The following is a 119,817-nucleotide window of genomic DNA, read 5'->3' on the forward strand; positions in this document are numbered from 1 at the left end:
TTACAAAGATGATAAAACAATATCCAAAGCTCAGATATATGCATCTTGGTATAATCCTAATCGAAATAAATGTCTTATTTCGACAAGGAATAGATACTCCAATACTAGTTGTTACTGTGGATAAGAGATTTAATGATCCTATTAAAGCAATAATATGAGGATTACAATCTAATCTGGTTACTAGAAAAGTTTGGTTTAAAATAAAACCTAACTATTTTATTTCAATACAAGATAAAAATATCCAAGACACTGTTAATATAGTCATTCAAACAAAAATATGTTGGAATGAAAGAAGATAGTTTCGATCTTGCAATTAAATGGAAAGTAATTCATGAATTGATAAGTACCACAAACACATCTACAAAAGATATAGACAATCTATTTGTAGAGGTGTTTGAACCGCGTAATTTTGACACGTAAATACAACCAAAATTAACCAATTGGCAAGATCTAAAAATCCCAGCAAATTGATTGATTGAAAATTTTACTGATAAAACTTCAAAAAAGGAGGTACATCCTGGTACTTTCCAAGTCTCTTGAAATAATGTACATTTTAATGATCAAAGACTTTTAAACAGAAAGTTGAGTCTTGATAAACCTACAAATATTCTTGAAGAAATTAGACTAAGCTATGATCAAATAGATCAAAAACAAAAATCCGTAATGATCCAAAAAACATTAGGCTTTAAAAGTATTCAAATACTTGTTTTTTTTGGATCGTCTTCAAAAAATCTAAAAGAAGAAAAGGATAAACAGCAAGAGGAAATTCAGTAATCTTTAACTGTTTCTAGAATACAACTCGAAAAATATGAATATATTATTTTTTTCCATAACCAAAATCGATAAAGATATTTATTCATTTTAGGAGAATTTAATTTTTCAAGATATAAGCCACATCATCTAAATATTCTGATAGACACCAGTGCAACGACTTGTGCATGTAGTTCAACTGCCCTTCCATTAGAAAAATGGGAAACAATAATACCCCTATACATGCAACTGGAAATGATAGTAATAATACTCAAATAGAGCGTAAGGCCAAAAATGTTTTAGTTTGGTTAGGAAATAAAAAAAAATTTATTCCAAAAATTTTATGTTTTCCTTTTATGCATGGTGATTTTATTCTACGAAATAATTTCCTTTAAAATCATTATCCAATAGAGATCCATAATGATAAATTAGTCCTTACTCAAAAAAGAGAAAATGTATCAATTTCTATCATTGTAGAACACAATTATCATTGTCAAACAGATGTGCCCCTTATTCAACATCGTCCTTACACATCAAGAATACATTCGTGATAATCTTCCCTCTCTTAATGAGATTATCGAAGGTGAGGATCCTATCTTGTGCTGCCAACCAGATAAACACTTGCATTTTATGTGGAATAGGCCACTTCCACACCTAGGAAATTATAGGGAGAGACCACCGCAATCTATCATTAAAAAGCTATCTATAAACAGATTTTACTGAAAACAGTCCATCGCTTTCTACCTCCGAAACCAACTCATTCTCATTTCGGTGAGGAATATAGGTGCTCTCAAGATCTTGTAGAATATTTATCAAAGGAAGATAAAGATCATTTTGAAGCAACTAATCTTATCATTTCGAACCTCAATCAAATATGCTACCATAGAGTGTGGCATTAGCACTTCCTCAAACAACTGAGGACATTAGTGCCAAAAGGACACTAATGTCCTCGACTCAGCTAACCATCTAACATTACGATCCACCACCTATTTACAGGCATAAATATCCTTCTAAAAAAAACATATATTAGCTCTGCCACTCCCTCTAGATATCCACATTCCAAACCTATCCATTCCATATTTGGCCATGAGCACTTTACACCAAAGTTGCTCCTTAAACTAAATACTTCTCCACCATGACTTACACATAAGTGCATCATTCATAAGCGATATTCTTTTCAATCCTAAACCTCCTTCACTCTTATGTGTGCAAACCATATCCCACCTAATAAGGTGGAACTTCCTCTCCTCACCAAAAGCAGAAAATTCCTCAGCGCTTAGCCACTGCCCTTGGTATATGCAATAAAAACATCTGGTATATGGGAAGGTTTGTTAAACATGAGTTTAACAAGGTCACACGACCTCCCAGAGAAAGATACCTGGGCTTCCAGAGGTCCAACTTGAACTGTACCCTATGCAATACATTATCCCAGACAGCAATTGGCAAACCAATATCTGAAATTGGTAAGTCCAAATATTTAAAAGGAAAAATATCCACCCTATACCCCAATCTCAGCACTTGATCTGCAATCTCTTTGTTTTCTGCACAGCACTAACATGGTTACTTTGCAAGACAAGTGGGCCGCAGGACCCACCCTTGTCTTAAAACGATACACATTCATAGAGAATATGAAAAGTTAAGGTGATGAAAAATGAGGGTGCGAATAAGGGGAGAAAAGAGAAGAGGACTTGATAAGGGAACGAGTCTAGCCTGATAGCTGGACCAGTACAGTGATTGACTCAGAGTGGTAGCAAGACGGGCATGGTAACTCAGACCGGTGCAACGACAATACTACTCGAAACTAAGGCCGATATGACGGTTCTAATATGGTGTGGTGGCAAGACGGGCATGATACTTAGGGCTAACACGATGGCAATACTGCTTGACAGTCAGACCGCTATGACAGTGCTAGACTGAGTCTATCCTTCAGTCAAATGAGAAGAGAAGAAAAGATAGGAAAACAGAACAAAGGGAAGACACGTGACGGCAAAGGAGGAAGGTTCTGGTGGCATTGGGCATTGTCGCCCACAGTTGTGGAGTGACAGTGTCATGGCCCCTGGACGGCGCAAGACACTACTACTCGGGGTGAAAGGGCGAGCAATGAACTGCAGACAGCGTTAGCCATCGCCGTCGGCAACACAAGAAGGCAGCATGACCCTTCGCGGGCGGCAATAGGCATTGTCGTCTGTGATAGGTACAGAGCGCATGAAAGAATCCTGCGGACGGTGGTGAGCATCACCCCGACCCTTCACGGACGGCGATAGGCATCGCCGTCTACATTGGGTGCGAGGCGCAACAGATAGGCCTATGCACGGCGTGAGGCATCACCGCAACCCTTCGCGGGCGGTGATAGCCATTGCCGTCTACGATAGGCATAAGGCACATGCAAAGCCTGCAGGCGGCAATAGGCATTGTCGCGACCCTTCGTGGGTAGCAATAGGCATCACCGTCTGCGATAGGCTTGAGGCCCAATAGATAGATCTGTACATGGTGGAAAGAATCGCCTTCTGAGCTTGCGCAGGATGTCGAAGACACACCTGCGAAAGGCGGTGAGCAAGGCCGTCTGCAGCTTGTGAGAGAAGAAAGAAAAAAAGGAGGCATGCACATCGTCCATGGCCTCTTAAGAAGACTCAATAGCGAAGAAAAAGAGAGAAGAATAAGCACAAGGAAAAGAAAGAAGAGAGAGTAGCAGAGAGAAAGAAAGCTCAAAGAGAAAGGATAAGGAAAGAGAAAGAAAAATACCTTGAAGATAGGAGGGGTACCACACCAAATTTTCTCTCTCTTCTTTCTCTCTCCAAGACTTGCCCAAAAATCTCAATGCAAACTTTACTTTTTTTAATCAAGAATTCTCGTATGTGTACAATGATTTTTCCAGCCTCTTCTCGATGAGAGGTAGCGTCTATTTATAGACTAGGGCTAAAATGTGGGTGGATGACCCAAAACTAACCCTAATTAATGATAATTACATCTTTTTTTAATTAAATAAATTAAGAAAATAGGATGAAAAATGACTGATTTGTAACAATTAGAAAAATTCCAAAACAATCCCTCTGAGAACTAGGGACGTTCGTGATTCTTCTTGGACAATATGTTGACGATCCGGCATCCGAATGAACAAAAGATGATTTTTATTGTGTAAGGCTTGATGCTACGATCATTTTGATCTTAATTTTAAGCCATAAATCACACTTTATAGGCATGATCACATAACTTGAAATTCACATAGATCTTGAAAACTTTTGATTGATAGTGTGCTTTCTTATCGATGTTTTTATGGAATTTCTTCGCTGAATTGCATTGAGCATGTCACCAGCGTTGCAATAAACGAGACGCCATTTGGTGCCCGAACGAAGGTTTGGCCATCTTGGACTTTTGGCCGGAATTTGTATTTCGGCAGCCAGAATTTACAGTCACTTCGACGCATTCGTGTGTGAAATCCGACCGTTCATCACATGCAAGGTTCGGACCAGTGATAGCCACGGACCTTACGCATGCGATGCAACTGGTATCACGTCAATCGGGTTCACGGCCACTGTCACTTGGCCCCTCAAGTGACTGGAGGTACTACTGATTTTCTGCAGCATGCGGCTTCGAATCGCAAACTTCTCTCTAGCTTTTCTCCCGGCTCGGTCATCGTCGCGAGACATGCCACATATCAAAACGCTCTTCTTGACAAGATGAACACGCACCAATAAGTTTGAGCACGATCCAATCTTGTATGAGTGAGATACGAGCATCACAAATCACTATTTGTGACTGTCCCTTTAATGGAGATTAGTTACAGGGTGGTCGTACGGGAATAGTATGTGGCTCCTCTTGTTTTGATCTCTTACCCATAACTTCTTCATGGAGCGTCCGTTTAAGCTGAAATTTGATCCCTGGGGGTTTCCAATCATGTCGAATCCAATGGCGGTAGTCTCATAGCCATTTGATGCTCCGAAAGTTAGGTTCCAGTTATAGGGCTCCGTTTCATTGTACTAGAGATTGATTCTGCCAAAACTGTTTCTTTATCAGCACTGCCTTAGACATGTCGAAATGGGACAAAACTTAGCAGGTAACTTTTATGAGTCCTTATGAATATCTTGGTCAATTCTGGGGTCATTCTAAGATTGATGAAATTTTCATTGTTTATCAGGCTTTATTGACCAGCTTCTCTCTTTCATTCCGCATCAAGGACCCATGGTGTTGAAAAATGTCTTCAAACAGCATGCCCCGCTGAATGTTGTTCTTCTAAAGAAGCAAGAAGGGCAACATTCAGAAAATTTCCTTTGGCTTTAGTTCTTTTTTCTTCCTAGCCACAAGACCACGTGAACATCGAGGAAAAATCCACACAATGTTGTAACTAGAATACTCAAACATTTGGATGCATTTGTCGCTGATTCATCAGTGGAGACTTTGGGGGAGAAGAGACTTTGAGGGATCTTGTCGCGGTCCTCACCCTCATGGGACCGTTTGTGATTCTGGCAGTTGAGGATTTTGTGTAGACCTCGTTGGTCAGAATCAGGCCTATATGGCGGCCAAGTGCCATGCTTTAAGGCATTATTCCCATTTGGTCTGGGTTTTTTGTTTTTAGATTGACAGCCAAAGAGCTTTTGGTCGGCGTTGTTTGCTACTACACTAGGTTTACTTTTGAAAGGGTACCTCTGTGGGCCCCATCCTGAGGGGTCCAGTCGGGGGCTTTTTGTTAGCATGTCCCAAAGGTTTGGGCATGTCGGCTAGGAAGGGATTTCAGCAAGGCAGCCTCATGATGAGGCATCACCTTGAAGTCTCCAGCAGGTTTCGCCCTAGCCTTGTCAGTTTCTTACCTTCTTGTGCGTCTTTGATTTGTCGAAATGACTTTCTTAGTTTTGGAGGGATCTTTCAGTCATCATCCTCACCCTCAAGGACTCTTCTTGTTTTTTAGGGATCTATTGCTCATCGCCCCCAGCCTCAGGGACTCTTTTTTATTTTGGTGTTTGGGAGATCTTGTGAGGCTCTCACTCCCAAGTGAGCCATCTTGTGTTTTTGATTGAATCCTGATAGCTGAGGATTTTGTGTGGACCTCATTAGCCAGAATTATGCTTGTTTGGAAATTGGGTACCGGCTGAGGCTGTGATGCTGCATTAACCTGCTTTATCGGTCCAAGCGCCCTTTGCAAGTTTTCACTTGGACTGGGGAAGTGACACTGTAAAGACGGTTTTCACCAACCTCCTTTATTTTTGGGCTCTTTTACCCAGGACCTTACGGCCATGTCCACCCTTTTCATCCATTTTTACTCACGACGCCCTTTTGGGTTTTCACCGTGCCCAAGTTTTATTTTCATGGAACTCTCTTACTCATGGTTTCTTGACCATGCCGTCTGTCATTTTTACCCATGGCGTTCCCTTATTCAGGTTTACACCATGCCCGTTATTTTTTCTTTTCTTCTGTTTTTTTTTGTGAAGACGTGATTACTGTGCAAAGCCTTTTAACATCATGCGACCAGGACGTGCACGATAGTTTAAGGACCATAGTGGAGATGTATGGATGGAAGATGGATAGTGGTGATCCCCTAGCTGACGATTGATATGGATGGTGGGACGGTTCGCCATTATGTGAGCATAGGTGAAACTCACTAGCGAGTGATAGATGATGGTAATGAAGTGAATGGACTCGCTGGGGAAGCAATGAAGGTACGCACATACAAATGGGTCGGTTAGGGAAGGCATTTGTGAAGATGCACATAAAGGGCATGTGCGCATGTGTGGGGGCGTCTTTAAGGTCATGCCTCCAAGACCTGTGCAAAGCAGTTTAACTTCATGAAGCCAGGACATATGGTTTAAGGTCATATAGCTTAGATTATGGCTGTGCAGTTTAAAGTCGTGCGACTAGGACCATGTAGTTTAAGGTCATGCAACTAGACCTCTATTACAGATTCAGGTCATATAGTTTGGACCATGCAGTTAGGGTCATGCCCCTAGACCATTTTTAACGGGTTGCCATGTAAGTAAAGTTCCGTGGGAGATAGAGACAATGGTTTGGTTAGAAGCAAGCCCACTGGGGATTAATGGGGTAAATATGACTCCACGGGATAATGATAATTGGTATGCATGTAACTCCACTAAGAATGAAGGCTTGAGCACAAATGCAACCCCACTGGGGATTGAAAAGATAAAAATGACCCTAACTTCACTGGGGATAATGGGCTACAATACGGATGTGACTCCTACTAAGGATGAGAGATAGTGGCCTGCATGCAGCTCCACTGGGAATTACAGTCGGGAGCACATGTGTAACCTCATGGGGATCGTGGTGTCCATTTCACAGCTTAAAGTCATGCGAATGGACTATTTGTCATGTCGTTTAACGTCTTGTTATAAGGACACGCATTACAGTTTTAAGGTCTTGTATCTCGGACCATGGCTATGCAGTTTAAAGTTATGAGGCTAGGATTGTGCAATTTAAGGTTGTACAACTAGACCTTCGCTACAGTTTCAGGTCATGCAGTTTGGACCATGGTGCTAAGTCTTTTAACGTCATGCGGCCAGGACGTGCACTACAGTTTAAGGTCATACAGCTGGACCATGGCTGTACAGTTTAAAGTCATGCAGTTAGGACCATGTAGTTTAAGGTCGTGCAACTAGACCTCCACTACAGCTTAAGGTCATGTAGTTTGGACCATGTAGTTTAGGGTGTATACCTAGACCATTGCTACAGTTTAAGGTCATATAGATTGGACCATACAGTTTAGGATCCCATGTGTCCCGAACCCGAGACACGTGTCACCCGATCACCTAGATCTGAGGAGGCGAGATCGAGGCACCTTACCACTGAGCTGCACCTGTGAAAGAGATAGAAAAAGAGGGAGGACAAGAAGAAGAAGCAGAGTTAGCAGGTTTTGGGCAGCTTTTTACGTCATCACCAGAATTGGACGTGTGCAGGGGGTATTTTAGGTCTTGCCTCGACTCTGATCGTTGGGGAATGCTTTTAACATTGTCACTCGTATTGGACGAGCCCCGAGCAGTTTATGACTCAGGGACGTCCGCCTGATTGGACGAAGGGATAAAGTGAGCTGCGCCTGGGGTGAAATCCTGTAAGGTCGGCAGCGAAGGAAGGGGCTTGAGAAATTCTTCCTCGACTGGTGGCTGAGGGATATGGTTCCTTCGGTGAGCTGACCTAGGTGCTCGTCTCCTTTTGGATCCCTTGGGAGGTGTTTGGTCTGTCATGACAGGCTGATGAGTAACCCTAGCTTGGCGAACAGCCTCATGCTTCAGGGATTTTAGCCTACTTCACCCATGGTAAAATTCTCATGCTTGAGAAGTTGAGTAGGGTCTGGGGTATGCTCATAGGGGACCCGTAATGGGATTTCCTCTTGGATGGGGGTGATGAATTGGAAGCATTTTGGGAGGACGGTGTAAACAATGTGACCAACCTGTACCTTCTTTGCGACTATAACTTCGAACCCAGAGCATTCACTCAGCTCATGTCCCCATACCTGGTGATATGGGCACTAGAGATCGTTTGTACCCTGGGCAAGACACCTAGGTTGCTTGGTAGGCTTGGGAGTGACGAGACTCTGTTGGAGCATCGCCTCAAAGAGGGCCTGTAGAGAGTCTTGCTCAGCACTTTCCTGGGCTTGTGTCGGGAGGTCTCCTTGAACTAGTGGAGCAGGGACTTGAGGGTGTCCTTCTTGGTTACCATGAACTTCTTGGCACTGCTGCATCTTCTCTGCTAAGAGCTCGTGGAAGCTAGTGCATTCGCTCAAGTCATGGCCTCATATCAAATGATACGGACACCAGAGGTTCTCAGTTCCTGGAGGCAGGAATTTTGGCTGCCTTGTTGGCTTCGGCCTTCTTTGAGCATTATGGAGAATATTGCATGGATGATGGTAGATGCCTCGTCATCCTCTTGGATTGTGACTACGTGGGAAGCCTCAGTTACCCCGAATGCTTTCTTTAGCTCTTCAAGCTTTATCTGACCCTTGTTAATAAGGGCTTCGATAATGTCTTTGAGCGTATAACAATCTTCAGTGGGGGTGGCCTACTCTCCAATGATAGATGCAATATCTCTCATGTGTCTCCTGTCCAACCTGCTCTGGGTTTTATCCTTCGACAGCTGGATCATGTTCTGCCCTAGTAGTAACCGAAGCAGTGCAGAAACCCACTCCTTCTCGAAGGGGTACACCTTGTTTTGGTGCTGGATCCAATAGTCGCTTCAATTTTAGGAGGCGAGACCCTATTATAGGACTCCCTTTGGAGAGGTCCAAGGTTTGAGGGGTGGCTTTCTTAGTGTCAGTCATGGTGACAGCGGCACTAATCACACCTTTTGCTAGTTGCCCCGATTGTTGGAGTGAGAATTGCCATTGCCCCAGTCGTTTCCCGAGCTAGAGGGCTGCTGACGAGATCCACCATGATGCTTGGACATACCTTCTTTACGAACTGCCTTAGAGAAGAGCTCTGACATGTAGACTGGATTGGAAGCCTCAACTTGCAGGGCGATTTTGGGTAGCGTATTTCGTATGCAAGTTTGAACTGCTTCTTTTTGCAGTCATGGGAGTGGCATGATAGGTTGCCAACTCTCTCCATCGGGCGATAAACTTATCAACTGGCTCACCAGGCTCTTGAGTCAGAGTGAGGAGCTCGATGATATCCACATTTCTCAGGACTTCATAGAAGCACTGGTAAAACAATTTCTCCATTTCTTGCCATGTGTGTACCAAGTTTGGAGGTAGTCGAGCATAACATTGGAAAGCTGGCCCTTTGAGAGTCTCGACGAACTAATAGAGGAGTCACCCGTCAGTTGTCATCTCTCGACAAGCCACTTGGAAGTGAGCAATATGCTGATACGGGGATGTGGTACCATTGAACAGGGGTAGCTTCCCTTTCTAATAGTTTGGGGGAAACAGCACCTGGTCAATGTACGAGGGGTACGACCTTTGGTAAAACGGCACCCCTTGCATGCTCAAGATCTTACTCTTGAGACTGTGGGTCACCATGGCATCTACATTGGTTTGTGAAACCATGTGGGGAGCAGAGCTGTCTTGGGAGGCCGGTGGGGGAGTTTGCTTGGGAGCTGTGTCCTCACCAGGCGGGGAGTTGGCCTCATGATGAGGGGAAGCAAGGGGGCTGTTGCATCATCTTCTCGAACCTATTCATCTGCTCTTCTTAGGCATCAGTCGGCTCGTTGATCACCATGACGATGATCGTTTCTTCTGGAGGGTCAGAGCTAGGTGGCATAGTGGACTGCCGGAGCTGGCGAGTCGTACGTGACATGTCGGCCTGTAGGGGCTCATCATGCCCCAACTGGACTCGAGTCTCGTACGCCGACCGTGTTAGGACCGGTTCTTGGCAGTCTTGGGACCACGATTTCTTGACAGCTTGATCCTTTCCTATGATGGTAACAACCGAGCAATATTCTTTGACTCCTTGTTCAGGTTCTGGGGTCCGAAGAGGGAAGAAGGGATTGTGAGACAGAAGGTCATCTAGAGTGGTATCAACTGCCTTAAGGGCCTCTCTTGTCAGGATCTGCTGGCCTCTTTTATGCTTGATCTTGAGGCTATAATATACATCACTTCAGAATTGAGCTTGATATTTGGACTGCCCCGTCTTTCTTGACCATGCAAGGGCTATGTCCATCAACTGGAGCAAAGAGTGAGGTCTAAGAATAGAGGGCAGTCTGGGCTGTTGCCTTAGAGGTTGTAGGCTTCTATCTGCCATCTGTTGTTTGCCCCGAGTTCCCTTGTGAGGTCCAAGTGCATGGCTGACCTGAGGCGGCTGACTCAAGATGGTACTCTTAGGGAAAACCTTTGAGTACCAGGTCTCAAGGTGTTTGCCTGGCAATTGAAGGTTGATAGAAGAAGGAACCCGCTCGCAACTCCACCTGAGTTGAGATCAGGGAGGAACCTGTGAAGCTGGTGCGTGTGCACCTTTGGAGGCAGCCCTCCGAGTGACTTGGGGGTCAGCCCGTGCTCGATCAGTTGGATCGACCTTAGGAGGCCGAGACCTACAAGCTTGTGTCTATGACACATTGGGTGGTAGCCTATCTCTCACATGGTGCAGCCGTGTGTGCTGAGAGGTGGAGGCCCCATGATATTCACCTCGATGTGTCGAGCCTCTAGGCATAGAGGTTCGGTGTGGTGAAGGAGTATGGGGGTTGGCCTTGCGGTGACCCTCATGAGCGTTGGCAACCTACTTGCCTTTCGTGAAAGCGGATAGGGCAGCCTTTTGGTGTACCTCAGCAATGTGACTAACAAAGGACTTTTCAATAGCAAGGTTCATGCTGTGGGTGGTAACAGGCATGCTACCAATGTGAGGGGCCTTGGTTGAGTGGCCTTGGTGGAGGGTCCACCAAGACTAGAAAATTGGGAGTTAGGGACCTTCAAGTCCCTTCTCACACCAATCCAGGAAAGAACTGGGAGCCGAACGATGAGTTCTGACTCAAGAGGAGGGTAACGAACGAGGCTTGAGAAGCTCGCTCTGGGATAGTCACGAGTATGGGGATGAGAAAATCCCTAACTCGGATGAACGAGTTGAATAACTCAGATGCCATGTAATGAGTATAGAAAATAAAAGGTGATGCCGATCAAGAAAGAGCGAACCGACAAAAAGCCCCCCAACTGTTTCAGCTGGTTCGGAATCGCCTTCCTTGACCTGCAATCTCCTTGTTTTCTGCATAGCATTAACATGGTTAATTTACAAGACAAGTGGGCCGCAGGAACCACACTTGTCTTAGGACGATACACATTCATAGAGAATATGAAAAGTTAGGGTGATGAAAAAGAAGGTGCAAATAAGGGGAGAAAAGAGAAGAGGACTTGACTAGGGGACGAGTTTAGCTTGATAGCTGGATCAGTACAGTGACCGACTCAAAGTGGTAGCAAGACGGGCATGGTAACTCAGACCGGCGCGACAACATTACTACTCAAAACAAAGGTCGATATGACTGTCCTAATATGGTGTGGTAGCAAGACGGGCATGGTACTCAAGACCAGTACGACAACAATATTGCTCGACACCCAGACCGTATGACAGTGCTAGACTGAGTCTATCCTTCATTCAAGCGACAGGAGAAGAAAAGAGAGGAAAAGAGAACAAAGGAAAGACACAGAGGACAAAGGAGGAAGGTCCCAGCAGCATTGCGCATCACCGCCCATAGCCATGGAGTGACAATGTCGTGGCCCCTGGACTATGCTAGACACTACTATTCATGGCAAAAGGCTTAGCAGTGAACAGTAGATGGCATTAGCCATCGTCGTCGGCAACACAAGAAAGCAACATGACCCTTCGCGGGCAGCGATACGTATCGTCATCTGTGATAGGCACAGAGCACACAAAAGAAGCTTGCGGATGGTGGTGAGCATCGCCACAACCCTTCGGGGACGATGATAGGCATCACCGTCTACGATGGGCACGAGGCACAACAGATAGGCCTATGCATGGCGTGAGGCATCGCTGCGACTCTTCGAGGGCAGCGATAGGCATCGCCGTCTGCGATAGGCACAAGGCATAAGTGAAGCCTATAGGTGGCAATAGGCATTGATGTGACCCTTCACGGGTAGCAATAGGCATTGCGGTCTGCGATAGGCTCAAGGCACAATAGATAGGCCTGTACATGGTGGAAGGGATCGCCATCTGAGCTTATGCAGGATGCCGAAGACACACCTGCGGACAGCGGTGAGCAGCGCCGTCTACAACCCGTGAGAGAAGAAAGAAAAAAAAGGAGGCATGCACGACGCTGCTACTACCATGCATGGCCTTTAAGGAAGACTCAGCAGAGAAGAAAAAGAGAGAAGAATAAGCATGAGGAAAAGAAAGAAGAGAGAGTTTCAGAGAGAAAGAAAGCTCAAAGAGAAAGGACAAGGAAAGAGAAAGAAAAATACCTTGAAGATAGGAGGCGTACCACACCAAATTTTCTCGCTCTTCTTTCTCTCTCGAAGAAATGCTCAAGAAATCTCAATGCAAACTTTAATTTTATTAATCAATAATTCTCGTCTGTGTACAATGATTTTTCCAGCCTCTCCTCAATGAGAGGTAGTGTCTATTTATAGACTAGGGCTAAAACGCGAGTGGATGACCCAAAACTAACCCTAAGTGATGATAATTACATCTTTTTTAAATTAAATACAATAAAAAAATAGGATGAAAAATGATTGATTTGCCCCTGCCTAACAATTGAGGAAATTTCAACACAATGCCTATTGAGAACTAGGGGCGTTCTTGATTCTTCTCAGACGATCCGGTATCCAAATGAACAAAAGATGATTGCCATTGTGTATGGCTTGATGCTATGATCATTTTGATATTAATTTTAAGCCATGAATCACACTTTAAAGGCATGATCACATAACTTGAAATTCCAAGATGGTAAAATCTTTGTTTGGTCACGAAATCGAGCTGCATTTGTTGCAGTACGATCATGACGTCATGCTCAATGCAATTCAGCAAAGAAATCAAAGAAATACATCAAGGAACGAGCACACTATCGATCAAAAGTTTTCAAGATTCATACAAATTTCAAGTTGCGTGATCGTGGCCTAAAAACGTGATCTGTGGCTCAAAGTTGGTATCAAATTGATCATCTTGCCGAGTCCAATGATAAAGTAATCATCTTTCGATCAAACAGGTGTCGGAGCAACTTTGAATCAACAACGGAATATCACACATGTTCGAAGGCAGCAGTAGGGACTGTTTTGGAATTTTGTGTATTATTGAGAAGAGGCAAAACCATCATTTTTCACCCATTTTTAGATTTTTTTAATTCAAATAAATTGTAAGTATCATCAATTAGGCTAGATTTTGGGCATCCACCCATGTTTTAGGCCTAATTCTATAAATACATGCTAAACCTAATTTTAAAGCGCTTTCGATTTCATGAATAAACTTTGAGAGTTTTACATTGAAATTGTGGGCACATCTTGGAGAGAGAGAGAGAGAGAGGAGAGAGAAGAGAGAAGAAAAATTCTGGTACCCTTCGGTGAAAGTAAATTTCTCTCTCCTCCTCTCTTTTCTCTTCCTCTTCTTTCTCTCTCCTCCTCTCTTCTCTCTTCCTCTTATTTTTTCTCTCTCCTCCTCTCTTCTCTCTCTTCCTCTTCTTTTTCTCTCTCTTCTTTTTCTTCTCTTTATCTCTCTCCTCTCTACCTCAAACACGCACGACAGTAACTATCGTTGCGTGTCGCTCTCTCTCTCTCATATTTTGTTTTTCTCTCTTCTTCTTCTCTCTTTCTCTCTCCTCTTCTTCTTCTCTCTTTCTCTCTCCTTTTCTTCTTCTCTCTATATTCCTCTCTCTTCCTCTTTCTGTCTCTTGCTCTTCTCTCAACAAGCACGATAGTGGACCATCGTCATGCGTGTCTTTCTTCTCCTTCTTTCTTCTTTTTCTCTACTTTCTTTCGTTACTCATCCCCCTTTCTTTCCTAATCCTTCCTCTCTCTTTCATAATTTCCTTTCTTCCTCTCCTTCTCTCTTCTTTCCTTCCTTTCTCTTTCCTCTCTTACCTAATCTCTCTCTTCTTTCTTTCTTCTTGTTCTTTTCTTTCTCTCTCTTCTTCATTCATGCATAGTGGTGCCTATCATCAGGCATGATGTCCTCCTTTTCTTGAAACATGCATAGTGAGCCGGGTCTTAAGCCGAGTGACGGGCTGGGCATCTATCCAAGTTCCTCTTGTTCCATGTTGCACATTGTGATGCTCATCGCCATGCATGACATTCCTTCTCCTAAACTCTCACAAGGATATTGAACTGAGCCTTTTTCCGAGTGGTGGGTCGGGTTGTGTCCGAGTCTTTTTTGACACACATCGTCGTGTGCATCTTTTCCTTTTCTCTTCTCTCTCTTTTCTCTCTCCCCTATCATGGACGGCAGAACCTATCGCCAGCCATGTTCTCTTTTTCTCTCTCCCTCCTGTCATGGATGGTGGAACTTATCGTCGTCCATGTTCTCTTTTCCTCTCTCCTATCATGGATGGCGGACCCATCGTCGTTCATATTCTCTTTCTCTCTCCCTTTCTTGTCATGGACAGCAGAACCCCATCGTCGTCCATGCTTCTGTCTTTCTTCTCCATCCTCGATCATGACCAGCAGGATCTCATCGACGTCCATGCTTCCTTCCATTTCTCTCTCCTCTGTCATGGACGGCAGAATCCCATCGCCATCCATGTTTCTCTTCCCTCGTCTCTCTCTTCTTTCTCTTATTTCTTCTCTCTCCTCTTTTTTCTTTCTCTCTCTTCTTCCTTTTTCTTCTTTCTCTCTTCTCTTATCTCTCCTCCTCCCTTCTCTCTTTTTTCTCTCTTCTTCCTTCTGTCTCTTCTTTCTCTCTTCTCCCTTCTCTCTCTTCTTTCTTTTCTCTTCTCTTTCTTCTTTCTCTCTTATTTCTCTCTCTTCTTCCTTTCTCTTCTTTCTCTCTTCTTACTTCTCTCTTCTCTTCCTACTTTCACTCTCTTCTTCCCTCTCTGTCTCCTTCCCTCTCCTTTCTCTTCTTTCTTCTTTCTCTTCTCTTCATTTCGTCTTCTTCTCTCTTCTCTCCTTTGTACTCTTCTCTTCCCTTCTTGTTCTTCTTCTTCTCTCTTCTCCTCTCTTCTATTCCCTTCTTCTCTTCTTATTCCCTCTCTTATGTCTTCTTTTAATCTCTCATATTTTTCTCTCTCTCCTCTTCTCTTCTTCTTTTTCATTCTTTTTTCTCTCTTATCTCTCCTTCCTTTCTTTTCTCTTTTCTTCTCCTTCTCTCTTTCCATCTCGTTTGACCAAGAGACAGGCTAAGTCTAGCACTTTCATGGTAGTCTCGTCATCGAGCAGTATTGCCACCGTCCCAGTCTGAGTTATAGTGCCTGTCTTGCTACCACGATAGGCTAGCCATCATGTCAGGCTAGTGAGTGTTGATTATGTTTTCGAGTAGTATTGTCATTGTGCCGGTCTGAATTACCATGCCCATCTTGCTATCACACCGGGTCAATCACTTACTGGTCTAGCCACTATGTCAGTTAATCACTTGGTCAAATTCTTCTCTTCTCTTCTCTTCTATTTTATCTCTTTCTTCTCCTTTCATCACCCCAATCTCTATCCTCTTATTCTTTCCTTATTCTTTTGGATGTGCACGCCTGTGTGCATTCGCCCAAATACAAGGTGGAGTCCCTTAGCCCGCTTGTCTTGTAAAATTAACCATGTGTGTGTGATCGTAGAAACAGGAGAGTACAGGTCAAGGGAGGCGATTTCGAACCAGTTCAAGGACTGGGGGGCTTTTCGTCATGATCTAAGAGGATGCCTACGCGAGTCCCAGGTGAGGTGTATCCCGCCTCACATTAAATTCCTCTCCCATCAATTGGTGTACCTGCCCTTGTTTATTAACAAGGTTCACGAGAGAGCGGTCTCAAGTCTGGGGTTTTCCTTGAAACCCGAGACACGTGCCACCACGTCATCCCGACCTGGGGGTGGGATCGACGCATCTAACCACCCATGTCCACAAATCTCCTTAACAACAACAATATTAGGAGCAGCAGATTTTGTTTCTTGCAAAATTAAAACATCAAGCTTTTACTTCTTAACGAAAAGCAAAACATCATTCATACGTCTGGTATCGCCCAGACCCCTAACATTCTATGATAAAATAATTGTTTAAGGATGAGAGGAAGAACCTGGCCCGTCCACAAAGGAACCAACAGAGTTGCCATCCTCAAAGGCAGCACCATCATTCTGGACTTCACTCGAGCTTTACTAATTTCCACCATTGCAACTTCATTGAACCTGATTCCCACATTGATGGCGGGTTTTGAAGACATACCCTTTACAGACGAATGGGCTGAAAATCTGACTGGTTGGCTCTCCTACTGGACCAACAAGCTCGCAGTTATCACCTTTGGAGTCTCAGGAGGCACCATAGAAGCTCTCTCTACAGCAGCTGTAGCTTCATGCTCCACCTTCTTCTTATCTTTGATGGATTGAATAACGACTGTCAGAGGAACCTCAAATGAGAAGCATATATCATCCATCATCGTTTCATACTTTTTATCCTCCTCAGCATCGTCCCCTCCCAAATAAGGTTGATTGTTCAAATCCTCCTTAGTAACCTCATTAAGCTGAAAAGGATTGACAACCACAAGAACAAGTTCCTCAGCTATCCCTCCACCTACACTCCATGGCCATCCCCATATTCCAGACCATCGTCAACCATAGCATGCAATGGATCCTCAACTATCATTTCGTCTCCATCAATGCCAAGGCCCTCCACCTTACCATGATTGTCAACCACAGCAGGTGGCATGAATGCATCATTGACAAATTGAAGGAGTAAACCATCTTCTTGAGGAATCACATTGAGTGGTGGCACAAATTCTGCTTGAACCATAGCCAAATCATCCCCAATGGACCTTGAGGATCATCTGCAAAATTGTCAAAAGCCTCAGCCCCAACAATGTTCTCGTGCTCTTGCTCCTCATGAGCTTCATCCACCAAAACCATCGCCAAAGGATTTATGGGCTCCCTCACCACAGGATGAGATACTGACCTCTTTTTGGAAGCCAAATGGAAGGGGAGGAACCTCATCTTTGAATGAGCAAGCAAAAGAAAGAGCACCCACAACACAATGGTAATTTTTCTTTGGAGGAATAGGAGAAGAGGCCACTGGGTTGGAAACCTTACCAACCTTGTAAAACCTACCTCCCCCCCCCCCCAAAAAAAAAAAAAAACTTCCATATCCAATGGGATATGCCATCTGGTCAGTGAAATTGATGGGTTTCTACACATCAACAGTTACCAAGGCCATGCCACTGACACGTGACGACGATATCCCCATCTTGAAATTGATGGATTTCTCCTTCCCATTGCAAACCAAACCTGATGCCTAGTTGCACCCGAAGGACCATCCTCAACCAAAAAGGAAGGTGAAGAATCAATAATAGGTAACTTACCCAATGCCTTCGAGGGCTTAAGAGGCAAAAGATGGCAAAAAATATTGCTAGGAAAACAGCCCACCTGATCCTAAATATTTTAAAATTTCAAATTTTTTAAACCCCTAGCAGTACCACGTGCTCCCCTCACCCACAAATTTTCATTTACGATTGCTAAGCGTTTGAGATACAAGACCCACGCCATGAGTGACCTGCAAATTCTTTTTTTTTCCTACTTATAGGTGGGCTAAGCCCTGTGCTTAGAAATTTCCTTAGTCAAACTACTGCACATTTGTAGTCTTCGACTGGTAAGGTGCTTTGGAGAATTATAGAATCAACCATATTGCTGGAAATGTGGGCACAAAGGAATGGGAGATCTTACGAAGGTAGATGTTTGAGATTTGGAAAGATTGAAAAGTTGCACAAGGAAAGAGGTGGTGGATTGTGTTGCAATCACTAGCGATTGCTAGGGTTTCAAGGTTGCATCTATCATATACATTAAATAAATTAACTAAGATTAATATTGTGAAAGTGCATATAAACCAAAGATTGATTTATATCTAATAATGTAGTTGTTATGTTGAACTTTGATGGGAGTTCATTGGGGAAACTGAAACATGGTGGAATTAGGGGGGTTGGTTAGAATCATATTGATATTATTTTACTCACATTCTCAAGGTTAGCAAGTGTGATTACAACTGAGGGGACAGATATGATAGCCATTGTACAAGAGTTGTTAGAGAATAGCCAATATGAGGTGATAGTGGAAGGAGATTCTTTAAATGTTATATAGTGGTGCTTAGGTCATCTTAGGTCATCATGAGATTGACTATTTATGTGATGGTAAGAACATTGATTTTGCTCATGCTTATGGAGAGCCCAATCAATTGGCTAATATGTTGGTAAGACAAGGTTCTATGTCACGGCCCAAGAATTTACAATACTGATATTCCTGAGATGTGACAGTCAAAACATATAAAAATATCTTTTTAAGACAAATTTACAATGACGAATTCTTACAAAGTAACAAAAAAAAGTTTAAGCACAACTACAATATCTTCCAGAGTTGATTCTGACGAGCACTCAAAATGAAACAGCAGTTATCCTGAAAAAAATGTTTACCATAATTTGATGAGTTTGGTTACTCAGTAAGTGATCATCATAATCCTAAACATAATCATGGTTGAAAGATATCAATATATTCAAAAAGGAGATCTATTAACAGAAATGCATCAACAGTTTCATTTTAAAAAATGCATAATTAAGTATAATTAGAATAATTGAAATGCGTATAACATTTTAACATCAGTACATAATTCAAAAGATTTCACAAAATACCCTACTGGCATCCCAAGTAGGTCACCTATATACCCCATCAGCGTCCTGATGGATCCACTTAATCCCTATCGGCGTCCCAGATAGGTCCACTTAATCCCTGCAGGTCCACTTATACCTTACCGTCGTATCGGATGAGTCCACTTAATCCCTACCGGCGTACCGGATAGGTCCACTTAAACCTCACCGGCGAACCAGATGAGTCCACTTGTATACTTAAAGTATTTCTAAATCTTTTTAAACATTCGAAAGCAGCAATATCATGTACTCAACATATCACTGAAATTATTAATATGAATTTCACTGAAACCATTAATAACAGTCACTTTCAATAACATTTCGAAAATAAGCAGTCAAATATTTTGGGCTCAAATTTAGAAAGGTAGCAGTTCGTAAAGACATTCTAGCATAATTGCTAATCTAATATGTATATAAAAACTCTTATAGAAATTCAAGAATACGGAATTATCACAATTTATGCGATGTCAATTGGCAAATAAACATTTCACAGACAATGTTGTAATACGGCAGTCATTTGCACATGAAATTTACAATGTCTAAATATTCAAAAACAGTAGAAAGAAATCTCACAATTTTACTAAAAGCAGAAATATCACATTTATTTCTAATAATTTTACAGTATCTAAAATTTTCTAACAAGAGACAAGAAAAATAAATAAATTTATTTCTAAGAATTTACAACATTTAAAATTTCTAACATAGATAAAATATCACAATTTTATTAAAGAGATTATTTTTCGAGACAATGAGGTCACTTACAGTTGCTAATCAGATTTGATTCATCGGAACCATATATAGGTCTGGACCTTCAAAATGGTTTAAGAGATTCAAGGTTTAGAGTTCCTAAGCTTTACTTTGTACTGTTACTGCTCTAGCCTTTTTATTTTCTTTGGAGGAACTGACCCTTGTCGGATGGTCAAGCCCCTTGAAATTGCCGACTACATGGCAGAAGTAAAATTTATATAAGCGAAGAAAGACCTCATTACTAGGCTGTTAAAAAGGGATGGTCGGAGAAGGACTACTCCAAGAGAAACATCAAAGCGTGCTTTCCTGTTATCCTCAGAACTCATACGTATATAAGGGATATAAGGGAGAACACTTTTTTTTTTCTAATGATTTACAATATTTAACATTCCTAACAGTAAATAAAATTTTACAATTTTACTAAAATTTTATTTTTTTTATTTTATTTTTTTTCAAAATAATGATGTCGCTTGCGCATAAAATTTATCGCTCCTAAAATTCATGATAGTAAGCAGAAGTAATTATTTCATTTCATTTTTAAAAAGAACGGATTATTTTTCAAGATAATGAAGTCTCTTACCTATAAATATTTGAGAGGGGGCTTCCGATAAAAATTTGGCTAGAGAGAGGAGCTCATTATGTTTGTAAGAGGGAGAGCGAGAGTGGAGTTCTGTAAGGTGACGCCTTGCCCTTCACCCTACTTAAATCTTTTAAAACGCCTCCACCTCATGTATGAGGTGTAGCATAAATGTCCGCCTTTAATACATGAAAACCACCTCCACTAAAGGACATGGCAATGCAACAAAGCTTAAACCAAATGAAGGTAAAAGCTTTTGAAAGTAGTGATGGTCCCTAAGGACCATCATGCTCATATGGACCATCACTTACTAAAAGTTTCTTCTTTTTTTTTCTTTTTTTTTTAAAAATTTTAGGATTATTACACTCTATGGGCTATATTCTGAATTGCAGACTTGGTTATCTTTTTTATAGTTTGGTTGATCTTATATATATATATATATATATATATATATATATATATATGTACCCTAGGGGTCAGGTTTCAACTTAAATGGACATTTCGGGACATAGTTATGGGAGAAACATTAAAAGGGGGTAAGTCGCACGCTATTCCCGTGCAGCCTCCCTGCACCAATCTCTATTTAAGCAGACTGGTTTGCACAGTCACGAGCATCAACTTCATAGATTCATATCTCACTCGTTATGAGTTGGGTCGTGCTCAAATTTTACTTGCATGTTCATCTCGTCAAGACGAGTGTTTTTATATGTGGCACGCCTTGTGACAATGCCCGAGCAGGGAGAAAAATTAGAGAGAAGTTGGCGATTCGTGAAGACAGTTGCAGAAAAATCAGCAGTAGCACGACTCACTCGAGTGGCCATATCACGGCGCCCGCATACCCGATCGACGCAAAACCAGTTGCATTACGTGCGTAAGGTTGAGGGCTATGACGGATCTGAACCCAGCGTATGATGTACAATTGGATTCGACACACAAAGGAGTCAAAGTTGCTACAGATTCTGGCCATCGGATTTTAAGATCCGGCCAAAAACCCTAGATGGAAAAATCTTCGTGCGGGCACGAAATCAAGCTACGTTTATTGCAACACGATTGTGATGGCATGCTCAGTGCAATTCAGCAAAGAAAACACGAAAAAAAATCAAGGAACTAGCGCACTATCAATCGGAAGTTTCCAATATTCATACAAATTTCAAGTTGTGTGATCATGGCCTAAAAACGAGATCCGTGGCTCAAAGTTTGTATAAAATCAATCGTCATGCCGAGCCCAACAAGAAAGCAATCATCTTTCAGTCAAACGAGCGTCAGAGCAACCTGAATCATCCATGAAAGATCACACACGTTCTAGAGAAGCAGCAGGGACTGTTTCGAAATTTCACGTATTGTTGGGCAGGGGCAAAACCATCATTTTGCACCCATTTTTAGATTTTTTTAATTCAAATAAATTGTAATTATTATCAATTAGGCTAGATTTTGAGCATCCACCCATGTTTTGGGCCCAATTCGATAAATACATACTAAACTTAATTGTAAAATGCTTCCCTCAGTTTTCGATCTCATGAATAAAATTTGAGAGTTTTACATTAAAATTATGGATACATCTTGGAGAGAGAGATGAGAGAGAAAAGAAAGTCTGATACCATTCGGTGAAGGTAACTTTCTCTCTCCTCCTCTCTTCTCTCTCTTTCTCTCTCCTACTCTCTTCTCTCTTTCTCTCTCCTCCTCTTCTTTCTTTCTCTCTTTTTTTCTCTCTATCTCTCTCCTCTCTGCCTCAAACATGCATGACAGTAATCATCATCACGTGTGTCTCTCACTCTTTCTCTCTCCTCCTCTCTTCTTCTCTCTATCTCTCTCCTCTTCTTCTTCTCTATCTTTCTCTCTCTTCCTCTTTCTCTTCACTCAACATGCACGATAGTGGGCCATCGTCGTGCATGTCTTTCATCCCCTTCTTTCTTCTTTTTTTCTGCTTCCTTTCCTTACTCATCCCCCTTTTTTCCTAATCCTTCCTCTCTCTTTCTTAATCTTCTTTCTTCACTTTCCTTCTCTCTCTTCTTTCCTTCCTTTATCTTTCCTCTCGTACCTAATCTCTCTCTTCTTTCTTTCTCCCTATTATTTCCTTTCTCTCTCTTCTCCATTCATGCACGGCGGAGCCTATCGACGGGCATGATGTTCTCCTTCTCTTGGAGCATTCACAATGAGCCGGGTCTTAATCCGAGTAGCAGACCGGGCCTTTGTCCAAGTTCCTCTTACCTCATGTCACACACGGCGATGCACATCGCTGTGCACGACATTCCTTTTCCTAAACTCTAACAAGGATATTGGACCGGGCCCTCTCCCTAGTGGCGGGCTGGGTCGTGTCCAGGTTCCTCTCGACACGTACGGCGATGCTTATCGCTACGGGTGTCTTTTTCTTCTCCTCTCTCTCTTGTCTTTATTTTCTATCGTGGACGGTAGAACCCCATCGTTGTCCATGCTTTCTTCCCTCTCCTCTTTCCTCTGTCATGAACGGTGGAATCCCATCGTCATTCATGCTTTCTTTTCTTCTTCTCTCTCCTCAGTCATGAGCGACAGAACCTCATCGTCGTCTATGCTTTCTTCTTTTTTCTCTCTCCTCTATCATGGATGTCGAGATCCATCGTTGTCCATGTTCTTTTTCTCTCTCCCTTTCCTGTCATGGACGACGGAACCCTACCTCCGTCCATGTTTCTTTCTTTCTTCTTTCTTCCATGTTTCTTTCTTTCTTCTTTCTTCTTTCTCCTCGTTCATGGACGGCGGGACCTCATCGACATCCATGCTTCCTTCCGTTTCTCTCTCCTCTATCATGGACAGTGGAACCCCATCGCCGTCCATGTTTCTTTCTCCTTTCTTTTTCCTCTGCCATGGATGACGGAACCTCATCATCGTCCATGCTTCCTTCCTTTTCTCTCTCCTCTCTTATGGATGGCAGAACCCGATCGCCATCCATGTTTCTTTCTCCTTTCTTTTTCCTCTGCCATGGACGGAGAAACCTCATCACCGTCCATGTTTATCTTCCTTCATCTCTCTTCTCCCTTCTCTCTTCTTCGTCTCCCTCCTCTCTCTTCTTTTTCTCTCCTCTTCCCTCTCCCTCTCCCTCTCCCTCTCCTTCCCTCTCCTTTTTCTTCTTTTTTTCTTCTCTTCTCTTCCTTTCTTCTTCTTCTCTCCTCTCTCCTTTCTCCTCTTCTCTTCTTTTCTTCTTCTTCTCCTCTCTTCTCCTCACTTCTATTCCCTTTTTCTCTTCTTATTCCCTCTTTTATGTCTTCTCTCTTAATCTCTCATCTTGTCTCTTTTCTCTTCTCTTCTTCTTTTCCTCTTCTTTCTCTTTCATTCTTCTCTCTTATCTCTCCTCCCTTTCTCTTCTCTTTTCTTCTCTTTCTCTCTTTTTCTCTCATTTGACCAAGGGAGACTAAGTATAACACTACCATGATAGTCTAGTCATCGAGCAGTATTACCTCCGTACTGGTTTGAGTTACCGTGCCCGTCTTACAGCTACGACAGGCTAGCCATTATGTCAAGCTGGTTGGTGTTGGTCTTATCGTCGAGTAGTATTGTCGTCGTGCCGGTCTGAGTTACCATGCCCGTCTTACTACCACGTCAGGTCAGTCAGCGTACTGGTGTAGCTACTATGTCAATATAGCCACTAGGTCAAATCACTCTTTCTTCTCTTTTATCCTCTCTATTCTATTTCTCCCTTTTCTTATCACCACAATCTTCATCTTATTCCTTCCCTTTCTTCTTTCGAATGTGCATGCCTATGTGCATTCGCCCAAAGACAAGGTGGGGCCCCTTGACCCACTTGTCTTGTAAAATTAACCAGGTATGTGATCACAGAAATACGAGAGTACAAGTCAAGAGAGGCAATTTCAATTCAGTTGAAGGACTAGGGGGACTTTCCGTCATGATCTAAGAGGGCGCCCACACAAGTCAGCCCAAGTGAGTCACGGACCCAGGTGAGGTGTGTCTCGCCTCACATCAAATTCCTCTCTCATTGGTTGGGGTATCTGCCTTAGTTTATTAACAAGGTTCCCAATAGAGCGGTCTCAAGTCTCGGGTTTTCCTTGAAACCCGAGACACATGCCACCAGGTCAACTCGACCTGGGGGTGAGATCGAGGCATCTAACTATATATATATATATATATATATATAATCTACACTTGAACAATTTTCAGCCCTAACAGTTTCCTTTCGTCGACTTCTTCCCAACACACTGGTGAGCAGCATTTTCTCCCATACTGGGCCTCAAAAGGTGCCATTTGAATACTGGCTTGAAAACTATTGTTATATGCAAATTCTATTAAAGGTAAGTGGTCGTCTTAGTTTCCTTTAAAGTATGTAACACAAGTCCTCAACATATCTTATAAGGTCTGAATGGTCCTTTTTTACTGTCCATCAATCTAGGGATGAAAAGCAGTATTAAAAGTGAGTCTTGTCCCCAAAGCTGATTGCAGACTGTTCCAAAACCTTGAAGTAAATCTAAAGACCCTGTCAAACATAATACTTACAGGTACACCATGCAGCCTTACTACTTCCTTGACATACAGCTGAGCCATTTTGTCTAAGGTATAGGTAGTGTGGACCAGTAAGAAATGTGCAACCTTAATTAATCAATCCACAATAACCCAAACACTATCATGTCTGGCGCTTGATCTTGGCAAACTGGATACAAAGTCCATAGTGATGTGCTCCCACTTCCATTAGGTCCAACTATTTTCCAAGATTGACCTTTGGTCAGCTTATCATTTAGTTGCGAGTAAAATTACCCAATTCATGACTTAGAGCTCACAATTGTGGTCTTTACCTTGAAGGTTTGGAGACATTATCTCTATGGGGCATAGTTCAAGATATTTACAGATCATAAGAGCCTCAAGTATTTATTTTATTAGAAGGAGTTGAATATGAGGCAAAGGAGATGGAAGGACCTACTGAATGATTATGACTGCACCATCAATTACCAACCGGGCAAAATATAGTAGCTGACGCTTGAAGCCAAAAACCCTTGATATCAGTAGCACATCTCATGGTTCGAGAGATGAAACTAATAGAAGATGCAGTGGAGTGGTGCCCGACACTACCCTTTAGTTCTAGATTAGGGATAATTGCGAGTATAAGAGTGGAACCTCAGCTCTTTCAATAGATCAAGGTAGCCCAAAAGACAGACCCCCAGCTTATGAAAATTATGGAAGACTTGAAGCAGGAAAGAAAGTCCAAGTATTTTCCAAGATTGACCTATCTAGAGGCATAAACTATAACTTTCCCTTGCTGCATTAATACACACCCAAGTCCTTTATGGGAAGCATCAGTGTATACTACAAAGCCTTCATTTCCTTCTGGCAAAGTTCGGATTGGGGCTGTAGTCAATGTCCTCGTTAATTCTTGAAAACTCTTCTCACAATCAACTGACCATATAAATTTTACTTCTTTCTGGGTCAGGCAAGTTAGGGGAAGTGCTATCTTTGAAAAACCTTCTACAAAACGCCTATAATATCCTGCTGAACCCAAAAAACTATGGACTTTTATCACATTTGTTGGTCTTCCCCTTGCAAGCATGGCTTCAATCTTACAAGGGTCAACTGTAACCCCATCCTTAGAAATAACATGTCCAAGGAAGGCCACGTTTGGAAGCCAAAACTCGCTCTTCCCTAGCTTAACATATAACTGCTCTGTCTTTAGAGTCTGGAGGACCATTCTTAAATGCCGCTCATGTTCTTCTCGGTTCCTTGAGTACACCAGGATGTCATCTGTAAAGACTACTACAAAATTATCCAGAAAGGGCTTAAAAACTCTGTTCATCAGATCCATAAAAACAGCCGATGCATTAGTTAACACAAACGACATTTCTAAAAACTCGTAATGACCATAACGAGTCCTGAATGCAGTCTTAAGGATATCTTCTTTCTTAACTCGCAACTGATGATAACCTGACCAAAGGTCAATCTTGGAAAATACTTGGGCCCAGAGTTGATCAAAAAGGTCATCAGTTCTAGCCAAGGGGTACTTATTCTTTACAGTAACCAGGTTCAATTGTCGATAGTCTATACATAGCCTTAAAGACCTATATTTCTTTTTCACAAATAAGACAGGTGCACCTCAAGGCGACACACTAGGTCGAATGAAACCCTTTTCCAGTTGCTCTTGTAATTGTTCTTTCAACTCTTTCAGTTCAGCTGGGGCCATCCTATAAGGGGCTTTGGAGATGGGGACAGTACCAGGAACCACATTTATCTTAAATTCTATATCCCTGACCGGAGGCAGAAAGGTTAACTCTTCAAAAAAGAACTTCGGATACTCCCACACCACTGATATATCTTCTAACTTGGACCAGACATCCCGATTTTCTACTACATAAGCTAGATGCCCAATACATCTTTTAGCTAGCAACCGAGAAGCCCGAAGACCCGAAATGAAGTGCAAAGGGGAGATATCACAATAAAGTTCAACCCAGGCTGGTTTGAACGTCTAAGGGTTACAATTTTATCGTGACAATTTACTGTAGCATGATGCGTGGGCAACCAGTATATGCCCAAAATAACATCAAAGCCTTGGATGTCTAACAATATCAAATTAGTAAGTAACATGCACCCTTCAAGTAAAACTCCACAGTGTTTATAAACAGTATCAATTTCTATGGATTCCCCCATAGGTGTGCATACTACTAATGTCCAGTCAAGAAGTGAAGGTCTAGCATTCATGTGGCATGCAAAGTGAGGTGCAACAAAAGAGTGTGAAGATTCTAGATCAACCATAATTTTTGCTTTAATGCCACAAACGAAGAGCGTACCTCGGACAACTAAAGTTGAGGCCACAGACGAAGAGCGTACCTCGGACAACTAAATTTGAGGCCTTAGCTTCCTGCTTGGTAAGAGAAAACCCCAGACCATGAGTCTTTGGTCGGTTCTCAAGTCCCCTTACTAGGCAATCTCTAATCTGGTGGCCCGGCTTACCACATCTGAAGCACGCCCCAGTCTTCTTCAGCAATCAGTCGCTGAGTGATTATCTTTCCCACAATGTGGCCTTGTTGGACGTCGGTTCTCTTTTACGCCGCCCGGCAATGTCTTCTGAATCTTCGTACCTCTTTGATTATTTCTTCCCCTGAAGTTCCTCTTTGGTGGTGGTCGAGCTTTTCTCTCCAAGTCTCCAAACTAGGCTAGTCTTATCTTCCAGTTTCCCCCAACCCGGGACTCTTCGCAGTCCCTCACGATTTTCATGGCTAAGTCCACCAATGGGGAGAAAACCTTCAGATTCGCTGATATCACCTTCCCCCTTATTTATGACCTAAGGCTTCTCTCAAACTTATTCGCTTTTTGCACCTCAACATTGATGATGTGTGGCACATACCTTGACAGTTCTGTAAATTTGGCTACATACTGCTCCATAGTTAGATTTCCCTATTGCAACTTGATGAATTCTACTTCTTTTCTTTCCCGTACTGAATAAAAAAAGTACTTCTCATTGAAGGCTTCTAGAAAATTTTCCTAGCTCGCTTCTGTCCCGGACTCGTCCCAGGACTGCTTCACTGAGCCCCACTACTACTCAGCGTCCCCTTCAAGCGTGAAAGTGCCTAGCCTTACCTTCTACTCATCAGTACAGTTTAAAACTTTGAATATCTTCTCCACCTGTCTTCTCCATTCTCAGCCTTATCTACTCCCCCAAGCCCTAAGAAGGTCGGAGGAGCTAACCTCCTAAACTTCTCTATCAAGCTATTATCATTCGAGTCAGGAGCAGGGGAAGATGGGACTGGCATAGCTTCCTTCATCATATGTGTCATAGCCCCTAAAGTCTTAACAAACTCTCTGAGGGCCTCAGTGTTTTCGTTACTGAAGCTTGCATTATTGGCCCGTGTCCTCAGCATCTTCAACCTATGACACAAGCACTCAATTACTAATCTACCCAAGACTATTCTAAATTCACTTCTAAATTCCCTAAGCCAAGAATCCTATTCTAGCTACTCTGATATCATAACTGTCATGACCCCTACTGTCCCATACCGGAGGGTGATAGAGTGCGGGATCGCGACGGAAGTCCGTCACTCGGGTGGGAGTGGCATCAACACATGTTAAAAACACGGAATCAAAGCAAGCCACGAGAAAATAAAAACTCATCCACCAAGAACAAAATAAAATTGAATAAATTAAAACCATTGACTTTCATTCAATTTCTAAAAGTCTTTACAATAACGTTTCAGGCTTACAAGTCAAACATTAAACTCAAAACATTACATCAAACAGAACAACACGTGGCAACGCCACTAAACACCTACAATGGCAAAAAGGGAAATCCTGAACGCGTCTGAACTCCGAACACCTTCTATCACCGGTAACCTGCTCGTCGAACGTGGTCAAGCACTATCACTCTACACAGATGAAATAAGTGGAATGAGCAATAAGCCTAGTAAGTAGATCACTTCCCTTGCGTTTTTTATTATCATTAAATACATAATAGCATGCCCATAGTTCATCAGAAATTACATTGTCTCACAAAGTATGGTCACATATCATAGTACATATGAATGTTATATAAAGAGGGTATGACTCAGTTAACAGAGCATTACTTGTTCTCAAGATGACATCAACCTTTATGCATATTACAGTTACAATCAGATATTCTTACAAAATACGTAATTCAGACAAGCAGAATAGATGAAGTTACTCCCGAAGTAGAAGCCACATCGATCAGGCTAAGTCATTCTTAAACTTGGGACAATGACAAGTGGGTGACCCACATCGTAATGCCCTCACTCACACACACAATCCCAGCGCGCTTTGGGGTTTTCGAAATTCTACGGCCTTGCAAGATACGACCCTCTCCTTATGTCCTCAGGCAGGAGGGTGTTACACTATCATTGGAGGACCCAATGTGTAGTGCTTATGACAATTGAGGGCACGACCCTTCTAGTTATTTACAGTTACATCTCGACTCCATTCCTATCATAGGAATCGAGTTACAGTGTACCCAACTACCAATGGGGGACCCATTATGTAGTGGTCATATCACAGAATATCAGTTTTCATATGATAGAGTCAGAATATTCACTACTAATGGAGGACCCATTACGTAGCAGTCATGACATAACAATACCAATATAACAGAATCACAATATCCACTACTAATGCAGGACCCATTGCGTAGCAGTCAGATATCAGTATTTATATATCAGAATCAAAAAGTTCAGTACCAATGGAGGACCCATTGCGTAATGATCATATTATGCATAACAGTCCACTACCAATGGAGGACCCATTGCATAGTGTTCATATTATGCATAATAGTATCAATATAATAGAAATTACAGCATCCACTACCAATGGAGGACCCATTGCGTAGTGTTCATATCACATTTTACAGTATTCATTATTCATATAACAGAATCCCAATATCACAATCACAGGTAACGATATCAACAACATATGATAATATCACCAATATCACATAATATCTGTATCAGTGTCACAGAGTAACAGTATCAGCATCCTACATTATCAGAGTCAAATAATCTCAGTGTCGATGTCACACTTCCTGAAATTTCAGCCAGTGACATGGCTTTAAAATTTACTCCATAACTCATAATCAAGAAGGAATTTTGAAAAGTGCTCAACATGTGAATTGAAGCTTACTTATGAAATCTTCAAATAGCAGTAGTTTGGAAGAAAATGAACCCCTTTTTATTAGTCAAAATCTGTAGCGACAGAGGCATAAATTCTGAGTTTTATTAAAGTTGTCCACAGTGATATACTATTACAATTAATCATATAACTCTCAAATTAGGGAGAATTTTGAGAAGTGATAAACATGTGATCTCAAGCTTACTAAAAAATATTTAAAACAGAAGTATTTTGGAAGAAAATGGACTTCATTTAGTTGGTCAAAACCCTTAACATCAGAGACATCAGTTCTAGATTTTTACCAAAACTTTCCACAGTGACCTACTAGCATTTTAAGAGATATAACTTTACATAAATGAAGAATCAGAGAAATATGTAAACATGAACATTGAAGTAGCTCATAAATATTTCTAATGGCCATGGTTTCAGGCCATTTGGACTTCAATTGCTTAGTCAAACTCACAGTACAACAGAAGTAGTATTCTTGAACCTTATCATAGTCTGCTAACAGTGACATATATGCATAAAACAAAGCATACATTCCAAATTATCAAGAATCTCAACTAGTCATAAATTTAAAACTCAAAATAGACTCATAAAAATTTCCAATGATTGTAATTTGAGGCCAATCGGATATCATTTACTTAGACAAAACCTCATCACAAAAACAGGTAAATTTCTTGGAAATGCACATTACAAGCATGACACATTCCAACGACTATTTCATAACTTCAAATCCATACAAAATAATAACATGAACCATTTCTATCCTAAACTAGTTTCACACAAGCATCACTCCACAGAATTTCAGGATCCACAAAAGTGGTAACAGTGCCCAACTTATCATATAAAGAAGACTTAATTGCTGGAAAATAGAACACAAACATACATGCTTCACTTCACACTTTGTTCATGGAAGTTCATTCTTAAATTCCATACTTTCAGTTTCGGGGCTCATACAACTTAATGTAAAAGGGGTAGTAATCCACTTACCTTAACAACAAAAATTCCCTCCAATCTTTCCTTCCACAGTCTCCTTCTCCAAGCTCTAACCAATTCCTCAAGCCACAAAGTGTTTCATGGAAGTTCTAAGGGGGAGGCTCTATGAGAGAGAGAGAGAGAGAGAGAGATGGCATGAGAATGATAGGGGGAGGAGAGAGAGATGAGGGCTGGGGGTTAAATGGTTAGTGAGAGGATGGAATGAGAGGTGGCAACAAGCCACCTCCAAGTGCCAAGTGAAAGGGGGTGATGTGGCAACAAGGGGCGGACACTTAGAGAGGGAAAGAAAAAGGGGGAAAAGAGGAAAAGTGGTAGTCCCTCAAGGACCACTCTACTCCAACAGCCCCGGTGGTCTAACTACAACACTCACGGTGGTACAAGTACGACGCTGGCCTCTCTTCGCACGACGCTACTCCTTACCTTCGGGGCGATACCCCTCGTTCACTCGTGATGTTGCTTTCTCGTTGTCATGCGCACACTGTCATGCCCTCTTCTGCTGCCACGCGCTTACTATCGTTGCGCACTCTTCACTATCACCGTGCGCTCTTCACTATCGCCATGTGCTCCTCACTTTCGCCATGAGCTATTCACTATCGTCGTGTGTGCTCCTCACTATCATCGTGCGCTCTTCACTATCGTCACGCGCTCTTCACTATCACCGCACACTCCTCACTATCGTCGTGCGCTCTTCACTTTCGCCCCTTGTTCACTCGCGGTGTTGTGTTCTCACTGCCGTGCGCACACTGTCACGCCCTCTTCTACTGTCGTACGCTTACTATCGCCACGCGCTCTTCACTATCACCGCGTGCTCTTCACTATCGCTGCCCGCTCCTCACTATCGCTGCGCACTCCTCACTTTCGTCGTGCACTCTTCACTATCGTCGTGCGCGCTCCTCACTATCGCCACGCACTCTTCACTTTCACTGTGAGCTCTTCACTATCGTCATGCGCTCTTCACTATCGTCGCACGCTCTTCACTATCACCGTGCTCTCCTCACTATCGTCGTGTGCTCCTCACTTTTGTCGCACTCTCTTCACTATCGCCGCACACTCCTCACTATCGTCGCGCTCTCTATATCACCGCATGAAAGTCTAGATCCTTGCAGCATTGATGACTGTGTCTTCTTGGTCGCATATTTATGCAAGTTCACTATTCCTGGAGGGGCAAATGACATCCGTCTAGGCACATTCTATGTGGCTTATGACATGACGAGGGGCCGCCAGTACGCTCTTGCTCAACCAGCCCTATGCAACATCTACCACGGACTAGGAGCCATCTCCAGGGGAAAAGCTTAAAAAGGCAAAGAGGGGGGTAACGGCATTGTCGGGGGTGAAACTTTCCCAGGGGACTTCAAGACACCATTCCCCATCCATTATGTATACGAGTGGCTAGGAACTTATTTCCCTGCCACTTATGTCAGAAGTGCATGCACGGGGCAGAAGATATGCCCTTTCTTTATGAGAATTGTTGGGCAGAAGGCTATCTTCCATAGCTCGAGGGAGGCTCGTAACTTGTTTGGGAATGAATTTTCTAGCATGCGTTTGGTCACCTTGTCAATTGGAGGCTTTACTGACCACGCCTTCATTGATGAACTGGGCAAGGAGTTGGATGGTGCTTCCACAACTATCAAGGAGCTCATGTTCATTTTGAGTGTCAGAGGTGGGGTTTTGGCTTATGGAAACGCAATGCCAAACTCGAAGGGTACTTCCCTCATCGATTTGCTCGTCATCACGTGCTAGATCGGAGTTCTCCCTTCTCCATGTTCTTCGAGAAATATCACGGTAGAATAAACACTGGGAAGAAGGAAGAGCTCGAGACTCTTCAGGAATCGTGGCGGCCAAAACATATAAAAACTGCATGGTCCACATGTTTAGAGATGACTGAGGTCAGTAAGTATGTGGTGCCGCATTTTGGTAGGAGAGTTCGGGCATCTGAGGCCTATGCGAACTAGCCGAGGATTACCAGTCGAGGGTACTAGGAGGCTAATCACCCCTGAAAAGGGGAGAACTACAATTGGCGTTAGGATACCAGGCAAAAGAGCATACTCAAGACTCCTCCGCTAGGAGAGATTTTTACCTTGGAGTACCCTTGGAATTGGGGGGCTCTTGGGATGCCTCACGAGATGGCAGCAGATGAAACCTCATCGCAATTTCTCGTTATGAAGAAGAGGACGGGGAGCCTTTTTTATAAACTCAACTCTATCTTCGAATGGAGGGAGGGCTGAAAGGTCCCAGATCATGAAGGGCGCCTGATCCAAGACCTGAATGCACTGATAGGGAGTGGTCGTCATAGTGCTCTTGCTACAGGCTCTTCTCACAAGAGGAGTTCTGAGACATCTGCTCCTACACCAAGGGTAGGAAAGAATAGGAAGCGTGCTGCCCCCGCTGTCACTAGCGCTCCACCCCGAGCTGTCAGGCCTACTCGAAAATGCAGGAGTGCAAAACTTGTTGTCATCTTAGAACCAGCTGATGGCTCTTCATCTTCTGCCTCTTCAGAATTTTATGTTGCTCCTTCTGAGTCACCCTTTTCTCTTTCAGAATCACCTTCTGCCACTCCTGCACTATTTTCAACCTCTTCGGAGACTTAAGGTAGATGACTCTAGCCCTTCTAGAACCAGCATCATTGCTTATGATAGAGAGGGGACACTTGAACTTGAGGTGGTGCCTGAAATTCCCATTATAACTGCTGAGTCAGATCGGGTTCCAATGGAGATTGACAGTGCTGGAGTTGCTACACCAAGGGAGGAACCCGAAATAGACAAGGCCACATAACCTCAAGAGATTGTTACCCCAACCGTAGTATAGGCTATAGTTGAAGAAACGCCTGAGTGTCAAGAAGTTGTTGCCCCGAGTGATGGGGTTATGGGTAGTGCAGACCCAGACCTTGTTGAGAGTTCAAAGACTGGGGCCTCGAAGGGCGTAGGTCAAGAAGATGAGGGAGTTGAGCTTTTTGTGGCTGAGGTTCTGGCTGTAGAAGAGGCGAGCCAAGCAGAAGAGGCTGTAGATGTAGTGGTGGTCATAAAAGATGAAGACCAAGGGAAAAAGGTGAGCTCTAGACTTGCCGAGGCTGAGGTGGCAATTCAGGAAGGGAGAGATGCTAGCCAAGAAGAAGAGGTTACTTTGGAGCATGCCGAGGTTGAGGTGATGAATCCAGCATGTGAAGGTCAATTTGAGGAAATTGACCTTGTTGAGGCTTCTCCAGAGGATGAGGAGCAGAGAAGAAGTGGGCCCTGAAAGGGCTGAGGCTGCTTTGGAGCATATTGAGACTGCTCCAGAAAACAAGAGGCAAGAAGAAGAGGTTGGCATGGAAGGGACCAAACCTGCTAATGATGAGGCTGAAAGGCCAAGGGAGGAGGCTAATACCATGGGGTCGAGCAGCTTGAGATTGGGGCCCCCTCTGTACCTGCAGATGATGAGACCTCGGGCTTCACCATTGCTCGAGAAGAGCAGGTGACTCACATGGCTATCATCCCTTCATACCCTGCTATTGAGAGTGATGCTCCTTCCATTGAGGCGGCCCCAGTAGCATCGTCCAGACCTAATTTCAATGGGATGTCTGACATAATCATGGATATGCTTTGTCTGGGCGTGCAGAGACTGAAGGATCTGCTTCTTACTGAGCTTGACAACGCAATCCAGAAGTTAAGGCAGATTGCCCTTCTAGGGGGTGCACCAGAGGTACTCCCATATTTCGATGGCGTCATAAACGAGGTGGAAGGGTGGAGAATAAAGGCCTCACAAGAGGAGGTAACCACGCAACGGTTAGAGGGTTCACAATTTCCCTCTTTGGAGTCCTGACTCATATGCCATCGCGAATTGGTAGAAGAGGCTCAATTACAAGAAAGGGATGTTGCGGTTTCCCAGAGATCCAACCTTGCTGAGGAGGTCATCGCCAGCCATAGCAAGACGATGACTTTGAAGACGAAGATAGTGAAATTGACGCAAGAGCTTGCTAAGTTGGAGAAGGAGGCCACGGCTTGGGAAGCAAAGGACAAGGTGCTTGCCAATAATATTTTGACCCTCGAATACTCCTTGGAGGAAGGGACTGCCTTGATGGAGCATGAGGTTGAGATGTTAGCAGAGTTGATGGGACTCATCCAGCAAGCTAAGATATCAGTTGCAACATACAGGGGAAAGATCAATGAAGTGATTGATCGATTTTGAAAGTGTCATCTTATTTTCTTTCTTTTTTCCTTGTTTTTATTCTGACACTTGTAATATCCCCTTGGTTTATGAATAATATTCTCCTTTTTCTTGAGTATGATGCGTGACTTTTCCTTTTTTGATTTGCTTCTCTGCACTCTATCTCTTACTTCTTGTTCATTGTTTCGACCCCTTCATGGAATGGGACGTGGAGGGATACCCTACACCTTGCTTTGTTTTATGACAAGTCGATGTAGCTTCAATGACCTCGAATGAGGGAGCGGCTACTTCTTCTCCTCTTAATGTTTGATTGGACATGGGCTCATAATTCATCGTTCTCAAAATGTGATGAGCCTACTCACTGTAACTAGTCCAATCAGGAGGGGCTTTAGCTTCTATTCAAGGTGCATTCACCCCAAGCTTGTTGTAGCTCTTGGTCTCAGGCACGAATTCCTTTAAGTGTTTTAAAGCCATGAGCATAACCCCCACTTGGTTCTGAAGACTGCGAACCTCGCTTCTTAACTCTGCGAGGAGATCTTGCACTTGAGGGCAAGAGGGTGGTCCTTTCCTTAACTACTCTTTTCCTATAGAATCTAGGAAACGCAAAACATTCTGGGGTGGCTGATGCGTTAATTCTACTTTCAAGAGTGCAATGGGGACATGCAAGACTTTTTGATGGTCCGGCGTGTAAGTGACCCTTGGGACTGGGAGATCTATCCCGATGACTTCGTCAGTCTCAAGGGTGACTTCTGGTTCTTCTTCTTGCACAAGTGGCTCAGAATTGGAAGCAAAACGGGAAGCCTCATCTTCAGCGGAAGATGGAATTTCCTCAGGGATGGTTGATGGCATACTGGGATGAATGGGAGTTAGAGGGAGAGTTTTCCCTTGTCTTTCTTCCTCTTTAAACATGCTCACGAGTGTTCTCCCAATATCTTCAACATATTCATGAGGTGAGGGTTCTGTCTTCTTAACAAAATTCAGATCACAATCATTTGACTTTTAGGGTGACACCGAATCTGTGAAGTAATATTTGGCATCAGCATAGTGAGTTTCAGCTATAGGAAATGGTCTTTTATCAACGTAGTCTATATAATGTCTCCCATATCGACTATACTTGAAGCACTGATGCAATGTGGACAGAACCACCCCCTGGTCATAAAGCCACAGGGGGAGAAGGATGTTGTAGGAGGTGTTGATGTCGATCACATGGAATTGAGCGTATTCGTATAATTCACATATCCTGAGACGAAGACCGTGCCAGTCGGCTTCTCTCTTGACTGGTTGAACCCCTGGATTGTGATATTAGTCAGAGTGAGATCCTCAGACCCTAGTCCCAAACGAGTGAGGATTCTCCTGGGGATAAGGTTGACTGCTGACTCTCCATCCAACATAATTTAGTTGATAGGGCATGTATGTAATTCACCAGTCACAAAGAGAAGACGATCGTGGAATTTTTCTCCCAATTGCATATCATCCTCTGAGAAGGTGACTGTCATACATCCACTCAAGATTGTTGGGTCCACCTCAATGGGTTCCACTTCGGTCCAGTAAACCTCTGGATTTGAGAGAACATAAACCAGAGCCATACGGTAATCCCTTGAGAGCATAAGGGCATCATAGATGCTGAGAAGAGCTGGAAGCTTCCTTAAGTGCCCTATGACATCATATTTCACCCTTTCTTGGTCAGCCTTTTGTGCTTCCAGTCCTACCACTGGTTTGGGTGGTATAGGAGGTTGTGGAATAGGTTTAGGTGGAAGAGGTTTATTTTGGTCCGCTGGTTGGCTTGGTTGCACAAATGACTTGGTTTGGGTAACAGGCACGGGTTTAAAAGGAGTAGAGGTTCAAGGTTGAGGTTTAGGAGTTGTTTGGGTATATGGAATCAAAGGCATCCCGGGGAATTGAAGGAGAGGTGGATTGCCTGGGGTATTCGGTCAAGGAAGGAGCCCAGGGAGCTGGAGGATGGGTAAATTGTTTGGGGTTTTTGAATTAGGGAGGAGTGGTGGACCAGAAAACTTCAGGACTTTTGGCTTCTAAGGCGGAGGTTGTAGTGTTTTCCTCGACCTTAAGCTCATTTTCCTCGCGCTGGGTGATGCTTCTAAGCTTTGCACCATGTGGTAAGCTTCTTGAGAATAGAAGCTTTGCCCTCTTGATTCTCTCAGCCTCTGCTCAAAGTCGAGCTGAAGAGGCCACTAAGGTTTCTTCGGCTTTGACTTCCTGTGCTTTTCAGAAGAAGATGGCTCTGATTGGGCTCGAGCTGCTAGAGCATCAATGACTGTCAAGAATCCAACCACCTGAGCTAACGTCTTTCTTAACCGCCTCTGGTGCGTCCTGCTTATGTTGGTCCCTTCGAGTTATTTGTCAAGAGCCTCGAAGTCTAGACAATTCAAGGATGTACCTACAGAAGACATAAAAGAGGAGGGGGAAGAAGAAGAAGAAGGAGAAGGGTCAGTAGGTGAGGGACTTTTAAGGTCATTCCCCTCATCAGACCGATCTGGACAGTTTTATACATCATCACTGGAGTTGGACGTGTGCAGGGAGTCTTTTAGGTCTTTTCCCTACTTAAACTGTTGGGGGATGCTTTTAATGTCGTCACCTTCATTAGACGTGCCCCGAGTAAGAGATGACTGAGGGGCGTTCTCTTAGTGAGGTGAAGGAGTAGGGAAAATTGCTCCGAGGATGAAATATTGTAAAGTCGGGAACGGGGGAAGAGGGGTGAGAAATTCTAGCTCGACCGGTGACTGAGGAATCTTGTTCTTCCAGCGAGCAGCCCTTGGGGCCCGTCTTCTTCTAGTCAACTTTGGAGGTGCTTGGTCCGTCTTGTTAGGTTTGTGAACAGCCCTAGCTTGACGAATCGCTTCTCGCTTTAACAATTTGAGCCTACTCCGCTCGTGATGAACTTTCCACCGCTAGGAAGTCGAGGGTTTAGCGGGATCAGAAGCATCCGTCCTCCCTAGACTTTTTCCGCATCTACAGCTTCGAATAGTATCATTCGTTCAGTTCATGGCCCCATATCTGATGATACGGGTACCAGTGAATCTTGATCCCTTGAAGGCTGCCTTGCTGGCTTTGGTGCAATGAGTCCTTGTTGGAGCATCATGTCGAACAGAGCGTGGAGAAGATCTATTAACAACTCATCAGAAAGGCGCATGCTTTTATCTTTCTCCTGTAATGCTTTCTCCTCGAATGCTTTCTTGAGTTCTTCGAGCTTGATTTGACCCTTCTGGATCAGTGCCTCGATGAGGTCATTAAGTGTATAACATTCTTCTGTGGAGTAGTTTACCCTTCGATGATAAGCACAATATCTTGCATGCGTATCAAGACCAGCTTGATCAGGGAACTTGATCTCGCGCAGCTCAATCATGTTATGTTCCAGTAATAGTCAGAGCAGCACAGGAACCCATTCCTTTTCAAAAGGATATACTTTATTCTGATGTCTGGTCCAATAGTCATCTCGATTAAGGTTCGCAGGTGGGAGTACCCGGTTGTATGACAGCTGCTTGCCTCCCTGAGGTACTGTTTTCGATGTGCCTACCCCTTTGGAGAGATCCAAAATCTGAGAGGCAACCTTCTTTGGATCACTAACGGTAACAGCTACACTGATCACCCCTTTTTGCTGATTGCCTCGAGGGTTGGTCCGAGAACTACCATTGCCCCGGTTGTTTCCCAAGCTTGAAGACTGTTGTCGTGATCCGTCATGCTGGCATGACAAGCTCTCTATGCGAACCAACTTAGTGAACAACTCTGACATGGAGGTTGGATTGGAGGCCTCAACATGTAGAGCAATCTTAGGACTCATATTTCGCACACAAGTCTAAACTGCTTCCTTCTCAGGCATGGGATTGAGATGGTGAGCGGCCAAATCTCTCCACCTTGCTATGAATTGGTCAACGGTTTCATCTAGTTCTTGGATCAAGGTGAGAAGCTCGATGGTTTGGACCTCTCTCTCGACCTCATAGAAGCGCTGGTGGAATAGTTTCTCCATTTCCTCCCAAGTATGCATTGAATTTGGGGGAAGGCGAGCATACCACTAAAAGGCCTGGCCATCCAGAGTTTCAAAGAACTGACAGAGGAGGAGTCTCCCATCAGCTGTCGTCTCTTGACATGCCGCTTGGAAGTAGGTGATATGCTGGTGCAGGGATGTGGTACCATTGAACAAGGGAAACTTCCCTTTCTTGTAGTCTGAGGGAAACGACACCTGATCAATGTAAGAGCAGTATGGTTTCTGTTACAGCGTTGCACCCTGTATTCCCGGGATTTATCTGCTCTTTAGGCTGTGAGTTACCATAGCATCGATGTCTGCCTGTGAGACGGGGTGAGGGACATAATTGTCTTGTGAGGCAGGACGAGGAGGCTGCCTTGGAGGTGTATCATTTGAATGATGGGAATTGACCTCATGGTTAGCTGAGTGTCGCGTGGCCTCCATGCGATCAATCTTTCCATCATTGCTTGCACCATCTGTTCAAACCTTTCCATGCGTGCTTCTTGGGAGTCGCTCGGTTTGTTTACCACCATTACATTGACCATTTCTCTAAGGAGGTCAGCTTTAAGTGTGACTGAAGTCTTTCGAGCTTGAAGGTTCGTATGTGGCAGTAGATCTGTAAGGGCTCAGCATGCCCCGAATGGACTCGACTCTTATATGCTGACCATGTGAGGACCGATTCTCAACGATCTTGGGACCGTGACTGCCAGGAGGTCGGGTCATCTTCTATGATGTTGACCACAGTGCAGGATTCTCGCACCTCTTCTTCAGTCTCTGTGATTCGAAGAGGGTAGAAGGGATTTTGAGGAAGGAGATCCGTGGAGCTGGGTGTCCTGACTTTTCTGGTAGGCTCCTTAACCAGAATGTGCAGTCCTTTATCTTGCTTTAGCTTTAGACTGTGATAGACCTCTCTCTAGAACTGAGACTGGAGTCGAGGTTGACCCATCTTCTTACAGCATGAGAGGGCCATATCCATAAGATGGGGCAACGAATGTGGACCTTGGACGGGGGCCAACTTGGGCTGCTACCTTGGAAGTTGAAAAACTTCATCAATCATCAGGCCTTTGTCCCGAGCTCCTTTGTGGGCTCCAGAGGCATAGCCGACCTGATGGGGCTGGCTGAGGATGGTACTCTTAAGGAAAACCTTTGAGTACCAAGTCTTGTGGTGTCGGCCTGAAGGAGAAAGGGCAAGAGAAGAAGGGACCGACTCCTGAGGTCGTTTGAGTCGGGAGGAAGCAGTGGTCTGGGAAGGTGGCATGTGTACGCCCCTTGAAGTAGCATTCCGGGTGATTTGGGGGTCAGCCGGGGCTCGAACGGGTGGTCCGGCCTTAGGAGGCCGAGAACTGTGAGCACGTATCTGTAGGGGAATAGGTGGAAGCTTGCACCTTACAGGGTGTGCAAGTGTGTGCTGAGTGGGAGGACGAAGGGGTCGTCTCCCATGGGCTTGGGTTGGCGCAACAACGGCGTTGCCCCGAGCAGTGAGACGCACATGCATAGCGTGTATAGGTTTTGGCCCAAGGAGGCCTGATCCTAAAGACTTATTCGAGGTAATACGAGGGTTACCCCGAGGTGTGACTCGAGTGGATGACCCACGAGTCTTAGGGTGTGTGAGAGAGGTGGAGGCCCCAGCCTCTCCGCCTTGATATGTTGAGCCTCCAAGCATAGAGACTCGCGGTGGTGCAGAAATGTGGGGGGGAGCCTTGCGGCGACCCACAGGAAAAAAGGTGACTTCTTTGCCTTTTGCAGCAAGGGACTGGGTAGCCTTTCGACGTACCTTAATAATACGACCGGCGAGTGACTTGCCGGTAATAAGGTACATGTTGTGAGTGGTAGCATATGTACTACCAATGCAGGGTGCCTTGGTGGAAGTTCTACCAGAACAAGGAGATGGGGAGTTAGGGACCTTTAAGTCCTTCCTCACGCCAATCCAGGTTAATACTTGGGAACTAGACACTGGGTCTTTGCTCAGAAGGAAGGTTGGGAACGAAGTTCGAGGAACTTGCTCTCGAGGGATGCAAACGAATGCGGGGATGAGAAAATCCTCGATCTGGATAAATGGGTTAAGAAACCCGGAAGCCATTTGGCATGTGAAAACAGAAAAACAAAAGAGAAACTAGCCAAATAAGTACGATCCGACGAAGGGGTAGTAAGTCCCCAATAGAGTCGCGAAGCTGTTTAGGTGCCTCGATCTCGCCCTCTGGATCTGAATGATCTGGTGTCTTACTCTCTTGAGAATCTTGAGAAACATTGAGATCGCTCTCTTGAGAATCTTGCTCAAGAACAAGGGAAGGTATACCAATCAATGAGAGAGGAATTTAAGGTGGGTTGGAGACTTACTCGGGCTGGCTCGCGAGAGCGCCCTCTTAGATCACAAAGAAAGCCTCCCAGTCTTACAAGTGGTTCAAAATCGCCTCCCTTGACATGTATTCTCCTGTTTCTGCAATCACACACACACATGGTTAATTTTACAAGACAAGTGGACCAAAGGACCACACCTTGTCATTTGGGTGAATGTACACAGGCATGCACATTTGAAGGAGAAAAGAGAAGAGATGAAGAGATGAGGGTTGGGAGAAGGAAGAAAAGAGAGGAAAATAAAAGAAAGAGACATTTGACCGGGTGGCTAGCCTAACACAATGGCTAGATTGGCCTGATGATTGACCTGACATGATAGCAAGACGGGTACGGTAACACAGATCGGCACAACGGCAATACTACTCAACGACAAAACACTAACACCAACCAGCCTGGTACAATGGTGAGTTCGACGTAGCAGTAAGACGAGCACGGTAACTTAGACCGGCACACGGCAATACTGCTTGACGATGAGACTATCGTGACAGTACTAGACTTGGCCTATCCCTTGGTCAAATGAGAGAGGAAGAAGGAAAAAGAGAGAGTAAGAAGAGAGAGGAGAGAAGAGAGAAAAATAAGAGAGAGAAAATAGGTGAGACAAAAAGAAGGAAGACAGAAGCATGGACAACGATGGACTTCCGTCGTCCATCATAGAGGAAAAAGGAGAGAGAAATAACATGGACGGCGATGGACTTCTACCATCCATGACAGAAGAAAGAGGAGAGAGAAAGAACATGAACGACGATAGACTTCTGTTGTCCATGATAGAGGAAAGAGGAGAGAGAAAGAACATGGACGACGACGGACTTCCGTCGTCCATGACATAAAGACAAGAATGAGAAAGGAGTGTCATATGTGGCGATGAGCATCGTCGTGTACAACATAAGAAAGGGGAAACTTAGATAGAGGTCTGGCCTGCCACTCGAGTTAAGGCCCGGCTTATTGTTCCTGTTTCCAGAAGATAAGGGAAGCATGAGAATGTCATGCCCAACGATGAGCTTCATCATGCGTGACTGGAGAGCAAAGAGAAAGGAAATAACAAAGTGAGAGCAAGAAAGATAGGGAGGAAGAAAGAGGGTTTAGGGAAGAGAAAGAGGAAAAGAAAGTAAAGAGAAAAGAAAGGAAAGAAGAGAGAACAAAGGAAAGTGAGGAGAGATATTGGGAGAAAGTCAGAGGAAAAAGAAGGTAAGAGGGACGAAGAGATTAGGAAAAGGAGAAGAAGAATAAGGAAAGAAGAGAGCAGGAAACACGCACAGCACTGCCACTATGTGTGCGTTAGAGAGAGAAGAAAACACTGAGAGAGCTTCATGCACGGCGTTGCCATCGTCATGTGTGTTTGAGGGAGAAGAAAATAGGGAGAGAGATTTGTGCACGAAGTTACCATTGTCGTGCATCTTCAAACAGAGAGAGACAACAAGAAAGATAGAGCAGGGAGAGAAAAGGAGAAGAAAAAGAAAGAGAGAAAAAGAAAAGAAAGAAAGCAGAGAGAAAAGAGAAAAGGAGAAGAAGAGAGAGAAAGAGAGACATGCATGACGATGGCTACTTCCGTGCATGTTTGAAAGGGAGATGAGAGAGACGGAGGAAAGAAGAGAAGAGAGAGAAAAGAAGAAAGAGGAGGGAGAAAAGATAAAGACGAGAGAAGGGGAGAGAAAGAGATAGAAGAGAGAGAAAAGAGGAAGACAGAGACAAGAAAAAGAGAGAGAAAAAGATATATGAGAGGGAAAAGAGGAAGAGAGAGATAGACGAGAAGAAGGGAAGCGAGAGAAAGATAGAGATGAGGAGAGAGAAGATTAGTTTCACCGAGGGATACCAAACATTTCTTCTCTCTCACTCTCTCTCCAAGATGCACCTCTCAAACTCAATAAAAAAAATCAAACTTTATTGATCAATTGAAAGTATGAGGGGATCCTTTTACAATTAGGTTTAGCATGTGTTTATAGAGTTGGGCCCAAATATGGGTGGATGCCCAAAAACTATCTCAATTGATGATAATTATAATTATTTTGAATTAAAATAAAATCTAAAAATGGGTGCAAAATGATTGTTTTGCCCCTGCCTAACAATTCATAGAATTTCAAAACAGTCCCTGCTGCTGCCCTATAACGTGTGTGATCTTCCATGGATGATCCGGAGTTGCTCTGATGCCCATGACAAAAAGATGATTGCTTTCTTGTTGGGCTCGTCATGGTGATCGATTTGATACCAACTTCGAGCCACAGGTTGTGTTTTTAAGCTACGATCATGAGATTCAAAATTCATGCAAATCTTGAAAACTTTGGATCGATAGTGTGCTCGTTTCTTGATGTTTTTACATAATTTTTTCATTGTATTACAGTAAGCATGTCGTCACGATCGCGTGGCAATAAACACAGCTCGATTCGTGCATGGACGAAGATTTTGCAGTATTGAGTTTTTGACCGGAATCTAAAATTTCGGTGCCAAAATTTAGAATTCCAATGCCAAAATTTACCACAGTTTTGTGTGTGAAATCCGACCGTTCATAATGCACAGGGTTCAGACCAATGGTAGCCGTGGAACTTACGCACACGATGGATCTGGTCTGGTGTTAATCCAATGCGCGAGCGCTGTGATATCCCCACTCGAGCAAGGCATGTCGCTGTTGTTTTTTCTGTAACTTCTTCATGAATCAACAACTTCTCTCTAGCTTTTCTCCTTGCTTGGACGTCGTCACGAGCGTGCCACATATCGAAACACTCGTCTTAACGAGACGAACACACGCATAAAATTTGAGCACGATTCGACTCGAGACGAGTGAGATATAATGCCTATAAGTCCCTACCCGAAACTGTAAAAACAACCACCATTAATGGTGATTTGGTGCAGGGAGGCCGCACAGGAATAGCATGCGGCCCACCCCTTTTTAATGTTTCGCCCATAACTTTGTCTTGGGACGTTTGATTATGCCAAAACTTGACCCTTGGGGGGTTTTTTACTGTGCCGGATCTAATGGCAATGGTCCCACAGCAATTTGACCCGTCAAACATATAGTTCTAGTTATGGGGTCCATTTCAAGGTACGAGAGATTCATTTTTTCGAAATTGTTTGTCTGCACTACCTTAAACATGTCGAATTGCGACGAAACTTGGCAGGTGGCCTTTTGAAGTCCTTATGAACACTTCCACTTGTTCTGGAGTAATTCTGAGACTGTCGAAAATGCCACTGTAATTCAGGCTTTATTGACAGGCTTCCTCTTTATTCCGCATCGGGGACCCAAGGTGCTGAAAAATGTCTTCAAACATTTCCCTTCTCTTCATCTTCTCTTGTCATCTTCTTCTATTCCACTTCTCTTCTCTCCCTTCATCCTCTATATTTCTCACTCTCAGACCATTCTTTGTGGGACGTTTCTGAGGCTGTGACTGGGTTCGTCCCGTGCCCTTGAACTTAAGATACTCCCTCGAGTTTGGTTCCCTTCTCTTCTTCTTATTATTCTTCCTTCTTCTTCGTCTCTCCTTCTCTTCCTCTCTTCTTTTCTTCTCTTCTTTGCTTCTTCTCTCCTCCTCTCTTCTTCTTCTCTTCTTCTTCCTATTTTTTTCTCTCTCTTATCTTTCTATCAACCTCTAGGAGGCTCTTCCGAGACTCATCGAGGTCAGATTTATCCTTTCAGTATACTTTCTTGTGAATCCACCAAGGTACCAATGCCTTGAGCCCGATACCTTTTCCGTCTCCCATTAAATACCTCTTTGCAAAGGTGAAGCCGGAAGGCTGCCCAATTTTTGAGTAATCTTCTCTCTCTTCTCTTTCTCTACTCTATCTCCCTATATTCTATCTCTCTCTTCTTCTATTTTCACCTTTAAAACCACATTAAGAAAGGTAGCACAAGGGACGAGTCTTCAAGCTATTTCATTTAATGGGTTCAAAGTTGTCCAAAGTTCGCAAGGGAGCCGAAGCCAGATCAGGCCTCAGAGGCTGAGAGGGGGCGGAACGGGGGTGGGGCGAGGGGTGTGCCTTTCTAACTAAAGAGGGCTTAGAGCCCTAGTGCATCTCAATCCCCTTTAAGCAAGGTAAGCCTTACCTCGTGCTCCTTTTTTTGTTGGTTCGCACCACACACACACCGCACCGTTTGACCCTTATCCTAGCGGGTATATGAGTCATCCTCACACGCACATGTGGGTGAACCGAAAAGGGAAGTGCAAAACACAAACGCGAGCCCTCTACTCTTCCTCTCTCTAAAAACAAGTGGGAGGGCATGACGGTTTTGAGAAGAGGGTTTTCTTGTGCCAAACCTGTGAAGAAAAATCTAAGGCCAACAAATTGGGTATAAAAAGAGAGGGAAAAATGGGTATCTGCTTAAGAAACTTTAAAAATTAGAAGAATACTAGCTATAATACACATTCAGGAGAATTTAGGTATGCACCAATAGGCGATAAGATGAGATAAAGTAGACTTGGGTGGGCTGACAATGTGTAGCGTAGACCCAATACATCACTTATTAGGATGTGCGAGTTAGTTTAAGTAAAAGGCTCAAAAATGGCAAGGGGTAGGCCCAAAAAGACATGATTGGAAGTAGTGAGAAAAAATGTGTGGACTTATGATCTCACTGAGGGTATGACCCATATTAGAGCAAAATGACGGATCAGGATTCGTGTAGCTAACCCGAATTAATTAAAAAAAGGTTTGGACAATGATGATAATGATTAGCTATAACAAAATATCTACACAAAAATTCTCTTTATTTAATAACAAAGTAAAAAGATTTCATGCTCCCACAGGAGCATATTGTCCATTGATTCCTCGGGTAAAACCCAAATTAGGAGCATTTGTAGCATGCCAAATTTTGGGATGTAATGTCTTAGACCCATATATTCACCTCAATAGAAAAAATTTCCAAATTACACACTATATATACTTGAAACGAACAATGTTTTAAGATTAAATAGTCTATTCAAATTTTTAGGGAGTGAGATCTAAGTATTATAAAACTCAAAATCAAAGTTCCTTTGAAAAATAATTATCTAGTGATTCTTATATGATTCATAAAGCTTCAATTTGAAAAAAGGAAAATGGTTTGATAGGGCAGCAATCCTATCAAAATAAGTAAAGGCTCACCGAAAGACTCATTGAAAATTGTAATTCAAGCATTGGAAAACATTTACATCGATTATCTTAACTTGAAAATTATGGTTGTGAAAGAAATTAGGACTTCAAACTCTAAAAAATAGTTGATATTTTAACAAATTATCTAGACCGTTTATTTTCCCCAAAAATTAGTTGAGTTTTAAAAGTTTATTTTTGGTATTGAAAATTGATTTTAGAGCCATCATAAGCGAGGATTTAAGGTGAAGCTTTATTTGGATTTTATAGAGCCTAGACCTTATAGAAACTTCATCCTTGAAAAAATTACTATTGGGGCGTATTTGATAGTAGGAAGTGGCTTCTGGAAGTTGAGAACTTCTAAACTTTTCGTGTTTGATAAAAATGAGAACCCCAAATCGAAAGTCCTATATGACACAATTAGTAATGAAGGCAGTAGGCTTGCAGTGCTTGAGGGTAACTCCATTTTTTCCTATGTTTTGTTGCTTCGATTTGTACAATATTTCTAGTGTAATATTTGGCCTTATAATATACTCATTGCACAAGGAAAATATTACCTTGTAGATGGTGGGTATCCTACTATGCGTGGTTTCACAGGGCCATATTGAAGAGTCCGTTACCATCTAAACGAATTTACTTCAGGCCCATGAGCTCCTCAGAATCACCAGGAGTTATTCAACAAGCGGCATTCCACGCTTAGAAATATGGTGGAGAGGACATTTGGACTTTGGAAGGCTAGATTTCCTGTACTCAAAGATCAAATGCAGTATCATTTACGAATACAAGTTGATGTAGTTATTGCATGTGCAATATTGCACAATTACATCATGATGACTCGGGGAGTCGATAGTAGAAGAGAGTTGTGTTTTCGAAGGAGGGTTGAGAGTCAACTAGTAATAATTGATGGAGATGATGATTTTTCGCAATTGACTCAGGGGCACGTTGATCATGACGTTGGCGTCAATCTGCGAGATGCCATAGCGACACAATTGTGGGAGGCCTACATAAGTCGCTAGCACTTGTAATTAAACATTGTTATGCATTTCATGTGAACTTTTTATGTTATGTTCATTCTATTACATTTTGAATTGTGTACGTTTAAACTATTATAGGTTATTATTGAATGGGCTGGTTTTATACATAGTTTTTTTTATGGATGCATGAATTGTGAATGTTGCTTGATACATATGCATCAGTACTGAATATAAGTAGTGCTCAAGTTATTATTAAATGGGTTGATTTCGTACTGCTTGACATTTTCTATAGACAGCTTTAATTTTGAGGTGCAATGAAGTTTAGCATGGAACATTTGTGTGGAAGTTTATCATGGAACATTGTAGATAGACTACTTTAATTTTTGCGTGAAAATTTATCATGGAAACCAAAATGCATTTTTATCATGTGGTGTTAGTGGTTGACATATGAAAAATGTAACTCTTGCCAATGAGATGAAAACCAGTATTTTCTCTAATCCAATACAAATACCAAGTTCTTCTTTAACTTCTCAGGAGGTTATCAAACACAAAAACCAAGAACTTTTTAACTTCCCAAGAGGTTATCAAACACAGAAACCAAGAACTTCTTAACTTCTCAGAGAGGTTAACAAACACAGAAATCAAGAACTTTTTTAAGTTCACAGAACTTAAGAACTTCTAATTTACAGTTCATGAACTTGCTTCCAGATATCAAACAGGCTCTTAGAGGAAATACACTATGCTCCTACAAGTATAGCATAACGCTTTTGACTTGAAAAAATAAAGAAACAAGTATTTACAATGCGAGTGCTCTAGGGAGTAAAGATGTTATCAAACACAGAAACCAAGTTCTTAACTTTTCAGGAAGTTTTCAAACATAGAAACTATGAACTTCTTAACTTTCCAGAGAGGTTACCGAAACCAAAAACTTTTAAGTTCACATAACTTAAGAACTTCCGATTTCCAATTCATAAATTTGCGTCTAGTTATCAAACAGCCCTTGGAGTAAAGACACTGTGCTCCTACAAGTATAGCACGCCGCTCTGAGACCAGAAAAAATAAAGAAACAAGTATTTACAGGGCGAGTGCTCTAGGGAGTGAATGCTCGTAGAAGAAGAGAAATAGGCGGCAAATTTCATAAATGTAAATTCCAGTCCCTTCTTTGCGTTTGATCCTATACCGTTTCTCTTCATCGCTGGTGAGGAAGAAGGCCCTCTTTGCATTAGTTTACGCTTGAATTCATGATCCGATGGATCCAAACGTGCTCATGGTAACCGCATCTAATTTCTTACACATGCAGACATTCATCACTGTTTTAGAATCAGTAGATTTCTGATCGATATACCTGAATTTCATACTCAGGTTGCAGAGAAACCAAGCATTGCTTTCTCCATTGCCTCGGTTCTCTCATCTGGCTGCGTAAGCCCAAATTCTTCAGTGCTTCTGTGTTTTCAATTTTCTACATCTTAAGCATTTAACTCACCCTGTTGCTTATTAGAAAATTCTAGAACTGCGATTAAGGGTTTCTGGCTCTTTTTCTTTGTTACCTTGTACTAGCATTTGGGAGGATGGAAAGTCGTTTGATGTCGTTTTTCTGTATTTATATTTTTTATGGAGTTCTTATGAAGTGAGCATCCCATTCTTGTCTAATTCAATTGGAATCTGTGGCTAAATTTTCTGTGTTTTTCTTATTGCAGATGTCAACTCGAAGGGCTAGCACAGACGTTCATGAGTTCGATGGATTGTTTCAGGGATTCAATGTGCATTATAAAGTGACATCTGTAATAGGGCATGTCTTCAGGTCTTGCAAGTCTCTCATACTCATTAATGAATTGATTCCGTAAATTTATACTTTTTTTCTTTGAGCTGCTGGGGGTTGGTGCTACGTTAGAAAGTTGTCTGTACTCTGTCCTTACTTTTGATTTTTTGATTTTTTTATTTTTCTCTCTTATTGTTGTACTTGATTTATTCTGGAGTTACTGCAGTGAATAACATTAATTATTAGTTATTTAAAAGGAGCACTTATATGGTGTTATTTGAATGATTTAGTGAAACATAGAGCTAGTTTCCTAAAATATAATTTTGAATACTCAGAAATTTGAAAATATGGATAAAGTCTTTGCTGGCTTTCCAGACATTTGGATTGCTTGTTATCCTAATGCGTTTTCTTGGTCTCTCTTGGACTGTGTCCATGGGGCTCGGGTGGTGTGCAAGGGGAGTCAGCTCGGCTAGCGTTGAGTGGACTTGCTGAGTCTTGACTCGCCCTGGGATGCTAAATCTTATTGGTTTCGTTCATCCTTGGCTGGAGTTTGACTTGGTTTCAGCCGAGACAGAGAGGGATGAAGATGGATGGTTTGGCTAATTTGTTTATAAGCTTCGTATTTGCTACAAGTCTGGTTTGACATAGAAGATGAATATACAAACATGGTTTCCATGGGTTGCAAAAGGAGGACTTAGAAAGAAGTGAGAGTAGGTGTAAGTATTGCAACATCGTCCGATCCATGTCATCATAGAGGAATTTTAGGTTTTACATTCACACTTTCTTGTACCAGTCTTGGTAAAATTCTCGAGTAGCCGTGGTTAATCAGAGAGAAACAGAGGAGAAAAAGAAAGGAAACAACACAGAGGAACTGAGATAGGGAGGGGTGCTTTTTCATAAATGTTCGAGGACTCGACTGGGTCAACTTGGACTCAGCTAGACTCAGCTGAGTTACTTGGCCTTTGCAGGTGCCGAGGCAAGTATCCTTGCCAACATTGGGGGAGATCACACGTTTAGAAGGGGGGGGGAGGGGGGGGGGGGGGAATTTCAACCTTAAGCTAGATTTTCACTAGATCTACTTAGATTTCAGGAAAGATAACTAGCTTCCATGGATTTTGTAGATCAAAGGTTTCTGCAAGTTTTTAACCCGATTTTGAAAATTTTGATGCTTCAAAATAGATAGTCAATCTTTGATGAAAATAGAAGCCTAAACCTAAATTTTTCTTAATCCTATTAATTTTTAGCTATTTATATTTTTCTGATTTATGGCGATCTTTTCCAATTTGTTTATTTTTCTCCAGCTTTTTGTGGACTCGGGCATGATTCGGGCTATTACTTGAACTCACCGAATTAACTCAAAAGGGGCAGGGGTGGAGTCCCGAGCCTGAGCCTAATTTCTGAACAGTGTATTTTATTACAAAGCTTCTGTTCTATAGAATGTTATCTTGGCAACATTTTTCTATTTCCATTTTCTGTTGGCTGTATAGAATAGTTTCAATGTTCAGTTGTTTCCCCTCTCTCAGCTTAATGACTTCTGAAATCTTCACTATTATGAAATTCTAAATGGGTTTTATTTCTTTCTTATCCTTCTTAGTGTGGATTTTCCACCTGCATATCAAAATTGGGAAACAATCAATCCATTGGATCTTTTCCAAGCACCAATATTGAAGACAGAAGCCAACCCAAAGGTAACTTTTGTTCCTCATTATGGTTGAATGGCGTTTCCTCCTTTCCGTGTTCTGTCTTATTTGTTTTCACTCTTATATTCAAAGCTTAGGAGTTTTCTTTTAGTTATAATTTGGCATGTGTTTATTTTTATTTTTTTATTTTTAAGCTACTATAAAACATTTGCGGGACTTTTTTGGCATGTATAATATATAACCATTTCAATAATGGTTATATATTAATATGGAATTGGCCCAAGTTTTATGGCTTGTGAGTGCTATTTTGTTATCTTCTTTTAATTTGTTTACTAATATTTCTATGCTTCCACTTACTAAAAAAAAAAATTTCTGTGCTTCCTGATTACTTTTCCTTTTTGATGCATTGTTTATGAAACAATGTGTAGAGACTTCTTCTAATGGCCTGTATTGAAAACTTTCTATCGACAATGGAAAAATAATTTGTAAATTTTCAAAAGAAGTGTTATATTCAAAACATGGTGATGTATTGTTATTTCCTAAACTGATCAATGAGAAAATTTGTTTGTACATGGAGAAAGCAAATGAGCTTTTCTTCCTTCAAATTTATTTTTGACTTATAGACTGCAACTAATATTACGATGTCCTAGGAGTTATTTATTTGTTTTATTGTCCCCATTGAATTGAAGGTTTTTTGCCCTTGATGTTTACTATCGGGTTATTCTATTATGAGTGATGCTCTGACACCAGCTTGGATGCTTAGTGTGATATTTCTGATTTACTGAACATATTTTTTATTCAATTATACTGGACTATATTAACTTTTTTTTGATATATAACAATGGACTAAATTATTGGATCGTACGAGTTTTTGCTGAATTCAGTCCCATTAATCATGACAGTGTTATTTATTCCTTCCGTTGGATCCAAATTCATTTCTGTTGAGTTCATTGACTTGGTCTAGTTAGGGTTAGACTGAGTCAAGTGAATGATTTAGTTGAGTCAAGGGAACTTTTTTCCTTTTTGAGTCAACTAAGTGAACCAGTCTTTAGGTCTAGCTTTTTGTTTTTTTGTTTGGTAAGCAGCAGGATTCAAAAACTCCATGTTATGATGAGGTTTCATTTCACCAATTCATGGCCTCCACCGCCAAGTCTTAGGTAAGCTTTTTCCATTCAAAGTGTCATATGGGACTTGATCCTAGAGCTTTTCAAGTTGAGCTGGGTTGAGTGGATCTTGGGCATCTCACATTTCATGATTCACTTGAGTTTTGAACTGAGGTCTTGACAATTCTCTACTATTCTATGAATTATTTAAAGTTTTAAACAATAAAATCCTTTTCTTGTGGTGAGCATGGCTTTGGAGTAATCTTCCTAATGATGTTAATGTTTGAAGACTCAACTGCGTCCACAAGGTGCAAAGGCAAGTGTTGGTGTACGAAATCAGATTTGCAATGATATTATTTCTATAGTATTTTTTGTTACTAAATCACTAGTAAATGCTTTATAAATATATTTCTATAATAATTTTTTTTATTTATTGTGATTTGTGAATTTTTATTAATATATATTTTTCCTTGTGTTGGATCTTTCGAAATTGTTTCAATCTATAAATAAAAAATTTCCATAATCCATCTTTTTAATGTTTCTTTCTATCCTTATGGACTTTTAATGCTTTCTATAACTGCTTTTGTTTTTACTGATCGTTTTTTATTTTTGGAAATTTTGATGCTTTATTTTGCAATTTTAGGCCTTTTTGTGCTTGTAAAGAACTTGCCCGAATTGCGCCGAGTCCTGAGCCTATCTCAATTTTTTAGTATTGGTGTGTGTGTGGGCGGTGGGGGAGGGGGGGGGAGGAGATGATCTCATGTCACTGTGTGGGGGGTGGGGGGGAGATGATCTCATGTCACTGTGTCATAGTAATATAATGAAACCACACTTTTAAAACTCATTTTTGTGGCAAGGAAAAGAGCCTGGCTTAATTGGTTAGCACTTGATGATTTGCAACGCTACGTCCTAGGCTCAATTCCTACCAAGGGTCGGGGTCCTATCCCCAATGTCACCAAAAAAAAAAAAAAAGGTTGTGGCATTTGTCTGACCCCAAATGTTGCACACACACTAGCTTAATTTCAATAATCAATCCTAAAAAAGATAAAATTCAATTTTACAACCTAAAAATGATCAAAATGAGTGTCCTCAAACAATGAATCTAGATCATCCATTTCGTGAATTTCAAGATCTAGGCCTTTATGAAATCGAATCATTTTTTTCTTTTTATACATTGTTAATCTAGTGAAAATAAAGCTATCTAAAAAATTTGTAAAGAAAAAAGATCCTTCCAAGGCCTAGATCTAAGCATCTCACTAAAATGGACGACCTGTATTAATTGGGCTAAAAAACACTTTTTAGGTTGGATTTCAAATTTTGCTTTATTGCAATTGTACATTAGAATGAAAAGAGTGTATATTTAAAATTGTGGTCGAACAAATTGCCCTAAAAATGATTTTTTAAGATTGTTTTATTATAGAACTATTGCATGAGATTACTCCCCATATATAGCATTTATTTTAGAAAATGCCACATTAATGGTGAACTTAGAATTACTATTCCAAAATTTATGACAATAAAATGTCATTAAAGAATAACTTTTTACCATAAATAGTCCATGTATTTGAGGAAGGGTATTTTTGTCTTTTCAAAATCCTTCTAAAACTCACTTTCAAACTTAAAAATATTTCTTTGACATTTGAACGATGACTCAATTTTAGAAGCAATTTAAAATTACAAATCTGTCCTTTTTTGAAAATTTCAAACATGCTATTATTAATGTAATTTATGTATTTGTAAGGGATTTTGTTGTCTGAACTTTGAGAGTAGGAAATTCTAGGTTCACTATTAGTGTGGTGTTTCCTCAACTATTACTCCATTGAATGAAGTAGGTAACTATGTGGAATTCTATGGAATAAAATAAAAACATTTTCTCTATTCTTTTATTAATTTATATGAACTCTGAAGTTTCACTTACAAGTGCAACAAAACATTGCTGTAAACAAGAACTGAAACACTATATGAAACCATGGGTTTTTCCTTTTACTGCCACAGAGAATAGGCACAATCCAGCATTGGAAAAACAGCTTCGACTATAAATTTGAGTACAAACAATCTTCCTGGAAATTCAAATAAACAAGCAAAAAAATAACTGAAAATAAAACCAAATAGCGGAGAGGACTTACTTAAATTTGCCTAGGGTCACCCTTTAGGACTTAGTACTTAGTACTTTGTACACCCCTATACCTGATTACCTAACTAATAACACACTCTGATCCTATTTGCCATGCTGAAAATAAAACCACATAGGTGGGATCAATATTTTTGGGAGATTGAAAGAGAGCCACAGGCCCCAAACAATCTTCCTGGAAGTTCAAATAAACAAGCAAAAAATAACTGAAAATAAAACCAAATAACTGGGAGGACTTACTTAAATTTCCCTAAGGTCACCCTTTTAGGACTTAGTACACCCCACACCTGATTACCTAACAAATAGCACATTGTGATCCTATTTGCCATGCTGAAAATAAAACCAAATAGGTGGGATCAACATTTTTGGGAGATTGAAAGAGAGCCACAGGCCCCAAAAACTTGTGATAAGCTGTGTTTTATAGAGTAGGTTGAGGTCCCCCCAAGAAAAGGACCTCAAACCCTAGAGCTGTAATAATTATAATACTTTATATTATGAGTTATAAATTATACTAATTAACATGTATTATAAAATAAATAATTAACATATTAATTATGAGAAGTGATCCTATAGGACCCTCCCCCATCCATGTGTGTAAGACTCCAAAGGGTCACCATTAAATTTGGTACGAATCTATAGAAAAGTCAAGTCTCACACCCATGTGATATCTTTTTTAAAAATTCGAGCCAACTTTAATGGTGATCCTTTAAGGTCCTACACACATGGGTGGGGGAGGGTCCTATAGGATCATTACTCATTAATTAATTATATATATATAATAATTATAATGATTATACATACTAACTAGTGTAGCAAAGATGAGGATGTTGAGATGGATGAGTGGCAAGGCAAGAAGGGATAGAATCCGAAATGAATTCATTATGGAAAATTTAGGTGTGGCACCAATAGGCGATAATATGAGAGAGAGTAGAGTTAGATGGGCTGGCCATGTGTGGTACCGACCCAGTACAACGCATGTTAGGAGGTGTGAGTTAGTTAAGGTGGAAGGAAGGAAAAGGGCAGAGGGTAGGCACAAAAGGATGTGGTTGGAAGTAGTCCGAAAAGATATAAGGACTTATGGCCTCATTGAGGGTATGTCCTTTAATAGAGCATAATGGCGGAGCAGGATTCGTGTAGTTGACCCCAATTAGTTCTGAAAAGCCTATGATGATGATGATGATGATGATGATACATATAGTTAATTTGTATATTATTATATAATCCAAATGTTTTCAAAATTAGCTGGTGTTAGATAGAGTATATGAAATGCAAATTTACTAATAATATGAGTAAAGGCGAGGAAATTGTTAAGATTGACGGTCAAGAAATACCAAAACTGTGCACTTCCAATTTCTTGGGTCCAACGAAGGAAATTAGGCAGCCTTGCCACCGAGGCAACTTTTTTTCCAAAACGCCTAGTCTTGGACATGGCAACATACTCTAGGGGGTCCATCTAGGTGCTCGCCTAGGTGCTCAAGGCGCCTGCCTAGGCGGCATAAAGGTGGGTGCCTAGGCCCCGCCTCGACCCTGGCAGAAAATGGCACTCGGTCATTGGGTAAAAACGTCTTTTTACCACTAAAAAGGGGGGAAAAGGGTTTTGGGGGTCATTCTTGCTCCCAAAAACATTTTTAGCGAAGTTTGGAGTGAGCAAAAACTCGAGAAAAACAAAGATTTGAAGATTTCTAGAGAAGTAAGTATTTTTTTTTACCTCCTTGAATAGTCACGAAATTAAAGGATATTCATTCCCAATCTTTTTGAAGCTTAAAAGAGTAGATTTGATTACCAAAACATTTCGGTTTGGCCTGATATCGATTCTATTCCAAGATGGTTGTTATATTTCAGTAGTTTTTATTAGGTTATGTACTTTTTTTTTTCACAATATCTTATGATGTTATTCTCTGCTATTTGTATTTTTTTTTGCAATACTTTATGATATATATTTGATATATTATTGACTATTTGGATTACTATTTTCCCAATTTGATCTGTAGTTTGGGTCTTTGGGAAAGCAATTCAATAAAAAAGTCCATTGCCCCAAACCGAATGAATATTGTTTTTTCTTTCTTTTTTAGTTTTATACATGACTTTACTTGTATGATTCATAAACCATAACTTTTATCTCCATAATTTTTTGTTTATTAGTTAGTTTAACAATTGCTTGTGAAATAATTGCATGTGTAATATGTTTTTTTCGATTTTATGTTATATCATTGCAATTTTGATGTGTATATTTTTTACCTAGATTTATTTTTTGGCTTAATAAGAACTCAAGATATTAAAGGGTTAATGTAACAATTGTTTTTACTTCATTTCCTATTTGTAATTTTTTGGATGACCATTTTCTAAGTTTTTTGATTTTATCTTTTAATGTGGCTTTTTAGTTTAAACTATTTCATTTACAGTCTAAAGTCGTAAATGTTTATGTTTGATCTGTACTTCCGACTTCTGAACAATATATTATATACAAAACTTTCTTATTAAATAAAAAATTCTATATGCAATAAAATGGTGGGAGGTGTGGGGGGTCCAACAAGCCACAAGGATCTGCCCCTTCCCTAATGCAGACTGCTTTTGTGTCTAGGTGCTCGCCTAGGCAGCCCAGACCCTTGAGCACCTAGGCGGTCGCATCCGTGTTTTTGAACCTTACTTTGGTCGATAATCTAAGAAAATGGAGAGATTGAGGAAGATGTCGCACGTAGAATTAGAGCTGGGTAGGCGAAGTGGAGATAAACAACCGGAGTTCTATGTGATCGCCGCATATACCAATGAAGCTGAAAGGCAAGTTCTATAGGATAGCTGTGAGACCAACTTTGCTTTAAGGGGCGGAATGTTTGGTGTTCAAGAAACACGATATCCATAGAATGAGGGTAGGTGTAGCTGAGTTGAGGATGTTGAGATGGATGAGTGGTAAGATAAGAAGGGATAGAATTTAAGATGAATACATTCGGAAGAATTTAGGTGTGGCACCAATTGTTGGAACTATAACATTCCAAGGCCTTGAAGCTAAGATTCTCTCGCTCAATGGGAGTGAGAGAAGATGATTTGGGTGCTTGGTGCATGGAAGCCTAGAATGATATACCTTGAGTACATGAGGTAATGAGTGACTTCGATGGGGGAGAGAGATCTCTTACGGATGTGTGAGGGTGACCTCCAAGTCAAGGTTACATTTATGTGGGTGCCTCATGGTTGGTGTATTTGGCCAGGGCTAGGAGAACCAAAAAAGAGTAAATAGAACCCGAGTACCTTTTGCGTGATGACTTTGTATAGGATAATCATGACTCATGAGACATGATTCCGTGCCTTGATATGAGACTATCCTATGACATGTGTACTCACAGTCGCATAGGAAGCCACTCTTGTAATGTATGATCCAACTAAGAAGACCTAGTGCATATGTGCCTTGAGAGGACCCTTATATGTGAGCATTTATTATGTCCATAGGGGTGCACCTGTAATCAACTATGAACCGGATGATGGAAAGCTTGATTAAGATGATTTTGATGAAGCTAGATTATGCGTCCTTGCCATAGGCGGTGGAGCATAGGCTCGTTGGATCATTTCGAGATAAGTGGACCATTATTTCGAACTAGCTTAATGGAGTACTTCAATATGTAGATCGAAGTCTAGAGATCTCTTTTACATTTGTCCCATTTTATAATGATGATAAAATATGTATTTATCGTGGAGAATCATTCAGAGAATTTTTGGGAATTTTTGGCAAAAATGTGGTTTTTAAAATTGTTTAGGGGTAATTCCAAGTAAGGATAGCTTGTGGGGTGGTCCCACGTGCCACCCAAATGGCCATAGGGTGGGCTCCATGGCTCCCCATATTGATGATGGCATCATGGCACCATCACTAGTGGGAGTCCTATTTTTGGAATTATATGATTTGTTCACTTAAGTTACAAAGGTTTTAATAAAACTATCATTTATAATGTGTTATTTTATTTTATCTCATAGGATTTTGACACACATGTGGGATTGTTGGCATGTGCCTAGGATTAAGGCTGGCCATGAAATTATGATCTAAACCCTTGGTGTTAAATGAAATTTGTCCCTTGATCCACCTTTTGATGTGGCTTGATTTTATTGGCTAAACCCATGTGAGTTTCATGATATGACACATTTTCATTTTCTCATCCATGAGATATCATCCTAGTTGGAATTGCTTTTTCAAATTACTATAAGGGCATACCCTTATCCTTCATCGTCATCACCATTTTAGTCTTTTCCCAATTAATTCGCATCGGCTATATGAATCTTAGTTCTGCATTCTGCTCTATTAAAGGCCATAGCCTCAGTGAGGCCATAAGTTCCCATATCTTTTCGGACTACTTTCAACCACGTTCTTTTGGGCCAACCCTTTACCCTTTTCAGTCCTTAAACTTGAACTTGCTCGCACCTTCTATGGGTATACTGTTTTTTGTCTGCCCAACATTCAGCCCCATAGAGCAAAGCTGGTCTCACAACTATCCTATAGAACTTGCCCTTCAGCCTCATTGCCCTTATCCTTATGATGTTTTATTATTTTCATAAAGTTTTATTGACAATTATAGAATGATAATGGGGCTTATGAGGAAACTTTCTATTGGGCGAGGACAATTTGGTAAAATAACTAATCTAGGGTTTTATGGAGTGATAATGGTGTGCAAATTACATACATTGATCTTGATGGCTAGGCATGTATGTGTGGTTAGGATCATAGCCCTCTCATGTGTTATAGATGAATAGTATCAAGGGCTAGGATTTCCTTACTCAAAATGCCACACTACCACAAGTCTATATAAACCCTTGCTCACCCTCATTTATTACACACTTGTGAGCCATTCTAGATAGAGAAACAAGAGAGAGTGAGAGTTGCCTACCATGGCCCTCATGTTCCAGGCTTCTAGCAATCACCTCCTCCCTTGAGCCTCTTCCCATTTCCTTGGTGAAGCCTCTTAAACATGGTGGTGGTGCATGCTAATCTTTAAGGTGTATAGTCCGTATGTTCTAAGGTAACTATCAATACCATATTCTTTCTATTTGTTAGCCTTTTCATTATAATTTATGTGTTGTAATCCCTCTATTACAGCAACATCTTTACCTCTAATACCTCATTACCTTCAGTTTTTGTGATCTTTCATTACCATCTTGAACTATGCATATGTACTCCATAGTAGGCATTGTGTAGTCTTTGGATTCTTACACTAGACATCATTTCCTTCAAGTTTTGAGCACCTGGTTTTCTCTGAGATATTGAGCGCTCATTTCATGAAAAACTAGTGATCATTTGAGACTCATTTGCTGGAGTGTTGATTTGGAGCAAAGTCCTTGATAAATTGCCCCACTATACATTACTGTATGGTCATAATCCTATGTTCTAGGTAAGATGCCTTTATTTGGCTTTACCAAACTATTTTGTGCTTTAAAAGCTCATCGCTCTCTCTCTCTCTATATCTCATTTTAATCATAATTAAGTGGTAAATCAATGACCATTAGCTTCTCATTTATGTGAGTGAGAAAGCCCTTGTGATTAGAGCCATCTGTGCAAATCATGCATGGGACAAAACTAAGTCCCTAAAAGGTTCGCCTATGTGACTTGGGCACAAAGGGTTTGATCATTGGCTTCCCATTGGTTACTTGCAATTTTATTTGCTGTAGTTTAGAGCTATTTAATGTTTTGTGCTATGAGGAATTGAGCATATCATAGTTAGAACATGTTTGTCTTTATGTCTATTTAGCCTATTCCTTAATGTCATGATAAATTTATGGCCATAGGCCATGCAAGTTGAATTCGAATTTTGGCTTACCATAATCAAGTCAATTAGTCATATGTAAGTTTTTGTTTGATGGAGAAGGAAATTGGTCTTGAAGTGTTTGATGTAATTCAAAAGTGATGAGAAATTTGAGAATATATCGTGTATAGTGTTGTAAATATGAGTACTTGAGTACTTGCTTGAGTATAATCTTCTATTTATTTAGTCTCCTCTCTGTATCTTAAATTTGGGCTTTAACAAGAGACCAACTAGAGTTGTATTTTTATTTTCAAATGAGTATGAAGCTAGATTTGGTGGCTGAAACTTATGTACTTTTTTCAATTTATATGAAAAATTTATGTTCTTTTGGAGCTTTTATGTTTTATAATGGCAATTTTTTTTTTTTTTTTTTTATCAAACATGTTACTTTAACGTGGCTAAGTACTCAAACACCAATAAGATATAAGATGAGAGAAAGTAGACTTAGGTAGGCTGGCTAAGTGCAGCATAGACCCAGTACAACACCTGTTAGGACGTGCAAGTTAGTTCAAATGGAAGGCTAAGAAAGGGCATGGTATTGGCCCAAAAAGATATGGTTGGAAATAGTAAGAAAATATCTGGGGACATATGGCCTCATTGAAGGTATGGTACTTAATAGAGTAAAATAGCAGACTAGTATTCGCATAGACGACCCCAATTAATTAGGAAAAGGCTCTGGTGATGAAGATTATAATATTAGTTATTATATAAATTTTTTAGTATTATATAATATTACAATATAATATGATATTATAATATAATTTCCTATCATCATATAATGTTATAATACCATGTAATATTGCATTATTATAATTTAGTTATAGGTAATAATTATATACAATATAATAATTTATATAATATAATGTTGTAATCATTATCTTCATCGTCATCATCATCATCATCATTCTAGAATTTTTCAAATTAATTGGGGTCAGCTACATGAATCCTGATTCTCCATTCTGCTCTATTAAAGGCCATATCCTCAATGGGGCCACAAGTCCCCATATATTTTTGGACTACTTCCAACCACGTCCTTTTGGGCCTATTCCTTGTCCTTTTCAGTCCTTTTACTTGAGCTAATTCGCACCTCCTAACAGGTGCTGTACTTGGTCGATGCCACATATGGCCAACCCACTAAGTCTACTCTCTCTCATTTTATCGCCTATTAGTGCCACACTTAAATTCTCTCGAATAGATTCATTACGAATTCTATCCCTTGTCTTTCCATTCATCCATCTCAACATCATCATCTCTGTTACACTCATTCTATGGGTATATTGTTTTTTGGCCGCTCAACATTCCGCCCCATAGAGCAAAGTTGATCTCACTGCTGTCCTATAAAACGTGCCCTTCAGCTTCATTGATATGCGGCGATCACATAAAATTTCAGTTGCACATCTCCACTTCGTCTACGCATCTCTAATTCTGTGTGCGACATCTTCCTCGATCTCTCCATTTTTCTAGATTATCGACCCAAGATATGAAAAGTGCGATCTGTTTTGTACTTCTTGACCATCAATCTTAACTATTTCCTCGTCTCTACTCCTATTGCTACTAAATTTGCACTCCATATACTCTGTCTTAGTCCGACTAATTTTAAAACCTTTGGATTTTAGAGCATCACTCCAAAGTTCTAACTTTGTATTGACGTCGTTTCAGGTCTCATCAGTGAAAACTATATCATCTACAAACAATATGCACCACGGTACCTCATCCTATGGGTGCTTAATTAAGTCATTCATAAGTAAGACAAAGAGGTGCGGGCTCAATGCTGACCCTTGATGTAGACCTATTGTCACTAAAAACTCACTTGTCTCTCTACTAGTTGTTCGTATATTAGTAACCGCTCCATCATACATATCTCTCACCATGTCGATGTAGTGTCTAAAGACACCTTTCTTTTCCAACACCGGCCAAATCAAATATCAAGGTACTCTATCATAAGCTTTCTCTAGATCAATAAAGACCATATGGAGGTCTTTTCACTTCGCCCTAAACTTCTCAATCAGTTGCTTAAGTAGGAAAATAGCCTCAGTTGTTGACCTTCCTAGCATAAAACCAAATTGGTTTTTAGATACACTCGTTTTATGCCTTAGTTGTTGCTTAATGACTCTTTCTCAGAGCTTCATAGTATGGCTCATAAGTTTGATCCCTTGGTAGTTTGCACAATTATGTATGCTCCTTTGTTCTTATAAATAGGTACCACAATACTTTTTCTCCATTCGTCTGGTGTTTTCATTGTTCTCAACACCTTGTTAAACAACTTTGTCAGCCAGTCAATGCCAATTTCCCCCCATGCACTTGCAAACATCTATTGGGATACTATCTAGTCCTAAAGCCTTTCCTATCTTCATCATCCTTGTCAAAGCTTCTTTCACTTCGGACATCCTAATCTTACGAGTGTATCTATGACCTACGCCATCACTTGTACCAGCAGTCCCCTCTACCACTATGTTCCCATTTTATTCGTCATTGAATAATTTTTGAAAATAGACTCTTCACCTTTTGTTGACCTCCTCATCTTTTACCATGACACTTTGATCCTCACTCTTAATGCATTTAATATGGTTTAGATCCTTATACTTTTTCTCTCTTATTTTTGCTAATTGAAAGATATTTTTTTCACCTTGTCTTGTTCCCAGTTTATTGTATAGATTATCATGTGCCTTAAGTTTAGTTTTACTTACTATTTGTTTAGAATTTTTCTCTGCATTTTTATATTCTTCTAAGTTTTGATCATTTCTATTACATTGCCAAGTTTTATAACATGATCGTTTTTTCTAATGGCCTTCATAACCTTATCATTCCACCACTAAGTTTCTTTATCAAAGTTTCTTTTCCCTCTTGATTCTTCTAAAACTTCGTTTGCCACTTTCGTGATACATTCAGCCATCTCATTCTATATTACATTAACATCATGTTCAAAGTGCCATTTTCCTTCTTGAACTAATTTATCCCTAAATAAGTCGATTTTCTCATTTTTTAAATTCCACCAAGTAGTTCTTGGATGCCCGTTACTTTCACCCCTTCTCCTCCATGTATTTATGCAGACGTCTATGACCACGAGCCTATGTTGGATAGTCAAACTCTCTCCTGGGATAACTTTGCAGTCTTTACATGATGGTCGATCTACCTTCTTAACTAAGAAGTGGTCTATTTGGCTTTTATGTGTTCCACTTTTGTAGGTTATTAAATGTTGGTCTCGCTTTTTAAAGCAAGTGTTTGCTATTGCTAGGTTGTAGGCTATAGCAAAATCTAGAATAGTCTCACCCATCTCATTTCTTTCCCCAAACCCATATCCCCCATGTACCCCTTCGTATCCTCTACTATCCTTGCCTACATGACCATTTAAGTCCCCACCTAAAAGGGTCTTCTCTCCATTTGATATGTCTTGGAGTATTCCTCCCAAAATTGTCTCTTAATTCTGTCATTCAATACTTGTAGTGCTTAAGTGCTAATTACGTTAATGATCTCTTCTCCTAATACAAGTTTAATTAATAAGAGCATATCACCTATTCTTTTGACATTAACTATTTTATCTTTTAAATCTTTATCTAGTATTATACCTGCGCTATTTCTATTATTATGCTTTCCTGTATATCATAGTTTTTCCCATCTATTTCTTTAACTTTTTCTCCTTTCCATTTAGTTTCTTGTAGGCAAGCTATATTTACTCTCCTTCATCTCATTGTATCCACTAACTCCATGCTCTTATATGTAAGCGTTCCTACGTTTTATGTGGCTAAAAGAATCCTATTCTCTTGGACTAACTTCTTTATCCGCACTTGTCCAGGGTGTCGTGGGAACCTTTGCCTATTTTTCACAGCATAAAAATATTATATAACATTATATTATATAATTTCCAGGCATTCTGAACTGTGGACATGTGTCTTCCAAGTCTCTTACCAGATGATATCCAAACAACAAACATATTTATTCTAGGAGATGCCAATTTTAGGAGAGGCATCTCCCCAAGATACCCATTTCCGAGGAACCCAATCGGGCCTTGAGTAAACTCTGTAAAGATTTGAACAAAACTTGAAATCATTCTCTATAGATGTTGTATATATGTGGTTTCTATTCAGATGATGTACATTTATGAGCGATTAGATTGCCATAGAACAGAGTGAAGCCCAAATTCATTGGAATATGCTATTTTACAAAGACATGAATATTTGTCTCAGCTTGCAACACAGATACATGCATCATAAGTGCGAACCCTAAAGGTTGACCTTTCTGATAACACAATTTACGTCGTTTAGAGTGGGAGGGAGGTGGGACTTTAAGTAGCATTAATTACTTAGATAGTGACATTTTATTAAAAAAGGAGTTGAGCAGAAGTGTCTAAGTTTTTGAGATGGTGCACATGTTTCTTGTGTCCTTAGCTCTTGTGCCAAGAATCATGGACACACATCTTCAAATTAACTTTAATATATAACATCCTCTTCTTCCTTTTTACTGTTTGATGAACTTTGTAATCATAGAGAAATGCTTTCTTGCACTCTTTATTGGTGCATTATCGTTTGGATACTAACCATGTAGTTCTTTGATTTGCTTACCTATTGAATGCCAAATGCTGATTACATGTTTTTCATTTAATTTGAAGGCTCGTATTGCCAGGCATTTGAGTCAAGAAGCACGTGGATGCAAGTATTTGGTGTTGTGGCTAGATTGTGATCGAGAGGGAGAAAACATATGCTTTGAAGGTGTTTATTTCTCTTTTGTATCTCTGATGTATAGCAAATATTTTATTTTCTTGCTCAGTTTGTGTGTTCTTTAACCTATTGAAGTTTAAAATATTTAAACTGTTCATGGTGAGAAGTAATTCGACTATTGAGTTTGTGAGAGTATAGAAACCAAATCTCTTGCACTTGGAGTACAATAGAGACAAAAACAAGACAATACCCCTTAAAATTTATACAATACACTTGAGATTCTTCTTGCAAAATGAAATTATAGGAAGGTCACTTTGACTATAGTGAATGATTGACTTCAAAAAACACTCAAAATTAGATGATACAACTCAATTAGGGTCCCTTTCTATGAGCAAAACAAACTACGCAAGGAAATCATCAAACTACATATGTATAGGGTGTTTTTAAAAATTCTGCATCACTCAAAATTACAAGGCAAAATTATACATCAATCAACTCCATAAAACTCAACAGGACATGATCTCCAACATAACAATATACATGTACTCAGGATACAAGGCATCGTGACCATGGGAAGCCAATCGAAGCTCTCGGGTGCTCAGTTTATGGTCTTGGGCTTTTGCTATGTGCTATTGGGTGACATGTGATGGCATAACTCAAAATTCGGTCAAATTCATCATCTCAAGAGTGGGAAGCTCAGCCTCTATTGATATATACTTAAAACATGAAAGGATTTGCAGGGATCTAAAGATCAAATCATGTAGGAAATTCGTGGGAGAAAACAAGGCTCTTAAACACAAAACCAAGTCAATTGTGTTCACAAATTGAGCAATACAAATTCGGGATAATCTTCGCTTATAAAAACAACAATTCATGAGATCAAAATGATGATCTAATTGATTGATTTGGTCATGAAAATATCAGAGAAATGTCAGTAAAAAATACTTCAAAAGTCAAAGGGTAAAGCTCTTGGAAGCGAGATCAAATTATGCATGGATAAATGATCTAATCATCAAAGGATGAAGATAAGTTGCTGTAATACAGCAAGAAGAATCAAAGAAAATGAAAGAGATCTTACTCAATTGTTGAAGGCTTCAAGACTAGATCATCCATGACTTGAATTTAAGCTTTGAATCACCACTAATGGAGTTTTGAAGGAGCTTCAATGGAACTTTCTCTCACCTTATAACATGAGGGCAGTTTTCTATAGAGAAAAAAGAAGAGAAGTGACTTGGGCATTCACTCTATGAGTAAATAGAGAGAGAGAGAGAGTGGCATGCCACTTAGAGAGAGTATGTGAACTCTTACAAAAAATGAAGGCTCAAGGGGGTATTTATAGGCTTCTAGATTGATGAATCTTGGCCATCCATGTCATTATCCAATGTCTATAAAGAGAGGCTTGATCCTAGCCCCCCATCCACCATCAAAATGTTATAGATTTAAACATCTTTATCCTCCTTTGATACACTTCAATTTCTCTGGTTATTAAAATACCCAATGTTCTTTACATTTAATTAAACCAAAAACCAAGATAGAGGGTGTGCCCCTATGGTAATTTGACAAAATTCCAGCAAAAAGCAAATCTCAAAAGGTCCATCCATTTTCTAAGAGCATGTGGGGCTAATGAAATCATGCCACATAAGTTAGGTGGTTAATTACGTATTTACCATATACCCTTAGGGCTTGTAATTACAAACCCTAGACCCTTCTAGAAACCTTCACGCATGTGCACAAACCCCTTGCTTCAAGCTTTAAACATGTGCTAAAATATTTATTTCAAAACCACAATATTTTATAAAATTCTAAAATTCAATGCCCTTTACTTAATCAATCAAAATGCAAAAGGACATGGGGGTCTCCTGTTGATGTCACCCGCATGTCATCCTCCACGTGGGGTAGCGTGGGACCGCTTAGGCCTCTATGTGGACGCCCATTGGCCATTTGGGTGTCTTGTGTGGGTCCCAGGGGACTGTCCTTATTTGTCATTTCTTGTAAACAATCCTGAAAAATGCATTTTTTAGCTCATACAAATCCAAAAAAATTCCCAAAAGTCCACAAAAATCATTTCCATGATTTTTCTTCAATATAAATCATTTTGACATTGTTTAAAAATAATTACAAGGGAAATTAGGATCTTTGGAGTTGAATTATAAATTGAAGTACTTCACTTAGTGAGCCCCGAAATCCAAAGCCACCGTCTCAATATGCCGAATATATTTCTAACCCACAATGTATAATCAGGGGGCTCATGATCTTGGCATATGAAAGTCAAACCAATGAGTGACCTTGAATACCCAAGTATTAGTAGATTTCAAGTGCACCACCTAGAGGACATGCTCATACATGGTGTGGGGGTTCCTCTCTTAGCACATGTGCATACCTCTTACCAATGGATCCGTAGAAGAGTGGCTTCCCATTCATTGCGACTGTATATGCGCATGCTACGAGAAGGTTCTTAAGAGTCAGAGATTTAAGCCAGTGCGCTCTATTGGCCAACCTTCCTATATAGGGCTATTGTATCATTGAGCTCATATCACAAAATCACATAAATCGTATTGCTCTGACTGATTACTTAGTCATGATGCACAAATATAATAACAGACCCTAATAAGAGGTAACCCTCAACCCTCTCGGTGCCTCTCATGCATATAAATCCTCCTCATGACTCACTCATCGATCCATGACTCTTGGTCCCTGTGCGTCAAGATCTTAAGAGTCATGTCGCTCTTTTACTTCCACTGAAGTTAAGAGCTATTGAAAATGTCGGAATGCGTTGGAAGGATATAATTCCAACTGAGTTTTCAATCTGAGAGTGTTTCATTTTATTTTTGTACTAGGAGGTTTAGTATCTAATAGTGCTAGCAAAAGCAAAGTAATGACATACTTAGACTCTATTTTACGCCCAAAATCTGAGACTAAAATATTATTCTGCCAGAAATTGGTTTTTCTATTTTACTTCCAAAATGTAGATATTATATTTGCCCCAACAAGGTAAAAAAACAGTGTCCATAACAAGTCTTTCCTGATGGTGCTGAAATTTTAATTAAAACAGGTCTATAACCCTCTAGCACCCGAACATAAAGGACCATGCTCTCTCTCTCTCCATATGTATATATTCCCTCTTTGCCCTCAATGTTCTCACTTTTCTCCTCTCTCTTTGTCTACCATATGTTTTGCCCGTATTCCACTCTCTCTCAGCCGATACCACACTATCTAGTCTCTCTCTCAAAACCCTAGTTCTCTCACATCCAATTACCATTCTCTCTCCCTCTCTTTCTTTTTCTCTCTCTACCGTGTCTACACCCTTCACAAAACCAATATCCACTCTCAAAACCCTCTCTCAGCTCCGAATACTATTCTCTTTCTCTCTCTCGTGTTTTCTCTGTCTCTCTGTCTCTCTACGTTGTTTATATAAAACCAATATCCCTTATTCTCTTCTTACTCTCACCCTCATGGTACCTACCAATCCATCATTTTCCTTCATTTTCGCCTCTCTCTTGTACTGTTTTTCGTTATAGAGCCGTGCTCTTGGGTGCTGAGACCATGGGGTGCATTCAGCTCAGTAACCGTAATCCCTTGTTTTCTTCCCTAGTTTTAGTGGGGTTTAAGCAGAGGAGTTATGGGGAAAGCAAAATGAATAGGGCATCGAAGAAGGGGCTGGGTTCAAAGGGTGAGCTGCTTCTCTTTTTCTCTATTGGAATCTGCAAGGATCAAGGGGGTAGATGTTGGCGATAGGAGAAACAATGAATAGTTTGTGTTTCATGCCATGATGGTCTCATCCATGTCCTCTTCCCTAGGGAGTAACTCCTCTGTGACCAAGTATTTTTGAAGCTCTCTCCCTACCTGATGCAGGGAGAATAGGTGGGAAATTGAATCCATCGTTCACCTGAATCTTAAACAAGTAAAATCAGCAAGAAGAGAGAAAGAACATGACTGTAAATCAAGTCAAGAGAAGATGACTTTCTTCTTTCATAAAATAAAATTTATTCCAAAATAACATCTCCTCGCAAACTATGACATCCAACCTTTTATAAGCCTATAAAACCCTAATTTAACTTGAGATCCAAGTAAATATTAACATTCTAAAATACCCCTAAAACAATACCGAAATTCAAAAAATAACCGTGTGAACAGTAACTGGTTAATGCCTACGTTCAGGAACACCAGGAGCATAATGCCTACGTTCAGGAATCCACTTCTTTGCAACATTTTCGTAGCTGGCTTTGCTGTTAAGAGAAAAGGCCAGAAGAAACACATCTGCTCCTCGATAGCTCATGGTCTCAACCTGTTGTAATCCTCCTGACCAGCCGTATTCCACAATCTAAGGTTCACAGTGTTCCCATACACAACAACATTCGCACTAAAGTTAGGGTATTCAAGATTTCGGTCAAGATTCCGGCCAAAATGCTTCCGGTGAAGTTTGGGGTAGAGATTTGGGGTGGCAATTTGAAGGAATGAAGTTTGGGGTCAAGATTTGAAGGGATGAAGGGCTTGTGGAACAGAGCAAAAGCAAGATGCTTTAGACGTGCGGCTCTCCAATCGAGAGAGAGAGAGAGAGCAGTGTATAGGAGAGAGGAAGCAAGGGAGGGTATAGTTTTCTTTTGGGGTAGAGTAGCAAGGGAGGGTATAGTTTTCTGGCCAAAATTTGGGGTAGAGTAGCAAGGGAGGGTATAGTTTTCCGATGAGTAGGTACTGGGGGAGGTGAAGTTTTTTGGCAAGCAGGTGAGGAGGGAGATGGACTGGGTGGTTGAAGCAACTTCATCATTCCTCTCCAACTCTGGGCCGGACTCTGATTCGTACGATTCTCCATAAAAATCCTCACGATTTGGATCTATCCCTGTAGATTCCTCTTCGTTTAGGGCACGCTGTTGCTGGGACCGTTTGCGCAGCAATAGCTCTGTAACCTTCTCCATCAAGTTGTTGATTTTCTTGTGCAGTTGAATCAAATCGGCATCCCTATGGCTAAGACCTCCACAACAAGCCATCGCAATCTCTAGCCGTCCTCGAACCCTGCTCTGATACCACTTGATGCAGGGAGAATAGGTGAAAAATTGAATCCAAAGTTCTCCTAAATCTTAAATAAGTAAAATCAGCAAGAAGAGAGAAAGAACATGGCTGTAAATCAAGCCAGATGACTAAACCAATGGACTTAACAGGAGAAAAAAAACTAGGAAGAGCTTATTAGGAGAGATAGAATCCAAAACTAGGGAATCTCTGAGAATGGTTTTTCCAGATGATCCAACAATAGAAATTTATATCTTTCAGGTCGCATCCAAATGCTATCCAAACAGCAATAACCCACTTTTAGGAAATGCTTTTTTGCAAAAAAAGAATGTTACAGGAAATAATTTTTTTTCCAGACGATGTTTTTCTTGGGATTAGAGCAGACCATATGATTTTGAACTAGGCCAGTGAGCTAAGTCAGCATGGAGGTGTTTCTATTCTGCTTGACTAGCTCATATGTTTGTATATTTGTATGCATCAATTATATTAGATTCACACATTGTTAAAGTCGTTCTTTATGTAAGAGTTTAAGCTGTTGTAATTTCATGAAAATCCCTCTTTTAGAATAGCGATGATCTCTCTCTCTCTCTCCATTTGATATCTCGCTTTGTGCTTGTCCACTTTCTATCTTTCCCTTTTGCTGTTTGTTTTTTCTTTCTGGTCAAGATTGTAGCATTGAAATGAATTGTAGGATTTAACCACTGTTCTTTTGGGGGAACTGAGGTAAAGAAGATATTTGTCCTGAATTTCTCCAAAAGATTAAATTGATTGAAACAACTTCGTAAAGTTAGCAATACCTTTATTGGTTTTGTTGTTAAATAACATAAAAATCAGTTGGCAAATACTTTTTTTTTTTATGGTTATATGGACATGAATAAAATCTTCTTATAGGGATATAAGTGGTCTACTTTATATGTTTTGGTTGTGATTTTATGCCTGCTTGTCTGGAAATCTTCAATGTTATTTTGTTGTTTCTTATTATGTAGTTAATGGTCCGCTTGAGATGCTGAGAAGATTCCGTAGTAGATTTAGTAATTTCTAACATTAAAAAAAAAAAGAAAACAAAAGAAAGAAAAAAGTAAACTAAATCTTGAAATGCTATTTCTACAGTTATTGAGTGTACTGGTATTCATCCGATGGATGGTGGAAGAAGGGTATACCGTGCTCGTTTTTCTTCTGTTACTGAGAGTGACATTAGGAAGGCCATGCAGAATCTTGTTGAACCTAATAAGAATGAAGCATTGGCTGTGGATGCCCGTCAAGAGATTGACTTGAAAGTTGGAGTTGCTTTTACACGCTTTCAAACTCGATATTTCCAAGGAAAATATGGCAACCTTGATTCTAGTGTTATCTCGTACGTTCCAATATTTTACATCCTGTCTCCCACTCAACAAACCTTTCTGATTGTTGCTTATTTGTGTTACATTGCTTAATGGCCCAAACATGTTTTGATTGGCTTCACATCTTGGTACATGCCTTCTATTGATGTCAAATTAATTTCAGCATCAGTGCGTGTTATTTTTGGTTATTATGTCTATGACTTCTATTGCATCTATTGTGTAAGCTTGTTGAAATCCTTGCTTGAGGATTAGTGCAAATTTCTGTGTGCTTTGGGATCGAAATTAAAAGAGATTTGTGTTTTAAATTTTATACGAAGTCCACAATGTGCTTACTAATCAAACGTGTAGATGAAGTTCACGTTTGTGCAACTTGTCACATTGAATCCTATTGTTGTGTTCATGGCTCTTGTATATTTTTTATCTCACATACATATACATATAAATGTGCACATTCATACATATGCCTACATACACATTCTATTTTTTATCCATGTAGTACCAATTTAAGACAATGTCTTATTTCTTTTATTTTTCCCAACATTCATATTGACAATGGTGTATTCAATCGATATAATTCGATCTTAGATAAACAGATCTGTTTCCTCCGGTCCATAAGTTTAGTTTGATCCTTTACTTTACTCAAACAATCAAACGCAAGAAATATCTTTTATTTTTAATGGAATTGATTTTCAACATATCAAGAAATATTAATAAAATGAATATTTTGAATTCAAATAAAAAAATCTAAAAATAAAAATAGAATAAGAATCTAATACATAATTGAAATATTGAATTGAATTATTTTATTTGGATATTCTATTCAATTTATTTATTCAATTTGTATATGTGTTTGTGTGTGCGTGTGTCTATTAAAAAAGGTGTGGTTTGCATACAGTTGCAATCTTAATCAAAGTAAGATGCACCTCCAAACTTTGTCATGAGAAGCAATTTCAGTGTTGAAAGTTCTTAGGATGGTGCAAGAATCTATTCTTCTCTTTGATTATAAAATTTTAAACCCAAAAAATGGTTTAAATCAAGCAGATTTATAAACACATGAAAATCTTGGAAATGGACGGCCATGCAAGATGTACTATATTTAGGATTTGAAATGTCTTTTTTTCTCCATATATATACATCTTGATCTCAAGATGGTCAATCAGATGTTTTTCCAACATCAAAATAGCCTTTTTCGAAGGATTTTAGAAGGGCATCTTAATTTTACATTTTAAGCCATTCTAAACTTTTTCCATTAGAAAATGAAGCCATTCTAATCAAAACTTAGTAATAAATTGTAAAAACATAAACCTCTGGCATGTAAATTTATTTGGTGTTTTTTCAATGTTCCGTTCTAATCAACACTTAGTAACAAACTGGAAGAACATAAATCTTTGGCATGTAAATTTATTTGGTGTTTATTCAATGTTTTAATCCTTTTCGAGGAAAACTTTCTAGATCCTTGAAACCACATTTAACATTTTTCTTTTCTCATATTTGTTTTTCTGCATTTGTTTAAAATGAAAGTTGGACAAGGTGATCTAGCATGGTGTATATGGTTTTTAATTTTTTTTATTTCTCACCGATTAGAACACCTACAAAGGTCCAAATACAATAAAACTCTCTTGAAATAAACAAATAAATAATCAAAAGTGGTTCTCACTTGTTGCCACTAATTGCAACTTCTTTTATTCAATTAGTAAAACAACACAATGCTTATGGGAATAAGAAAGCATAAGAAATAAAATACTGCATTCCACAAAGGAAGATGCCAGAAGATTACCTCAACTGGACTTAGCACACCCCACACCGGGTCTCCTCCTTTAATGGCGCACGTGATCAATGGTCTTTCTCAGATCTTTGAAGCATGTGAAAGCTTTAGAGAATGTATATGTGGGGCGCGCCCCCTCTTTACTCGTAACTTGGGCATGCCCCTATTTCTAACTCAAGAAATATTTTTCTAAGGGAGAGAGAGATCTAAGAGAGAAGATAGAGAGAGATGAGAGGTGTAGAGATTTATGGGAGAGAGGGCCCCTATTATATAGTTTTCAAGGGTTAGAGTTTCCTGGGCAACTCTGACCTCATCAAGGAATGACTCATAAAACTCTCATCGGTTTAATTCCATGCCCATGTCATAGGGGTTTTCTAGCTTGACTGGCCTAGCACGTCAAGCCAAGTCTGAGTATCGACGAATAACATTTACCTATCATGGTCCACAAAGGACTACACTCCTGTAGAGTTTATGTTCCGCTGTATTAGGATATTAGTTACAGTCTCTCAATGGCCACAGAAACCCAACATAAAAGGACTACTGAGCATTTTTGTTTTTCATCGCAAGCGTTGTTTCTCTAATTTTATTGTTGCTCGAAATCAACATAAGCGTTACATTCGAAATGAAATAACAAGGGTTACTCTCCTTGGTCTATAGATATGAAGAAGTAATTAAAAACCCGTAATCTCTCCAGGAACAGGCTAGGACCTGGAGTGAGTCAAATCCCCAAGTCTCAAGTTGTCTCTACATGTTTTATATCTGAAAAATAACGTTTTTTAAAGGACATTCGGTTGTTTTATGAGACTCAGATAGGTTTGGTCAAATTTAGATCCGACTCAGTTGGTGTGACTCGGGGTCACAAGGAGGGAAAAGTCCTAGTTCTGAGTGACTTGGGTGAATCCAAGACAGACTCACTGAGTTTTTAATAATGGAAAGTGCCTTCGAAATTGTGTTGATGAACAACTATTGAACCTGTCAAACAAGGACTGATTGGCACTGGTATATCAAAAACTGAAAAATAATGGATTGTTAATATTTTTAAGGTCGTTACATGGATTTCTATTTCTAGTGTCCATATTGAGCCCTATATGACTAGTTATTATCAATTGGAACATGACTTGAAGATGGCCCCGCAAAAGAATGCCTAGTAGTGGTTAGAATGTCTATCGGTGACTGTACTCATGACTGAAAAATAATGGATTGTTAATATTTTTAAGGTCGTTGCATGGATTTCTATTTCTAGTGTCCATATTGAGCCCAATATGAGTAGTTATTAACAATTGGAACATGACTTGAAGATGGCCCCGCAAAAGAATGCCCTATTAGTGGTAAGAATGTCTTTTGGTGACTGTACTTTACGCTTCATTAATATGTGATGAAATGTCACCATTACCTTTTCTTTCTGAAGGCAAAATCTTTGAAGAATTGTGGAGCTAGTAAAGGCTAGTCCATACACTATTGGTCTACTGTTAGACCCCTTTTCTTAGCATCATTGGGACTGGTTATATAGGGTGTGCGCAACCTCCTTTAGCTATGGATTGTACAAAGGATAATAAGTGGTGAGGATTTATGCTACTTTTGGATGGATTAGTTGTCTATCTTGGCAGGCTGTTTCTTTACACCAGCAAACCAATATGAGGGAGCTGCTATCCCTTCACTCTTGATCGAGCAAGAGATGAGGTTGGTAAGGTGTTGATCTATCCTGGCAGGCAGGTTCTAAAGATATTTTGCATAAGTTCTCTTACTGTCAAGCTGTCTTTATGCTCCGTAAATATTACACCATGCTCTAAATGAAATTTCTTGTGCGATTAATCAGTATTTTGTGGTAACAATGGAAAAGAAGCCCTGCAAACCAGTCTGATAGGTTGTAGGCACATTCATCAAGCCCTCTACCTTTTCCTATATGTAACTGATGTATGGTATGGAGATAGCGCATGCTTCTGAGATTCTGCTTCAGAGCAGTATAGCAGGCCCCTTGAGGATAGATTTAAATGCATAAATTTGGCAAAACTCACCTCCTAGAGAGCTTTCACATAATCATTTGTACATGAGCACCGAGGGATGTTTGTTTCATGGGAAAGTTCTCTTCAGGAGAGATCTTTCCCAGCAGACCACTGATTCTCCTTGTTTGTTTCATGGGAAACCGGCGGACGCCATGGGAAAGCAGTTTCCCATAAGCACTCTGCCAATGTAATTTCCTAGTGAAGCTTGTCCACAAACTAAATAAGTATGGAAGCACTTTGCCTTGGAAGGGTCTTTCTCATGGGAAAGCTGTCTTAGGGAAAGAACATTCAAAGGGAGCGAACATCCCCTAAAACTGTAGTACCACCCTATGATTCCATCCAGGCTTCTATACCATATACCCCTTAGAATATCTGATATGGCTTGGTAAATGTTTTTATTAATGGATATACTCAACACAAATTTTTTCTGCTTTTTCAATAAAAATCTCTTTCATTTTTCTTTTGTTTCATACTACTTAGTTGACGTAGTAAATAAGCAGTTACTGTCTACATAGATTGCAAATATTTCGATCCATTTGTGTTGACTCTATGTCCTCTATTAATTCATAATTGAGCATTAACCAGTTGGGAGCTTTTTTGGATTTTCTTATGCATTGTTTTTTACCTGCATGCTTCCTACACAGAAAAGTTCTGTTAATTTTTTATTTGGTTTTTCTAAGATGTATTATTTTATTCTTTTGCAGCTATGGGCCATGTCAAACTCCTACTCTAGGTTTTTGTGTCCAACGCTACTTACAGATTACGACATTTAGGCCTGAGAAGTTTTGGTCTTTGCACCCATACATCAGTAAAAGTGGTTATGAACTTCGCCTAGAGTGGGACCGTAGCAGAGTTTTTGATTTAGATGTGAGGTTCTACTTTAGTGAGTTTGACTTAAATTCCATGGTATGCTGTTTCTTGAATTAATGAGATTATTTACAGGAGTTATTTTTTATTTTAATAATTTGCAGGTTACAAAAATTTTTGAAAAGCTGGTGGTTGATGAAGGAAAAGTAAAAGTAATTGGAATATCAACAAAAGAGGAAAGAAAAGCCCGTCCTTTTGGGCTTAATACTGTGAATTTGCTGAAGGTAATACCGTTTGCCATGTTGGTTCTCCTTTACTTCATTGAGGCCTTACAAATCAAGTTATTGGTTTATAAATGGCACTCATTAGAAAATTTAGTAACTTGTGTATACCTGCTATGGTTATGGAATGGCTCTATAGCAAATTCTATGTATACTTCTGCTTCTATGGAATTATCTTATTAATATTTTGGTGACTAATCATTGTTCCTAGGAACTGAATGTCAAGTTTCTTTTATTTAACTCATGTCCATGTCATTAATTTTAATTTAGAAAAAATTAACAGGATTTTGATCCCAAGATACTCTACAAGCAAGGTGGCATGACATGCCTACACCTGACCTTTCCTTTTAGGGTTCGGAGTATCAAATCTGCCATCCATCCTATTAACTTGTATACGTGATTCACACTGATACCATTGAACTTATGCCATCCAGTAGTTAATCCATCTTAAGATCATTTCATTAAGTCAGAGTGGTCCCTTCAATGGTCATGAATTCAAAGCAAGCGAATCCAAAGCAAGCTCTAGTGTATTTTGTGCCCATGGAGAAATTTATAACATCTTAACCAAATGGGGTACCTATAGATTTAATTTGGTCGGTGTCGGAAAAGAAAGGCGTCTCCAGATGCTATATTGACACGGTGAGAGATATGTACGAGGGACGCTAACTAGTGTGCAGACAACTAACTAGAGAGACAAATGAATTTTTAGTGATAATAGGCCAACATTAGGGGTCAGCGTTGAGCCCATGTCTTTTTTGTTTTTGTTATGGACGAGTTAACTAGGAACCTACAAGATGAGGTACCATGGTGTATACTATTCTCGAATGACATAGCTTTAATTGATGAGACTAGCAGCGGTGTCAATGCAAAGTTAGAACTTTGTAGGGATGCTCTAGAATCTGAAGGTTTTAAAATTAACCAGACTATGACAAAATAACTGGAATATAAGTTTAGTAATAATAAGAGTAGAAACGAGACCAATAAATACCTAAAATAGAGTATTTTCTATAGCTTGGTTCAATAATGTACAAAAATGGAGAGATTGAAGAAGATGTTATACATAGAATGAGAGTTGGGTAGGTGAAGTGGAGATGTGCGTCCAGAGTTTTATGTGATCGTCGCATACCAATGAAGCTGAAGGGAAGTTCTATAGGACAACTGTGAGACCAACTTTACTTTATAGGATGGAATGTTGGGCGGTCAAGAAATAACATACTAGCTGAGATGAGGATGTTGAGATGGATGAGTGGCAAGACATGAAAAGATAGAATTCGAAATGAATACATTCGAGCGAACTTAGGTGCGGCTTCAATAAATGATAAAGTGAGAGAGTATACTTATGTGGGCGGGCCATGTGCAGTGTAGACTCAATACAACACCATTTAGGAGGCACGATTTGGTTCTAAGTGGAAGGCTCTTAAAGGGCAATGAGAAAGCCCAAAAGGATGTGGATGGAAGTAGTGAGAAAAGACACGGAACTTATGGTTTTACTGAGGATATGGCCCTTGATATACCAGAATGGTGGAATATGATTCATGTAGTTGACACCAAACAGTTGGGATAAGGCTCTGATGATGGTGGTGATGATAATAATGTATTCAATTGTTTGGAAGTTTGTGTTTCTTCTTTCCCAACTCAGGTCTAAATATGAAAGCAATGCACCCGAAAATATACCAGCTTTTTTTTTTTTTTTTGTTGGTTAGTTCAATGGTAGGATTTGAACTTTGGAATGTGGTGTTGCAAAAATCAACATCTTGACCACTCTATCCCAAGCTCAAAACCTATGTAGTTATTACTTCAAGGCAGCCTTAATTGGTTTATTTTTTTAAATCTCATTTATATAGCTAAGACACAATTGTTCCAAGATACCACATAGAAACTATTTTATAAAAGGATCGATGACCAATACAAACAACTGACCTACAGTGCTTGTATCTTCAGCTTGTCCTCTTATGTTTTGGTATTGTAAGAATTGTCATGAACATTTTGTCATCAATTCAAAGTTTTTTGTCGTCGCCCTTGTGGTAAGATTGGCATGCCACATGTGAATGCCCCATGAAGGTGGGGATTATGATTTGGAAGGAAACCTTTTCATGTTTTGAAAGCTAAAGGAAATGCATATGCTATGATTTTGGACTCTTCTGTACCTGTTTTTCCTTCATATGAGGGAAGTGAATGCAAATGCTGATGCATTAGCCAGTGAGGGTGTTGAGTGCAATGAACATTTAGTTGTGTTGTCTTCTCCTTGACCACTGAGATGCTGCCTTAGTATCTCCATGGCATTTTCAGGACTCGTGGGAGAATTATTTCAAGTGAACAAATTGTTTAACCATAACTTGATAAAAAAATGCATGTAAAATGCATGGGAAACATCATATGGCAGAAATAATTATGGGAAACTTGTGTGAAATTCTTTTGAAGCATTTGTGAAATATGTGAAAGATGCTAATGTGTAATAAAATGTTTGTGAAGCATGCAGATAATTACTGTGAATGCCCATTAAGCATTTGTGGACTGGTGAAACTTTCAATTATTTTCCCAATTTATGGAGTTTATAAATTTCTTGTTATGAGACCCTGGGCATTCCAAGTTACCTTGTTCAATGCAGGGATTTCACTAAAACTTACTCCACTAATACATTGTTATTGATCTTTTCCGGTAGTTTTGGGTTAGTTTACCATACTACGTGAAAAGAATATTTCGACTTTGTGTTGTGAATATTTATTCTCTTCTAAAATTTCTTAGCAAGGTGTTCCCAGTTTTTTATATGTGAACGAGAGTTAAATGTTTGGTTTAACCCATGGGATGTATTAACTTAGGGCATAAGTTTCCAAGAAACAGTTATGTTCTCTAGTTCTGTTGTGCTTTCTTTTTCTTTTTTCTTACTCAATTGTTTGAAATTCTCAACGATAATAATCCGACAGCTGCTGTAGATTGTTGCAAGTGAATGCATGAACCTAGTTATGCTTAGCATACTCTGTGTTCTCTATTTACTTCAGGTTGCTTCCAGTGCATTAGGCCTTGGACCACATCAAGCTATGCAAATTGCTGAGCGGTTGTACACTCAGGGTTTCATCAGGTTTTCTTCGTTTTGATTGTTGCATGGTGATCAGATTTTTCTTTTCAGAAAATATAAATTACTAACTAAAGATTGTGCTATGTTTCTAAACAGATTCTCTGTATCATGAACACAAGACTGGCTTCTATATGCATTATGCTTGTTGATGGCTTCCAATTCTAATTAATTGGGCATGGTTATCCAAAACCTAACTTGCATAAGTAATTGTTGCCCATTTCATTAATACTATTTTGTGGAAGACAAGACTACATTATGCATGGCACATGTTGATGACTTGCAACTTATAAATAGTTAGGAGTGGTAATATCCAAAACAGATTTGTTAACTAGACAAATTTGCAGGTAGAATGTTGCGGTATGTGGCCTTTAAAGGCCTTGAAAGCATGTAAAAACGATGACTATAAGTAATAATGTACTCTAGGTAGCATTGTTTAAAAAAACGGTCCACCCAGCGCCTAGGCACCCGCCTAGGCGTTTTTTAACAAAAAATCGCACGCCTCATGAAAAGGCGTCCGAAACGGGCGTTTTTACCTGGGCGGGCGCCCAGTGCCCAGGTCTAAGTGGGCGCCTAGGCGGGCGCCCAGCGCCCAGGTATGGGTAGGCGCCCAGTGAAGTCAGGCAGAAATTGCTTTTTAAATTCGCCCAAAAGGGCAGAATAGGTCATTTTGACCCCCAAGTTTGTATAAAAAAGTTATGGGGTTTATTTTTGAACTCCCAAAGTGAAACGTATGTTACGAAATGGAATAAATTACAAAATTTGACACAAATATATGCATATATGTACATTAGGATAGCAAATATTTTTAAAAATGCTATGATTTTCCACTACAGAGATAAAAATGGATGAGTTTCCACTACAGGGCGCCTGAGGATCTAGGCACCCGCCTAGGGGCCGCCTAGCGTTTTTTGATACCTTGCTAGGTAGAGTGTGGTCCATTTAGGACTAGAGAGGCATGCTTCATAGTGCCTGTTGACTCACTTAGGTTGGACAGTCTAAGCTTGGGAGTTGAGTCCAAAAGCCTTTGGCTCTGGGCATTAGGCACACCCGTGGAAGGTTTGTAGGGTTGTCCCTTTGAGTTTGGAGAGATACCCAGGGTGGATTGGCCAGGAGTTGGCCAATCTCCTATGTGTAGTTGGTGCCTTGTGAGGGAAAGGGCCAAAATCCCAACATTACCACCACATGACATGTACGTATGATAGCCTTATCTATGGGAAATGACATGCAAGAGTAATACATGTACATGTGCTGTAGAGAGGCTATTGCGATAACGTGCACATGTCTATGTATGATATAACTTGTAGTTCAAACGCTAGACCCATGTTTTCTCTATTTATTGGCCACATTTGATGAGTCAAACATGAGCCCCTGCGATTTGATTGTGGATCATGGGTTCTGTGGGGTTGGTTTGAGGATATAGGTTTTGGACCTCGGGAACTATTATAAGTGGAGTCCTTTCTAATTTTGCAAATTCTTGACTTGATGGATCCAATGCTTTTTTAATAATGTTTATTTATGTTTTGGAAAATTTATTAATCGCGAAAATGAATTTTTAATGTGCATTACATGTTTTATTTTTCCATCATAATTTTTTTAAAAAATTATATATTTTTTAGCATTTAAAAGTTATACTAGAGGGGTTTAAAAATTTGTATCAGGTGCTTAACATAATCTGTGACTCATGTGGGGCTCAGTGGCTAGGCATGGGCCACTAGGGCTCCTAGGCCAACAACTCCCTCTCTTTCCGCTTCTTTTTCTTGTTTGACCAAGTTAAGTTGGTTATTATCTTGGATAAGTTTGGAAAAATTAGGAAAGATGAGATAAGTGTTTTAGAAGGTTTTGAAAGTTTCTAGGTGATTTGTGAGAACGAAAAATCTTTTGGATAAGCATCTTATCTTTTTAGAACTAAGTGAATGGGTCAAGGAAACTAGGGGATAAGGGTTTTAGATCTTTCTCTCTATCATGATGGCTGATTTAGTGAATAGAGGGTTGAGATTAGAAGCCAATCTTCACCCCTCAGATCACCAAGGATCAATAGTCGAGATTGAATCTCATAAAAGATGGTTAACCCTAAATCTGGACACCACTATAAATATAGGGGTTAAAGGAGTGACTATGTGGAATTCAAAGTAATAAATTTAAAAGTTTTCTTTTTATTTATTTTTAATATACCTGAATTCCACATACATAGGCCACTATGCACTGCTGTAAATCCAATTTAAAACCGTAAACACAATCTAAGATCTTTACTTTTATTGCCAAAACAAATATATACCATTCAAGAGCCATAACCAATCGTCCACTATGAAATTACGAAATATGGTCCTGAAAATTCATAGAAAAATATAAAATATGATAGAAAATAGATTAAATCAGCTGGGAAGACTTACTAGAAGATGCCTGGAGTTATCCTCACATATATTGATACACCCCACACCCGATTCCTTGATTGATGGTGCACTTTTAATCCTTTAGGTCTTGTTGGAATTTCTGAGATCAGGAAGCTTTATAAGCAATACCTTTCAATCTAGCGTTTTAGTGAGCTAAAAAACTCTACTAACATTTGTAGAAACCCTAGAGGAACAAATTAGAGCTAAGGTTGAGGTTTATTTCTCTCTTAGCTGGCTGTACCTCTCTTCTTCTTCAAAACCAGCAGTGTCCTTACTAAGGGTTTTAAAGTGCCACTTCCCTTTCTCTTTCTTTTTGGGTGGCGGAAAGGGGAGAGGGACATGATTCAAATTGGGAAGAGAGAGAAATATGGTGCGTGAAGGAGAAGAGAGAGATGGGTTCACTTTTCTTGGCTTGTGAGAGAGAGAAATATGGCTTGAGGGAGGTTTTTTTTTTTTTTTTTTGTGTGTGTGTGTGTGTGTGTGTGTGAGAGAGAGAGAGAGAGAGAGAGAGAGAGAGAGAGAGAGAGGTCTTATAAGATTTTGAGAGAGGTTCAAATAGGTTTAAATAGAAAAATAAATCGTTCTCCACCTTAGAGTAAGATTCCATCTAGGTATGCGTTATCTAATTTTCCATCTTGACCATTAGGATATTTAGGAAATTTATGGGGTGAGAGACTAAATTTGAGCCATCAATCCCCAAATCAGCCGTCATGATTTTGGGTGGAAATTAGGAACCTTATCCCCTTATGATTTTACCCATGTCCAACTTCTATTTAAATTTAAACTGTAACCTCTTTTAATATTATCTAGATCTTCCAAAATCTATAGGAAGTCAAAGATAATATTTTTTCTCTTAAACTCCCATTTGAATAGGGAACAAATCTATTTTAAAAAGATTCCCTAACTAACCATCTTTTAACTAACAGATGGCACACAAACCACCAAAAAAGGTGGTGTGCCACTCTAGGGATCTTTTGTGGGTCCCACAAGGCTACACGTGCCGCTCATGGTGACACACACAGGTGGGGGCTAGATCTTTGCTCCCCACGGGCCCTTTCAAGTTCTGAAAATTCGAAAATACCCTTTTTCATGAATATACAGCAGAATTATTTTTTTAAAATTCTGAAAAAGTTTGTAAAAATATAAAAACGTTTCTAATACCAAAATAGAATATTCTAGAATTGGGCTGGCACCAATGGGTCAAAATTTGCGACAATATGGGTGCTCTACCTGAACCAAGAACCATGATCCACAATTGTCTTCTTATCCAACCTAACAAGGACCGATGACCTACAATTTCAATCAGGGGCTCATAATTAGCTTGTCAAAGTTGGACAATAAATAGTGGGACCATTATCTTGGAATGTGGATTTCAGTCCCCCCCACCTTTAAGAGCAAGTCTAGCACTTATCACCAAACTGCAAAAGGGGACTCTCTCTATGTATGTGTCCCTCTATAGGGCTGCTTTCTAGTAATTCGGTTGTCATGTGTACATGCCATGCGGATCCCTTAAGTTGAGTTCCTAGTACAAGCCTTATATAAAAAGCATCCTAGACTCTATATCACCTTTATAGGCATCAGAGCTAGGCTCTTTGGTGGCCCCTTAAGTCCTTTTATTGAGTCTTAGACTGTATTTAGAGTGCAAAGTGGGAGCCATGGTGGCCAAGTCCATTTTGACTGAACTACTCAAGGAAGAAAAGTTCGACGGATCGAACTATATAGAGTGGAGAAGGAAGATTGGCTATGTTTTTCATGAGAATGGGCTAACTCCTCTCTTGACTGAGCCCCCTCTTAGTGAGTCAGCCCATAATGCATCTCAAATCCCAAGAGATGCCTCCATTACATGGCTACACAAAAATCAAGGTACTCTTAACATTGTGCTAGCCACGATGCATGATACTTATGTCAAGGAGTTTGAATCATGCACCACCATAAAGTAGATCATGGACAAGTTGGAAACGAGCTTTGACACTCCTTCAAGGGCCAAGAAGATAATCACTTTGAAGAAGTTACTAGCTTGCAAAATGGATGATCACACTAAAGTGATCATGTGAGTAAGTTTAAGCAATGTGCTCAAGAATGTGATGATGCCAGCGTTGCTCATTATTAAGAGACTCAATACCATGTTCATCATCTCCATATCACCCATGTGGGAGGGGTTCGTGGCCAACCTCTTAGTAAGGGACACACCGATCACCATAGATGAGATTGCTCGCTTCATGAAGGCCGAAGAGCAAAGGAGGATAGCTATAGATGGACCTAGGAGCTTGGTCCATATGATAAACCCTTCTCTCCCTTCCTCTTCTTTTCTGCCTAATGCTAATGTGAATGTATGCAATTCGGGGACTAGTGGGACCACGCTTAATAATAATAATAAGAAAGGACAGGGACAAGGAAAAATGAGCAAGGTAAGGTAATATGAATGCCAGGAGGCCACTTCCTTAACAACCTAGCAACTACTTCCTTAGGTCCCATAATCAAAGGGGGAATCAAGCTAGCCAAGGGAGTCAAAATCCTAAGAACAAGCCACCACCTCAACCTATTATGGTGAATGGTAGGGTTGTGTGGCCATCTTCTCAAGATTACTCGAAGTGCAATGTTTTAGATGTAAGAAATATAGGCACACTTCAAAGTTTTGTAGGTATCCACCATTAAATCTTCTCCTCCCTCCACCTCTAAGATCCAATACCGGCAAGCCCCATGCTAATGCCAGTGTCAGCAAGGCTCCAAAAAAGGAGAGGGTATATGTGGTAAATGAGACCCTCATAGCTAATGGAGAGACCAATGTATGGGTTTTAGACCCCGGTTTCACGGTTCAATGTGGCTAATTCTATGAAGGGATTTCGTACTTTTGAGGCTTTTAAAATGAAAACTCATAATTTCTACATGGGGGGCAATCAATGAAAAGAGTGTTGGGCAAGGGAGAGTATACATTGAGGCTTGCCAATGGTGAGACTCTTATTTTCAAGGATGCACTCTATGCCTTGGTCGTGAGGAAGAACATGAGCTCGGTGTCTAAGATGAGCAAGACAGGTTTGATGGTTTTGTTTAAGAAAAGTCAAGTCTATGTGTATGAGAGGTCCATTGGTGGGGATCTCGTTTTTTATGCGTTTCTTGTAGATAGCCTTTATCAAGTTGCAGTGAAACTCGAATTTGCTTATGTGGGTGAGTGCTTATGACACCTAAGACTACGACATATAAACAATCAAGGCTAGAAGTAATGATACAATGGATTGCTTAATAAAATGGATGGGAATTCACAAAACATATGTGAAGCATGCCTAGAAGGGAAAATGGTTAAGAAACCCCATAACAATGTTGATAGGGTTACTACACTCTTAGAACTATTCCACTTTGATATGTGTGGACCAATGAGTGTGTCTACAAAAGGGCGAACGAGGTATTTCATAACTTCTATCATGACTACTCCAAACTTGGCTATACATATCTATTAAGGAACAAAAGTGATGGCTTGAATAAATTCCAAGAATACAAAGCTGAGGTTTAAAAGGTTGAGAACCTAATGGGAACAAAGATTAAAATCCATAGAACTGGTAGAGGAATGATTAAAATCCTTAGAACTGATAGTGGAGGGGAATACACTTCCCATACCTTTCATTAATATTGTGTGCAAAATGGTATTATTTATCAAACCACCATGCTTTACTCTCTGCAACAAAATGAAGTCGCCGAAAGAAGGAATAGGATTGTTATTGGGATGGTAAGGAGTATGTTGAGCAACACTATTCTTGGTTTAGAATTTTGTGGTCAGATGATCCTACATGTTACATATGTCCCTAACCGGACTCCCATTAAAGTGGTGTCATCTGCTCCATACAAATACTTGTAGGCCGACTTCCTTCTTATAGGCACTTCAAAGTTTGGGAGTGCCCATCCTATGCCTCAATCCCATTCCAAAATAGGTCTAAACTAGACCATATGACCATAAAGTGTGTCTTTATAGATATCCTACATATGGGGAGAGCTATAGATTCAATGACCTATCCAATGGGAATGTTATTGAACGCCTAGATGCTCACTTTATTGAGGATGAGTTCCTTGAAGTGAAAATAACCCATAAGAGAGTGGACTTCTATGAACTTGAACCAAATAAGAGGTTGAAACACCCCGACTTAGAAGTGAAAGAGTAAGAAGACACCCGAATTCTTCTCCTACCTTGTAGAAACTTATGAAAGAATAAGTGAGGAACCCGAACATGAAGCCTATACCTATCAAGAAGCCATATCTTGTTTGAGAGTACATGTTAGAAAGAAGTTATGGAAGATGAGATGAATTCGATAATAAAAAACCTGGTATGGCAACTAGTCCACCTACCACCTAACCGAAAGGCTGTAGGATGTAAGTGGTCTTCAAGAAGAAACTCAACTCCGAGGGTCAAATAGAAAAGTGTAAGGCAAGATTCATGGCTAACGGGTTCACACAAAAGGAAAGGGTAGATCATTATGACACCTATTTACCCATTGCAAATATGCCTTCCATTAGAATGATCTTATCCATGACCTTCTTTTACTTAGAATTGTACAAAATGGATGTGATAATGGCCTTCTTGAATGGTAACCTAGAGGAAAAAATCTACATGAACCAACCCAAGGGATTCAATGTACGAGGGAAAAAGAAACTTGTATACAAGCTTAACAAGTCCTTATATGGACTCATCAAACAAGCCTCTAGGAGATGGTTACTGAAATTCCACCAAACGTTAGCTAGAAATGGTTTCAAGGCAAATGAGGATGATCATTGTGTATAAGTTAAGATCAGTGGGAGTGGCATCACATTCTTAACTCTTTATGCAGATGGCATTCTAATAGCTAGTAGTACCTTAGACCTAATAAGAGAAACAAAGGCACTTCTTCCGAAAACTTTGATATAAAGGACTTGGGTGAAGCCTCATGTGTGTTGGGAATTCAAATAATAAGAGATAGAGCGGCCCAAACTATTTAATTATCTCAATCCACATATTGTAAGAAGATACTTGAAAGATTTGGATTGAGTCATTGTAAGCCCATCGATACACCTATTGAGAGAAGAGTGAAGTTAACTGTTAACACGAGCCCAAGAAATGATTATTAAAGAAAAGAAATGGAAAAAGTATGGAAGTGTCATGGGTTCACTAATGTACGTTACCATCGGTACGGACCCGATCTGGCTTTTGCCCAAAGCCTGATTGGGCGCTTTTAAAGTGATCCCAGATTAGAACATTGGAAAGCGATTAAGAGAATCATGAGACATTTAAAGGGAACAATTGATTATGTATTTGAGTGAGTTAAGAACCTTGGGCTTCTTAGACTGCAATTTTCAAGGAGATCCGGATGACTCGAAGTCAACTTCTGCTTATGTCTTCATGTATGGAGGAGGTGCTATATCTTAGAGTGCTAAGAAGCAAAACCTAAGGGCGTTATCTACTATGGAAGCCAAGTATATGGCTCTATGCTCCGCATCAAAGGAAGCACTTTGGTTAAAGAAGTTCTTGGTTAAAGAAGTTCCTCAATCAACTTCACCATAGCCTACTAAGACATGGAGTCATAAGGATCATGTGGGATAACTAAGCCACCATAGCAGTGGCAAAAGAACCGAGGTTCCCTAGCAAGTGGGAGTGAGTGAGAGATGATGATTCTAGGTGCTTGGTGCGTTGGGGCCTAGAATCACATACCTCGAGTACATAAGGCAATGAGATGTACCGGTGAGAGAGAGAGAGATCGCTTTTTCGAGGTGTGAGGTTCACCTCTAAGTCAAGGGTAGATTGTATGCCTCATGCCTTATGTATTGGCCACGGCGAAAAGAATCAAGAAGAAATTAGAGCCCGAATATCTCAAGTGTAATGGCCCTGTATAAGATGTTCATGACTCATGCGACACGAGTCTGTACCTTGATATTAGACAACCTTATGGCATGTGCACATACAGTCACATGAAAAGCCACTCTTCTAATGTGTGATCCAACTATTAAGAGCTTGTGTACGTGTGTCATGAGAGGACCCCTAGAATAACAATATGAATAATCCTCAGTCTTCAAATACCAAAAAAGGAAAACAACTTATGGACTTAGTACCAAGTAATATGTTTGGGCCCCTTATGCCCATTCACTCTTCCTTGAGTCTGACACCTATGTCACCTCTCAGATCCTCAAATATACCTGAATACTTGATTCAAACTCCTCCTCAAAGTCCAATACAAACTCCAAGTCCGGCGTTTTCCCCGGCAACATACCCAAATAATCAAACCTCTACCACTGCCAAATCAGTCTATATAGACACAGCCTTCTTAACAGATATACCTATTTCTGATAATCATGCACAACTTGACCCAAATAAATTAGCTCCCCTTTATCTTGTAAACCACCTAAATCCATCATACGGAGTCAAAACCCGTGAATGGTATGAAGCTATTCTTATGGAAACCGGTTCGGTTTCAATTGTTCATTTTTATCAAGGTACGACTAAAGTATATGCTTACTCCAAATTTCAAATTAAAAAATTACTTTCTTATGATGATTGGGGATGCAATCCTCTTCAAGGGAAAAAATTATTGAATCCAGAGTTTCAATATAAATATTATAAATATTCTGAGTACATAGAAGCCTGGCATAAAGTATTCTTCTACCAGAATCCAAATAATACTCATTCCTGGTATTTGCAATTTAAACTTCCTATTCTTGAAAGATTCCCAAGTTGGTTCTGCCATTGGTTTTTACTATGGGGATCACAGACCCAAATCTTACCAGATACTTTTCAAGCCTTTTAGATAAAATTTGCGCAACATAATACTTGTACCGACCTAGATGATTTCCATCTCTACTTCATGGCTATCTACCAAATACCCTAGATCCTAAAATGGGATTACTCTATTGCTGAAAATAATACTAATAATTATAAGTATATTCCCAAACTTGGCAAAACCCTTAAAATCAATTGGTGGGATATTTTCTGTACTAATCCTGCCTCTTTACCCCTGAAACGAATACCTCCTCAAACCAACAATCTAAATCCACCAGCATATAATACAGTCAGTTTACGTACTTTCTCAGCCTATCTGAAGAAAATGAAACAAGCACACCCTAATGCTACCTTGGAAGAATTAGAGCAAAATCTTCTTTATATATTTGCTCCTGATACTAATGCACCAACTACATCTGAAGAAACTGTGCAATCCGGCAATCCCTTGTTTGACGACTTCAGCCAAAGACCCGACGCTTAGCCCGGCCCGATATGATTCAATATGGTGTCTGGACTGGTTCATAAAGCAGATACCTCCACAGTTCGATGATATGACCTCACCATCATAAAGCAGATGCCTCTACAGTTCGATATGACGTCACCAGCATAAAGCAGATGCTTCGACAGAAAGATTCCCTTCTTTATACATTGATAAGACATCTCCAATAGTAAAGATGTCCCTTTTCCCCGTTTGCATTGATGTGACTAATTTCGGGTCACTTCACGGTCACACTTCGACCGACGTGTCTCTTTCTCCTTCAATTGTTGCTCGCACATGCCACTCCCACAGACACACCAAAGATTCGCCATCGCAATCCATCGCTGTCACCAAAGCTCGGCTATCCCCTGCACTTGCCACGTATCCCTCTCCAGCGAATACCTTATCCTTTCACCACCACTGAGTTCCTTCGTCGATACGCTATCCTCTCTCAGCCACAAGCATTCCTTCGTCGCTACGCTATCCTCTCTCAGCCACAAGTACTCCTTCGTCGTTCATCTATAAATAGCCACTCTCTCAGTTGAACAAGGCAGACTGCATCAAGGACGCAACAAAGCATCATCAGCATACTCAAGCTCTCATATGCTCTCTCATATTCTCCCTTTTTCTTGTTCTTCTTCTTCTTCTTCTCTCTTTCTGTAGACAGTAGGTTAGTCATCTACATTCAGTTATTTGTACATCACCAAAGTCGGTAACTTCTATATGTCCTCTTTATTTTAGAATGTGTGATTGCAATCTATCTTCCTTACCTTCCTATTATCCTTCTGAGTGGAAAAAGTTTGCAAGTCTCTGTATATGTAATCAGTAAGTTATGCAATTTAAATTTGTGTTTACATTCAAAATCTGTGACTATACTCATACGTCGTGGATCATATTTGATATAACCTGGCTTTCTGTTTTAATTATCATATTTCTATTTCTGTATTATGTTGACATTCTGCAACAATTAATAGCGTATAACTCTGTAATCTTTTCATATGTAAGATAAGTCATGATAATCGCTTAGGGTAGATCTTCGCACAAAATGGTATCAAAGCCAACCCTGTTTTAGAGATCTAAAAGTTAATACTAGTTCTTCTATCTTAAGAAACTTAATAAATCATCCATTAAAGAAAGTTGGTCCGAGAATTGAGGTTAGAGACGCTCAGGACATCCAGTCAGTTTAGGCCAGGGGAGCCGTTAGAAGACGTAAGAGGTAGTCAAGGAGGTCTGTCCAGATAACACTCAACCGCAACCTAATAATGGAAAAATTTATTAAGAATCTGACGGATAAAACAATTAGTACAACTAATAGAACTCTAAGGATCAAAAACAAAGAAGAAATTATTATTAATGATATTGAAAACCAAATACAAAATTGGAACATACCTAAAGTTCCAATATCAGATGTCTATAAGAAAGGCACATTCGATCTAAAAATTGGATATGCTATTAAAACAGTAGAAGAGACTCTGTCTCTTACAAGTAATCAAGAAGACTTTCAATTACTATCTCAAAAGATATTACAAGTTCATAAAAACAAAAATTATAAATTTTTACATATAGGATTAATTCAAATAGCTGTCAAACCTTTAACTCGTTTAGGACTAAATAATTCTATCCTAGTCTGCTTACGCGATACTAGGCATAATAGATTTTCTGATTCACTACTAGGAATGGTCGAATCAAGTTTATATAGTGGACCAATATATTTCAATTGTTTTCCAAATTATTCTGTATCACTTACAGATCCAAATATTTTAAATGTTTTATCGTTAAATCTCAAGACTCAAGGATTTAATATGATGATTGGTTCTCAAAATATAGCCATTGTTTATCGACTTTATTATAAAGTAATGAATACATTATGTCCAAATGTACTTCAAATAGATACAAGAGGACAAACAATATTTTTTCAAACCAATATGGAAAAATCAAATACAATTATACCAAAAACAATATCATGGTCAGATATTGTTCTACCCCAAACATGGTCTATCCATAATGAAAATCAACCATCACAAATATCTACTCAAAACATTCCAGATAAAATTATTGAATATACAGATGGAAATATAGAAATTCAATTCACTCGAAAAATTAGAATGACACTAGATGATGCATCCATCTCAGGAACTTCAAATAATTATTCTTTCCGAGAATCAGAACCAGCAAGAAAGTCTGTTACTACATATAATAGGATCCCTTCTACCATACATATTCCTCCAATAAAACCACAAATCACTGACTTACTAAGGACACCGGATAATATCCTTATCCCTCAATACAAAAAAAGGCGTTTGGTAACTCGTTACATATCTCGTTTTCAATAAAACTTTTGAGTTGTTGTATTTTTTGTATTATATCATGAGTTTGAAGTTTTTCACTGAGAATTTTATGTTTGATTTCAAGTTGTAATGATCCTATAAAATCTTCTTTGTGTTTAATACTTTGTTTGACAGTATTAATTTCTTTGATTTTTGGTTTATCAAGAAATTCAAATTTGATAGGAGTACCATGAGTATTTGTTTCAATACCTGTATGGGAAATAGTATTATTTTCAGCAATAGAGTAATCCCATTTTAGGATCCAGGGTATTTGGTAGATAGCCATGAAGTAGAGATGGAAATCATCTAGGTCGGTACAAGTATTATGTTGTGCAAATTTTGTCTGAAAGGCTTGAAAAGTATCTGGTAAGATTTGGGTCTGTGATCCCCATAGTAAAAACCAATGGCAGAACCAACTTGGGAATCTTTCAAGAATAGGAAGTTTAAATTGCAAATCCCAAGAATGAGTATTATTTGGATTCTGGTAGAAGAATACTTTATGCCAGGCTTCTATGTACTCAGAATATTTATGATATTTATATTGAAACCCTGGATTCAATAATTTTTTCCCTTGAAGAGGATTGCATCCCCAATCATCATAAGAAAGTAATTTTTTAATTTGAAATTTGGAGTAAGCATATACTTTAGTCGTACCTTGATAAAAATGAACAATTGAAACCGAAGCGGTTTCCATAAGAATAGCTTCATACCATTCACGGTTTTTGACTCCGTATGATGCATTTAGGTGGTTTACAAGATAAAGGGGAGCTAATTTATTTGGGTCAAGTTGTGCATGATTATCAGAAATAGGTATATCTGTTAAGAAGGCTGTGTCTATATAGACTGATTTGGCAGTGGTAGAGGTTTGATTATTTGGGTATGTTGCCGGGAAAAACGTCGGACTTGGAGTTTGTATTGGACTTTGAGGAGGAGTTTGAATCAAGTATTCAGGTATATTTGAGGATCTGAGAGGTGACATAGGTGTCAGACTCAAGGAAGAGTGAATGGACATAAGGGGCCCAAACATATTACTTGGTACTAAGTCCATAGGTTGTTTTCCTTTTTTGGTATTTGAAGACTGAGGATTATTCATATTGTTATTCTTATTGTCAATAAAGAGTTGCAAACCGTAAGAGGAAAATCCATAGGATGAAACCGTCTCGTCCTTAGGGTGTTTTGGGTAGGTGCTATGGCATCTGGGCTGGTTCATAAAGCAGATACCTCCACAGTTCGATGATATGACCTCACCATCATAAAGCAGATGCCTCTACAGTTCGATATGACCTCACCAGCATAAAGCAGATGCTTCGACAGAAAGATTCCCTTCTTTATACGTTGATAAGACATCTCCAATAGTAAAGATGCCCCTTTTCCCCGTTTGCATTGATGTGACTAATTTCAGGTCACTTCACAGTCACACTTCGACCGACGTGTCTCTTTCTCCTTCAATTGTTGCTTGCACATGCCACTCCCACAGACACACCAAAGATTCGCCATCGCAATCCATCGCTGTCACCAAAGCTCGGCTATCCCCTGCACTTGCCACGTATCCCTCTTCAGCGAATACCTTATCCTTTCACCACCACTGAGTTCCTTCGTCGATACGCTATCCTCTCTCAACCACAAGCATTCCTTCGTCGCTACGCTATCCTCTCTCAGCCACAAGTGCTCCTTCGTCGTTCATCTATAAATAGCCACTCTCTCAGTTGAACAAGGCAGACTGCATCAAGGACGCAACAAAGCATCATCAGCATACTCAAGCTCTCATATGCTCTCTCATATTCTCCCTTCTTCTTCTTCTTCTTCTCTCTTTCTGTAGACAGTAGGTTAGTCATCTACATTCATCTACATTCAGTTATTTGTACATCACCAAAGTCGGTAACTTCTATATGTCCTTATCCTTCTGAGTGGAAAGAGTTTGCAAGTCTCTGTATATGTAATCAGTAAGTTATGCAATTTAAATTTGTGTTTACGTTCAAAATCTGTGACTATACTCATACGTCGTGGATCATATTTGATATAACTTGGCTTTCTGTTTTAATTATCATATTTCTATTTCTGTATTATGTTAACATTCTGCAACAATTAATAGCGTATAACTCTGTAATCTTTTCATATTTAAGATAAGTCATGATAATCGCTTAGGGTAGATATATATATATATATATATATATATATATATATAATATATATATATATCCCCAAGGGTGCATCTGTAATTCACTGACACCCGAGAATGATGAGATATTGATTAGGGTGACTTTGATAAGCCATATTATGTGTCCCTGCCATAAACTATGGAGCATAGGCTTGTTGGGTCATTCCAAGAGAATGGACCATCATTCCGGACTAACCCAGTGGAGTACTCCGACACCTAGATTTCAGCTTAAAGATCTCATTTATCTATTATCCAAATTTATTTTGATGCAACGAGTATTTATGATGGAAAAGAATTTTTGAGAATTTTTCGAGATTTTTCTAGGTATACCTTGCTCCATTAGGTTGTCCCCCTATAGCATGGTTGCAATTTTTTGTTGCACACTTTGTAACACTCTTCAACCTATTGTTGTGGGGCAGCAAGCAACTTCCTGTTCCTCAATAGACTTTTTGCATGCTAGCGTGCCTTTCCCTCCCTTCCCCTCTCTCTCTAATGGTTATCAGGAGCTATGTGATTCAAAATTTTTATTTTACTTTTTTAATTTCATTGATGTGGTATAATGTGAAGTTAATCTCCAACAGTTGGTTTCTTTTTTTTAAAAAATGTTTTTTACTATTCACTAGATACTATTCATGGGTATTGTTCATGGACACTATTTACAATTACTATTGATGGGTTACTGTTTACATGTCTTTATTTCTGAAATTTTTTAGAGTCTTAAATTGTTTACTAGTATTTTAATTTAATTTTTGGGTTTTATATGTTATAAAAGGTGGGATATCAAGCTGACCCCACTTTTCAATCCTTTATTTCCTCCACTGTTCTCCTCCAATGGGTAAAAACTCTGGCATCTCTTAGTCTCGGCTCTGCTTTGGAGTCTATGGCTTGAGAGAAACTCAAGAACATTCAGGGGCACCTCGAAAACCACCTAATCAGTATTCCAATCAATCACTGTTCTCATTTCCACTTGGGCCAAATCCACCCCAATATTTGCTACTCTACCAATTGTGAACGTCTTAACAACTGGGATAGCCTCCTTTATCTCTCCACTCATACTGACCTAGACCCCAATGGATGCCCCCTCCCTCCCAGATACCTAAAACTCAACACCGACGGGTCCTCCTTAGAAACCCAGGCCCATCGAGCATTGGAGGACTAATATCAGACTCTTCTTCTACCCTTTTGGCCTTCTCAGATTTCTTTGGTCTCTATGACTCCACCTATGCAGAGGCAAAGGCAGTGTTAGAAGGCCTCAAAAGGGTTGCTTTTGGGCATAAATGCCCTTGGGATTATAGTGGAGTCACTCCAGCAACACAATCTTTTGTGCTACCAAGCAGAAGCAACCCCCTTGGAGATTGCACTCAATATTTGAGCAAATTTCCTTCTTATGCAGCTCACTCCTTCAACCAACTTTCAAACTGATATATCGAGAAGCCAATGATTAGGCAGATCAATTAGCGAAGGAAGGAGCCTCACAAGGACCAGGCAATCTATTTCTTGACAAAAGTGTTGTTTTCGACCCCCCTCTTCTCCTCTCTCTCCTCAGCTCATTCATACCCATTTCATAGCCCCCTCCCCCCCCCTGCCCCCCAAAAAAAAAAAAAAAAAAGAAAAAGATAAAATATATATATATATATATATATATATATATATATATATATATACACACACATATGGGGAATGGAAAAAAAGAAGAATTGTTTTTTACTTTGTTCTATTATTTACATTTATCTGTTCAGTATCCTTCACTTTCTTTACTCTTCTATCCCTCAACCTTCTTCTTTCCTCTTCTCTCTATACCCATCCCTCTCTTATCTTTGGCACCCATACACAATACCCGATTATTGATTCTGCTACCCCTTAGATCTTTAAACCACATACGTTCAGAAGAAATACGTTATCTTTTGCTACTTAGGTTAGCCCTATCCCCTTCCTGTACATTAGGACATGAGTTTTTAAGAATGCTTTTCTTTCTTCCACTAGCTCGGCCCACCTTCTTTGTAGCTCTCTGCTACTCTGCACTCTTCCTCTGCTCTCTCCTTCCCCTCCTCTCTCTTTCTCGTTCTTGGTCTTCTTTCTCTGTTCTTATCCCAGTAGCAGATACCAATGTTTGCCCCCCTAGTTACCTATGCAACTCTGCGGCTTGCACCAAAGATCCAAAGGGAGCTGATAGCTCCCCTTCTTTTAGCAGCCGGTACCATGCTTTACCAAAGATCTATCTTGGTGTTAGTTCACCTGCCCATCACCTATCACGCTGCATGCCTCCAATCAGAAGTCTAAACCCAAAGCCCTGTCTTCACTACCTTTCTCTCACAGAACCTCAAGTTTGCAGTCTTGCAGTAGCTTTGCCTTATCCAGCACTCCTCGGACCAGCCAGTCGATTGGAAGACGCTTCTTCTTGCCTGGTCTATCCCCGTTACAGATCCCATGCCACACATGCCTCAGGCCTCGCGCCAGAAGCCTAAGCCCAGAGCTACACCTCAGGTCAATCTCTCACAGAGTAAACCAGTAAACCCTCGCCGCCTAACTTTTGCAGGGACTCTCACACATGCAGTTTTGCAGAAGCAGACGCTGCATCTTCTCCAATACCTCTCAGGACCAGCTAGAAGTTTGCAAACACTTTCGTTTTTATTGTAAATTATCATCCCCCCCCCCCCCTCCCCTCTCTCTCTCCCCCCTACTATGTTCTCCTTTCTTCTCACTCTAATGTTCTTTGAGCACCCAATTTGTGGGATGCCGTCTAATTTCTGCTCCTTTTGTAAATTCTTGTCTCCTTGACAATGTTAACCATTCTCAAAAAAAAAGATATCAAGCTGACCCCAAATAGTTGGGAAAAGTCTTTGATGATGATGATGAAAAGTCGGGGATGTCACATTATGGGAAGCTAATGTTATTGGAAAAAGATGGTTTTTGTAAATTCTTCCTCCTAAACTGTTGTTTTTTACTTGTTTGAGGTTTGGGAAAAAGATGGTTTTAGTTTTCTGCCTTTCCTTCCTTCATCAACTAGTATCAGAGCTTGGTTAGAAGAGAGTTGGAGATTGCACTACCTAGTTGTGGTGGCCTTAGCTGTAGGGATGACGATCTAATCCGATTACCCAAGAAAACCAACAACTTGAAGAAGAGGGTCACACAATTGTTCTGCAAGTGAGACCAGCAACAATATGCCTTAAACGACGAAGAATCTTTAGGGATAGATCCACATCATGAGGCTTTTTATGGAGATTGATGCAAATCAAAGTCTGGATGGGTTTGATGCACAACGGCAATGACGGGAGCATAATTTTGAAGGAGAACAACAAGGATCTAATCTTCAAATTGATTCAAAACTCTTTGAAAATTCAATGGCCCTATCTTTGATAGTACTCTATCTTTAATAGTGTTCCTATTTTTTATAAAGAACCAGGTGGTCCTATGTTTGATATTGATCCCATTTTTGATGAAGCATTGCATGAAATGAAGAACTTGGAGTTTATATCTATGACAAAGTATAAGTTGTAAGCAATGGTAATGGTTGTCGCAATGATGGTAATGACAACTATAATGATGATGATGACTGTAAAAGAAGAAGCAAATGGAGGCAGCGACCTTAAAGAGCTCTTTTCTCTCACTAATGGTAGAGTTGGCATGTCCTGTTTCCAATTAGAGGATTCCATCCCACAAATGTAAGCTACTTTAGCTGCGTGCACCAAAATCTTCAACAAGTTATTCCAGGATATTAAAGTTCAAAAAAAAAAAGTTTTTCTAGGATATTTTGATCAGGCCTATAACCCATAGATCCCATTCAAGCCCGAATGTTGCAATTTTCAGGTTGAGAGGGACCTTGTGTTTAGAGGAGGATTTGCATTAACATATTTCAAAACTCGAGGGCGAATTTTTTCTATCCAGGGGATAATGATGGAGATCAAGAGTTGGTAATTCAAAAATTAAATTTTATTTTGTATTTTAATTTCATGGATGTGGGTGTATGTTTTATTTTTCTTTAATAGAGTTAGTTTTTTTAGGAATTATAATGTGAGATTAATCTTTAACACTTAGTTTCTAATTTTTTTTTTATATTTTCTTTTCACATTTTAAAACTCGTGGCCGAGTTTTCTCCAACCAAGGTAGAATGATAGAGATCAAGAGCTGGGTGATTCAAAATTTTTTTTTTTTTTTTATTTCATAGATGTGGGTGTACGTTTTTTTTTTCTTTATTAATGTTCATCTTTTTGGAATTGTAATGTGCGGTTAATGTCCAACACTTAGTTTCTAAATTTTTTTCGTAGTTTCTATTTTTTTGTTTTCTTGTTTAGTATTCACTAGTTAATATTCATGGGTACTGTTCATTATTTACTATTCATGTGGATATTTTGAAAAATTTTATTGTTTAGAGACATTTTATAGTCTTAAATTGTTTATTTAGATCTTAAGTTAACTTTAGGGTTTCATAGGATTATAAAAGGTCGGACTTCACATTTTAGGATGCTTATGTTGCTGAAAGAAATTTTGTTTTATGAAAGAAGAACGTTCTCTGGGCTTGATTTACAACCACGCTTTTTCTCTATTATTGCTGTTTTTTATTTGTTTGAAGTTCAAGGACAAGATGGATTAAATTCCCAGCTTTCCACCTTGCATCACTCTCTCTCTCTCTCTCTCTCTCTCTCTCTCTCTCTCTCTCTCTCTCTCGCTTCAACCTTGAGGCAGCAAGTACCTCCCCTTTCTTCATGTCTTGCCTCTCTCTCACTCTCTCAACCTGTTGTTGTGAGGCAGCAAGCAACTCCTCTTTCTCTCTGTCTCTTCAACCTGTTGTTGTGAGGCAGCAAGCAACTCCTCTTTCTCTCTGTCTCTTCAACCTGTTGTTGTGAGGCAGCAAGCAATTCCCCTTTCTTCAACCGTCTTCTGTTCATTCTGGCTTGCCTCTTTCCCTTTCTCTCACTCTCTCTCTCTCTCTCTCTCACACATACACACACATGCACACACACACTCTCTCAGCCTACCCTCTTTGTTTGTCTTTCCTTACCAGATTCAGCGCGCTGCTGGTTTGGTCTCTTATACGGCTAACGCTCGTCATCTTCCTATCTTCTAATAACATCTGGAAGATATTGTAGCCTTCTCCAGTGGTGCCTTGTTCAATTGTAGACTCTTGAAAAATTCTTGGTTGCTTTTGACTATATTCTAGGGATTATCTGGAGGATGGTATAATTGGATCTCAAGGGGGATTCAAGAAAGGGGATGCTACTCTTGAGCAGGTTAGGATTTCTTGATTCAATTAGTGGTTCCATCCTTTAGGAGGAGATAAATACAAATTATTTAACTAACTACCGGATAGATTTTATTGCTGAATCCGAGACAATATCAATATCTTAAGAGGACTTGCTTCCTTTCCTATGTGTGAAGCTTCATGAGGATTACAAAGGCTTCAAGAAATAGACACTTCTTGCTTATCTCTGTGTCATGTACTTGATGAGATCAAAGAGAATGGTCAAATTTCCTTCAATTATTCTAACAATTGATAATTTCCATTTGGTTCAGTGGTATTTATCCAATCCATTGAGAGGTTAATAATTTAGTATGTGCTCCATCTAGTTTTGTATTTTCATTTTTGATGGAGGGTGAAATTATTCTAATTTTTAATTTTTATTCAATTTTGAAAGATTTATATTATAGTTTTAGTTTTAGGGTTTATTTCTAGGGTTTTTTAATTTGTTTAGAAATTCTAAGGCTTTATAATTTTTTGTTTAAGTACTACTCACAAGTACTATTCATGAGAACTGTTCATTGGGGTACAACTATTATTACGAATTTGAAGTTTACTTCGGATATATGGGTCAATGTATTGTTTGTTTGGACATTTTCTACATGAAACATTAAGTTATAATATATTAGAGGTAAGTGCGGCCTTGAGGGGTCCATTCCATATGATTTTTAGAAATTGAAAGAGAGAAAAACTTAGGCTTTTGGAAAGCTTTGGGTATGGAGAAGAAACCTTAGGTTTCTTTGAATTGTGCTTGTGTTTGGTTTGTTTCTTGCTGATTTTATTGTTCCTTCAAATTTTCCTTTATCAATTTGGTATCAGAGCCCGACGATTCGTACAGATAGTACTGTAGCATGTTATTGTAGCACATTACTTGAGGAACAATACTGTAGCGTCTATTTTTGTGCTCTAGATCATCAACAAATCCTAGGTCTTACTGATTTCAGTAGGTTTTTGTTGATCATTTGCTTAGGGTTTGTGATTTCGGTGATCCCCAGGCGACAGGAAGGGGTCGTGCAAGGGGGGTTTCGTAGATCCGCTCTGTGATCCCAGAGATGAGAGAATTGAGGAAATTGAAAGGTAAATTTAGCAACTAATGCAGGAGTTTACCAGCCTCAATAATAAACAACATGGTGATCTCTCATCCCAAGAGGATCTAAAGTACAAACCTTTTCACTTTCGGGTTCCATGTGGGGAATCCAGTAATGAGGATCGTGATAGAAGACCTATATATGGGGAACATCACTCTAGGGCAGTGATTAAAAAATCGTCGAGTCATCATGGACTCGGCCAATTCGACACGGGAATCAGTCAGCTCGTATCGATTCTAGCGTAAAATCGCAAATCGTCCGTGTCTAGAAACAAGTCGTACGAGTCGAACGACTTTCACGTCATGGACCGGTTCGTGACGTCATTAACACGGGCAAATTAGCCGAGTCAGGCATAGACACGTGGACGCGCACGCACGTACACGCGTGAACACTCATGCAACAGCGTCCATGGAGTGCCTGCCTTCCACACGCGCGCAATGTAACGCACTACCCGTGAACATTTTAAAACTACAATGCTTTTCCATAGGCTTCGTTGTGGGATAATTAGCTAGGCGGTCTTGAGAAGCTAAAGCAATATATATATTTTTTTGTTATATGAAAGTAGACAAATACGCTGCAGTGGTATGATGGGTAGCTCTTTCAATTTTCTTACTAGGGGTTGTAGGTTCGAACCCCCTCTCAACCGCAGTACAATTTTTCGTCAAAAAAAATATATATATAAAAAGAAGTTATAAAAATAAGCGGCATTGGATTTTTTATCAAAAAAAAAAGTTATGAAAATATAAAAAAAGTTAAAAAAAAAAAAGAAGTTATAAAAATAAAAAAAAATTATCTTGACTAAAAAAAAGGAGTTATAAAAATAAAAAAAAATTATCTTGACAAAACATAAAATTATGACAAGAAATAAAAAGTTATATTGTCAAAAATATAAAAATCATTTTAACAAAAAATTAATTTTTGTCAAAAAATAAACCTTACTTCAGCAAAAAAATAAAACTTATTTTGACAAAAAAGTTACATTGATAAAAAAATAAAAGTTATGACAAATGAAATAGTCTATTATTCTTTTTATTTTTTTTTAAGATTTAATATTTTTTAATATTAATTATATATATTTATTTATTTATTATGATATACAAATATAAAGTACATATAATATTTAATTACATATAATTACAAAAATAAAATGTTATATAATAATTTAAAAAAATTAACATAATTATATGAAATTGTTTGTTTATGTGAATAACTTAAATATAATTATGTTAATTTTTGTCAATATAATTATTTTTATATACACTAAATTATTTTTAAATGATATGGAAGTTTTTTACTAATATTTTTAAATTATTTTGATTTAATATTATAATACTATATTATAATTAATAGTTATAATTAGGGATTTAAAAAACAATGAGTCAACTCGGTGGTGGTAATTACATTATATGATAAAAAACGAAAAAATTATTAATAATAGTAATTGGGTGCTCATCACCCCTATCTTCAACCAAAAAAATCTAAATTTACCTACCCAAATAAATCATAAAAATTCTATTAGGCTATTATATCACGAGATTATTTCATTATATAATTATTAATTAATTAAGTAGTTAACTGAGATTAAAAATTAGTACTAGCTCATAGAATATTAAAAACCAAAAATAATACTAATTCTAGTTATTGAATATTAAAATATATTAGTTTAGAGGATATTTGAAGAGAGAAAAATAACACTAACTCATACCACTTTAGAATTTATTTTTATATTGATAACCAAATCTTTTATTTTTTAATTTATTTGCATTATAAATTATGTGATATACTATTTTTTCTTCCAGTTGTCAATAATACATTTTAAATTAAATGATATTATAAGATATTTTGGATTTGTTATTATTTGTATAATAAAATAAACTATAAAATATAAGCCAACAATTTCAATTTCAGTATATAATACTATAGTTAGGTTGTAATAATTTGGGTTTTTTTTAGCAGAGTAGGGTTTTCCGCCAATTCGAGATTTTGGTGGCCATTTTTTCATCGATTTAATCCACTCGTTATTATAGTCCAGTATAATTATATATTTCATTCATGATAATTCTATTATTTTTCTTTTGTGTGATGTAAATTTAATAGTTAACCTAAGTTCATACAGGGAAAGAACATCTCAATATTCGCAAATTGATGAAAAAATGAAACTTAATAATGTAGTACCCCCATTTTTTATTGGATTCCTACAAAATAACATTTATAATGAATTTTGATAATTTTTTTAGATTTTTTTTAAGGCTTAATTCGACCGATTCAGCCGATTCCCTATTCGGATCGCTGATTCACTGATCCGGATGGGTTTTTGAGGTGCCCGATCCGGGGCACCGATCCGTTTTTTAAACCACTGCTCTAGGGTTTTCGATTTGAAGGATGAGATTTTTTATTTTGACACAGATTGCATAAAAAATCAGCAAGTTATAGGTTGGATTCACCACAAATCTTTGATATATACTCTGATGAATAATAAGATCTTTTAAGAGATCTAATCTATTATAAGTATCAAGATGATGATGAAAAGATCTTGGAAGAGGGTGAAGAATATGGGGACAAGGTAGCAGTAGGAATGATTCAAATCATGGCATTTGAAGATTTCATTAATATCGAAGAGATAGAGCATTCAAGCAATTTAGTGTATTGGAATTAGAGTAGCACATATGAAATGTGGTCAACTCATAAACCGCAAATTGTGGCCCTGATTTCAACAAAGAATGAAATAGAAGTCGAGAAAACCAATGAAGGCCAGAAATTTGAGTTTGGAGTATCTTACATGATTTTTAATGGGAGTTCAAGAATAGACGAATTTGATAAATTTGCATCAATTCCTCAATATACATATGAAGATCTGTTTCTTGAGATTTTTTTTTTTACACGACTAATATATGTGCCGACAAAGAAAAAGAAGCTTGCAGAAGGTGGTTTTGATGTTGAATTTATCTTAGCACACTTCAAAACTCGTGGACTAGTTTTCTCCAAGCAGGGGAAAATGATGGAGAGCAAAATTATTCTTAACTTTTATTCAATTTCAAAAGATGTTTATTATAGTTTTAGTTTTAAGGTTTATTTGCAGGGTTTTATTTAGGATTCGAGGGTTTTATATTTTTTGTTTACTTCATGAGTATTACTTACTGTTCATGAGTATTGTTCATGGGTACTGTTCATATTGGTACAACTATCATTACGAATTTTAAGTTTAAGTTAGGATATATAGGTCAATGTATTATTTGTTTGGACATTTTTTGTACTTGAAATGTTAAACTATAACATAAATGAGGTGTGTGGGGCCATGAGGGGGTCATTCCATGCGATTTTTGTAATTGAAAGATAAAAAGCTTAGGATTTTGGAACCTTAGCTTGGGGTATGGAGAAGAAACCCTAGGTTTCTTTAAATTGTGCTTGTCTTTTGTTTGTTTCTTGCTGATTTTACTATTCCTTCAAATTTTCCTTCATCAATTTTGCATTTGACCAAGGGAATGACTTCAAAAGATACAATGCTCTAGCACTGAGTTTTAGTGGTATATGAAATTGGATATATGAATATTGGATATCCATAAGTTTTGGGACATTGTTTGGTGGTAGTAGTGGCTTTATTTACATAATGATACTATTTCTCTTGAACATGCTGTCATATTTCTTTGTTTTTTATTGTGAGGCAAACAAATGAATGTCGCTGATTTTTTATCTTGAATTTTTACTTTGATGGTTAATTTTTTTGTAAAGAATTAACATTCAAGTTATGAATATTGGCTATTTGTAAGTTTAGGCGAATGCTATCGAGTGATTTAGCTTATTGTTTTATGGTTAATATTAAATGCAATTGTAATGCATCTGCTACTAATGATTTTGCTATTTTTCATATTTTATGTTTTCTTGTCTCAGTTTATATGATCATATCTATCTCAGTTCTGACCTTATCCTGTTTTTTTTCATTTCAGCTATCCACGCACTGAGAGCACAGCTTACCCAGCTACATTTGATTTTAGAAGCACTCTTGCAGCTCAACTTGATAATCCTACATGGGGAAGTTATGTACAAGCTCTACTAGCTGATGGTTTTAGTAGACCCCGAACAGGAAATGATGCAGGTGACCATCCTCCTGTAACTCCAATGCGATTGGCAACAGAAGATATGTTGGGGAGTGACGCATGGAGATTGTACCAATACGTAACTCAACACTTTATTGGGACTGTGAGTCCTGATTGCAAGTACTTAAGTTACGGTTCTTAATTTTGCCTTAAAAGTTTATGTTGGTTGTTTCCTTCAGTCACATCTTACATTTATGTTGTGAAAGATTGGAACATTGCATAATTTTATTTTTGTCCACCAGGCAGTTTATTTGATAAGTGACAAGTGAGCCTTCCTTCATGCTTGCTATTTTTGTGAAATTTAAAGTGCTCGAGGCTTGATCTTAGTTGTAGCAGTGATACTAGGACTAGTAATCGATGTCCTGGTCAGTCATTTGGTCAAAGATTAGCATAATGGCGATTGTGCTATTTACTTAATCTATGACATACTTTTAAATGTTGAAAATAGATACTTGGTCGATTTCCAATGTGTGTGAAATGTGTTACCATGTTCTTGTGTCTTCTAGTATGCAAAATTGTGATTTGCCCAACATGAGGGAACAATCTCTGTAATAGCAGAAGAAAACTTTCCATCTGCCTGTGAAGATAAATCTCACACTATTCTTGAGGTTTGAGACATAGTTACTGGGGTCGCTTATTTTGATAGGCAATTCTCCCATAACGCATCTCTTAGGGATCTCGACCCCTCCTATTAGGTATCCCGATTCCTACTGTTAGGGATCTCGATTCTAACCTTAAAAACCAAGAGAACAATCAAATGGTTCTGTGTATAGCCCATAGTTGTGGGAACCTTGGGGTTAAGGCCACGGTCCCACCTTGGGAATGCAATCCTGCGGTTCCTCCAAGGGATCTTAGAAGGAGCTGGGTTTAGAGAAATTGGGATCTCGGTCCCTATAAAATGGGATCTCGGTCTATATGTTTGTAGGATTCCTCCAAGGAGAGGAGATATACTATTAAGGAACAACTGGCCTTCTCCTTGGTACTATAGATTTATTTCTTTAGAATATGTGAAACTATAGTGCATATCACATTGTGGTATACTAGAATTATGGTATTAAAAATCCATTCGCTTTGTGGCGGGGGCGAAGCTAAACTATATGTCTATATCACAGTAAGTCAATTTATGATTTATTAAATAATGTTATTATAGTAAACTAGAGTACTATAACTAGGGCATTGGTAATAAGCTAAGGTGTATGATAAAGGATTGAGCAAGCATTAGCTTGATCCTAATTTTATCATATGCTATTAATTGATCTCGTTTTATTTATAGTGGAGCTTAAATCCCTCCAAGTCAAAACCTTGATCCCACTGACATGGGATCTCACTCCCAAGTATCCTAGGATCTAGCTCCTTAACATGCTAAATATGTGGACGCCGATCCTAACCCTAGGGAGCTTCCACTCTCTAGGGGTTCGGTGTTCCCCGAACCAATCGCCCTCTCGAACCTGCTCCTGCCTCCAACAACTATGGTATAGCCAGCTAGCAGCAAACTATACTTTTTATATAGTTGCAATGCTTACTTTCAATAAATAATGAGATCCCTACTTTAAAGAATATGTATAAGCCTAAGACTATCATACTACAATCTAAGATAAGTGGCAAGACCCCAAAAGTTGGGATAACAATCCCAAGACGTCTGGATTAAGATCCCCAAAGGTTGGAATCTTGATCCTTAACATTTGGGGATCTCCATCCCTAACATGTTATTGTATGGACAGTGTTCCCAACCTTATGGATCTTCTAGCATTTCACAATCCCCCGCTCCTGATCCCGGTACCTTTCTTGCTCTAGATCCCAACAACTATGGTTTGAAATATGTGACTTTTCATTCTACTTGTCATCCTTTTATGCTATCGTACTTCATACTTAGTTTCTCATGTTTTTTGTTTGCTTAAATAACTGGTTGCTTTCACTTATACCCAAGCAAATGTATGTGTTTGTGAATTTCAGTAGTATTCCATGTGAAGTTATGTATCCCATGGCTTTATGTAGTCTTATTTTCGTCCTACCATACCGTATGTAGAACATGAGTTAACTTGATAACGCATCTTCTTTGAAGCATTATGCATTTTCAGGTTCTTAATAGCACTATATCCATTCGACAAATATTATACTCATGTATAATAACTGTCTTGGAGCTTCCATTAAAGGACTTCCATTGGAAGTGATTTTGACTTCACACCTGCTTTAATGCTTAATGAGCTGACTTACTAAGTAACCGGAAAACAATCCTGAGTTTTTTAGATGCATTCCTAAAAAATAATGTCATGAAGGGCATTTTTATAGAGTCGCTCAAGGTAAACATAAACTGTAGACAGAAATTCCCTGCAATGATTGGACTCCCTTCTGTGGTTGTTTCTGAGATAGTAAATTCCATTGCGCCTTACGCAAATCAACCACTGGCTTTTTAATCATTATCACGTCACATTTTCCAGAAAAAGTTTTTGGAATACTTTGGAATGCTAGAAACAAAATGCCGTTGGCGACCAGTGATGAGGCGACCAGAGATGTCCCCTTAGAAATTACCCCTATTTACTAAATATACAAATTGCAAGAACACCTATATGTTGCTATTTGTATGCAAATGAAGAGCCACAATATACAGTATAGATCAAGGGAGCCAGGCATGATGACGATTCTGAGTAAGTTGATTCAAACATGGCTTGTTAGTGGGGGGTGGGTAATTAGCTGCATGTCTGTATTTGACCTTGGGCAATGAGGTTTTGTCTTTGCCATCAAGAAAGACAATAAAAATAAATTTGCATGTAACAGAGTTGGTTTGACTTAAAAAGCACACCAATGAAAATCACTTTACAGTATTTTCTGGACTAGAACCTCTTTGGAATCATGTTTGGGGATGTTCAATTTGGAATCAAATAAGATAAAGTTGGACAGTACATATATTATCTTGGTCATCTATATTTCCTCAAATTTAACAAAATTTTAGGATAAAGTTGGAGAGTACATATATTATCTAGGTCATCTATATTTCCTCAAATTTCACAAAATTTTACAGTTTTATGGGTCTAGAAAGAATTCAACTTCTCGTTTCTTATGTTTTAGATCAAGCCAACCTTCTTTTTTTCGGGGGGATTCCCCAATTGCTTATAAGAGTATAACCCCATATTCAAAATTTCAACTCTTCTGGACCAGCAAGTCTGGAACTGGACTACTATTTAAACCTGGTTTACCATTCTCTTCCGCTTTGTAAACATCTGCAGCTAACTCAATTATGATCAATATTCATAAAATCTCCAATTAGCTCCTATCAAGTTGAACTACCTTGTTATCAACCGCAAACACCATCATGATTTTTAGTAGTACTATTTATCTTCATTGTTTTGATACAATGTCAGGAAGCTGTACATCATATACAGACACAAAATGATCTGCTGCATGTTTTAGGAAAAAGAGATCAATATGTGTCACATGCAAAATGAGTAAACAGCAACTATAAACCCACAAAAATTGAATGACCCATGTGTTCTGTAATGCATATGTTTCTCAAGCTCAAGTCTCAACAAGCTTCCATTGTGGGATTCATGGTTGTTTAAGGTTCATTTTCCTCCACTTGACTCATTGGGCCCTAGAAAGTCGTGCACAATTTTGAACATTTCTTCATGGATTGTCTTATCTAAATTGCATTAAAACCTGATGATCTGAGGATAGATCAGTTCTATTTTTGTGACAAATATTCTACTTAGTACATGGATTTAAGATTGTCATTCTTATGCTATAAACTGAAGCAAGTCTCTTTTGTCATTGCAGGACAAAAATTGATTTCTCGGCTGGGGGGGAGCTATTCTACTGTATAGGGCTACGAGTAACTTCCCAAGGGTTTACATCTGTTATGCCTTGGATGGCTGTAAGTGAAAAACATCTTCCTAATTTCACCCATGGGGAGCTGATAGGAGTTTCAAAAGTTGACTTGTTTGAGGTATGTGAGTAAATCTAAGACGAGATGCTCTACCACTACTACATCTTGTCAATAAATCACTCTTGTGATCATTTTTTTCGAAAATGTGAACTTGATCATTCTTGTATGATCATGGTTAAGTTTCATGCGTCAATGATTGATATCAAAGATGCCAGGCATGGCCTTTATGAACGCAGGTTGTGTTTTTCCCATATGCACAGTTTTCAGCTGTATCCAAGGCAATTTATTATGTTGTCTCATGGTACTAAACTGTGACCATGTGATTAAATGTTATTTACTTGCAGGGGTGCACCTCCCCTCCAGATTATCTGAGTGAGAGCGAGCTGATATCTCTTATGGAAAAGCATGGTATAGGCACAGACGCATCTATTCCAGTACATATTAACAACATATCTGAGCGCAATTATGTACAGGTCCGTAAAGTTCTCCAACTTATTTTCTGTCTTGAATGTGTTTACGTCTTGTTTCTATGCTTGGACTTTACCTGTTCTTTCCCATTTTTTATTGTGTTAGTGAAATGCTTGTTGCTGTGGTTTCTGCCTGTGAATATTCTGCGTATGGGTGAATTGTAGGTTCAAGCAGGGAGGAGATTGGTCCCCACAACTCTAGGAACCACACTAATCAGAGGATATCAATGTATTGATTCAGATCTCTGTTTGCCTGATATCCGCGGCTTCATAGAGCAACAAATCACCCTAATTGCAAAGGGACAAGTTGATCATGTTCTTGTTGTACAGCATGCAATGCGCCAGTTTACACAAAAGTTCTCTTATTTTGTTGAACATGTGAGTATATCTTTACCTCGAACCATTTAGCCATATGTTTGGCTTTTTAGATTTGCTAATTTAATTTATTTCCTTTGGTTATGTTGTCTCAGAGATTGTAGAATAAAACTCCTTTCTTCTGGGGTAGTTTAGCTGGGTTGGAACCTTAGTTACCAGGATCAGGATCAGATGTGGCATCAGGATCCAGACTGCAGGATCATGACTAGCATGAAACTCCCTATGGCAGGGATCACGGTCCTTACACTCTGAATCTAGGGATCCCAATCATAATATGAGGAGGGCATTGATCCAAACTTAATTGGGATCGAATAATAAATTTTACGGGACCGAGCTCCATCTGGTTAAAAATCAAGGCTGTCAAGAGCACTTAACTAGCACAATCGTATGGATATACTACTATACTATATACTGCACTACTGTACAAGAATACACTGTTCTACCATTCTGTGATACTATGCGACACACTATATTCTCCTACACTTTACTATGTAATATATTCTGTAGTATACTGCTAGACTAACTTTACTACTATACTACCCTATACTACAATGCCATGGAATACGGATCCCCCATAACTCAGGATCTCGATTGTGATTCCAAAGTTTAAAAATCGTGGAGTGAGAATCCCCTCTCTGGGGTGTAGGAGCAAGGTTTTGGAGTGCAATCGACCTCCTGGTTGGATGATCCTGACAATTATGATTTGAACTATCCAGTTTGCCTATGTGCTCAAACCTGGTTATAAAATTATGTTGTAATTATGATGGTGTCTGGAATACCCTTATGCCAGTTTTGTATCTGCCAGTTGATCCCAGTGTAGGTTGATCCAGGTATTGACCAACTCACAGAGAGTACTGTGAAGCCTGTTTTACTAGCATCTAAGTGCCCTTTCTAATGTGTTTACCACCTGATTCCAATTGTTATGAATTCCCTAAAATATAGTCCTATGACTTATCTAACAAAACATGGGGAAGGGATCATGATTCCAGGGGAAAAAAATGAGCATGGCAAAGGATGTTATGTCTTGCTTTATGAATGAACTTAGCAAAAACTGAATATGGTCCTATGACTTATCTAACAAAACATGGGGAAGGGATCATGATTCCAGGGCAAAAAAATGAGCATGGAAAAGGATGTTATGTCTTGCTTTATGAATGAACTTAGCAAAAAATGCTTGTTTACCTATGCTTTCCCAACCAACTTGCCCACCACCGTGCACACACACATACAGATAATAAAGAAGTTTGTTTCTTTATAGAAATTTTGTATGTTTTGCTAATTGTTCATTGTCAATATGGTCTCATGCATCCTCCATCTATGGGTACTGTCAATATGGTCTCATGCATCCTCCACAAATGTCAATCTTTGAATTGATTAATTGTCTATGTTGTTTGCACATCATTTTTTGGAGAAAAGTTGCTTTTTTTTATTTTTTTGTGTTGGTACCATACAAAATTTACGGACTAAGTTTTAGTACACAAACATCCATTTTTATCATTGCTATGAACTTTTATGGGAGGTAAAACCTGTTTTTTTCTTTGTCTTGGCAGAAGGAAATGGCTCTTCTCAGATTAGTACATTCATTTATTTTTATTGTTAATAGTCATGATTCGTGCCAATAGAAAAAGGTTATAAGTATGTTGATGGATTCATGTTCTTTTTGGATAAGTCAGTGGGGGAGAAGGTCCCCCTACCCGTTTTTCATTAATAAGTAAAAATAGAAAGTTTACAACTCATTACTTTACAACCCTAGAACAAGGCACCTGCGCTAAATCATGATTTAAAGTAAGGCAAATGAAATCCGGTGGACAAGACCGCCAAACACTAGCGCTTCCAGACAGGAAGTAGCCATCTTTGTAAGAATATCAGCCACCATGTTAGCCTCACAAAATAAGTGGGAAAGGGATCACCCACAATAAGAAAGACGTTGTTGACAATTTGCTGCAAATCGTATATAAGTTCCATGGAGGTCGGCATCAATTTGATGGATTCATGTTAACAGTAATATGTCACACAAATTGCACTCTTTGCTCTGAATAGTTTATTTTAAGAACAATCTGTAATTTGCCAAAAAGTTTTCAAGGTAACCTAAACTCAGACATTTAAATTTGGTATTTTTCAAATTTCTAAGAGATCTATGTGAGAAAACTAGATCCCGTTTTGCATTCTTAGCATCCAGATTGGTCCCACATTTTTCCCATTTGTATGATCTGTAAATTCATGTGAAAGCTTTCTATGCTTGATGAGTATATGTCTAGATGCTTGGCTTCCCATTCATAGATGATGAAATGGCACCTAATTTGAAACTGGTTATCACATGTCTTTTGTTGGCATGTTGAGAGACGGTAAACCGGACACTAAAGAACTCCATATGGCTTCCCATGGCTACGATGCACACCACACTTGAGCAATCATATATTCATGTAATTGAGTTTTGATTTGATGAATTTTCATGTTACTATTGATGTATAATTTGGCTTTGTAAAGTTGAATAGTACTGAATTTTTCAAGAGAGTATTGTATATGTCTAATCTTGAGTTCTATCTTTGAGGATATACTTGTTGAAGTGTAAGGGACCTAGATAGAGTTGTATCCTCCTTTTCTAAGTATATTTTGACGCATTGATCTTCATGTAACAACAACTACCTTTTTGTTTTTTTCATTTCAAGAGTTGTGAGTCAAGTGAGTTGTTAGATTTTTAAAAGTTGTATACTTAATCTTGTATACCTTTGCACTTGTATACCTTTGTACCTGTTTTATGTGTATTGGTTTCTTATACACCAAACATAGAAAACTGAATGCATATAAATCATTAAATTAATAGTATGGAGATATTCTGTCTAGTCTCGTTTTAGCAATTAAAGTGCATCTTTCACAACAATAAATTGAAGTACATCTCGCGCTTAATGAAAATTAAAGGAAAACAAATATTGCTTCATTGGTACAGTGAGTAAAAAGTGGAGCCACCACCTGGTAACTTCCATACATTGTGTCTCTTACCTCATTAATGTTTTGCTATTCATTGGATTTGGTTCAACAGTAATGTTGTTTTGCCTTATGCGAAGATTGTTAGTGTATAAGAAACTAATACACGTAAAAGGGGTTCAAGGGTATACAAGACAATGTGTACAACTTTTAAAAAATCAGTAACTCACTTGATTCACAACTCTTGAAAAGCAAGGTTATTGTTGTTACATGAACATAAAGGCTTCAAAATACACTTATAAAGGGAGGATTCAACTCCGTCTAGGTCCCTTACACGTCAACAATTCTATCCTCAAAGATAGAACTCAAGACTAGACATACACAATGGCTCTCTTGAAAATTCAATGACATTCAACTTTACAACACCAAATTATACATCAATTATAATATGAAAATACATCAAATCAAAACTCAATTACATGAAAAAATATTGCTCAAGTGTAGTGTGCTACATAGCCATGGGAAGTCATATGAAGCTCTCGATTGTCCGGTTTACTGCCTTGGGACTTATTAATGTGCCAATGGGAGACATGCGATGGCTAGACTTAAGATCGGTGCCATTCATCATCTATTAATGGGAAGCCAAGCATCTAGACAGGTATTCATCAAGCATGGAAGGTTTCTTATGAAATTTCAGATCATGCATAGAGGGAAAAACATGGGACCAATCCGGATGCTAAGATTGTAAAACGTGATCTAGTTTACTCTCATATGTCTCTTAGAAAATCGACACAGTCTACCCTTGTAAAATCAAATTTTCAATGACACAATAAGGTGATCTAGCTCACTGATTTTAGTTAGAATAAACTCAGAAAGAAATCAGTGATGAAATCAAAAGGGAACTATTGCTCATAGATCAAGCACAATCGAGCATTGATCAACTAGTAAACAAATAGAAGATCAAGGGACAAATATATGATCATAGATCATCATATAATGCTGCTGGAATAGCAGTATTATAGCAGAGACATGAAGTATTAAAAGGAGGTATGAAAGTTGCTTACTCAAATAAGGAAGATCTCTTGATTAGTTGATCATTGGATTGAACTATGGAGCTTTGATCACCATTAATGAAATTCAATTGACCCTTGAAGGTGGCTGCTCTCTTTCTTGGTTGAAGATGAGTTTCTTGAGAGTGGAAAAAGGCTTCGGCATGCCACTTTTGGGAGACTATCTTAGTGAGAGAAACTAGTTTCTTGAAATGAGTTCAAAGGGGGTATTTATAAGCATTTCAAGACACATGGGATGAGATTCTTCTAGATTATGAATCATGGCCCTCCACGACTTCTACCAAAGGCTACAAAGAGAGGTTGATCTTAGCCCACCATTCACCATCAACCATCTTGATGTGTGGCATGGATTCAACACCGTAATCCTCCCTCTAATTCCCTCCCATTTCCCTTGTTATAAAAGGTATAAAACCATGATCAAGGGTATGTCCTTTATGGTATTTTGACCAAAATTGCAGCAAAATGAATATTCTAAAGTTCCCTCCAAATCACTTAAGCATGTGGGATCAATAAGATTATGCCACATGAGGCAAGTGGTTAAGTGCACAATGACTAAAAACCCGTAAGGTAAGGATCAGTGTTTCAAAAAGCGCTAGGCAGTGCCTAGGCGGGCGTCCAGAACCTGGGCGGCCCAGTAGAAAGAAAAACATTATGGGGTTTTTGTCTCTCTCAAATAGGCTCTAATGCCCCTTTAGTATTAAAAAAATGATAAAAAAATGTCCTGAACGAGGGGTATTCTGCCCTTGGGTAGGGCATAGGCCTTGGGCAGCTGCCTAGGTAAGTTCAGGTGGCCGCCTAGGTGGGTTCCTGTGCACCTAGGGATATCCGCCTAATTTGACCGCCTAGGCTTGGGTGATGCTCCCAGGCCTTCTGGACCGCCTGGGCGGTCACCAAGGCACTGGGCGTCCACTTTTTAAGTCACTAATAAGGATGAATATTTCAAACCCCATACCCCTTCTAGAACATCCCACACATGTGCACTAACCCACTTGCTTTAGGCATTCAACATGTGCCTAAAAGCAATTTTCCAAATATTCCAATTTAACGAAAAAAACAAAATACATAGATAAAGAGGGAATAAATAAAATGACGTGGGGATCCCACATAGGATTGATGTCACCCCCATGTCATCTTCACTTGGGGGTGCATGGAATATGACATGTGGACACCCATTGGCCATTTGGGTGTCCAGTGTGGATCCCAGGGGACTGTCCTCAATCGTCATTTCATCCAAACAATTTTGAAAGGGATTTTCTTGAGTCAGATAAATCCAAAAACAATTCCCATAAATCCACAAAATTATTTTTAATGATTTTTCATTAAAACAAATCATTTTAACAATGATTAAAAATAAATACATGGGAAATTAGGATCCTTTGAGTCAAATTACAAAACGGAGCACTCCACTTGGCTAGTCCTTGAATCCAAAGTCACTTTTTTGGAAATGACCCAGCGGACTCATGACCCACAATGTTAAATCAAGGGCTCAAGATATTAGTCATATTAAAGTCAAGTCAATGTGTGACTCTGAATTCCAAGGTTAAGTGGATTTCAGGTGTACCCCCTAGAGGACATGCATACAAGAACAAGTTGTGGAGATTCCTCTCTTGGCACATGTGCAGCTCTATCTAATTGATCCATGAAAGAGCATACTTCCCATGAATTGTAACTGTATATGCACATGTCATGAGAAGGTTCTTAGAGTTAGAGATTTAGGTTAATGCCCTCTGTCAACCTTCTTGTATAGGATTTTCAATCATCAAGCTCATACGAACGTCATATTGTCTCGGCCCATCACATGGTCATGAAGCACATATCAAATAAAAGATATCAACCGACCTTGACTAAAAGGTAACCCTCAACCCTCTCTGTACCTTCCATATACCAAAACACCCCATGACCGAATCTAGGTTCCATGACTCTTGGTTCCACTGTGCCAAGATCCTAGAGTCATGTTGCTCTTATACTCCCACTCAAGTATAGAGCCATTGAAAATGAAGGAATTTAAGGCCTTGGAAGAACATAATTCCAACAAAGATAACTAGGGTGTTGAATTCTTTGTTTGGGCCTCATGTTTATGTTTGATCTTGTAATGACATTTGTAATGTAATCTTAAATGTTCAAGGATTAAAACATGGTCATTCACTAATCCTAACATCAGTAAGTGGGATTTCAAACCTTGGACGTCAGATCCAAGCTGCCAACCAGATCACCGTAGGCCATGGGAACCAAATTTATATTTGTTGCAAGTTATGATTTTTCACTTTCCCCAAAAATTTTAACTTGTTGACACTTTGGCTCTTCTATTTGTAAGATTTTAAGTTATTTACGTACGGACCTTATATACTTTAGGAAAATATGAGTTGCTCCTTTTATACTAGAAAATTTCAATCAAGGTCGGTCAACACGACCTTTTTTTTACAAAATTACCCCTCGGTCCGAGGATGTCATCTTCAGACCGCTTTCCTTTTTAAAAACTTAAGTTGTGGTCCAATGATGAAATTCGAGGACCGCTTTTTTTTCAAAACTTAAGTTGCGGTCTGAGGTTGAAATTCTTATACCTCTTTTTTTTTTGGAAACTATTTTCAAACCTTTTTGTTTCTTCAAAACTTAAGTTGCAATCCGAGGATGACATTCTCGGACTGCTTTTTTTTTTTGTTTCAAAACTTAAGTTTCGGTCTGAAAAAAACTTTAAGTTTTGAAATTTAGAAGTAGTTTGAGAACCACTTTTTTTTTCAGAATTTAAAAGCGGTCCAGGGATGGCATCCCTAAGTGCTTTTTTTTCTCCAAAACTTAAAGTTGCGGTCCGAGGATGGCATTCTCAGACTGCTTTTTTTTTTTCAAAACTTATGTTGCGGTTTGAGGAATAAAAAAACGGTCCGGGGATGGTATCCCCGGACGAAGGGGTAATTTTGTCAAACAAAAGTCGAGTTGACCGACCTTGATTGTAATTTTTGGGTATAAAGGGAGCAACTCATATTGTCCTAACTTATTTAAGGTATGTACGTAAATAACTCTTTAAGATTTATTTGTTTTCATTGTTCCATGTGCTTGACAGATTGCAGACGTGGATGCATTGTAGCAAGTTCTGATTTTACACTTTGGCTCTTCTATTTGTAAGATTTATTTGTTTTTATTGTGCCATGTGCTTGACAGATTGCAGACATGGATGCATTGTTTGAAGCACAGTTCTCTCCTTTGGCTGATTCTGGCCGTCTACTTAGCAAATGTGGAAAATGTGTCCGGTACATGAAGTACATCTCTGTACAGCCAGCACGTTTATACTGTGGAGCCTGTGAGGAGGTTTATTATCTTCCTCAAAAAGGCACTGTCAAGGTAATCTTTCCTTCGCATGAGATGATAGTGATCAAAGCTTTATAGGGCATTCCATTTCAACTATTGCGTAATGATTCAATTGTTGTTTACATAAAAACGGGAACATTTCATTGAAACCCCAAAAAAAAAAAGGAAATTCAATTTCATAATAGCCCCTCTCATTTTTCTTATCGCATGGCATTAATTTTTGGAAGCATATATCATCCCAGCCCTGAATTGGGAAAAGGCTATGATAATATGATGATGATGATGATGATAGCGTCCCAACCCCTCCTCACTTCCCTCCCATTGCTTTGTTATCTTTACCCCAATAGCTCCAAACAAAATATGCAACATTTTCCCAATCCTGTCTCTTTCTCTCTTGTCTCTCTAAGAAGCACGAGATGAGGAAGGGGAGTTGTTGAGGTAAAAATGATTTTCTGGCCAGCTATAAAGTAGGAAGAGGACAGATGTGAGGTGGGGTGGGATGATAAATACTTAAGTACTTATAAAAATACCTAAGTAGTTATAAATACTTAAGTACTTATAAATACTTAAGTACTTAAATAATTTTTGAGGGGTCCGTATGAAACTTTCCCCCAAAAAAAAACAATGATACTTGTAACATGCATGCAGGCAAACACTTGAGAACAAGATTGTGTGTCCATCTTTCCATTTTTTTTTATAGATTATCAATTTTCATTTTTTTTCCTTGCTAGTGCTTATTTATCATTTTTAAATGTTTAATGTTTTATGGACTCATAGTAACAATTTTTTGGGATTTTCTTTGATATATTTTGTTGGATAAATTTTGTGATTTTCTAGGGAAAATTGAAAAAAATATTAGTAGGGAACGTATCATTAAAATGATCAACCATCTCAAAAATTCATTGAGGTGTTCAAATCAACATATTTTTCAATGAAGAGGTTACTATAATTGGATCATTACTCTCAAAGACCTCCGTAATTGTTTGTTGAAAGTCCCCAAAATGCCCCTATGCTTGGGTTGGAATCTTCAGCAGGTTGGTTATTTTGGTAATTTCACATGTGTGGGTTAAGACTACCAAAATGCACCTAGTTCTGGGTTCCAAACTAGAACAAGTGACTATAATGAAAAAAATTACATTTTTAGGGTTTGGATTGATCATTTTAAAGTAACCACTTTGGTGATAAATTGATTTGACCCATAATTACTAAAATACCCCTACTTGTTTAGGATTGCATACCTTGAACGAGGATAGCTTGCACATTTTTAAATAAAATAGATGGAGAGGTGTTTGAGTAACATGATTTAAGTAACCACTTTCGTGATAAATTGATGATTTGTGCACCTCAGTGAATTTTTAGGTGGTTTGACCATTTTAATGATATTTTCCCTTAGAACTTAAAGAAGTTATAGGAAACAAATTAAATAGTCAAAAAACTTAGTAATAAAAAACTATGAAAACAATAAAAATATTGAAAATAAGTTTTTCAGTAGGGATAATGTCAGTCCAACTTGTGCTTTGAAAAAAGTGATATAAGTTTTGTTTACTTTAAAAAGGTGACTTAACTTTTAAATTTTCTATAGAAAGCGAGAGCTTGGAATCATCCTCCAGATTTTAGGATCTTTTTTTTTTTTTTTTTAAATTACTTATTGTAGATATAATTCAAATTCTGTGAACATATTTGTAGTGTAGACATCATTTTCCAAAAGTTTAGGATAACATTTTCATCCCATGGGATACCCAACATATGTGGCTTCTTGTCCAGTTCTTTTGAATATACTGTTATGAGTTTACTCGTACTGTTGTTATTTTTTAGTTGATTACAATTTTGATGAAGATATAGATTGATCTTCGATATTTATAAAAATGAGAAATGCCTATAGAACTTGGACACGCATATCCATAGTTTTTGGCACATGTCAAATATCAAGGAAATGACATGTGTCTCTCACACTTGAGAAACTTGAACATTTCTAAAATAACCATATTTGTTGAAATGTCTCCATGAGAGATCTTAATGTCACATAAAGTCTGCTATTCCCCTCCTATGAATTATATATGGACATGTCATGTCTAAGAAAGCCAATTTTGGGGTTTTATGTTTTGAACATACTTATCCATGATGGATGCTGACACTCATATCCTTACCTTTTCTAACATAGAGAAATGTTAAACTGTTTAAGTTCTTTATGAAGAATGCTCGTCATAAATTGTTGTACATAAATTTTTTATATGGAAGTTTGTTTTCCCATACTTTATTTTGGCATTCTACATAACTTTGACAGAAATTTAATTTTTTGGGGAAAGCTGTAAGAAAATATGTAAAAAAAAAAAAAAAAAACTGAGAAAAATCCTGGGTTAGTGTTTTGAGAATCATAATCACTTCAGTAATTATGATAATCATAAGAGATGTTCATAATTTTTCTTAGTAGGCCTGCAATTGGGGATCTTGCTTCGAAGATCTTGGAACATGGTTATCATGCATTTTCCTGTTCACACTTTTTGATTATTAGACATATGATTAACAATGTACTTATTTAATGTGGAACAGAAACACCCCCAAAATTTCTCCTAATAGAATAGTTTGGGCTTTCCTACACTAAAATCAAGAAAATGGAACAATGTGAATAGAACCTCAAGGACTGAATGTGACTGTACAGTTAAAAAGCATACATGTCCATGGATTTCTTCAAGCAAACACTGACAAACTCATTTCAGTACAATCTTCATTCCCTCAGTTCTCCATTGAGCTCCTGCTATATATTTCTTTCATCAGACCTTGTTTCTTTCAGCTATACAAGGAACTAGCATGCCCATTGGACAACTTTGAACTGGTGCTCTTTTCTCTATCTGGCCCTGATGCCAAGTCTTTCCCACTCTGTCCCTACTGCTACAACAATCCACCTTTCGAAGGCATTGGCACACTTTATGGCTCACTTGGCCCAGGCAGGTCAGGCAAAGGTGCAGGCATGCCCTGCAACCTCTGCCCACACCCCACATGCCGCCACTCAATGATCACACAAGGTGTATGTGCATGCCCAGAGTGTGATGGCACTCTCGTGCTCGACCCTGTTAGTGCTCCAAAGTGGAGGCTTTACTGCAACTTGTGCAATTGTCTTGTGTCTTTACCTCATGGTGCCTATCGAATTGCGACCACACAAGAGAGGTGTGTAGAATGTGAATCTACCCTCATTGAGATTGATTTTAACAAGAAGACGACACCTTTAAGCAATGGGGAGACGTTGCATAGAGGATGTATTTTGTGTGATGAGCGTTTGCATTCGCTTGTGGAGATGAAGCATGGGAAATCATTCTTTAGGGGAAGAGGAAGAGGTAGAGGGAGAGGCAGGGGAAGGGGAAGGGGGAGAGGAAGGGGGAGGGGCGGAAAGCATGAGGACCCAAAGATGAGCTTTCGGGATTTCTGATGAATGCCCCCTTTTTATGCATCATTTGTTTTTCTCTGTTTTTGTTGCCTTTGCAGCAACTATTGAGGAGAGAGTGCATGTATAACTTTCTGACCTCCAGTTGGAAGAACCACCCAAATCGGTTGAGTTGCCCCATTCTGTACCGTGTCATGGTTGTTTTCTCTTGGTGCATGTAAGGCAGTCACTTTAGCCCAAATGTTCCAAGTTCTTTTTAAACTAATTTGGGGCATGCATAATGTTTGTTACATAAATTTGTGAAATATTTATTTATTTGAGCATTCTCAATTTGTCTAATGTTGAGAAAGTAAGATAACTTTTTGTGAATATAAATGTAGTAGAACAGGCTAAGAAAGCTATGAGAGAGCAGTTCTAGAGTAGAATGGCTGGCAAAAGTCCTTAATATTTCGAGAGTTTTTTAGGCTGGCCAGTCACATGTTATGGCCTCTTTGGTCTGGAAAAAATCCATAGGAATTTGGTACAAAATTATGCGTCTGGTTGCCATGGATCTGATTATCTCAGGTGACACCAGATCCTGTGGTTTGGATATGTCATTGCAGTTTGTCAAAGTCTTGAATGTGATTGTTAAACTTACGACCCTGAGCGCTCTTCCAAAAAAAAAAACTTACGACCTGAGCTTGCTGGCTTTCCATACAGAAACTGCAAGGACATATCCAACAGGATTTCTGTAGGCAGATATTTCGTATTTCTTTGGGTTACTTACTAATAATGAACCTTAGAAGGTCACCAGGCGACCCTGCTGGTGCTCGATGGTAGTTTTCGTAGAATGAATAATTTGAGGTTAGCTACCCAAGTTTCTATAAATTTCAGTAGTTCATCGTTGCCTTCGTTTTTCTCAAAACTGCCTCGTAAGGCTTTTTTTAGAGGGAAAATTACAAAAACCTCCAAGATCGACATTTTCTATGCAACTTATTTCTAACTTTATTTTCTCATTTTTTTCCCCAAAAAAGCTTTCTATGCAAATACTCCTTAAGAGAAAAAATTTATTTTTTATATGGAAATGCCCTTCTCGTACTCAAAATCATTTTGGACATATTTGAGGTTGACTTTTGGACCCCAGTGGTACATTGTAGAAGCGCATCATCATATTATGATGCTAAAGTGCGTAAGTGCCTGTTTGCCTGTCTTTTTTATTGTTGAACTATACTTTAACCAATGCCAGACTGCTTTTTGCAACG

The 119,817-nt window shown here is 39.2% G+C and overlaps 1 protein-coding gene across 6 annotated transcripts; it reads left to right on the top strand.

Annotated features, from left to right (window-relative positions):
• The first annotated feature begins 48,290 nt into the window (after window positions 1-48,290).
• Window positions 48,291-118,915, top strand: LOC18434980 (DNA topoisomerase, type IA, core). 6 transcript variants are annotated; one of them, XM_088870226.1, is made up of 16 exons: window positions 48,393-48,602; window positions 48,695-48,751; window positions 49,030-49,133; window positions 50,393-50,497; window positions 50,686-50,779; window positions 64,349-64,448; window positions 70,512-70,755; window positions 75,214-75,376; window positions 75,481-75,600; window positions 78,597-78,676; window positions 103,028-103,304; window positions 106,947-107,117; window positions 107,402-107,530; window positions 107,690-107,902; window positions 115,051-115,230; window positions 117,989-118,915. In XM_088870226.1, the coding sequence occupies exons 7-16, from the start codon at window positions 70,538-70,540 to the stop codon at window positions 118,619-118,621; spliced, it is 2,184 nt and encodes a 727-aa protein (XP_088726352.1). In that variant the 5' UTR covers window positions 48,393-48,602; window positions 48,695-48,751; window positions 49,030-49,133; window positions 50,393-50,497; window positions 50,686-50,779; window positions 64,349-64,448; window positions 70,512-70,537; the 3' UTR covers window positions 118,622-118,915. The 6 variants fall into 6 exon arrangements, 5 of the variants coding, with proteins under 5 accessions (XP_088726351.1, XP_088726354.1, XP_088726353.1 ...); XR_016058086.1 differs by lacking the exon at window positions 50,393-50,497 and having other exon boundaries at window positions 48,291-48,602; window positions 103,028-103,280; window positions 106,949-107,117; XM_088870225.1 differs by lacking the exon at window positions 50,393-50,497 and having other exon boundaries at window positions 48,291-48,602.
• The last annotated feature ends 902 nt before the right edge of the window (window positions 118,916-119,817 follow it).

Source organism: Amborella trichopoda, chromosome 6 (assembly GCF_054954075.1).
Source record: "Amborella trichopoda isolate Santa Cruz 75 chromosome 6, AtrichopodaSantaCruz75HAP2 v2.0, whole genome shotgun sequence".
Classification (NCBI taxonomy): Eukaryota; Viridiplantae; Streptophyta; class Magnoliopsida; order Amborellales; family Amborellaceae; genus Amborella; species Amborella trichopoda.

What these genes read in the sequence shown, in the direction of transcription:
- LOC18434980 (XM_088870225.1), top strand. Translation starts at nt 48,582, where the DNA reads ATGGATCCAAACGTGCTCATG. An exon ending in GTCCTGATTGCAAGTACTTA is followed by an intron (nt 103,305 to 106,946) that starts AGTTACGGTTCT and finishes TTTTGTCATTGC; the next exon opens with AGGACAAAAATTGATTTCTC. An exon ending in TCTCTTATTTTGTTGAACAT is followed by an intron (nt 107,903 to 115,050) that starts GTGAGTATATCT and finishes TGTGCTTGACAG; the next exon opens with ATTGCAGACATGGATGCATT.